Consider the following 142,296-nt stretch of genomic DNA (forward strand, 5'->3'; position numbering starts at 1 on the left):
AATAATATTTGGATTGGAGGCATGGTGAGGTGGTGTCATTTTCCCCATCTACATGTGTTATATCTTCTTTCTCTTTTAAAATTTTCGCTTTGCATGTTGAACTTTTTAAAATATTGTTTTTGTTTTTTAGCAAATTGAGTGCTTCTACTCAGTGTTTGTTGTTCCCTGGTTTGAAAAGTACAAAATTCTGAACAAAAACTGCACCGATGACTAGGTATCCTGGAGCACACACCTGCAATCACTATACATGAAAGTATCCTGCAATAAGCAGTAATTCTCAATATAGGAAATAAATATTTACCAAACTATTATTTTAATGCTCTTAATGTTTATGATTCCACTCTTTTTTGCCAAATTTTTCAGTTCATAATAATATAATCTGAAGGTACTTTGGGCTAGGGCAGATTGAGAATTCTAATGAGGTGATGTGGATAATTCCTGACCTTATAGCCTCTACCTATATGATAGCAGAACTTCAACCCCAGCCTCATTTCAAGTAGAAGTCTTCAGACTTTAGAGTAAGGAGAGGATTAAAAGGAGAAGGAGGGAAGAAGTTCTAGGTTACTTACCTGATCAGACAAGAGATGTTTGTAAGTATGGCCTATGATGCCATCTCTGAGGTATTCAATGAGGAATATCCCTTTCCTTGCCCAAAGTGTTGAATAATGGGAAATAATGCAAGTAATTTTAAAAGATGAGGGCCTTTGTTACTGAGAAGGACTAGGTTGGGAGATGTGTTCTTTTTGCAGGAAAGTGAACTTTCTTTCAAATTCTAGATTTACACCCCTAGCACCAGCAAAATTGGACCAGAGCAGGTCACTTTACAGAGGACTTCACTTGGAGTTACGAGGGAAAATATGTGCCCATGTGGGAAGGAGGAGAATGGGGCTACCATTACTATTTTATTCTTCCCAGAAAGACCAATCAGAATGATTCCTCCAGGAAAGAAATGACTGATGATGGAGAAAAGCTAACAATACTATATTAAAAGGACTCTCTCTTGGAGATCCCTGGGTGGCTCAGCAGTTTGGCGCCTGCCTTCAGCCCAGAGAGTGATCCTAAAGTCCCGGGATCGAGTCCCACTTCAGGCTCCCTGCATGGAGCCTGCTTCTCCCTCTGCCTGTGTCTCTGCCTCTCTTTCTCTCTGTCTCTCATGAATAAATAAATAAAATCTTAAAAAAAAAGATTCATTCTCCATGAGTGCCATATTAGGACTGGGGAATGAACACCACCACCCCACCCCCCAGCCAACAGCTTGATTCAAGATTTTAAACAATGTCAACAATTTCATCTTCTTCATTCCATTTCCTCCACGTGGTCTCAGGAGGGCTGCCAGCAGCTCACTAGGTCACATCTATCCTCATTCACATCCAATAAGGGAGAAAAAGATCTTGTCCCCAGTAACTGAGGAAAAAGCCACTTGGCTTAATACCACTGGGGAACTCTAGGGATGTTATAGAATACACACACACACACACACACACAATCACAACTCTCTCTCTCTCACAAACACACACACACATAACTACCTGAAAGAAGAGGAAATTGGGGGGTATTTATGCAACAATCTCAGTCAGTTACTAGTTGTAGGAAAGCTTGTATGAGGCAGTAATTCTCTGGAACCACTGGCCTGAGGTGGCTTGAGGAAGAGGGAACAGTCAGAGATTAAGGGGGCATAGGTGCATTTGGAGTTGGTGTGCACAGAAAGAGAATACGTGAGAGGATAAAGGCAGAGTGCCACCCGGGTATTCTTTCTACATGTGGGCTGTGTACAGGGATGCAAAATAGACACATCAGTCTCTACCAGATGGAGATAGCTGGGAGCTTTGAGAGAACAATATTTTTGTCTTTTAAACTTCTTACCAAAGTTCTGAAATGCTCAGGAACCTGTTTTAAGTGGGACCCAGGTAGGACTCCCCTCTACCAACTATCCAGTAAAATGTTAACCTACAGTTTCCTCATCTTTAACTGAAAATAATATCTATTTTTAGAGTAGTTATAATTATTAATGATCATAGCATATGTAAATTACTTAACAAAGCAAATATTCAAAAAAATTAATTAGTAACAACACTGTTGGTAGCAATCATGATTTAATACTAATCAGTCATTAAACTCCTTGCTGGCATTTTGGTTGCTTTGCCTAAAGGCAAGGGTTATTAACCTGAGGTAGAACAAAGGAAAGGTAGAACATTTTTGCCCATTGATCTTTCGGTTTTCTCAGCCCAGTGATTTTTTTTTTGAAATTTTTTATTTTGAAAGAATAAAAAGAAGAACATTATGATAGTACAGAGAGTTCTCTTGTACCCTTCATTTAGTTTTCTTGCATGGTCACATCTTTTGTAACCATAGAAAAATATCATAAGCAGGAAATTGACACTGGTATAGTTTGCATGTGTGCAATTTTGTTGTATACGTAGATTTATGTGACTATCCCCGCAATCAAGATATAAAACTATTCCATCACCACAAGGATGCTCTGAACTACCCCTTTAGAGTCATACCTCTCTTTTCCCATCTGAAACTCCTTGCAACCACTAATTTATTCTTCATCTCTTTAGTTGTGTCAATTTGAGAAGTGGAATCAAGTATGTGACCTTTTGAGATTTCTGGTAATGCCCTTGAGATCCATCCAATGTGTTTCATGTTATCAGTACCTTATTTTCTTTTAATTGTTAAGTAATATTCCACAGTATACTATTTACCTACTTAGGATGTGTTTGTTTTCAACTTTTACAAATAAAGTTCTGTGAACAATCATGTATAAGTTTTTGTGTGGATGTAGTAAGCTTTCAATTCTCTGCGTTAAACGCCGAGGAGTACAAGTGCTGCACCATATGTTAAAGTATATTTTAGGATTTTTTTCTTTTTGAAAAAGAAACCACCAAGCTATTTTCCAAAGGATGTGTCATTATGTAATGTCCCTCTGTAACTCTAGTAATTTACTTTGTTCTCTGGTCTACTTTATCTGATATTAATATAGTTTCTCTTCTTTTAGTGTTTACATAATATAATTTTTTCATCATTTCACTTTCAACTTACCCATATCACTATATTTGAAGTAAGTTTCTTGTAGACAGCATATAGTTGGTTCATGTTTTATTTAATCCACTCTACCAATTTCTGTCTTTTAATTGACTTATTTAGACCATTTACAGATAGTTTACACATACCATTTAATATAATTACTGATATTTAGGACTTAAGTCTGCTATTTCATTTTTCTTCTCTCTGTATTTTGTTTCTGTTTTATTATTTCTTCCTGTGTTACTTGAACATTTTTAAAAAGATTTATTTATTTATTCATTCAGAGAGAGCGAGAGAGAGGCAGAGACACAGGCAGAGGGAGAAGCAGGCTCCATGCAGGAAGCCCGATGTGGGACTCGATCCCAGGTCTCCAGGATCACACCCCGGGCTGCAGGCGGCGCCAAACCGCTGCGCCACCAGGGCTGCCCTACTTGAACATTTTTTAAAGAATTCCATTTTTATGTATCTATGCTGTTTGTGAGCGTATATCTTTTTGCATAGCCTTCTAGGTGGTTGCTCTAGATATGACATAAATATATAACTTGTCAGCCTACTGGTGTTGATATTTTACCAGTTTGAGTGAAAGGTAGGAAGTTTACCTCCCTTTACAGCCCATTATTATTCCTCATTTACAAATGCCCTAAATATTTCTTTTACATACATTGGGAACCACATTTAAAAATGATATAATTTTTGCTTTAACCATCAGGCATAATTTAGAAAACTCAAGAAATCCTATTGTATTTACCCATATTTACACATTTTATGTTCTTTTCTGATACTTTAAGATTCCTTCTTTTAAATTTCCTTTATATTCAGAGAACTTCTTTTAGCTATTATTTTAATATAGGTCTTCTGGTGCAGATTCCCTAGTTTCCTTCCGTGAGAATGGCTTATTTCCCCTTTATTCCTGAGGGATATTTTTGGTGGATATATGATTCTGGATTGACAGTTTTCTTTTCTTTTAGCCTCTGTTTCTTCTAGTTCCAGTTTTGGTAGTTTGTAGTTTTCCAGAAATGCGTCCATTTCTTCTAGATTGCCTAATTATTGGCGTATAGCTGCTCATAATATGTTTTTTAAATTGTTTGTATTTCCTTGGTGTTGGTAGTGATCTCTCTTTTCTCATTTATGATTTTATTGAGTCTTCTCTCTCTCTGAATAACACTTGAGCACTTCTGCATGGTTTATTATGAGAAATATGTTGAAATTCAAATTGGGTTTTTCCCCCTAAAGCTAAGGTGAATTTTCTCTTTCACTGCTTTCAAGATCTTTTTTCTTTGTCTTTAAATTTCAGAAGTTTAACTCTGATGTGTTTTGCTGTATATTTGAATTTATCCTGTTTAGGATTTACTCACTTTCTTGAATCTACAGGTATAGGTCTTTTGCCAAATTTGAAAAGTAATCAGCGGTGATTTCTTCAAGTAGTTTCTTAGTTCACCTCTATCCTCTCTTTCTGCAATTACAGTGTGTTAGATATTGTAATAGTTTCACCATTTTCTGACATTCTATTCATTTGTATTTGGTCAATTTTCTCACCATTATTCATATTGGATAGTTTTCATTATTCTCACTTCCAGTTCATTTATTTTTCCTCTCTTCCCCCCATTCCACTGGTAAGTCCATCCATTTAATTTTGTATTTCAGTTATTGAACTTTTCAATTCTAATATTTCTACTTGTTTTTTCTTTGCACTTTCTATTTCTTTGCTGAAATTGTCTATCTTTGCTGAGACTTCCCATTTGTTCATTTGTTTGAGGTATGTTGATAATTGGTCATTGCAACACTTTTAGGATGACTGCTTTAAAATCTTTATCAGTGATTTTAAGATGTGTCATCTCTATGTTAGAATCTGTTCATTGTCGTTTCTCATTTAAGTTGACATTTTTCTCATTCTTAGTAGGACTAGTGATTTTCTATTAAAACCCAGCTGTTAAGATGGCGGAAGAGTAGGGTCCCCAAGTCACCTGTCGCCACCAAATTACCTAGATAACCTTCAAATCATCCTGAAAATCTATGAATTCGACTTGAGAATTAAAGAGAGACCAGCTGGAATGCTACAGCGAGAAGAGTTCGTGCTTCTATCAAGGTAGGAAGACGGGGGGAAAAAGAAATAAAGAAACAAAAGGCCTCCAAGGGGGAGGGGCCCCGAGAGGAGCCGGGCTGAGGCCGGGGCGAGTGTCCCCAGGACAGGAGAGCCCCGTCCCGGAGAAGCAGGAGCTGAACCAACCGTCCCAGGCGGAAAGGGGTTTGCAGGAAGTTGGAGCAGGACCCCAGGAGGGCGGGGATGCCCTCGGGCTCCCTGGGACAGTAACAGACACCTGTGCCCCGGGAGAGTGCGCCGAGCTCCCTAAGGGCTGCAGCACGCACGGCGGGACCCGGAGCAGCTCGGAGGGGCTCGGGCAGCGGCTCCGCGGAGGGGGCTGCGGGGGGAGCAGCTCGGGGGGCTCGGGGGCGGCTCCGCGGAGGGGGCTGTGGGGTGGGAGCACGAATCCAACAGCGCAGGCCCCGGAGAACAGGGCACCGGGACACAGCCCAGGATCCGGCCTTCCCCGGGACAGGCAGAGGCCAGGAGAGCCCAGGACCGCAAGGACGCTCCTGCCCCGAGCTGAGCAGATCAGCAGCCCTGCCCCGGAGCCTGCAGGCCCTGCAGACGGAGAACTCTGGAGTTACTGCGGGAGCTGACTCCAGGGCTCCAGAGCTGGCCGCCGCCACTGGGGCTGTTCCTCCTGGGGCCTCACGGGGTAAACAACCCCCACTGAGCCTCACAGTGGCCTCACCAGATAAGCAGCTTAAACATTATTCACCGAGCCCTGCACCAGGCAGGGGCTGAGCAGCTCCCCCAAGTGCTAACACCTGAAAATCAGCACAACAGGCCCCTCCCCCAGAAGACCAGCTAGACAGGGGAAAAACAAATTATTGACCAAGCAGCACTGGAAAGTTCCAGGGGAAGTCAAGGGACTTACAGTACACAGAATCAGAGGATACTCCCCTTGTTTTTGTTTTTGTTTTTGTTTCCCCCCTTTTTTCTTTTTTCTTTTCTTTTTTTCTTTCTTTTTTCTTTCTCTTTTCTTCTTTCTATTCTATCTTTTTCCCCTTTTCCCAATACAACTTGTTTTTGGCCACTCTGCACTGAGCAAAATGACTACAAGGAAAACCTCACCGCAAAAGAAAGAATCAGAAACAGTCCTCTCTCCCACAGAGTGACAAAATTTGGATTACAGTACAATGTCAGAAAGCCAATTCAGGAGCACTATTATAAAGCTACTGGTCGCTCTAGAAAAAAGCATAAAGGACTCAAGAGACTTCATGACTGCAGAATTTAGATCCAATCAGGCAGAAATTAAATATCAATGGAATGAGATGCAATCCAAACTGGAAGTCCTAACGACGAGGGTTAACGAGGTGGAAGAACGAGTGAGTGACATAGAAGACAAGTTGATGGCAAAGAGGGAAACTGAGGAAAAAAGAGACAAACAATTAAAAGATCATGAGGATATATTAAGGGAAATAAGTGACAGCCTGAGGAAGAAAAACCTACGTTTAATTGGGGTTCCCAAGGGTGCCGAAAGGGACAGAGGTCCAGAATATGCACTTGAACAAATCATAGCTGAAAACTTTCCTAATCTGGGAAGGGAAACAGGCATTCAGATCCAGGAAACAGATCCCCCCTAAAATCAATAAAAACCATTCAACACCTCGACATTTAATAGTTAGTTAAGCTTGCAAATTCCAAAGATAAAGAGAAGATCCTTAAAGCAGCAAGAGACAAGAAATCCCTGACTTTTCTGGGGAGGAGTATTAGGGTAACAGCAGACCTCTCCACAGACCCCGGCAGGCCAGAAAGGGCTGGCAGGATATATTCAGGGTCCTAAATGAGAAAAACATGTAACCAAGAATACTTTATTCAGCAAGGCTCTCATTCAGAATGGAAGGAGAGATAAAGAGCTTCCAAGACAGGCAGGAACTGAAAGAATATGTGACCTCCAAAGCAGCTCTGCAAGAAATTTTAAGGGGGACTCTCAAAATTCCCCTTTGAGAAGAAGTCCAATGGAACAATCCACAAAAACAGGGACTGAATAGATATCATGATGACACTAAACTCATATCTTTCAATAGTAACTCTGAACGTGAATGGGCTTAATGACCCCATCAAAAGCTGCAGGGTTTCAGACTGGATAAAAAAGCAGGACCCCAAAAGCTAACCTTACACATAAAGGAGCTAGAGAAAAAACAGCAAATAGATCCTACACCCAAGAGAAGAAGGGAGCTACTAAAGATTCGAGCAGAACTCAACGAAATCGAGACCAGAAGAACTGTGGAACAGATCAACAGAACCAGGAGTTGGTTCTTTGAAAGAATTAATAAGATAGATAAACCATTAGCCAGCCTTATTAAAAAGAAGAGAGAGAAGACTCAAATTAATAAAATCATGAATGAGAAAGGAGAGATCACTACCAACACCAAGGAAATACAAACGATTTTAAAAACATATTATGAACAGCTATACGCCAATAAATTAGGCAATCTAGAAGAAATGGACGCATTCCTGGAAAGCCACAAACTACCAAAACTGGAACAGGAAGAAATAGAAAACCTGAACAGGCCAATAACCAGGGAGGAAATTGAAGCAGTCATCAAAAACCTCCCAAGACACAAGAGTCCAGGGCCAGATGGCTTCCCAGGAGAATTTTATCAAACGTTTAAAGAAGAAATCATACCTATTCTCCTAAAGCTGTTTGGAAAGATAGAAAGAGATGGAGTACTTCCAAATTCGTTCTATGAAGCCAGCATCACCTTAATTCCAAAGCCAGACAAAGACCCCGCCAAAAAGGAGAATTACAGACCAATATCCCTGATGAACATGGATGCAAAAATTCTCAACAAGATACTGGCCAATAGGATCCAACAGTACATTAAGAAAATTATTCACCATGACCAAGTAGGATTTATCCCTGGGACACAAGGCTGGTTCAACACCCGTAAAACAATCAATGTGATTCATCATATCAGCAAGAGAAAAACCAAGAACCATATGATCCTCTCATTGGATGCAGAGAAAGCATTTGACAAAATACAGCATCCATTCCTGATCAAAACTCTTCAGAGTGTAGGGATAGAGGGAACATTCCTCGACATCTTAAAAGCCATCTATGAAAAGCCCACAGCAAATATCATTCTCAATGGGGAAGCACTGGGAGCCTTTCCCCTAAGATCAGGAACAAGACAGGGATGTCCACTCTCACCACTGCTATTCAACATAGTACTGGAAGTCCTAGCCTCAGCAATCAGACAACAAAAAGACATTAAAGGCATTCAAATTGGCAAAGAAGAAGTCAAACTCTCCCTCTTCGCCGATGACATGATACTCTACATAGAAAACCCAAAAGTCTCCACCCCAAGATTGCTAGAACTCATACAGCAATTCGGTAGCGTGGCAGGATACAAAATCAATGCCCAGAAGTCAGTGGCATTTCTATACACTAACAATGAGACTGAAGAAAGAGAAATTAAGGAGTCAATCCCATTTACAATTGCACCCAAAAGCATAAGATACCTAGGAATAAACCTCACCAAAGATGTAAAGGATCTATACCCTCAAAACTATAGAACACTTCTGAAAGAAATTGAGGAAGACACAAAGAGATGGAAAAATATTCCATGCTCATGGATTGGCAGAATTAATATTGTGAAAATGTCAATGTTACCCAGGGCAATATACACGTTTAATGCAATCCCTATCAAAATACCATGGACTTTCTTCAGAGAGTTAGAACAAATTATTTTAAGATTTGTGTGGAATCAGAAAAGACCCCGAATAGCCAGGGGAATTTTAAAAAAGAAAACCATATCTGGGGGCATCACAATGCCAGATTTCAGGTTGTACTACAAAGCTGTGGTCATCAAGACAGTGTGGTACTGGCACAAAAACAGACACATAGATCAGTGGAACAGAGTAGAGAATCCAGAAGTGGACCCTGAACTTTATGGGCAACTAATATTCGATAAAGGAGGAAAGACTACCCATTGGAAGAAAGACAGTCTCTTCAATAAATGGTGCTGGGAAAATTGGACATCCACATGCAGAAGAATGAAACTAGACCACTCTCTTTCACCATACACAAAGATAAACTCAAAATGGATGAAAGATCTAAATGTGAGACAAGATTCCATCAAAATCCTAGAGAAGAACACAGGCAACACCCTTTTTGAACTCGGCCATAGTAACTTCTTGCAAGACACATCCACGAAGGCAAAAGAAACAAAAGCAAAAATGAACTATTGGGACTTCATCAAGATAAGAAGCTTTTGCACAGCAAAGGATACAGTCAACAAAACTCAAAGACAACCTACAGAATGGGAGAAGATATTTGCAAATGACATATCAGATAAAGGGCTAGTTTCCAAGATCTATAAAGAACTTATTAAACTCAACACCAAAGAAACAAACAATCCAATCATGAAATGGGCAAAAGACATGAACAGAAATCTCACAGAAGAAGACATAGACATGGCCAACATACACATGAGAAAATGCTCTGCATCACTTGCCATCAGGGAAATACAAATCAAAACCACAATGAGATACCACCTCACACCAGTGAGAATGGGAAAAATTAACAAGGCAGGAAACAACAAATGTTGGAGAGGATGTGGAGAAAAGGGAACCCTCTTACACTGTTGGTGGGAATGTGAACTGGTGCAGCCACTGTGGAAAACTGTGTGGAGGTTCCTCAAACAGTTAAAAATATACCTGCCCTACGACCCAGCAATTGCACTGTTGGGGATTTACCCCAAAGATACAAATGCAATGAAACGCTGGGACACCTGCACCCCGATGTTTCTAGCAGCAATGGCCACGATAGCCAAACTGTGGAAGGAGCCTCGGTGTCCAACGAAAGATGAATGGATAAAGAAGATGTGGTTTATGTATACAATGGAATATTACTCAGCTATTAGAAATGACAAATACCCACCATTTGCTTCAACGTGGATGGAACTGGAGGGTATTATGCTGAGTGAAGTAAGTCAGTCGGAGAAGGACAAACATTATATGTTCTCATTCATTTGGGGAATATAAATAATAGTGAAAGGGAAAATAAGGGAAGGGAGAAGAAATGTGTGGGAAATATCAGAAAGGGAGACAGAACATAAAGACTGCTAACTCTGGGAAACGAACTAGGGGTGGTAGAAGGGGAGGAGGGCGGGGGGTGGGAGTGAATGGGTGACGGGCACTGGGTGTTATTCTGTATGTTAGTAAATTGAACACCAATAAAAAAAAAAAAAAAAAAAAAAAAAGCAGGACCCATCTATTTGCTGTCTACAAGAGACTCATTTTATTTATTTATTTATTTATTTTTTAATAAAATAATTTTTATTGGTGTTCAATTTACCAACATACAGAATAACACCCAGTGCTCATCCCATCAAGTGTCACCCTCAGTGCCTGTCACCCACTCACTCCCACCCCGCACCCTCCTCCCCTTCCACCACCCCTAGTTCGTTTCCCAGAGTTAGGAGTCTTTATGTTCTGCAAGAGACTCATTTTAGACAGAAAGACACCTACAGCCTGAAAATAAAAGGTTGGAGAACCATTTACCATTCAAATGGTCCTCAAAAGAAAGCAGGGGTAGCCATCCTTATATCAGATAAACTAAAATTTACGCCGAAGACTGTAGTGAGTGATGAAGAGGGACACTATATCATACTTAAAGGATCTATCCAAGAAGAGGACTTAACAGTCATCAATATATATGCCCCAAATGTGGGAGCTGCCAAATATATCAATTAATAACCAAAGTTAAGACATATTTAGATAATAATATATTTATACTTGGTGACTTCAAGCTAGTGCTTTCTACACTCGATATGTCTTCTGAGCACAAGATCTCCAAAGAAACGAGAGCTTTAAAAAATACCCTAGACCAAATGGATTTCACAGATATCTACAAAACTTTACATCCAAACTCAACTGAATACACATTCTTCTAAAGTGCACATGGAACTTTCTCCAGAATAGACCACATACTGGGTCACAAATCAGGTCTAAACTGATACCAAAAGATTGGAATCGTCCCCTGCGTATTCTCAGACCATAATGCCTTGAAATTAGAACTAAATCACAAAAAGAAGTTTGGAAAGACTTCAAACGTGGAGGTTAAGGACCATCTTGCTAAAAGATGAAAGGGTCAACCAGGAAATTAAGGAAGAATTAAAAAGATTCATGGAAACTAATGAGAATGAAGATACAACCGTTCAAAATCTTTGGGATACAGCAAAGGCAGTCCTGAGGGGAAAATACATCGCGTTACAAGCATCCATCCAAAAACTAGAAAGAACTCAAATACAAAAGCTAACCTTACACCTAAAGGAGCTAGATAAAAAACAGCAAATAGATCCCACACCCAGCAGAAGAAGAGAGTTAATAAAGATTCGAGCGGAACTCCACAAAATCGAGACCAGAAGAACTGTGGAACAGATCAACAGAACCAGGAGTTGGTTCTTTGAAAGAATTAATAAGATAGATAAACCATTAGCCAGCCTTTTTAAAAGGAAGAGAGAGAAGACTCAAATTAATAAAATCATGAATGAGAAAGGAGAGATCACTACCAACACCAAGGAAATACAAACGATTTTAAAAACATATTATGAACAGCTATATGCCAATAAATTAAGCAATCTAGAAGAAATGGATGCATTCCTGGAAAGCCACAAACTACCAAAACTGGAACAGGAAGAAATAGAAAACCTGAACAGGCCAATAACCAGGGAGGAAATTGAAGCAGTCATCAAAAACCTCCCAAGACACAAGAGTCCAGGGTCAGATGGCTTCCCAGGGGAATTCTATCAAACATTTAAAGAAGAAATCATACCTATTCTACTAAAGCTGCTTGGAAAGATAGAAAGAGATGGAGTACTTCCAAATTTGTTCGATGAGGCCAGCATCACCTTAATTCCAAAACCAGACAAAGACCCCAACAAAAAGGAGAATTACAGACCAATATCCCTGATGAACATGGATGCAAAAATTCTCAACAAGATACCAGCCAATAGGATCCAATAGTACATTAGGAAAAGTATTCACCATGACCAAGTAGGATTTATCCCTGGGACACAAGGCTGGTTCAACACTCGTAAAACAATCAATGTGATTCATCATATCAGCAAGAGAAAAACCAAGAACCATATGATCCTCTCATTTGATGCAGAGAAAGCATTTGACAAAATACAGCATCCATTCCTGATCAAAACTCTTCAGAGTGTAGGGATACAGGGAAATTTCCTCAACATCTTAAAAGCCATCTACGAAAAGCCCACAGCAAATATCATTCTCAATGGGGAAGCACTGGGAGCCTTTCCCCTAAGATCAGGAACAAGACAGGGATGTCCACTCTCACCACTGCTATTCAACATAGTACTGGAAGTCCTAGCCTCAGCAATCAGACAACAAAAAGACATTAAAGGCATTCAAATTGGCAAAGAAGAAGTCAAACTCTCCCTCTTCGCCGATGACATGATACTCTACATAGAAAACCCAAAAGCCTCCACCCCAAGATTGCTAGAACTCATACAGCAATTTGGTAGCATGGCAGGATACAAAATCAATGCCCAGAAATCAATGGCATTTCTATACGCTAACAATGAGACTGAAGAAAGAGAAATTAAGGAGTCAATCCCATTTACAATTGCACCCAAAAGCCTAAGATACCTAGGAATAAACCTCACCAAAGAGCTAAAAGATCTATACCCTAAAAACTATAGAACACTTCTGAAAGAAATTGAGGAAGACACAAAGAGATGGAAAAATAGTCCATGCTCATGGATTGGCAGAATTAATATTGTGAAAATGTCAATGTTACCCAGGGCAATTTACACGTTTAATGCAATCCCTATCAAAATACCATGGACTTTCTTCAGAGAGTTAGAACAAATTATTTTAAGATTTGTGTGGAAGCAGAAAAGACCCCGAAGAGCCAGGGTAATTTTAAAAAAGAAAACCAGGGATCCCTGAGTGGCGCAGCGGTTTAGCGCCTGCCTTTGGCTCAGGGCGGGATCCTGGAGACCCGGGATCGAATCCCACGTCGGGCTCCCGGTGCATGGAGCCTGCTTCTCCCTCTGCCTATGTCTCTGCCTCTCTCTCTCTCTCTCTCTCTGTGTGACTATCATAAATAAATAAATTAATTAAAAAAAAAAAAAAGAAAACCATATCTGGGGGCATCACAATGCCAGATTTCAGGTTGTGCTACAAAGCTGTGGTCATCAAGACAGTGTGGTACTGGCACAAAAACAGACACATAGATCAATGGAACAGAATAGAGAACCCAGAAGTAGACCCTCAACTTTATGGTCAACTAATATTCGACAAAGGAGGAAAGACTATGCACTGGAAGAAAGACCATCTCTTCAGTAAATGGTGCTGGGGAAATTGGACATCCACATGCAGGAGAATGAAACTAGACCACTCTCTTGCACCATACACTAAGATAAACTCAAAATGGATGAAAGATCTAAATGTGAGACAAGATTCCATCAAAATCCTGGAGGAGAACACAGGCAACAGCCTTTTTGAACTTGGCCACAGTAACTTCTTGCAAGATACATCCACGAAGGCAAAAGAAACAAAAGCAAAAATGAGCTATTGGGACTTCGTCAAGATAAGAAGCTTTTGCACAGCAAAGGATACAGTCAGCAAAACTAAAAGACAACCTACAGAATGGGAGAAGATATTTGCAAATGACGTATCAGATAAAGGGCTAGTTTCCAAGATCTATAAAGAACTTCTTAAACTCAACACCAAAGAAACAAACAATCCAATCATGAAATGGGCAAAAGACATGAAGAGAAATCTCACAGAGGAAGACATAGACATGGCCAACATGCACATGAGAAAATGCTCTGCATCACTTGAAATCAAAACCACAATGAGATACCACCTCACACCAGTGAGAATGGGGAAGATTAACAAGGCAGGAAACCACAAATGTTGGAGAGGATGCGGAGAAAGGGGAACCCTCTTACACTGTTGGTGGGAATGTGAACTGGTGCAGCCACTCTGGAAAACTGTGTGGAGGTTCCTCAAAGAGTTAAAAATAGACCTGCCTTACGACCCAGCAATTGCACTGTTGGAGATTTACCCCAAAGATACAGATGCAATGAAACACCGGGGACCTGCACCCCGATGTTTCTAGCAGCAATGTCCACAATAGCCAAACTGTGGAAGGAGCCTCGGTGTCCATCGAAAGATGAATGGATAGAGAAGACGTGGTTTATGTATACAATGGAATATTACTCAGCCATTAGAAACGACAAATACGCACCATTTGCTTCAACGTGGATGGAACTGGAGGGTATTATGCTGAGTGAAGTAAGTCAGTCGGAGAAAGACAGTGTATGTTCTCATTCATTTGGGGAATATAAATAATAGTGAAAGGGAATATAAGGGAAGGGAGAAGAAATGTGTGGGAAATATCAGAAAGGGAGACAGAACATGAAGACTCCTAACTCTGGGAAACGAACTAGGGGTGGTGGAAGCGGAGGAGGGCGGGGGGTGGGGATGAATGGATGACGGGCACTGAGGGGGGCACTTGATGGGAAGAGCACTGGGTGTTATTCTGTATGTTGGTAAATTGAACACCAATAAAAAGTTAATTTATTTAAAAAAAAAAAGAAGAATATAAGAAATAGTGCAGAGGGCCATAAGGGAAGGAGGAGAAACTGAGTGGGGAACAATCAGAGAGGAAGACAAACCATGAGAGACTCTTAACTCTGGGAAACAAACTGAAGGCTGCTGAAGCAGTGGAGGGTGGGGGGATGGGAAAACTGAGTGATGGACATTAATGAGGGCAAGTGATGTGATGAGCACTGGGTGTTACACACAACTGATGAGTTATTGCAAACTGCATCTGAAACTAATGATATACTTTATCTTCACAAATTGAACATAAATAAAAAGAAAGGATTATGTTGCATGAAAGGAGCCAGAAATAAAATATATTATTTTATGCTGTATGATTCCATTTGTAAAAGTTCAAACAAGCCAAACTCAGCCAAGATGGTAGGATCTGGAAAGAGGCTCCTCACCTGTGACATGGAGGTGAGAGTTGCCATTTCATAGGTTGTTGTGATAACCAAATAAGAAAGTGAGGACACTCAGCCATTAGAAAGCACGAATACCTACCATTTGCTTCAACGTGGGTGGAACTGGAGGGTATTATGCTGAGTGAAGTAAGTCAATTAGAGAAGGACAAACATTATATGGTTTCACTCATACAGGGAATATAAGAAATAGTGAAAAGGATTATAAGGAAAAGGAGGGGGAATGAGTGGGAAAAATTAGAGAGGGTGACAAAACATGAGAGACTCCTTACTCTGGGAAACAATAAAGGGTAGTAGAAGGGGTGGTAGGCAAGGGGGATAGGGTAACTTGGTGATGGGCACTGAGGAGGGCACTTGACGGAATGAGCACTGGGTGTTACACTATATGTTGGCAAATCGAACTTCAATTAAAAAAAAGAAAAGAAAGTAAGGACAGCATGCCCATGAAAGACACCCACTCAACCCTCAATGACATTAGATTTGCAGAACTGGATGTTTCTGGCTTCTCTCTTGCATGAGAAATTCACCACTTTTACCACTGTACCTCCACTTTCCCTTCTCTCTTAAGCCACTCAGGTGAATTTGAGGTTCTTATTTGTGTGTTTACTCTTCCCCTTTGGAAATCATCTCTCAAGTTTCCATTATAAGTGTGCTGGTGGGTCTGATCCCTGAGGAGGTTCTCAGCCTTCATCTGCTCCCCATTTCTGGTCCAGTGTATACCTATTTTGCTCAACTATGAGTCACATGAGGGAAGACACTGTCTCATTCCTCCAGCAGTGAGCACATGGGAGGCTCGGGAACTCTCTGTGAAATAAAGAGTTCGTACAGCTAGTCCAGACTGCTGTCCTTGGAAAGGCCCACTTGTAAAGTTGGCCTTGGTTGGAGCTTGGGAACTTGGATTGCCAACAGTTCCCTACACTGATACAATCCTGTCCCTAAGTGATGAGAGGACCTCATTGTGTCTATACTGTTTATACAGTGTGATTTATGCTGAATACCTGCTTTCCTTCTGGGAGCCTAAAGTTTGGACATCTCCTAGGCAGAGGGTTGCCTAGTGCAGCTCCAGGGAAAACCTGCGGCATTGAATCTCTAAAGAGAATCTCTTCTCTGGGAAACATATTTCAACGTGTTATCACAACTCACTTTTGGGGAACTAAGTGCACCAGGAAAGCACTCTGGAAACCTACACCTAGTTCCTGAAACTTCTCCACATTAGCCTTTTTCTTTTGTTGATTTTGTCTTGTACCTTTTCACTGTAATTAAGGCACAGCTGCGAGTACAACTAACTGCGCTGAAATCCTGAGGGTCCCTCTACTGAGTTTCTGGACTGGTGAACTTGGGGACTTCAGCCACACTCACAAAAATGTGTAAGTCACAGAGAGTATGGGGAAGAAACAGAGCCCCTGGAAGCTCAGGCCAGAGCTCAGGATGTACCTGAAACTAAGCGCCTCAGAGACATGCACTGAAGTAGAAGAACTATGAGTTTCCTCCAAAGAGTTGATATCCTTCTGTTCAAATTGCATCAGCCCCCTGAGTGAGTGTGTGAGTGTATACATGAATGTATGTGAGTGCGTATGTGAGTGTGCATGTGTGCATGAGTGAGAGCAGGTGTGTGGAGACCTTGCCAAGAGGAATGAGGCCTTGCAGAAGTCTAATAGAAAGTGCACAGTTGGCATCTAAGTTTTCATCAAAGATCTTTGCACTAATGCATTCAAGCCTCCAGACAAGAATTATTCCAGAGTTGGTAATAGTTCATCCAGGGCACAGTGTACATCAAAAAGTCACAAATGAAACTCTGTGGAAAGAGAAAGAAAACAGTTCTCAGGGAAATATTTTTGAAGATGAACAAAAGGCTCCTGCCCCCCAACAAGCCTTTATCTGGGAAATCTGGACCAGTCACTGTGTCTGGATAACGACCACATGGGTGGGGAGGGGAATCTGCTCATAGTCACATGATGGGGGTGGGGTGGGGCCAACCTGAACAGGGATGTCACCTTGGGCGCCCCCTACTCAGTCACTTAGGATGTGGAACAGGTGCACCTGGAGCCTATAGCCCAGCGGGACACTGGGATGAAGTCCGGGCAGGACAGCCTGGGACAGAGGCATTGCCCACTGCCTCAAGTCCTTTTGCTTCTGGTAGACTTTGTGTCTGCCAGCTTCTGGGTGGCAGCACCAGGAGGGACTGGGAAAAGCCAGAAAACATAGGCAGAGGTTGGAAGACAAAAAGGAAACTAGACAATCCCCAAGGACCTTGAGAGCATGAGCTGAGATCAGAGTGAAGCCCAAGGGAAAGTAAACTACTTCCCACTGAGGGCTGGGGTAAAACTGCCAGGGAAGGAGACTGGAGGACTGTGGCCAGAGCTATGACTGCTCAGGGTAGAGAGACTGCCTAATTAGAGAGCCTTCCCCCCCCACCCCCCACTTCTGGGTACCTCTAATGGCATCAGGCAGCTCTAAAGCCCATATCCACACAGCTAGAAAAATTGTCAATGTCCAGTTTTGGTCTACTTTTTAAAAGTTTACTTTTCCCCATTTGATCACAAGTCCCGACTCAAGTGACTGCCACCACACACCTTTTTCAGCTTGTTTTTGCTTTGAATGGGGCATGAATTTTTTGTTGTGCTATTCCTCTTGCATTTGGTCCGGCTAATCTTCACAGTTACCATATACTCCACTCCAGTCGTCAGCTACCAAGAAACAGTGGCACTGTTAGCATTGACTCCAAGTATCCAGTTGCTGACTCTCACCCGGAAAATCTAGAAGATGAAGACTAAGGAACCACAATACCTGTTCTCAGAGCTCATCCACTAAAAGCATGGCTCCCACTTTGCCTCCCAGCTGGAGAATGGACAGTGACAGTTGAGGCCACTAGTCAGTCCCCAGCATGTGCAGAGCCCTTCCCCTTGGTCTGGACTAGCTTCATTTCTGCAAGCCACAGATGGCTTCTCACCCATCTCCCTTCCATACTCAGGATGAAGGATTGGCAAATCATGGAACTTGGCTGCCCGGCAGCCCCAGGATACCCTATATCTGTACACATAATCCTCAGAATGTATAAGGGTGCATCCTGTCCCTCAACTTCATCCATGTCCTCCCTCCCTACTCTCCTTCCCAACCAACCTGATGGAAAGCAGTTTACCAACACAGCTAAAAAAACACAGGCTTAGAAACTGAATTGCTTTGGGGCATTCATTTCCCTTCTACTAACACTGAGCCCTAGAGCAAATCCCCGGCAATCTCCTTTTCTTCAACTACAGAGTTGTGGGCGCTTGACGGGATGAGCACTGGGTGTTATTCTATATGTTGGCAAATTGAACACCAATAAAAAATAAATTTATAAACAAAACAAAACAAAACAAAAACAAAAACAAAAAAAACCTACAGAGTCCAGATAACAATTGTACCTGCTCAAGGAGTTGTTCATGGGCTAAAGAGAAGCAGGCATCTCACTAAAGCAAATTTAAAATAACTTATTATGAATTATTAAATGTTTTAGCAAAATGTGGGGAACATCACTCTGAAGCAGATATGGAGTCAGGAAAGCAACAGAGCAGAAGACAGAAGAATTGTGCTCGAGTTCTGGCTTTTTCCCCTGCCAACTCTATCTTCTTGGCTAAGCCCTGCCACCCCCCTGACTCAGTTTCCTCATCTAGAGAATGGGGAGACTAGTGCCAATTTCCTCCTGGGGTGTATGCAAACAGTGAATGCATAAACCATGGAGAACCTACACCAAAGCAATTCCAGGCTGTTGGGATCTGTCTTCTTGTGCTCATGTTCAAGTGCCAGGTTCTGAGGACTCTAAGGGCAGGAAAGCTCTTTGTAGCCGGGGGAATCCACACCTTCAAGTGAAACTCCAGCAAATGCTTTGATGATTCTGTTGGAAACAGCTGGGTCCCTCAAGTCGACATGAAGGAGGGGAGGGGAGAAGCTCCTGGAAGTCCCATACTTCCTTGTCCCAATGTCAGATACAACCAAAGGCAAAGGCTTGATACTCTCCCTAGTAGCAAAGCAGTAGAGGGAGAGAGTGCCCACATTGCCCCCTGGAGGAAAATGCCCCTGGAAAAGCTCAGGGTGGTTGCAGGGAAGGAAGCCTGAGGGCTGTATCACCATCCTGGTCCCAGCATCCGCCACCTGAAGAACCTCAGGATGCAGGGCTCCAAGCTCTTCATCAAAGGAGAGTTACATCCAGGCATTGGCATCTTACAGGGCTTTCACACTGACCTTCAGCACACTCCATAGGTATGAAAAGTCGAAAACACTGGCATTCCAGTGTGCAAAGTGTTTGCTTATTCATTATTAGACTGGATTGCTAGATAGTAAGAGGAATCATCATAGTAACACAAGTATTTTCCCTAGTGCTGCTTCACTGTTATTCTGCCCACTTGGTGGTAAGGAAACAGGCCTGGATGGCGCTTGACATAGATCTCACAATTAAAGAGACCTGGAACCTGGGTGCAGCAGCCTGTCAGGCCCACCTCCTACACCCCTCTGTGAGTTGTTGATGGATACAACCACTTGGCAAAAGGACCCAGCCACCCAGAGTCACACACATTCTGTGCTTCTATCCATTTGAATGACAACAAAAGCTCATTCATAAACTATTCTTTTAGAGTTAACTGTGAATGATTATAGACTGATTCTACAAGACATGTCTCCTGGGATTCTCAGATTCACCTTTGTGAGCACTAACCTGGGAGAACAGAGCAACTTGGCAAGAACTTTGGTTGACAGCCGCCACCTCGTGGCCAAGTCACCTCAGTGTCCCTGGGCCTGATGGGCCCCCATCTTGGGACAAGAGTATGTGATGGAGCCGGGGACAGGCTGATGTCCACACACTGTGATGTCAGGCCTGCTTTGTGTCACACTAACATTGCCTGCCCCTCTCTACTCCCCACCCGTGCTGGTTTCTCCTGTTCCCACTGCCTCCCTCTCTCCATCAGAGATCTTTTCTCCTGTCATTTGTGGTTTGTTGTTTTTTCCAAATCAGGTTAATTGAACTAAAATGTGCTATTGCCTCTGACCTAACTTAGATATAGTTTACTAGGTAAACTTGGGGGGAAGCTGGACCCACAACAGTAGTTTTCAAACAACTTTTCTTTCCTCCGTTGTCCTCAACTGATTCATTTCAGAGAAACTTTGTATGTAAAACACATAAAAGAGATAATCTGGTTGAAGTCTGTTTCTCACTCCCTTCTCCCCTTTGCCCAAATAAACCCCTGTGCAATTCCAGATTTCTGTATAATACAGCTAGAAAGTCCAGACTTTACATCCCTGGACATTGAAAAATTATGTCAAGTGGGAATCCATAGAGAACATTTGTATTTTGCCAAAGCAAACCATTTAAGGAAACAAAATCATTCTCATTTGTTGTCACTCCGGTAGGACTAATTTCAGAACAAAAGGCAATTCTTCCCAAGAAATAACAGTTGAGAAACTCAGAGGCTATGTTTCCTTCAGACCAAGAGTAACACAGTTAGGGTTTCATTCCTGTCATTGGGCTAGCATTTCAAAAGCATAGCTAAGGCAAGTCTGGAGTCCAAACCATCCAAACCATGCTCATCCCAAGTGAAGCCTCCCCCCAGTTGTGAAACCATCACTTGGTTCTCTCTGGGAACCATACCATATTCCTGCATGTCCAAGTGGGTACTGCACACATCCAGAGAAACTGAGGCACAAACCTGCATCTGACTTTGAAGTAGCTTGTCGACTTGAAATAAGTAGGTGTCATTGCTAGCATTGTTGTATTTTTCAATGAAGAATTGGAGTGTTGAATTCATGTTTGTCTCACTCGTGGACTTCTCTTGAAAGCCTTCCCACCTTTGAAAATGACCTAGCCTGGCTGCCAGGACCAGGACAGCCAACAGCAACAGAGGGTTCCTACGGCATCCAACTCCCATCTTGCAGCCTCGAAAACCTCCTCCACTGCACCTGCCAGGACAGGATTGGGACCAGACTGCAGCTCATTCACCCTCTGCAGTGGCCCTTGCCCAATGGGTTTGCCCAGGTTAGGCAGAGATTGAGACCCCAGACTCATCCTTTCAAGGATCTGCCCACAATTTGACTGAAGAACCAACCCAGGAAATCTCAACTCAGGTTGAGCTCAACTCTTTCAGGTCCAAACATTTTCCAATTTTATGATACCCACTTGATTCTTAGATTATCCAGGCAAGCATGATTTCTAAACACCTGCCAAGATGGCAACCTCTTCCTGCCTTCATATCTATCAAGGAGAAAGTCCCCAGAACAGAGCTTTATAGTGCTGTGCATAAGTATATTGGACAAAGAAGTGCCATTTGCCATTTGTGGGAATTGGGGAAAGCTTATGGAAAAGGTATTACTTGAACTGGGATATGAGAATCAGGGACATGGACAGGGCTGATACATTCTACTTACCTATTGTGGGTTCTACCTGTCTAACCCAGCCATCAACTATTCCCTGTTCCTCCTTTAAAGATAGGTTCTCTATGCACCTGCCACCTTTTGCACCACAGATTTCTGCCTGCTGGATCCCACTGTACCTGCAGGCCCTGGCAGTAGCTCTTGCTATTTTGGTGTGACCCCAGCAGACCTTTGTGAGGTAATATAAGCCTCTCTGTGAAGGGGGAGTGTGAATAAACTCTGATCCTTACTCAGAAATTAATCCTGAAGACCTCTGAAGGTTAGGTGCTGCTTATCTTGGGCAGGAAAAATTCTCCCCAACCCTCTTTGGGTCTCTGGCTCAGCCTAAGAATTAAACTAACAGGAGAAAAGTATACAGGTTTTATTGATGTTTTATATATGGATGGGATCCTTCACAAGAGAATGAAGATGTGTCTAGCACAAGAAGCTTATTAACCTTGTAGACAAAGAAACAATAAATGTGTGAAGAATTGACAAGACAACTGGGTTTTGACTATGGGTAATGGTGAAGAAGTAGTAAGGTTTGATTATACAGCCTTATCCCCCATCTCTGGGGATAAAATGTCGTCCCCCATCCTCCTGGTACATGGAAAGTACCTTTAGCATGGGAAATTTGTCTTGTGTTTTCAGGGAAGAAGGGCTCAGGTTGGGAGGGTCGGTGATCAGAGTGCCCTTCCTGCTTCACAGTTTTCTCAGACTCCTCTGGCTTAAGATCTTCAATGTGCTAAGGTGACATATTTAGGGGTAGCCTGTCTTGAATTCATCACCTGCACCCAGAAGCCTATAATAGCTCCCCATTTTAAAAACTTTTGTTAAAGTGGGATCCTAAATGGGGTCCCACAGCAGAAAAAAAGTTAGTGGGACAATTAATGAAATGTGAATCAAGTCTATAAATCAGTTCATAGCACTGCACCAATGTTAATTTCTTAATTTTTTCTATTGCTCTGTAATTACATGAGATGCTAACATTTGGGAAAGTGGGGTGAATATTTGATGCTATTTTTGTAGCCTTTTTTTGTAAGTCTTTATTTCAAAATAAAGGTTAATTTAAAAAAATTATTTAAATTCAATTTAGTTAACATTAGTGTGTTACAAGTTTCAGGGATAGAATTTAGTGATTCATCAGTTGCATACAGTACTCAATGCTCATTACATCATGTGCCCTTCTTAGTGCATCACCCAATTACCCCATCCCCCCACCTACCTCCCCTCCAGGAGCCCTCAATTTGTTTCCTAGAGTTAAGAGTCTCTTATGGTTTTCTTCCTCTCTGTTTTCATCTTATTTTATTTTTCCTTCCCTTCTTCTATGTTCATCTGTTTTGTCTCTTAAATTCCACAAAATAAAAGTTAAAATGTTCAAAAATAAATAGGAAGCAGCACACATGCAGCACCACCTTGCAATCCAACTCTCCCAGGTTCAGATCTCTTGCTTGGTGACTCAGAGAGAGACAGTTCATCTCTGAGCCTCAGTTTCTTCATCTATAATATGAGAATGGGAAAAACTACTAATCTTAGTTTGTGATGGAAACTAAATCCATGTGTGAAACAACCTGTTCCCAGGTCAGGCATCGGTCAGTGCTCAGAAACATCCTCTGGGTGATTCTTTCAAGACTCTGAACCCACATGCTGAAGCCTGTGTTCTGTCAGACCCCAGGCCTCCCTCCAGTGTGAAAATCCTATTAGGACCTGTCCCTCAGAACTTGCCTGTAGAATTTGTCCAGCTGATGGAAGTGGCTACTTTAGAACACCCTGAACTAGAGCTGCAGGAGCATCATTGTCAAATAGATACATAAGGATTTGGAGTAAGGTGTTCGGATTGCCCTGGAAACCTGGGAGATACCCATTGGACTGGGAACCTAAGGAAGGAAAAGTAACATTCAGTGGACCATGTTAGAAAAATCTATGAACATAGGCCTAAATACATTTTTAAAATTGATCTACCTAAAGAAATATGCACCTTGGCTATGTCCATAAAGTAAGGGAAAAATGAGTCCCCAGTAATTTCCATGGAATAAGGAAAAAGTGCAGAACATTAAACTTCTTCTCTTTGTCCTTCTTTTCTGTCATTTTGTCTCCAATCTCTCTCTCCTTCCTCTAAGAATACCAGTCATTGAATTTGGAACCTACCCTAGATCCAATGTGATCTCATCTCAGGACCCTTTATTAGGTTTGCAAAGACTCTGTATCCAAATAAGTTCACATTCATGGGTACTAGGGGCTAGAACTTGTGCATATATTTTGGGGAAACACAATTCAACCCACTAAATTGTCTACAGAATAGGAAGAAAATTGGGACCATAGATATGTCCATGTGCACCAGTTTCCAATGGTTTTGTAATAAATTAACATGAACTTAGTGGCTTAAAACAACAGAAATGTATTGTCTAGCAGTTCTGGAGGCCAGGAATCTGAAGTCATTTTCACAAGACCCAAATCAAGGTGTTGGCAGGGCTGTACTCCCTCCAGAGGCTCCGGGGAGAAATCCACTGGCTGCCAGCATTCCTTGGCTTGTGGCCACACCACTCTAATCTCTGCTTTTGTGGGCATATGCCCTTCTTCTCTTCTGTCTGCCTCCCTCCTGTAAGGATATATGGATGGCATTTGAAACCCATCTGAAGGGATCCCTGGGTGGCGCAGCGGTTTGGCGCCTGCCTTTGGCCCAGGGCGCGATCCTGGAGACCCGGGATCGAATCCCACGTTGGGCTCCCGGTGCATGGAGCCTGCTTCTCCCTCTGCCTGTGTCTCTGCCTCTCTCTCTCTCTCTCTCTCTCTCTCTCTGTGTGACTATCATAAATAAATAAAAATTAAAAAAAATAAATAAATACTTCATGTACTATTTTAAATGCTTACATAGGATTATTGATAGTAATAAAGTAAGATTGCAGTAATGTAACAAGGTTTTATTTGACATTCTTCTGTAAAAAGTGGTGTATTACCTATTTTGACATTCCATGTTGAAGCAATTGATTGATTGATTTTTATTTATTTGTCACAAGAGAAAAAGAGCACCAGCAGGGAGAGAGGCAGAGGGAGAGGGAGAAAGAGACTCCCCACTGTGCAGGGAGCCCGATATGGGGCTCAGTCCCAAGACCCTGGGATCATTACCTGAGTCAAAGGCAGATGCGTGAATGACTGAGCCGCCCAGGTGCCCTGCAAAGTTGATTAATTTTGCAATTAATCTGGCCAATTCCAGCCAGATTAAATTTATCTGAATGTGATGCTCATGATGACAGGATATATGCATTTTTAACTCTTTTTTAAAATCTTATTTATTTATTCATGAGAGACACAGAGAGAGGCAGAGACATAGGCAGAGGGAAAAAGCAGGCTCCATGCAGGAAGCCCCATGTGGGACTTGATCCTGGGACTCCAGGATCACGCCCTGAGCCAAAGGCCGACTCTCAACCACTGAGCCACCCAGGCATCCCTGCATTTTTAACTCTTAATGGAAACTGAACTCTTTTCAAAATAAAGTGCCATTTATTAGTATGTTTTCCGTCTTCCATCATGAATTATCAGATAAGCTTTTCTTGGAGATGTTTTATTTGGGCTCAGATCCTGAACACTGAGAGCTATTTTTTTAAACTATTGAGAGTTTGGATAAAACTATTGAGGATATCATGCTGTAAAGATTATGTATGTGTAAAAATCCTTTGCTTAAAGACGCTTCAGTCTGTTGGTGAGGACATAGAGAAATTAAAAACATAGAATTATCATATGATCCAGTGATACTGCTTTTAAATATATAACTGAAAGAATTAAAAACAGGGACTCCTGTATATCAATATTTATAGCAACATTATTCACAATAGCAAAAAGATGGGAACAACCCAAGTATCTATCAACAATTTATCAATGGATAAACAAGATATGGCATATACATACAATGGAATATTATTCACACTTAAAAGATAATGAAATTTTGACACATGTTATGACATGGATGAACTTGTGCAAAGCAAAATAACCAGACCCCAAAGGCACAGTTAGGATACTTCCATTTAGATGACGTCCCTGAAGTGGTCAAATTCATAGAGACAGGAAGTAGATGGTGGTTGCTCATGCCTGGGGGAGGTGGAAAGGGGAGTTAGTGTTAATGGGTACAGAGTTTCAGTTTGGAATGCTGAGAAAGTTCTGGAGATGGATGGCGGTGATGGCTGTAGAATACTGTGAATGTACCTAATGCCCCAAAGTACACACATGGTTCAACTGGTGAAATTTATATATATCTCCTCACTGTAAAGAAGAAAGATTTAGTCTAAAAGCATTGTAAAAATGATTTACAAAGATCTTTATGGAGCAGTGCCTGTAATTTAAAAACACTTTTTAAAAGGCAAATGATTTTTTTCCAGCTCCTTCACTTTTAGTGCTTAGACAGAGCATCTGTCACCAGTTTTTCGTGATGCCTGTAGTGAGTTGGAAGTCATGCAGCTATTGCTGGCAAAATTGGGACTTTGTGCCAACACCTTGCCATTCTTGGTGAGCACAGGAAGTCTCCTGAGCCTGTGTGAGATGAGCTTAGGCCAGTTGAAACCAACCCTCTGCAGCTCCAATTCCAGTCAAAGCCATCAAGGGCATCAAACCAAAAACTTTTTTTTAGAATTTTATTTATTTATTTATTTATTTATTTATTTATTTATTTATTTATTGAGAGAGAGAGAGAGAGAGAGAATGGCTGGGACACAGGCAGAGGGAGAAGCAGGCTCCATGCAGGGAACCTGACATGGGACTCGATCCCCAGATCTCCAGGATCACACCCCAGGCTGTAGGCGGTGCTAAACCACTGCGCCACCGGGGCTGCCCAAACCAAAAACTTTCAACAAACTACATCTTAGAGCTCTTTACGGATCCTTGAGTAGACACTGTGTCCCTCTGTCGGCTAAGCTCTGCCACCAACTAGCGTGTTCTGAGAGAATATGTCAGTTGTCCCCACCCCAGAGTCTAGCGGAGATGAGGTCTGGTGTGACAGGAGGATGGAAGGACATTTGGAAGTGAGCGGAGGTTAACTTTACGGAGGAGCGAACTGTGGCCTAGGCATAGAATTTTCTTAACGTTTAAATGCTTAAAAAATAACTCACAAATTAATATCTACAGAAAGATGAGATAGCTGGAGGCTCTGGTCCTCCTTTTCCTTTAGCAGCTGGGCCTCTGGAGGCCTGTGAAGACTTTGAAGCTGTGTGCAGAATTACATATGTGTGTATGGTTGCCTTTTTCTTTTTTCCGGAAAGGAGATCCATAGCTTTCAATTAGATCCTGACAGGGTGGTGCATAAATTTGGAGAAGTGCTCATGACAGACACAGTATGCGGCTGCCACTTAGCATTTTGCAGATAGCAGCTGGTTTAGAATCCTAGAAACTGTGATCTGTTATCATAACCTGAATCCAAAGGAGCACTGCTACTATATGGAGTACTCCTCAGGGAAGGCCAAGACAACCCCTTCTGCCACTGGCGCTCCAGAGAACCTCAAAAGCCTCTCATAGAATAGGTGCATTTAATGCATTTCTCTGGCATTAGGGAAATGAAATGAAGCTCCGTGATAGGTGTTTCTTCTTGTTCAGTGCATCTGAATTGAATTCAGCTAAGAGAAGCAGGAAATAGTGGCCTGAAATGTTGTAGTAGTCTCTAATTTGGTTTCTTTAGGGCATATGACAATGCCCATATCCCACATCACCACGTCCACTACAGCACTGAAAGTCAAGTCTGTCAATCAGACTGACCACCTGTCAGCAAAAGAATGAGGAGGCTACAGAGGATAGGAAAGCCTGGGAAGCGGCGTGGCACCTGCTGTGAAATTTCCAGGGAACTGATGACACCAGAGACAACTGGCAGTCCGGCAGCCTGGGGGACCCTGTGCAAGAGACAAATGAGTGGCCATGCCTTGATTTATTCACTCACTCATTCATTCATTTAGCAAGGACTTAAGTGCCAGGATGCAGAGCTAGCTGCTAGGAAGTCACCATTCTATGCTCACAAACTCCACAGCCTAGTCAGGGGAGAAAGATTGTAATCCAATAATCACGAAATAAGTATAACATCACACTTGTCATTTGTGTAACTACTCAGTGGTACCTGGAACTGTGAGCTTATGGAATGGGGCTCTGTCATGGTCAGGGCACTGGGGTTGGCTTTCCTGGGGAGGAGACAACTGAATGGAGGCTGAAGGGATATGTGGGAACTAAGTGGGGGAAGAGGGAAGGTCAGGCCAGGATGTGCAAATGGCCTGTGCTAGGGGACTGTGCAGCCACTGCCAGACTGGAACCCTGGCCTTGGTGCCCAGAAGTGTAGAAGTGAGAGATGGTGGTAATGCAGCCAGGCAGAGAAAGGCTGGATTTCTGGAACCACACTTTATTTTTGGATTCATGCAAACTGAAGACATGGCACTATTTCAGATGTTATTTGATCACACTTTCTCCAGTTTCCTTTGTAGTTTTACCTGAGCTGGGAGGCCTTATGGTTTGGGCAGAGCTTGCACTCTGGAGTTTCAAATCGTGGCTCTGGCCCTTCAAATCCTTACCCTCTCTGTGCCTCAGTTTCTTCATTTGTAAAAAGGGTAAAAATACTACCTCTTTATAATTTTGTGAGAAGAACTGAGTAATGCCAGCAATGTGCTTGGCATGGTGGCTCACCCACTTTAAGTATGAAATACATTTTGTTCTTATTTTCATTATTATTAACCTGAGAAATGGGACCAGTTTGGAGGAGGTTGCAGGGAGGGGGCCTATGTTTGCAGGAGGAAGGGATAGTCCTGGGTTGGGGGAGGAGCAGGAGTAGTGGTGGATTGCAGAAAGGCCCAAATCCTTAGATGAATTCCTAGAGATAAACCTCATCCTGTGGGAACTGAGGGGCATCAGGAAACCCTGCTGAGGAAGGGGAGCAACTGTGAGATCCAGTTCAGGGTGAACACCAGGGCTGCAGGTGGAGGGATGAGGAGCCAACAAGAATGGGAGGAGGGCAGAGCTGTTCTAAAATGATCAGAGTTCAGCCTTTTTTTTTTTTTTTTTGCAGCTGGAACAAAGATATCAGAGACTAGAAAGATCTAGAAAGTAGGACAGGGACATTTGGTGGAATTGCTCTGTTGCTGTTGGGCATTGACTGTGCACAGTGCTAACCCACCTCCCTGGGGTCGCTGAGCCCTGTCCACACCCAAAGAGAGCAAGTGTGTGCAGGTGTCTTGGGGAGGGCCCAAGAGAATCTGTCCTGTGTCGAGGAGGAGCCTAGGCAAGCCAGGCCATCATCCAAGGCCACACAACTTCCTGGCTTACTGATCCCATGCGCCCTTCCACCATGTCACACTGCTTTCACAAGGGTGAGTCCTTTTCATGCCATAATTCTACCCCTGAACAAAGAGGTTAAATGATGGTCATTAAAATTATATTCAATTGCTCTGGTTCGGGTTACTCCTTTTTCTTCAGTCTCTGACCAAATGGAGAAGCGGCAGCAGCTTATGAGGTGTAAAGCTGCTGAATGGATCCCCGAGTGTCCTGCACGCCCCTAAAGGCTGGGCCTATCGTGGGATTGTGGGATCGTGGGCTGTGATGCTGCACCCTGGTCACCTGGGAACCCTGGAGGCCTTTCTGGTCCACAAAGTGTTTTAGCTCTTTCAAGTAGCTGCTCAAGGACTCTCAGAAATGAGACATTAAGAGATATTGCTTTATTTTTTAAAAAAGATTTTAGTTATTTGAGAGAGAGAGAACATATGTGAGAAAGCACAGCGAGGGGGAGGGGCAGAGGGACAAGCAGACTCCGGGCTGAGTGGGGAGCCCCATGTGATGGATGTGACCCGAGGCTCTACCCCAGGACCCTGGGATCATGACCTGAGCTGAAGTCAGATGTTTAACTGACTAAGCCACATGCATGCCCGGAGACAGATTGCTTTAGATGACATTTGCATGCAAGAAGTTGCTTCATTTCTGGAATTTGTTTACAGTATGCAAACTGAACCAGAAAAATTGCATTGAAAGACGTAGCTGAGACCTGAATGCCAGGGTCTGTTGTGTATTTGTGAAGAAATGAGAGTAAATGGAAGGCTTGAAGGTACATCACAGAGCACCAGCTTTGTGAGTGGTGGGGCTTCAAGGTCTGGGGGCCAGGGATGGGAAAGTAGATGTCTCCCACCAAGAAAAAACTGTACAGGCACAGGTGTGCACAGAGCTTTGTCAGCCTGTGGCAACTAGAGTTCCCGGTTGCAAAGGGCACAGTAGCAGGAGTCTGGAAACTAGAAACGCCCTATGGACAGATGGAAGGGAGTGGAGCAGGTGGGGGCTGCTACAGAGAGACAGGGAGCTGCCAGGCCTTCTAGGGGAGGTCCGCATCCTCAGGGCTGCACTCTTGTCAGACCCAGGGCCTGGAGAACTATGAGCAGTCCCGAATGATTGAGCCCCCCTCCCCCCCATGCTAGAAGAGCAGCGGCCCTCGGAGTGCCCTCTGACAAAGTGTCAGGATAAGTGTCTTGTCCTGTCAGTCACAAAGTGCAGTGTACCAGGCACACTGGAGCCTACACGAGGAGAAGCTCCGGAAACATGGATGTGTGTGTGGGGCGGAGGAGGGAAGGAGAAGAGGGAGAGACAGGGAGAGGGATGGAGAGAAGGAGGAAGGGAGACAGAGAAAGGGAGGGAGGAAAGGAGGGAGGGAAAGAAGGAGGGGAGAGAGGGAGAGAGAGGGAGGGAGGGAGGAAGGGAGAGGGGAGGGAGGGAGGGAGGGAAGAAGGGAGGGAGAGAGAGGGAAGGAGAGTAGGGGAGAAAGAGGGGGAGAGGGAGAGAGAGGGAAAGAGAGAGGTGGAGGGAGGGAGAGGATGAGAGAGAGAGAGAGAGAGAGAGAAAAGAGAGACTGTGTTCTCATTAAGGTATGGGAGGTTTTGGTTTTGTCAGGGTTTAAACTTTTTTTTTTTTTTAAGATTTTACTTATTTATTCATGAGAGACAGAGAGAGAGAGAGAGAGAGAGAGAGAGAGAGAGAGAGAGACAAGCAGGATCCATGCAGGGAGCCTGACATGGGACTTGATCCCCAGTCTCCAGGATCAGGCCCTGGGCTGAAGGTGGTGCTAAACTGCTGAGCCCCCCCCTGGGGCTGCCCAGGGTTTAAACTAATCACTTTGACTTACTGCTGGAATTGCTTAATGAAGAACCAGCAAAAGAGGTAAGGCATTAAATGGCAGATAGAAACAGCTTCTTAATCACCAGAGAGCTAAGATTTATAATTTGATTTTAGAACCTGTGGGCTGGACTCTTTCGTTTTGAACATTACAGTAGCAAGTGAATGAATCATTATTTAATGTTGTCTTTCTTTATAAGAAGTTGAACTTGCACCAGACATTCATTTGAAGATAAAAATATACAATACATAAAAATATAAAATCCAATTTAAATAAAAACTATCAGAATTTTTACATTGTAGTGTAGATTCATTAAAAAGGAAATCTCTCTCAAGTAACTAAATTTGAATGCAGTAAAATAGACTCATATGAGAAAACTGACACCTATTTCAAGAAATAGTTTTCAGACTTTGGAGAAGAATTAATTGAGGCTGTGATTTAATAGGTTGGTGTGACCCCAGCAGACCTTTGTGAGGTAATATAAGCCTCTCTGTGAAGGGGGAGTGTGAATAAACTCTGATCCTTACTCAGAAATTAATCCTGAAGACCTCTGAAGGTTAGGTGCTGCTTATCTTGGGCAGGAAAAATTCTCCCCAACCCTCTTTGGGTCTCTGGCTCAGCCTAAGAATTAAACTAACAGGAGAAAAGTATACAGGTTTTATTGATGTTTTATATATGGATGGGATCCTTCACAAGAGAATGAAGATGTGTCTAGCACAAGAAGCTTATTAACCTTGTAGACAAAGAAACAATAAATGTGTGAAGAATTGACAAGACAACTGGGTTTTGACTATGGGTAATGGTGAAGAAGTAGTAAGGTTTGATTATACAGCCTTATCCCCCATCTCTGGGGATAAAATGTCGTCCCCCATCCTCCTGGTACATGGAAAGTACCTTTAGCATGGGAAATTTGTCTTGTGTTTTCAGGGAAGAAGGGCTCAGGTTGGGAGGGTCGGTGATCAGAGTGCCCTTCCTGCTTCACAGTTTTCTCAGACTCCTCTGGCTTAAGATCTTCAATGTGCTAAGGTGACATATTTAGGGGTAGCCTGTCTTGAATTCATCACCTGCACCCAGAAGCCTATAATAGCTCCCCATTTTAAAAACTTTTGTTAAAGTGGGATCCTAAATGGGGTCCCACAGCAGAAAAAAAGTTAGTGGGACAATTAATGAAATGTGAATCAAGTCTATAAATCAGTTCATAGCACTGCACCAATGTTAATTTCTTAATTTTTTCTATTGCTCTGTAATTACATGAGATGCTAACATTTGGGAAAGTGGGGTGAATATTTGATGCTATTTTTGTAGCCTTTTTTTGTAAGTCTTTATTTCAAAATAAAGGTTAATTTAAAAAAATTATTTAAATTCAATTTAGTTAACATTAGTGTGTTACAAGTTTCAGGGATAGAATTTAGTGATTCATCAGTTGCATACAGTACTCAATGCTCATTACATCATGTGCCCTTCTTAGTGCATCACCCAATTACCCCATCCCCCCACCTACCTCCCCTCCAGGAGCCCTCAATTTGTTTCCTAGAGTTAAGAGTCTCTTATGGTTTTCTTCCTCTCTGTTTTCATCTTATTTTATTTTTCCTTCCCTTCTTCTATGTTCATCTGTTTTGTCTCTTAAATTCCACAAAATAAAAGTTAAAATGTTCAAAAATAAATAGGAAGCAGCACACATGCAGCACCACCTTGCAATCCAACTCTCCCAGGTTCAGATCTCTTGCTTGGTGACTCAGAGAGAGACAGTTCATCTCTGAGCCTCAGTTTCTTCATCTATAATATGAGAATGGGAAAAACTACTAATCTTAGTTTGTGATGGAAACTAAATCCATGTGTGAAACAACCTGTTCCCAGGTCAGGCATCGGTCAGTGCTCAGAAACATCCTCTGGGTGATTCTTTCAAGACTCTGAACCCACATGCTGAAGCCTGTGTTCTGTCAGACCCCAGGCCTCCCTCCAGTGTGAAAATCCTATTAGGACCTGTCCCTCAGAACTTGCCTGTAGAATTTGTCCAGCTGATGGAAGTGGCTACTTTAGAACACCCTGAACTAGAGCTGCAGGAGCATCATTGTCAAATAGATACATAAGGATTTGGAGTAAGGTGTTCGGATTGCCCTGGAAACCTGGGAGATACCCATTGGACTGGGAACCTAAGGAAGGAAAAGTAACATTCAGTGGACCATGTTAGAAAAATCTATGAACATAGGCCTAAATACATTTTTAAAATTGATCTACCTAAAGAAATATGCACCTTGGCTATGTCCATAAAGTAAGGGAAAAATGAGTCCCCAGTAATTTCCATGGAATAAGGAAAAAGTGCAGAACATTAAACTTCTTCTCTTTGTCCTTCTTTTCTGTCATTTTGTCTCCAATCTCTCTCTCCTTCCTCTAAGAATACCAGTCATTGAATTTGGAACCTACCCTAGATCCAATGTGATCTCATCTCAGGACCCTTTATTAGGTTTGCAAAGACTCTGTATCCAAATAAGTTCACATTCATGGGTACTAGGGGCTAGAACTTGTGCATATATTTTGGGGAAACACAATTCAACCCACTAAATTGTCTACAGAATAGGAAGAAAATTGGGACCATAGATATGTCCATGTGCACCAGTTTCCAATGGTTTTGTAATAAATTAACATGAACTTAGTGGCTTAAAACAACAGAAATGTATTGTCTAGCAGTTCTGGAGGCCAGGAATCTGAAGTCATTTTCACAAGACCCAAATCAAGGTGTTGGCAGGGCTGTACTCCCTCCAGAGGCTCCGGGGAGAAATCCACTGGCTGCCAGCATTCCTTGGCTTGTGGCCACACCACTCTAATCTCTGCTTTTGTGGGCATATGCCCTTCTTCTCTTCTGTCTGCCTCCCTCCTGTAAGGATATATGGATGGCATTTGAAACCCATCTGAAGGGATCCCTGGGTGGCGCAGCGGTTTGGCGCCTGCCTTTGGCCCAGGGCGCGATCCTGGAGACCCGGGATCGAATCCCACGTCGGGCTCCCGGTGCATGGAGCCTGCTTCTCCCTCTGCCTGTGTCTCTGCCTCTCTCTCTCTCTCTCTCTCTCTCTCTCTGTGTGACTATCATAAATAAAATTAAAAAAAAAAAATGAAACCCATCTGAAAAATCCAGAATGATATGCACATCTCAAGATCTTGAACTTAATCACATCTATAAATTCCTTCTTTACCACAAGACAATGCTCAAAAGTTCTGGGGTGGAAGGGTGGCATTATTTAGCCTACCACCCTGTGAATTAAAGGAAAAGAGGAAGTATTGATTATGTTCATAGAAGGAGGGGGGACAGGGGCCCTGGTCATGTCCCTGGAGAAGGAAAGAAGGAAAATAAACCCATCCATGGAAATGGGGGGAAAGAGGAGGCCTCGTCAATTCCATGCTTAAGGGGAAAACACGTGTCCCAGTTATGTCTGTGTAATAAGTGAGAAATAAGAGACCTGATAATATCCATGGGGTAAGATGAAGATAGGGATCAGCAATATATTCATGAATCAGAAGAAAAATACAGGAGGATGGCTGATTTCCATAGATTGAGGGGGAAATGGTGGTTTTGGTTATGTCCATGGAATGAAGAGAAAATAGGATTCCGGTAATGTTTGTGGTACAAGGGGCTTGGTTAAAATCATGGAATAAAGACAAAATGAATGGCCTGGTTATAGTCAGAATAAATTACTAGAAAAGGCAATAATACAATGCCCATAAAATGTGGAGGGTGAGAATAGGCAACCCTGATCGTGTCCATGGAATATGGTGAAAATAAGGAGCCTGACAATATCCATGAACTAAGAGAAAAACGTTGAACCTGATAAAATCCAAAGAAAGGGAAAATATTAAACCTGATTATTCCCACAGAATGAGGAGAAAATACAGTGCTGGGTGTGTCCTGGTAATTTAGGCAAAGTAGAGGACCCAGTTATGACAGCAGAATAAAGTGATAAGCAGAGTGCCTTGGTCATATCTACGGAATGAAAGGAAAATAAGCAGCCCCATCATGTCCATAGAAAAAGAAATAGAGACTACAAATATTTCCAGGTAGTAAGGGGAATATAGGGACCCTGGTCATGACCATGGAATGTGTGAAAAACCCCTAGTTGTGTACACAAAAGAAGAGAAAACAGGGGACCTGATATGTCCATGCACAAAGAAGAAAATAAGAAGCCTAATAGTAACCATGAAATAAGGAAAAGCATGAGGTCTGATTGCTTCCCATGGAATAAAGGGAAAATAGAAGCCCTGGAGGTTCAGGAATAAAAACAAAATTGGAAACATGGCCATGTCTGTGGAATAAGGGGAAAACATGTGGCCTGGTTAAATCTATGGAAGTCTATAAGGAAGGTATGGGAAGGATGATTATATCCATTTAATAGGGCATACAGGGAGCCTGATCATGCCCAGGGAATTAGTGGAAAGCAGAGTCTCTGGATATTGCCATGGAGAAAGGGAAAGTAGGTAAAAAGGAAAAACTTAGCTTCCCACCTGCATAGGGAAAAACCCCAGCTCTTCCTACGTTCTTTCTCTCTTGTGAGTCTCCTGTCTTGCAAAACATACTTTCTGACACTTCTGGCTACCAAATATGTGGGTTTTTCCCCACAAGCAATTCTCTCCAACACCAGTACCTAAGGGATAGCATCAGACCCCACAGATGAAAGGCTTAATACTACAAGATTGCCCCACCATCACCACCTTCAGATGTCAAGTGTAAGTCCAGGTGGTCAGCTATTCTCATGACCAACTGGTTATAAATCCACGGTTCTCATGACCCCCTTTCTGGGTTCAATTAATTTGCTAGAGTGGCTCATAGAACTCAGGGAAACACTATTACCAGGTTATTTTATTATAAAACAATATGACAAAGAATACAGATGAACATCCAGATGGAAGGGATGTGAAGGGCAAGGTATATAGGAATGGGTGCAAGGTTTCCATTCTCTGTTCCAGAGGGCAACTCTCCAAGCACCTTCACATGATGACCAACCTGGAAGCTCTGCAAACCCTGTACTTTTAAGATTTTATAGAGAATTCATCATACAGGCATGATCTATCATTGACTCCATGTTTAGCCTTTCTTCCTTCTCAAGAGAATAGGGGGCAGGACTGAAAATTCCAACTCTCTAACCATGAGTTGTTCTCTCTGGTGACCAGCCTCCATCCAGGAGCCTAGCCAAAGTCACCTCATTAGAACAAAAGGCACTCCTGTCACACAGAATACAAGGATTTCAGGAGCTCTGTGCCAGGAACCAGGGGTAAAGACCAAATATTAGAACAAAAGGGGGATCCCTGGGTGGCGCAGCGGTTTAGCGCCTGCCTTTGGCCCAGGGCGTGATCCTGGAGTCCTGGGATCGAGCCCCATGTCGGGCTCCTGGTATGGAGCCTGCTTCTCCCTCCTGTGTCTCTGCCTCTCTCTCTCTCTCTCTCTGTCTATCATAAATAAATAAATCTTTAAAAAAGAAAAAAAAAAAGAACAAAAGATGCTCTTTGTACTCTTCTCACCACTTAGGAAATTACAAGGACCTCAGGGGTTCTGTGCCAGGAACCAGAGGCAGAGACCAATACATATATTTTCTATTATCTCATAATAGAAAACTTGGTTATGTCCATAAAATAACAGGGAAGTAGAGAACATGGCTCTATATATGGCACAGTAATGTCCACAGAACAAGAGGAAAATAGAGAACCTACTTATTTTCATAGAATAATAGGAAATTATGTTGCCTGGTTATAGTCATAGGATAAGAAGAAACTAGGGACCCTGATTATCCATGGAATAAAGGTACATTTGTTGGGCTGGTTATGTTCACAGGAAAAGTGAAAAATAGGAGCCCCATTTTGGTCAAAAAAAGAATGGAAAATGGGGACCCCAGTTATAGCCTGAAATTATAGGAAATATGGGTCTGTGTATGTCCATAGAATAAGGAGGGGTAAGTGGGGGGGAATGCAAAGGGGTATAAGGAAACTTTGGGTGACAGATGTGTTCAATGTATGAAGTATAGTGATGATCTCACAGGTGATAACACATCAAAACTCATCAAGTTTTGCACTTTATGTACAGTTTATTGTATGTCAATTACACCTCAATAAAGCCTTCTAGGTAGGTAGGTAGATGGATGGATAGATGGATGGATGCGTGGATGGATGGGTGGATGGATGGATGGAAGGATGGAAGGATGGATGGATAGATGAGTGGGTGAGTGGACAGGTGGAGAGATGAACAGATAGATGGATGGATAAGTAGGCGAGCAGGTGGGTGAACAAGTGGATGGATAGATGGATGGATGGATGGATGGATGGATGGATGGATAGATGGATGAAGTGTATACAAGAATAAGCACAGAGCTTCCTATGGAACAGACATGGCTGCCACTGTGGCCCTTTCCATGACTGACACTCGGGACACTGAGAAAGAAAAGGCTGCCCTTCTCCAGAGCCACACAGGGGCAAGTATAAGAATAGTGAGGCCTGCTTTTCAGCGTCTCCCACCTGCCTGGGCCCAAGCCACCTTCTCATTTGCTGCTACCCCATCCAGAGGAAGACAGCTGCATTAGTACTTGGTGTTTAAGAAAGAATAGCATCTTTTCCAAAAGCCAGAAAATCTGGCCTTCTGACTTGTAGGCTGAACCTGGTAGCAGGGCCACTGCTGGAGCAGTCATGGTGGCAAGGGCATGAAATTTGTCTTAGGTCAACCTGTAGCTGTGTGGTATGTGGGTGATGTGGTGGGAGTCTAGGAGGGCTGTCTGTGTGCAGCACAACTTCCTGGCTTGGCCTGTTGCCAATTAGACTTGGAAATTCTTTGTTAGGCTGCTCCCAGGGAAAAAATTAGCAGGAAACAGATGGCGAATTTGTCTTATCACTTCAGGCAGTATGGCTCTGCTTGTGTGAGCTGAGGAGTCTGGAGACTGGGAGTTTCCTGGCGGTAGCTTTTAATCTACCCCTTTATCTTACCTTGTCATTACTGCCCCTCCACTCCAGGTGCACTTCCCAGGCTCTTCCTTGACCCCAGTTCTCTTGGGCCTGCACAGACCACTCATCAGTCTGGTCAAAACCATTGCTCATCATGATATGCTTCTGCCTGGAAACCCAAAGCAGGTGCAATTGTTCCCCAAAGTAGGAAGCAAACTGGAAGTCATCTAGCAGGTGAGAATCTATGCCCCAAGATGCTGGGCATGTTCCAGGGCAGGTAGCCAGGTAGACCATCCCTGCCCAGGCAGACTGAGTCTAGATATACATCCTGGTCAGTTCTGGTCTCACTGTGGGTCCTTTGGGCTGCTGTGACAGGTAGGAGAGCTGCAGAGCAGAGTCAGAAGTGGGGCTGCCCTTCCACTGTTTCTTGGCAGCTGCTCTATCTTCTGAGTCTCAGTTTCCTCAACTCTAAAATCCATATAATAGTAAATACATCAGATTGTTATAAAAGGTACAGATGTGCCTGGCATACAGGGCTCAATCATGCTGGCTATTTCAATTAGAATGGGAAACCTCCTCTAGAAGGCTTGGAGGTGAAGCAGGTAAGACAGGCTATTTCCTGTGAACTTCCTCCACTTGCCCTCTCTCCATCCACATTGCCACTGACATAGGGCATAGAGAAGGGTCATGATGTGATAAGTCTCAGAGAACAAATATGCCTTTGCAAACTGCAAGGTCATTCTTATTTGGGTTCTTCTCCCTATTTATTTATTTACTTACTTAGTTACTTATTTATCTGTTTATCTATTTATGTATTTGAGCACTGTTTGATAGACTCTTCTTTGCTCTGCTCTCAACTGGCTGCTGACCTGGATATTATCTTGGCAAGGGGAAAATCTATTTGAGACCCACCCTGCCACCAGAAGCCCTTCACATCCAGCCCAGCAAGGAGCAATCTGTAGTCTGGATACCTGCTTGAGTACTCTCCCAGGTGAGGCTTCAGGAAAGCACTGTCTACCTAGGCTGTCAGTGGCAGCCCCAACTGCAGCCCCGAGCCCCTGAGCCCTCATCCGTGGGGCTGCAGAAAAAGGACACAGCTGACATTGGCTAGAGAACCCCGCTGGTTCTGGGGAGAAGGCCAGCAGTAGGCTCAGAATGTCAACAATGACAAGGTGGTACTACAGATGGCTCAAAGCTGATATTGCCCCAAAAGGCTCAGTGTATATTTTCCCCTTCCAGACAAAGAAACCTGAGAAATCATGAGCCTCAGAAAGACAGAGATGTCACAAGACACAGAACATTCTCACTGTCTTTGTAGGACCTCCACCGGGGGACCGAGGGTGGCCGGGTTTGTTGGCAGGCCAACGTCCTCGTGCAGCCCTGGGTCTCTTTTCTCCAGTGCAGCATTGGTTTACCGGCTTCCTAAACAGGCTACTCCATTTAAGCAACCATCACATCTCATTTCAAAAGCAAATAAAAAGCATGCAAACTCTGCAGACTGTTGTGCTCCTGCTTCTGCTCTATTGTTGAACTTCTGTTTTTCTGTGAGCAAGCAGCCACCCTCCTGAAGCAACAAACAGCAAGAGCTGAAGCAGGCAAAACTTTGTTGTACCCTCCAAGTGTCCAAGTTCAAGTCCTTTGTCCATCTTTCCATTTGGTTGTTTGCTCCCATTGATTTGTAGAATTTCTTTATCCTTAGTAATAATTATTTTGGGGTATATTTGCTGCAAATATCTTTTTCTGAGAGGTTGTGGTTTTGTCCTTCCATTTGAGTTATATGCTATGTTAATGAAAAGAAATGATTCCTTTTAATGGAGTAAATGTATTGATTTTTTTCTCTTATGGTTTGCAGTTTTGAGATCTCATTTAGGAAACTAAGGTCATGAAGCTACTTTCCTGTATTTTCATTTAAAACTTCTAAAAGTTTTCACCTGAAACTCATGTGACATTGTGTGTCAACTACAATAAAAAAAAACTTCTAAGAGTTTTGAAGTTAAGCATTTCACACTTGCATCCATAACCATTAATATTTTTATGCATGTTATATTTGCTAATATCTCATTCAGAATCTTGTATTCATGTTCCTGAGTGAGACTGATCCAAGATCTTCCTTTCTCATACAGGCCTTTTCTAGTTTGAGTCTCATACAACAAGCTGGGAAATGTGTCAGTAAATAGAGGCACACGCATAAGAGGAAGGTTTATTTACAGGGGGTACTTACAAGGCTGCAGGTGCAAGTGAATCCCAGGGCACAGAGCTGTCATTTGCTGGAAGGTGAGGGGAGCCGTCGGAATGTCAGGAAGTCTGAAGGACCGAGGGACAAATGTCATGACCTCACTCACCTTCTGCCCTCCACCTCAAGCTGAGCAACCACCCCCACCCTATTGGTCCATTTTCCTAAGAAATTGCTTTGTAAAATTTAGACCAAAGCAAAGAGCAGCATAAAGGAGAGTAGTGAGTGGGATGGAGAGGAGGTAGGTCAACCAAGACCACAGGTTTGGTTCTCTTGAGTCTCTGATCACATTTTTGTCACCTCATTAACACATAACCTTGTGTTGTATGTGTTTCTATTTAAAGACATTTTATTTGACGTATATTCTTAACTCATTAACATTGAAGTCATAGACAACAGAACTGTAACTTGTGCCTGAACAAAGCTTAACTAACACCTATCTTCTCCCTAAGGCATAGCATCACCTTCTTGTGCTAAGGAACACCAGACAGCACTGCAGCACATTGTTTGGAGGCCACTTTAAAGAATGAAATCACCCAAAAAGTGCAAAAACGTGAAAAACATGACACTGAATAGACTACAAAAAGGACACATTTACAGTGTGAAAGCTAGAAGAAAAAAAAAGCAATGTTGCTTTGTCCAGCCTGAGCTGAAAACATGTATAACAAACACATCACTCAAATTTTTTATTGCTTTGTACATGACCGTAAATGACTGCAGAAATGCATAGTATTGATTTGGGAGTTACGAATACATTTTAGCAAATAGGCAAATTGGCAAATATAGAATCCATGAATACTGAGCATTTACTATATTTTTCAAATGCAGTCACTACAACAGTGCAGAGTGGGCTTATAAAGACTCAGTTCTTTCAGACTGAGTATGAGATGTTATCATCACACCCTAAGTAAGCCTGTGACAGTGTGGCCACTGATAGGAAACCCCTTCTTTATTTTAGAACAGACATAACTATTTTGATAACAGGCAAATAGGATGAAACCCGAATGCACTACAATTGGAAAGGGTTCTATAAAATTTGATGCAATGAACTATTATCCATTAACAATGAATTGCAAAGACTGGTAGCAATCTAGAAAATGCTTATGTATCCTCAACAAACAAAATACAAACAAATATATACTCATCTGCATCTTTGTAGGTTTAATAAAGAATTTACAGAAACATATACATAAAAAGTGAGTAGAAATGGGTGAATTTTTTCCTAAAAATTCTTTTAATTAAAGAAATTTAAATCAATTAAATTAAAATAGTAATGTGAAAGGAAATCAAAATAGTCCAGGAAATAAACCCATTTTTCTCAGTAAGCCATTGTGCCTGCAGCTCAGAACCATAACTCTGGCAAGAACTATATTAAATATTGAGAAGAAAAGTCTTAGAATATATCATTGTCATATAAATAAAAGTTGGGTCATCTTGGTTTTTATGTCCATTTGCCATTTTTAAAAGCATCCCATTCATTTCAAACTGTGTTGTGGAATTTCGTATCAGTTAATGAAAAGAATGACATTAATGACATAATACGACTTTTCCAGAAATATTTATTCAATTTAATTTTACATCTTCTATGTTTCCCCTAACAGATATTTTGTACATTTAACTTTGCTTTTTCTAATGCTTTGGTCTAAATTTTGCAGAACAATTTCTTTTTTTTTAAAAGCTTTTCTTTTTTTTAGGATTTATTTATTCATAAGAGACACAGAGAGAGAGAGAGAAGCAGAGACACAGGCAGAGGGAGAAGCAGGCTCCATGCAGGGAGCCTGGAGTGGGACTCGATCCCGGGTCTCCAGGATCACACCGTGGGCTGCAGGCGGCGCTAAACCACTGCGCCACTAGGGCTGCCAGCAGAACAATTTCTTAAGAAAATGGTAAATAATATTAACAAAGCTGCTTTCAGGAATATTTGTAGCAATTTTGACACAGTATAAAAGGTCTTGAACATAGACACACATACACAAACCACTGTTGGTTTGAAAGTTCAAAAAAATTATAATAAAAACCACTTATTTAAATTATCCCTCTGAAATTCCCCATTCAACTGCTTTTGGGCTTTGCAAGTCCATGAGGAGAACAAAGAATTGCCATAAATAGGGTAATTAAATGTTATCTTCAAAGCTGCACAGTGCAGAAGCCCAACCTCACCAATAGGAATAGAGAAAGTTTACTTTCATTAATTCATTATTTTTATGCTTTTGGATGAAGAGCCTTCTGGAATGAATTTTCTTCCCTGCCTTCTAAAGGAGACCACACTGGAGCAGCCCTAGCCTTGTCCTTCCCGATACCTCTGAGCCACTCTTAGGTTACAGACGGAAGTGAGGCTGAGGTATCGCTCGTGGAGGCAGTCAAGGATAGGGCAGAGCTCCCGGGACTCCAAGTGGATGTGAGGGGCTGCTCCCCAGCCTGGGGACTCCAGCATCAGTTTTGTCAGTGCAACCAGGCTCCCTTGAACATAACTCTGGTGGGTTTAACACACCTACAAATAACTTTGGGATCCTCCCCTTGAATACAGGTAAGCCTGAGCAATTTGTTTCAGGGAAACAGAAGTGATGCCTCAGAACCTGTGATATTAAGTCGTAAAGGTGACTCAGCAGCTGCCTGGCTTCTCTCCCCCTGTCACCTTTGGAACCCTGGCCACCAGGTAAACATTCAGAGAGAGAAAGCAGAAGCCTTGGCTGTTCTGGCCTTTTGAGTCTTCCCATCCCAGGCAGCAGGTGTGAGCAGAAAGCCCTGAAATGACCCCAGCTCCTGCTACCACCCGACTGAGAGACCCTCAAGTAAAGGTCAGAGCCCACCACCATCTGAGCCCAGACAGCCCTAGAACCACAAGTTGATAACAATAATACACAACTGCTGTAGTTTCTACCACTACATTTGAGGTGGCAAACAGAACCCTCAGAATACAGTTATCCACAGAGGACGATACCGATTTATGGGTTTATAATGAACACCATGACTGTGCCTGGGTACCAGAACTCGCCTATTGGTCCTCAGTGCATATGTTCCCTGCCTTAATGTGTGTTCTCGCAAAAACAGACCTTGAGACAAGGATTCTAGTGAAAGCAATTTCCTGAGAGGTGAAACCAGAAGGCAATACCAGTAGGAGTGTGGGGAAAGGCAAAGGAAGAAAGTCAATAAAAGGTACAGAACAGACAACTGTTCTGTTGTAAACAGCTGGAGCTCATTGCCACTGGGGATTCCTAGGAGAAAGTGTAAAACATTGCTCGGAGTTGTCCTACCGGAAGGGTATTTATTTTCCAACTTCCCAACATTCATTGATTGAGGGCTGCTCCTGGGAGGCCAAGAGGCATTAATTCCTTTATTAATGTAGTTAATTGATCCTCCTCACTTCTCTAGCATTCAAGCAGAGCAGGCTGGAAGGCCAAAGAGAACCTTCAGGAGAATTGCAGGTGCTGCAGTTGGGACTTACAGGCACGGGAACCCCCAATGCTACTCATGACTGGAAGTTTCCTACAGATTTTTTTTTTTTAATTTTTATTTATTTATGATAGTCACAGAGAGAGAGAGAGAGAGAGAGAGAGAGAGAGGCAGAGACATAGGCAGAGGGAGAAGCAGGCTCCATGCACCGGGAGCCTGATGTGGGATTCGATCCCGGGTCTCCAGGATCGCGCCCTGGGCCAAAGGCAGGCGCCAAACCGCTGCGCCACCCAGGGATCCCCTCCTACAGATTTTGGAATCAGAGGGAGGGGAGGTGGGTGACACTAAGTGAACTTAACAACTAACTGGTAGCTGCTGCTTAGCCACAGGGCAGGCAGTGGGAGTCGGAGCCAGCTGCACTCTGCTGCACTCAGTGCACTGGGTACCTGCCCTGGCCACTCAATATACCAGCCCAGACAGTCCTGGAAATACAATGCATTCGTGCCTGCTGCACCTTCCCTTGGTGCTGACCTCCACACAGGACGCTTCCCATGCTGCACCCCGCCCCCATGAACACATGCAAAGGGCCACACCTTGTTTTTCACACAGATCATTTTCTGATCCTGCCTCTCTTATGGCTGGCTATTCTCAGATGGCTTCAGCCTTGCCTTTGCAGAGCACCTCTCAGGGTGAAAAGTTGGACACTCGACATTCTAGCTTAACTTCCTGTGTGTTCATTCAGTCTGAAGGCCCGTGAGTCATCATCCCTGATCATAAAGGCTTGTAGGTTCTACTTGCTTCTGCCTGGTAAAGGGTGCAGACTCCCCCTTTCTCACTCCATCTTCTCAGAAGCTTGTCTGAAGCCTTTTCTTCCAAGTGTCCAGAGCTGCTGAAAGGCAAGATATGTCTAGGCCAGCATTGTCCACTTGGTGCAATAAACTTTGTGCACTAAATAGAAATGCTCTGTGTCTGTGCAGTCCAATGTGGTAGCCACTAGTTACTCATGGCAACTGAGCAGTTCACATGTGGATAGTGTGACTCAGGAACAAGATTTTACATTCAATTTCATATTATTTGATTCATATTTAAGTGGCCACCATCCTGGTCATCATGGGCATATGTCATGGGTCCTTTGAAACTACTTGAGGACAGCTTTTACTTGAGGGCCTCACTCCCTCCCTGGCCCACAGCAGAGCAGGTCTCCTCTTCCCTCCTGTTTAGGGGGTTACTCCTAATCTGTCTCTCAAACATCCTCATTCTTTGAGGTTTGTTGCTCTGCCCTGCCACCTCCCTTATCTAGCCTCTGGGAGAAGAAAACACGTGCTCTACACAACAATTATGGTTTGATGTCTTTTCCCACTTGGATGTGGACTGGGAAAGGGAGTGCCTGTCAAAAAAAAAAAAAAAAAAAGAGAGAGAGAGAGAGAGAGAGAATGAAGGAAATACCTGGAAACATAAAAAATGTCAAGATGTACCCTCCCATGCCTAACTGCATTGTTCTGGCTTAGAGGAGGCAGTCCATTGTACCTCCTTTTGAGATGACCACAGATTTCAGAAGCTAGGATTGTATGCTTTACCATAGTGGCAGAGAGTTCTTTTTAAAATGTACACTTTCTAAACTCCAACTTCGGAAGATCCTGATGTTAAAAGCTAGGCATCAGTATCTCTTAAACCTCCTTTACTTGGGCCAGCTTTGGGAGCTGCTTTAATCAACATAATGATGCTGCACTTAGGGAGCTTTTGAGTTGGCTCCATTCCATAAGATCCCCATAGACTGCTCTGCTTTCCGAATGTTTATGTCCAATTTTGCGGTTTTTCTCTTTAATCCCACATTTACTGCTGCCTCTGATTTCCTGCCTCCTTATTCTCCAATACTGCTCCAGGGAAGCACAAGTTAGGTTTTCAAAGTTAGAATATTGCATGTAGTAATAGTAAATAAACTCTGCCTGAAGATCTGATATTTTTTTCTCCATGTCTAGAGTGCCTTCAATGTATGAAATCTGCAACATACGCTTTAGTTACCTTTCTAGGAGTTTGGCCTTCCTTGCCTTGCTCTCTAAAGGCAGACTGCATTTTCTTAGCTATATTTCATGTGTCAGTGCCCACAGTGTACTTATTAATAGTTTGATATTGTCACAAGTTCTCATTTGGCAGTGATTTTCACATTCGCTTCACTACCTCTGCTTTAGCATTGCCAAATGTAAATGGCCTAGGCTTTGCATAAAACAAACAAACAAAACACAAAAACCACTCCCTCCAGGACAGGCCTGGAAATTGTTGGCATAGGATAGCATCTATCTATGAATCCTTCTGCTAGGAAATTAGAAGTCTTCCTGGCAGGGGGTTACTCCTTTTAAAAAGAAAATCTTCACAAATACAATTTGTATTTGTGAATCGTGTCCCAGGAGACTCATCCCCTCCGGCCAGCACCATGTACAGGATAAGAGAGCTCAAAGCTTCCCGTCCAAGGAAAATACTTCACTCCATTACAAGAGTGGATTATGCATACATAGCATAAGTGCAACTTATTTATAACCAAGGAAGAGAGGACCACATTAACTTGTAATATAGAGAGACTGAAAAATAACTGAATCTATATTGGGGGAAATGATGGATTCTTAAACGCCTTCCTCTGGAGGTAAAAATGGCTCCTGTGCCTGCTGTCGCTGGTGGCGGGCGGGTGGATGGGCACCACACGGTTAGTGAAATTGCTCTCGCGGCTGCCTTAGATTCCCTTTTGCAGAACTTGAGGTTCTGCAACGTAGGTTGCGCGTTTCAATCTGTTTCCTCGTCCATCCCATTGCCAGGAGTTAAGTCGTGGTGAGGAGAGTTCTGAACCAACGTGGTGCTGCGTGCTTGAGGTTATCTTTGCTCGAAAGCCACGGGCCATCTTCCACTTCCCTGCGTACCCCAAGGACTGAAGCTCACCTCGGACCGCAGACCCCTACGGGGAGCCACACCCCCCGCCCAGAAATCCCGGGCGCCGGCGGTCCGCAGGCTGCGATCCTCACCCCGCCCGTCTCTGCAGCCTTCTGGGGATTGTAGTTGAACGCCTCGCGCCTCCCCGCCGCTCGGGCGGGACCCGGGACTACAAGTCCCGGAAGGCCTTGCGCGCCACGCCTGCGCTGCCCGCCGTCGCTAGAGGAGGGCGAAGGCGCGGAAGGCGAGTGCGAGTCGGGGGAAGAGGTCGGTGGCGGCGGCGGCGGCGGGAGACATGGACAACGCGGGGAAGGAGCGTGAGGCGGTGCAGCTGATGGCGGAGGCCGAGAAGCGAGTCAAGGCTTCCCACTCCTTCCTCCGCGGGCTGTTCGGGTGAGCGCCAGACCTCGAGTGCCCCGGGGGTCTCGGGCGCAGGCCCCGCCGCCGCCGGTCCCTCCGCGCGGGAGCCACCTGGTCCCCGGGAACGCCGAGGGGCCCCGGCTTCGCCTGCAGCCTGCGGGGGCCTCCCAGGCCGTAGAGCCCACGGACTCCGCACCCCCGCGCCCCGACATCGCTGCGGAGCCCCCGCAGTGTCCCCGGGCCCTTCAGCTCCCGCGTCCTCCCCTCCCGGACGCGCCCTGGGGCCCTCCGAGGCCCCCGACGCCCTCTTCGCCCCCGCGCGACCCTGCCTGGTGCCGGGCCCCAGCGCCCCGCCCCTCCCGGAGGGCGACGGCGTCGCGGGGTTCGCGGTGGGGAAGCTGGGAGACCGGTGCTGGCGAGGGCCCAGCCCGGGAGCAGCGGAGAGGCGGCGCCGGGGACCCGGGGACCCGGGCCCGCGAGCCTGGCGGGGCGGTGGGCCCGGCGGAGGGGCGGAGGAGCGCAGGAGCGCAGGAGCCCGCCGCCCGCGCCCCCGCCCGCGCCCCCGCGCCGGAGACCCCGAGCCCGGTTGCCCTGCGCCCGGTACACCTCTAATAAATAAATGTTCGTTGGAGAGCGAATACGTTTCTCAGCCCAGTATTTATACTGCACCAGAGATGGATGGGTTTTCCGGGGCTTCCTGTTTGATCAAGGATAACGCAGCTCCCAAGTCGGCGTCTCTTGGGAATCCCGTTGATTTTCTGTGATGCTTTCAGGTTCTCCTAGGGAAGGCCTTGAATTCGGACTTCCCGAGAAGCAGAGCCTGCACCGACTGTTCGGGCGGCTGAATATGGTGAATGATTCAGCTGTTTAGGATTAGAGAGGCTATTTCCGGATGGTTTTGTTGTCGTTTTTCTTTTTAAAAGTGAAAAATCTGCCGACGCCAAGAGCATATTTTTATTTTTGAGAAGGACCAGTACTTAACCTTTGCGTTATTACAGTTTTATTTCTCTGCTAAATCCAGTTTGAAATCTGCTTGCTTTGCCACCTTCATTCTTTTGATTATAACACTTTACCGTTGTGGATACATCTCCAGGGAGTGCTTAGATGTAGGTTTCACGCACTGCTCAAGTAGTACAGAGTGCACAGATGCATAAAGGTAAGGGTTTCTGTGCTCAGGAACCTCTCACAGGGTATTTTATCCTAGCCAGTTTCTAAATTTCTCCTATGATGTGTAGTTCGGAACATAGCAGTTAATCGTAAGTTTGTTGCCCTTTAAAAGTTACCCCAATAAAGGCTCTGACATAAGGAGCACTGCCTCACACTTGATGCTGACACCAAAGGATAGCTCCTCTCTGTGATTCACAAAACGTTTAAACTGTATTCAAGTAAAATGTAATGTCCTAGCACCTCTTACCTAGAGGTGATCTTAATGTCACAGCAAATTTCAAGTCAGGATGTGCTTCCTTGAAGAGAATCTGTAATTGGCAGAGGAAAACATTAGAGCACTTGATAGTTGTCTCGGGAATCCTCCTTTCTGTGAAGAGGTGTTGCGTTATTGTATTTGTGAAACTAGGCCAAGTCTTCAGCCAGTAATCCTAAAAGGATTTTGAAAAGGCTTTGCTTATAAATAAATACCTGTTTTCTCCTTGACTGTTGATCACTTATATCATTGACAGGAAGTATAGGAAGCCTTCATCTCAACCCTTCACATTTAGTTGGCACAAAAGTCCTTGTATCCTAGGTCAAGCCTGGACATGGCAGGCCAGCTAATTCTTTTAGCTTTTGGATGGGGGGCAAGTTAGCTTTTGTGTGAGACTTTCGTCTGCCACATAGTATATATCATAGTGAGGGTTCAGTGAGTTTATGCTTGTAAAACATTTAGAGCCACTGGAAGTAGTGATTATGAAATACTAATTAGCATATTCATCAGAATTGTCAGCCGTTGTTTACCAAGGAAACAGCCAGACATATTTAAGTAACTCTGCCAGGATTTCAGAGCCAAAGATCTTTAGGACTAGATCTTTGGTCTTTTAATGAAAGACTTGAAAGAGCTTTGTACCATGTAAGTTTTATTTATCCTATGGGGAGCCGTGTTATTTTCAGTGATAGTTGTCTCCGGAAAGCTTGGGGAAGAAGAGTTCTCAGGGTTCTGTGAAGTTTTAATAGTATGTAATTACTTGAAGCCAAAAACCAGGTTTCTCTGTCAGTTAGGGTGAGAAGACTGATTCTGTATCAATTTTAGATGTTTAGATTCTTCCATTATATTTGGCATCATTTGTACCTGTCCTCATCCTTCTAGGCTGGAGCACGTTAGTCCATCCTGCCATCCTTCCTTTGATGTAGAATTTTCCCGTCAACTTGATATCCTTTCTTGAAATCACAGTGTAGTCCATCTCCATGTCAGACTCCTGAATTAACGGAACACGTGTACTGGCTTGAGTATTATCAGTATGGTCTGAGCCCCCATGTATCTAAGAGCTGACTAGTTAGTGCTTTAAAGGGGTCAGGTGATACTGTTTTGAGGTCATGGCAGCCATTAGAACGTGCTCAGCATATTGCAGCGTATTTTGCATGGACTCATTCTCATTATCCTAACTGCAGATTAAAATGTATTAGGAGCTTATCTTTTTCACTCTGTTTATCCACCACCCACACTGGTTTTGTGGCAATACTGTATTCTCACTAAACTATTGCTCTTCCTTTTTTGTTGCTTTTAGTAAGATTAGTTGAAAATATACATCGTAGATTTCTGAGGAGAGGTCAATCATGTATTCTTTGTACAAGGCACAAGTCTCATGCTTGTCTGCAAGATGTTATGAGCCACTGACGGATACAGCCATCACAAAATAACTGTTATGGGAGTTCTGCTTTTCTGCTAGACAGTTAAACAGTGGTATGTTTTTGTAGCTGTGGTATTGAATTAAAATTTACTCTGAGGGCTTAGCATAGTATAGCAAAACTACCACTGAAAGAGTAGTGTTTTCATTTCATTTGTTCCCAGGGTTGAGCTATAGCATTTTGCAGTTAATTTCAAATTCAAATGTGGAATCTTAAGGAACTGCCAGTAAGATCTTAAGCTGGCCTGACAATGACAGTAAAGTGTTTTGAATCTCTAAGATCTCTCTTACTTTCTTCTTCTCGCTACTAGGAGGCCAGATTGGGGATAGCCTTCACAGTGCATATCAAAGAGAATGTTGCTGTTTAAGAATGACAGTTGAAAGATGTTCTGTATGGCTAATGCTGTCTTCTCCTGCTTTTCGATGTTGCCCAGTCATAAAGCTTGTAAAGAGCCATAAATTTGCCAGTGTCAGATTCAATGAAAGACCCTATTGGGTTATTTTGACGCAATTAATAGGCTATAATTTCTTAGCTATTTTTGAAAACCGGCAATATTTCTTAAACATGGTAGGCTATTAATTAGCAGTATTCTTCACTCAGTTTTATTTCTACAAAGATTGTTTTTAAGTTTTGCCAAAATGTGGTGAGGACATATGATAGCATTTATAAAGCTTTGGGGCACCTGAGTGGCTCAGTTGATTAAGCATCCCACTTTTGGCTTTGAATCGGGTCATGATCTTAGGGTGGTGGGATTGAGCCCTGCATCAGGGCTTCTTGCTGGGTGTGGAACCTGCTTGAGGTTCTCTTTGTCCCTCTCCCACTCCCTACCCTCACTTCTCCCTCTCTCAAATTTTTTTCTAGTTTTAGTGCCAAATTACAGTTTGTGTATCAAATGATAAAATTTTTCTTATTGGCCTTACTCTGATTGCATTTTTGCAGTGTTCACCATGTATTCTCTCATTCTTGTGAGCCCTGTGAGCCCTGTTTAGAAAAGGTAGGGAGGACCCATGGTGGCATGTGGCTCTAGAATATAAGCTCCTGGGGAGTCTGTCTTACTTCATTGCTGTTGCCCCACGCCTCACTTGGCATGTGCCATGAAGTAGGCACTTGGTGAATATTGGCAGAAAGAATGTGTAAATTCTCCTACCATGCTGATTTTTTTCTTTTGTTTAGTTTTCAAGAGCAAAGGCAACAAAATGAAGGAGAGTTCATGTCACTCTCTTCTACGTTTTACTTAAATAACGTGTTTATTTAAACATAACAGCTACTCCATATGTGAGAAAAAAAGGACAATAGAACAAGACGATAGAACAATTCCAGTTGAAGAGTAAAGTATTCCCTGAGTCTCCCCTCTCCTAAATTCCACTCTCCAGAAGTAATGGTTTTTAACTTTTTAATTCCTCTGAGGGTAACCACTGTAATTCTAAATAAATTTGGAATACTTCTACTTCCTGACTTACTAATTTTAGACAATATCTATTGATTCTGTTAAAAATGATGAATAGTGAGCAGCCCGGGTGGCTCAGTGGTTTAGCGCCACCTTTGGTCCAGGGCGTGATCCCGGAGATCCGGGATCAAGTCCCACATCGGGCTCTCTGCATGGAGCCTACTTCTCCCTCTGCCTGTGTCTCTGTCTCTCTCTCTGTGTGTCTCTGAATAGATAAATTAAAAATCTTAAAAAAAAAAAAATAGTTACATGGCCTTGTATTTTCTCTCTCACCATCTGATTTTACTTAGTTTAAATTGTCAATCTCTAAATACTAACTTTTATATATGAATAACATATATTTGCCTTTTTTATTTTTATTTTATTTTTTTTAAATTTTTTTAAAAGATTTTATTTATTCATGAGAGACACAGAGAGAGAGAGAGGCAGAGACACAGGCAGAGGGAGAAGCAGGCTCCAGGCAGGGAGCCCCACGTGGGACTCGATCCTGGGTCTCCAGGATCACACCCTGGGCTGCAGGCGGCGCTAAACCGCTGTGCCACCGGGGCTGCCCTATATTTGCCTTTTTTAAAGATTTTATTTATTAATTTATTCATGAGAGGCAGAGACATAGGCAGAGGGAGAAGCAGGCTCCTTGCAGAGAGCCTGATGCGGGACTCAATCCCAGGACCCTGAGATCATGACCTGCGCCAAAGGCAGAGATGCTCAACTGCTGAGTACCCAGGCACCCTTGAATAACATATTTAAACTGTAATTCTGCTTTTAATTTTTTCAAATAGTTCCCTATTTCTGTGAGTTACAGAGTGGCCATGAATAGATTGTCCAAATTGGGATATTTTTGAGATGCCAGAATGATGGGTATAAGCCATGGGTGTCTGTCCATTCAGCCAGAGTATTAACCAAGTTCTAGGAGACTTTACAGTCTGTTCTTACTCTTTGTGTTCATTTGATTAGATGGTAAGATCAGTAAAACTTTTGTATCTTCAAAGCATTTTTAGTGACCACACAGTTTACAATAAGAAAACGTTGGATTAAAAAAAAAATGAAAAAAAAAAAGTAAAAAAAATAAAAATAAAAACTCAGCCTAGAGATTTCCAGGCTCATCTAAGGGTATTACATATCTTTAAAAAAAAAAGAAAGAAAAAAGTTGGAAGTAGAATTTCAGAATGCTAACCATTTTTGTCTTTAAATAGAGCTTATGTGGCTTCTGGGTAGCTCAGTGATTGAGCATCTGCCTTCAGCTCAGGTCGTGGCCCCAGGGTCCTTGGGTCGAATCCTGCATTGGGCTCCCTGTGGGAAGCCTGCTTCTCCTTCTGCCTATGTCTCTGCCTCTCTCTGTGTGTCTCTCATGAATATATAAATAGAATCTTTAAAATAAATAGAGCTTATTATAAGTAATGGTTATTTAAAATCAAAATAACAAAAAAAAAGCTGAAACAATAAAAAAATAAAGTCAAAATAACTACTTTCTTGGCTTAAAATACATATTTTTTCGTGGTAAGGAAATATCAACTGTTTTATTTATTTATTTTTTTTCAACTCCTGTTTTAAAGGGTATTTTCATTAGGGATTGAATGAAGAGTTATATTTTGAAGGCCTCTTTAATATCTGTGGAGACAAACATGATTTTTCTTCTTAGTTACTAATATGTTAATAAATAGATTTTCTCATATTAAACTGTCCTGGCGTTCCTTGAATAACCTGTCTGGATCATGAAGTATTATTTTTTAATGTGCTATGTAATCTGTTTTTATTTTCTTTTGAATTATTTTCTTTATGGTTCTTTTGCATATAGTTGGATCAGGTTGAAGTATCAGTGTTACAGGTGCCTCATAAAAGGAATGTAGAGATTTTCCTTTTACCCAGTGCTTTGGTCTTTGAAAGTTTCAGTGGAACCCTCTAACTGTGACTTTTTGAACGTTCATTCAGCAGTTATTTCCCTCTGTCACTTACTTTTGTGTCTGTGCATTTATTCTTCTCTCTTGATTCTTTTGATCCTTTTCCTCCAAACTAATATTTTTACTTACGGGTTTTATTAATTTCCTGTTTTCTGCTTTATTAATTTCTGCTTTTACCTCTATTGCTTTCTTCCATTTTTCCCTCTAGCTTTTTTGGGAGGATTTCCATTATTGTATTTATATGGATCCAAATACTCACGGATGAATTTTCCTTTAAAACCGTATAGTATCCCTCAGATCCTGATACATAGTGGGTTTTTTTTTATCGCAAGTCGTTTTCCCTTTGACCTAAGAGTTGTTTGTGGGTTGTGTTCAAGGCGGAAGTGCTTTGATTTCTAGTTTTTTAATTATAATCAGAGAACCTACTGAGGTTTTCTTTGCCACCTAATATATGTTTGGTGTTCATGAATGGTACATGCACACTTGCAAAGACCTACACTCTTACCAGAATATATGACTTGCTAGAGATCCCTGAGATCTAGGTATTGATTATGTTGTCAAGGCCTTTCATATCTGTGTTAATTTTTTGTCCACTTGACTTGCTTCGGACTAAAAGGGATATAGTCATATCTCCTTTGATAAGTGTGTTTCTGTCTGGCATTTCTTGTCATTTCTGCTTTATAAATGTGGCTACTGTGTTGGTAAATAGATGTTCACAACTAATATAATTTCATTATGGATTGTGTCTCTAGCATTAACAAATTAATTTCTTTCTTTCATTTGGTATTTTTCAGCCCAAATTCTGTCTTACCTGATACTGGAGTAGCAGTCCTTGCTTTATTATTTGCATTTGCCTGCTTGAGAACTATTTATGTAAGAGGATTATACATTCTGCCTGCTGCCATGTGACCTGTGCTGCCTGGCTCTGGGCAAAGTGCACTTCCCTCCCCATTGAGTCGTCCTGTCCCTGTGACTGACTTTGAGGGAGTAAGTGAAAGGGGGATGCATACTCTCTGAGCAGAGCTGCAGAGGCCATCCCTGTTTCAGCCGTGGTTAAAAAAAACAAAAACAAAAACACCCCAGATAGGGCTACATTCCAGAATAGAGAGATGACACATGAAGAAAGAACCTGCACAAGTGGCCTACAGTAACAGGTAAAGTGTGTGAGACAGGAGCTTTGGAGATTTGGGGATTATTTGTTGCAACAAATCAAACAAAAGTTGGTTGATATATGTGATATCCTTTGACCATCTCTTTAATCCTAAGCCTTTCAAAACAGCTTTATTTTAGTTGTATCTCTCCTGGTGAGCACATGGTTGGCTTTTGTTAGCAAATCTAAAAATCCATTTCCATTGTTTGTATGACTGAGATATGATTGGTTTTTAATTCTGTTGTCCTGCTTTCTTATATTTATTATGTCTTTATATTATGTATGATATTTTTTTTCTTCATGTGATCTCTTTGCTTTTTATTTAGGAAATGTATTTTTATTCTACTGGCAACTTCTATACTGTGAACCTTTTTTAATGCCCTTAAATCTACTAGGCATCTAGTGTTTGATGTGGAAAACACCATTAGCCTTGTGCCAGTCCCTGAGCCTGTTCTAAATTTTCCTTTCTGTCCAGCGTATGTGTGTGGGAGGGTAGGGCTCAGCTATTTGTACTTTGTTGGAACAGATGTCTCCATTTTATTTTTCTACTCTGTCTATACTGCTTTTTTTGTTTGTTTTGTCTTAGATCTGTGATAAAACATTCAGTGCCACCACTACCAGCCTTTTTACTGATATTCGTCAGTCATCTCCATCCATAGTTGGAAGCCAGTGTGATACATCTTAAGTTCTTGCTTCTGTCAGTGGTACTTAATGGTTGGCTGGGCTGGTTGTGTGATCTTTGGCTCTTAGGCTTACACATTTTTTTCCCCAGTTGCTTCAAAAATATTGTTCTCTGTTGACTTGTTTTGTATGTTGCTGTTGAAGTCTGATTGAAGCTAACCTGCTTTTCTTAATTTTGTAGGTGACTTAGCCTGGCAGCCTGGAGCTTTTCTTGACTTATAAAATCTAATAGTCTTGCTAGATGTGGTTCACTGGGTCAGTTTTCCCAGTCATGGCAGGCTCTTTCAGTATTTAGATTTACATTTTCTTTTGTTTCCATAAAATTTTCTGAAATTATAGTTTCAAATATTATTTCAATGTTTTGTTTTGTTTTATTCCCCTTTTCAGGGACTCCAGTTACTTCTCCTATCACTTATTCTTGGCTCCTTTTCCCTCTCTTATTTCCATTTCCTTGGCTGTTTTCATTTTTCTCCTTAGTGTCAGTAGAGTCAGTTCTCCCCATAGGTATGTTATAGCTAAGATTTCATTTTTGAGATGATTTGGTCTTTTTCTTTCCTTCTAAATTTTGAAACAGGAGTTCAAGGTCTTATTTTTTTGTGTTCACATAGGGAAGGAAGGACTTTATCTTGTTCTCTACTCTCCTAGGTCCTCCAGACTAACAAGGAAAAAATAGTTTATTGAACATGAGCAGCGCTGATATCTCTCAAAGGGGTGATTAGAACTTGGGCTCATAGCATCTTGACAAAGCACAGTGTATTTGTAGGGAAGGTTTTAGGCTTCCAAGGGCAGCAAACTGGGAAACAAAGGAGTAAGGTTTGTTTGTGCAGGTCCATCTCTGTATAAACTTTCCATCTGCTTCAAGACCATAAAATTTCCCCAGGAGAGGGGATTTATGGCAGTTCTTGTTCTTTAGAGGTTTCTGCATTCTGTCAGATAGGGGAAACTCTAAGAAGCCATCTTTCTGTATATGCTATTCTCATTTTCCTCTGGCTCAAATAATCTTTATGCCAAAGTGGTGTATTTTGTGGGGGGGATATTCATGCTCTTGTATTCTGAGTTTTGAATTTTTGACCTATGATGTAGTTTCATATCTGTAAATGTTTAATAAAATTTAAATTATATGGGATTGATTTCCTCTGCCTTATGGTAGTTTGGGGGAACATTTTTGTCAGCTGCAAAGTTTTTCTTCTTACGTAGCAGCTTTGTATGGATGCTGCTTGCCTTCTGTTCAGAGTGTCTAGGAGTTTCTTGGGCTCGTAATACCATGTGTTTCTGTGATGGGAGATGAGGGGTTTGGGTGCTTTTATGGATTTCTTAGTTTGCCCTATTCTGTTGATACCATTAAGAATTTTTTTGGTGAAAAGTGTCAGGAAGAGGTAGGTAGGGGCTTGGTGTGACTCCCCAGTGTTGTGATACTTCTTTGTGTCATAGTACTCTTAGTTTATTTCTGCCATTGGTTTTCTTTCCTTTCGGTACAAAGCCTCCATGGAGCTGCCTCTGCCTCTGCTAGAAGCAGGGTCTTCAGGAGACTACTACCTCTAGCCAAGTTCCCCTTCTCGTTCCCAGTTCCAGGGCTCCCGGTTCTCTAGGTCTTCTACCTGTCCTCTGTATTCCCCCACTGCAGCCCTTCTTGCTAGGGTGTTGCTGTCACAAACTGCTGTTGTGGGACCCTGCTGCCCCCTCACCCTTCTGCTCATGCATTTCCTCCTGACCCCCAGCTGTGCTGGTTTGGGGGTTTTATTTCTCCAATTATCTTGTTGAATTCTGGATTCATGGATTACAGCTGATTGTATTTGCTGCTTGCTGATCTGAGTTTGGAGGACAGGTTGGTATTTAGGCAGCCACCATTATCCTGTGGATTCAGTTTTCACCAGGTTTTCCTACAGATTGAGAGTCAGTTTGAAGATTGAATTTTATATAGATTTTATAAAGATTGAAATTAAATATAAAAGCTTGTTGTGGCAAGTAATGTTGTATATGTCATTTCTGAGTTGATCCGATAATTGCTGTTCTTAGCTTTCTTGTATATTTAAGTATCTTGATTTGTTTGATTAATAGGTTCAACTACACATTTTCCCATCCATATCAAGTCAAGGCATTGGGAGTATTACCAGAATAAAGGCCAAGTAGCTTTCTTTGCTGTACATGTTCTCATAAACTTTATTTCAGGAAGTTATGCTTAAACACAGATACTTTTGTCAGCCATTCCTTAAATGTCTCAGATTGTTTCCTGTGTCTGAGAATCTATGATAGTTTCTTTCTTAAATAAGTAGAAATAAGGTGAAAAGTTCTCAAAATGGAATCCAGAGTCCATGGCAGAATGCCAAGACTGTGCTGGTGGTAAAGCTATGATCCTCCTGCTTGGCTTCTGTAGGCTGCTCTAGTGGAATTTCTCAGAGGCCCAAGAGGGGCTGCCTACTTTGAGCTGGCAGCACTAAGCTAATAAATGACAGCATTCCTCTGTAGGTAGTCTGACCTTGTCCAAAGCCTGTGTCCTTTCCACCCTAATACTGGTTCCTGGAAAAACAAAGGACCTCAGTCTAGCGGTATTACAGGCATTTGGAATAAGAGTTCAAGGTAGCTTGATGAAGTGTTACCTCCTTGGGGCCCGTGCTGTAGATACTTCTGCTTTTTGCATTGCATGAAAGAAGTTGGACTATTTAGAAATATGTTAAACCCAGCAGTAAATTCATCTTGAAATAGTTGTATTTATTTATGAAAATTTAAGTTTTTAGAATCTGGAAATTATAGAAATGAAGTACAGATGAAAATAAATTGCTTATGGAAGGTAAAAAATAGAATAAATAGTTCTATGTGGCTGTGATGTTGTGATATAATAAAAATATATATATTTGTTCTTTATCCTTGGTTCCTCACACAGAACTTGTAAAGCCCTTGTGCCATCTTCAGTGGTGAGGATGAGAGAAGCATCTTCTGTATCATAATAGGCCCCTTTCAACAATACTAAAGTTTATGCTAATGAGGTGACTGTTGGTCCCTGGGTGGCTTCGGATGAGGACTGGTTGTCAGAGGAGCCAACCGTGTGATTAGAGGGTTGGAACTTTGAGCCCCACCCCCAAACCTCCCAGGAGAGAAGAGGATTTGGGGTTTGAGTTAATCACCAGTGGTCAGTGAATCGGTTGTGCCTGTGTAGTGAAGAATCTCCCCAGAATCTTAAATGTTGGGTTCAGAGAACTTCTGGGTGGTGAACATGTGGAAGTGTTAGACGGCGATACCCCTGGGGAGGGCATAGGATACTCCTTGAACTCTCCTATATTCCTATATTCCTATATTCCTTACCCTGTGCCTCTCTTCCATTAGCTGTTTCTGAGTTGTATCATTTGTGATCATAAGTAAAGTGTTTCCCTAAGTTCTGTGAGTTCTAGCACTAATCAAATTTGAGGAAGGGGTTGTGGGAACTCTTGATTTTTAGCCAAGTTAGAGATGTGAGTACCTTGAGGACCAACTACTTGAGACTGTTGTCTGAAGTGGAGGTAGTTGTGTGGGACTGAACCCTTAACCTGTGGGATCTGCACTGGCTCTGGGTAGTGTCACCATTCAATTGAATTGTAGGACACCTAGCTGGTGGCTACAGAGAACTAGAGAATTGCTTGATATGAAAAACTCACACATTTGGTGTCAGAAGTGCTGTGAGTAGAGAAACAGTGTTTCTATTAATGGTGGAGATGTTTTAAAGAATTTGAGTTTTTCTTTCCTTTTTCTGGATACTTTTTGTGTTTGCTTTTTATTTTGAATGACAAATGGGAAAACTCAAAAAACTGTAATGTGGGTAGTTTCTTCCATCCAGTGGTCAAGCATTGTTAGTGAGACTCATGTGCCAGGTCCTATGCTGGTCTCTATCACCAGAGGCAGCCTAAGGGCTAATGTTACTCATAAATAGTGTAAATAAGGAGCTGTCCTGGTTGGTGGGCTTTTCCACCAGGGATCCCAGGCACTCCAAAAAGTGATCCTTTTTTGTAGACCCCTGACATAGTTTGACATCCCTTCAGGATATTCGGATGGTAGAGTTGAATTGCGTCTGTAGTTCTGCTTTCATGTTATCACAGCACTGTCAGTGACACCGGTATTTCTTTATGATATATATATATTTTAAAGATTTTATTTGTTTCAGAGAGAGCACAAGCAGGGAGGAAAGGCAGAAGGAGAGAGAGAAGCAGAGTCCCCACTGAGCAGGGGGCTTGACGTGGGGCTTGATCCCAGGATCCTGGGTTCATGACTTGAGCCGAAGGCAGGTGCTTACCCAAATGAGCCACCCAGGTGCCCTCTTTATGGTATTTTATATTTCTACTCTGAGAAATTCTCTTATGAGATTTCTGCTGTGCTACTCTTGTGATTTTAAAAAGCAGCTTTATTTCTACCTCAGCAGTTTCCTCCTTTTCTTTTGGGTACATCTCATGATATGTGTGCTGTTAGTCCCTGTGATTCTAACATCCCCCTCTTCCCACCCACAGTCTTAGAAGAGCATGTACTGATGGTTGCCAGTGTTTTATAGCACCTTGAAATAGCTCTTATTCTGGATAAAGAAAAACCAAGACTAGATTCTTTGAGGATTAATTGGTTTTTAAAAGATCAATGATTTGTCTATGTGTAGATGTTATTGGAGCTCTTTGAAATAATGGGCTGTAATTTCCCATGCTGGTTGCTCTTGCCCCACCAGCATCTGAGTAGGAACAGACAGGGTGGGATTGTGAAGAGAGCAGGGACTTGCAGGCTGGGCACAGCTCTACGGTTCACTTGGCTTCTGGTGGGACATGTGGCTCTGACCACATTTCTTCAGTGGAACATGTGAGATGGGGTGGGCTTCCAGCCCTGAAATTAAATATTTTTCTTCAGCTTCTGATCTCCTCGTAGTGTTTTCTGACACTTACTGATCTCAGTGAATATTTCATGAATAAGCATGGTCAAAAAGAGAGGCAGTCAGCCTTGACCTTGGAGTTGAGGAGTGGTAGGGTTAGCTGGGGCTGCATGGGTGAGGTGGTGATGATGGTGGTGGAGGTGATGATGGTGGTGATAGTGGTTCTTACACAGGCTGGTCACTGTTTACTTTCGTGGTGGAGAAAGCATTTTCTTCAAGTTCATGGTAGCACAGTCTCCCCAGGTAGTTAAATTGGATCAGTTCAGCTTTGCTTTTTTTTTTTTTTTTTTTTAATTTTTAAATTTTTAAATTTTTAAATTTTATTTTTATTTTTTTGTAATTTTTTTAATTTTTAATTTTAATTTTTATTTTTATTTTTATTTTTTTACAGTTCAGCTTTTCTTAATGTCAGTCAGGTGCCCTGTATTTATATTGTATCACTTTATAAGGTAGATTTCCTCACAGAAAGGTGTTTCTCATTTTAAGGAACCTGTAACTTATTTATGGGAGCTCTGAGTAACAATCATTTGAATTATTTGAACGTGAATTCTGAATATTTGTCCTTAAAACTTATAAAAATTAACTTTCACATGAATGGAACACAGTAGGCTTTGGGATGATTTCAGAAGTATATTTTTTCATGAATTGTTAAGGTTATGTTGTGTTTATAAGTGAGTTTCTCTAGTGCTTTTAAAATAATTACTACTCATGATTCTGTTTTAGGAGAGGTGAAGGGTCCTAAGTCTTTACAAAAATATATTCGTTATTATAATACCACTGAACTTGATGTCAGGTGTCAGCTCCACTACTGACCTTGGCTGGATGACCTTGGGTGAGCCATTGACCTCCAGATACAATTTTCTTTTTCTTCTTTTCTTTTTTTTTTTTTTTAATTTTATTTATTTGAGAGAAAGAGCATGTGTAAGCACAAGAAGGGGGTGCAGAGTAGAGGTAGTGGGAAAGAGAAGAAGGCTGTCTGCTGAGCAAGGAGCCCTATGCTGGGCTCAATCCCAGGACCCCAGGATCATGACCTGAGCCAAAGGCAGATGCCCAGATAGAATTTTCTCTTCCGTCAAATGGAGTTAGCATCTTTCATGGTGGCTGTAATAATGATGAAAATCACATAATATATGTGGAAATATTCAGCATAAAACCTAGTGTAATGTAAGCATTCTATTATTCCTAGCTGAATTTGTCTCCAAAAATAATAGGGTAAAGTACATTTTAATTAAGCTAGTTTTATTTGGAAACCTTTAATAAGAATGATTGAACTATAATTACAGTGCAAGATTCCTGGTATACTTTAGGAAAATAAGACAAGAAAGTGGTAAGCCTTTGGTAGCTGCAAGGAGTTATGGTTAACATCAAAAACTTAGGTTAGGAATTTTCCACTGGGATAATTAGCTATTTTTTTTTTAAATATATAAAGGTGTCATTAAAAGAAAACTGCTTATTCTGACACTACATTTTTGGTTTGGCTTGTTGCCATCCTGTCATTCACTGTATGACATAGCCCCCAAAGTTTTTTTATGTGTGGGGAAGGAAGTACTATGGTTTTAGATATAATTCACATACCATATAACTCTTCCATTTAAGTATCCAATTCGGTAGTTTTTAGCATAGTGACAAAAAGCTGTGCATCCATGCTATCAATGAGTTTTAGAACATTCTCATCACCACAGAAACTCTGCTCTCCTTCCCCCTCCCATTTTTCTCCAACACTAGGCAACCACTAATCTTTTTCTGTCTATATAGATTTGCCTACTCTGAGCTTTTCATATAAGTGAAATCATACAATATGCTCATGGCTTATTTCACTTAATGTAATGTTTTCAAGGCTTTTCCATATTAGAGCATGTATCAGTACTTCATTTCTTTTTATTGTCCAATATTCCATTGTATGCATATGCTACATTTTTATTTATTTTTTCATCAGTTGATGGACATTTAGGTTCTTGCTTTTTGGCAGTTATGAATAGTGCTGCAGTGAATATATACAAGGTTTTGTGTGGACATAACCTTTTCATTTCTCTTGGGTGTGTACCAAGAAGCAGAATTGCTGGATTATATAGTAACTATGTTTAACCTTTTGAGCAACTGCCAAACTAAACCATTTTACATTTGTACCACCAATATAGGAGGGTTCCAGTTTTTATCCATCCTCCCTTACATTTGTTATTATCTGTCTTTTGATTCCAGCCATCCTTGTGGGTGTGAATGAGATCCCTCGTGGGATCTCATTTGTGGTTTTGATTTGCATTTCCCTGACGGCTAATGATGTTGAATATCTTTTCATGTACTTATTAGCTGTTTATATATCTTCTTTGAAGAAATGTCTGATCTGATCCTTCGCCTATTTTTTAATTGAGTTACTAGTCTTTTAATACTGAGTTGTAAGAGTTCATTATATATTCCAGATATAAGTCCCTTATCAGACAGGTCCCTTATTTGTACATATATTCCCAAAAGTTTTTATGCCTTCAGTACATGAATCTAATTATAATAATCGTCCTGATTGAGTACCTACTCTGGGTCAAGCCCTGCAGTGGCAACTGTGTATGAATTATTTCCTTTGATCTTTATAATGACTCCACAAGTATAGATCATATTATCCACTATTTACACATGCAAAAACGGAGGCCCAGTGAAGTTAAAGAACTAGCCTGGGGTAAGACAGTAGTTCCTGCCTAAGGTGCAGGTCATACTTGAGCCTCAGTGTATTGCACTGGGACGTGTATTGACACAGAGCTGTCTACGCCCCTCTGCCAGAGCCTCTTTGAGTTTCTGGCATATGTGTATGTGCTCACTCTCCCAAGAGTCAGCATGACCTCCCCTTTCTCTTGGTCCTTATGTCCTTAAATCACTCTGAATTCCTTGTGTGCACTGCACAGAGTGCCTTGTTTTCGTTCTGTGGTATGTTTATAGTGGCCATAGACAAGGCAGAGAAACATTTATAGAGGGGCCTTCATTTAGTTTATAAAGAACAAGGTTGAATTAGAAAACTCTGATGCAAGTTACAGAGGATTATTTTTGCCTTTGTGTAAGAAGAAATGTCTTTCAGCTAAAGCTATCCCTCAGTGGAATCAGCTGTCTAGTGGAGAACTTTCCAGAACACTATGTATTCAAGTAGCAGTAGAGAGTTTCTTCCTCTCTGGATGTTGTAAAATGCATTTCTACATGGGGTGAGGGGCTGGACATTGTGGTCCCTTACACAGTAGAGAAGAGCTTTTCTCCTGCCAGAGGTAATAAGATAGCAAACAACATGGCACTTCTTTTATGATCTGGCTTCAGTTTTTGTTTTTAAAGTCTGAATAAACATAGTGCTAAACTCTTCAGAATTAATAGGGTAAAAATGTCTTTAACATTCAAAATTTAATCTCATTTGAATAATGCACTTCTTATTTCTCCAATTGACCTTAAAACTTCAGTTCCCATGCATGAAAAGGACTCTGGTTATGGGTGTAGGTTCTGAGATAAGCCAGATCTGTATTTGAGTCTCAGTTCTGAGCATTCTTGCTGTGTGACCTTGGGCTAGTTACTTTACTTTTGTATGCCAGTTTCCTCATTTGGAAAATAGGGATAATAAGAGTGTACCCTTTGAGCGAGCAGCTGTTAAGATTGTGTAGTTGCATAGCACATAGTAGGTGCTCATTAAATACTTACTATTTGGGGATGGAGAGCTAGAGATGTGTATGGTTGCTATAGTAAAACTTCACCTTGTTTTTAAATTTTTCTCAGAGGAAACACAAAAATAGAAGAGGCTTGTGAAATGTATACCAGAGCTGCAAATATGTTCAAGATGGCTAAAAATTGGAGTGGTATGTATAAAGTTTTTATTTGTTTGCTTTTCAGGCAAATAACGTTAAGAAATCATCTCGAAGGAGGAAATGACTATTTGTATATCCTCCTGTTGGCTGAGACAGGTGTGCCTGTTGGAATAACTGGTGTGGCCACCATGGTCTGAGAGAAAAGAACCTTGATCTAAGTAAACAGACTATTTTTTTTTATATCTAAACATTGGTTGAGAATTTTTTTTTACTGTGAGAACAGCTCTGTGTAAGGTTCTATTGAGAAATGTGACAGTGAGAGTGTTATTTTTATAAACCCCAACAAAATTATTGTCACTTTTTAAAATAATGCCTTTTGTCCAGTGAAATTACACATAGTGAAATCAGTTCTAAAACAGTGGAATTGTTTTATTGGTCTGAGAAAGGATAACTTTCCAACACTGATTTTGAGAAACAAATTCATCCCCTGCCATGAAAAAGGAGCTTGTTGACAGGGTGTCTCTGTAGTGAAAATGGAGACTGCCTTCAGCTCCAGTGGGTCTCTATCCCTGGCCTGCACCTACTGCATGATCGAAAGCAGGGCCTTTGTTCTCTACAAATCCATTTCTCCATCTGCTTTTCTCTCCGCCAGCTTTATTGAGATATAATGGACATATAATCTTGTGTAAGTTTGGGATATATACTCTGTTGATTTACCCATTAAGGCTGACACTTTAAAAGCATTTTAGTAAGAAATTTCTGTAGAAATATATGAACCTGAAAGGTCCTTTCTGATTAAAATTCATTTATAGGTTTAGTTTTAGGTTAAAAGGGTATGTTTTCAAAATGTACTTATACCTGATTTAAAACACATTGAAAACAGTTGAGGAGAAAAGAGCATTGTTTCAGTATTTGCATCTTTTGTATGGTATGAGGGTATGGTCTAAGGATAGATTTGCATGTACTAATGAGAATGGCCAACATATGCTGAACAAGAGCCAGGCTGTTGGAAGCAGTTTACTTGGGAGGTCCAAGCTATTACTGTACTCTTCTGAGGCAGAGCCCATCAGAGCTGCCATTTGGTTAGCTGCTGCTACAGGTACTCACATGCCTGCGCACTCCCCTCCCTGGCAGCAGCCTTGGCCCCTCCTCCAGCATCACCAACCCCACTATTCAATAGTGTAAAGGCTGAAGCCTGGTAGGTGGGGGTGCTCCAGTCCTAGCTCCAGCTGGGGGCCAGCTTCGTCTCTGATTGCTCAGTGCCTCTGCCACACTGATGGCTGAGTATTTTCAGCACTGCCTTGGTAGGTACTCTTTTTGTCTGGCACAGAGTCAGAGTTGAGCCTGCGTAGGCTGGATCAGGAGTTTGTACTGCTTCTTTTCCCTCAGGTGGCAGTCCAGAAGCCTGAGTAGGAATTGTGTGGTGACCTCTGGGAGAGGGATCAGAACAAGGGATCATAGCCAAAGCTTTGTGGAATTGACTGCTTTATTTCTTAATACCAGCGGTGGGTATTTTTGGCCCACGATTTTCTGTACTTTTCTCAGTGTTTTTGAGATGACTAAAAACATTTTTTTTTTAAGTATCGAAAGGTCTTACGATATTCTTTTTTTTTTTTTTTTTAAAGATTTTATTTATTTATTCATGATAGTCACAGAGAGAGAGAGAGAGAGGCAGACACAGGCAGAGGGAGAAGCAGGCTCCATGCACCGGGAGCCCGACGTGGGATTCGATCCCGGGTCTCCAGGATCGCGCCCTGGGCCAAAGGCAGGCGCCAAACCGCTGTGCCACCCAGGGCATGTTTTTCCTAGTGGAAGGATTTCTTTCCTGTCCATTCCTGTTAGTGCTTCCCTATTCCAGACCTTACTGAGCTGTGTCTCCACAGGCCTTGTGCTTCCCAGTCTGTGGTGGTTCTCTCTGAGCCAAGAACCTCATGACAGTGGGGGTTCATCCTTGTTCAGGTTCTTTGTGCTGACATTTACAGCCTTCCAGAATTGGCCCGATGGTGTCTTCAGCCTTCATCTCCCCTGCCCACTGTGTTCATCCCTCCTGCAGGCAGCATGGGCTTGTCACTAGCCTGTTTTCCCAGCTTCTTCTTGCCTACGGGCATTTGTTCTTTGTGTGACTCCTGTGCTAGAGATTCCTTCCCTCATTCTTTTCTGCCACTCCAGAATCTACAGTCCCTGATCGAAACTTTTTCTGGAAAAAATTAAGTGCATAAAACTTTCACAGTATGTATACCTTGTCCCAACAGAAACCTGGACAGCACCTTGTAACCAAATCCATCCATCATCCTGTGGGGAATGTGCAATTCTTCACACCAAGTGGAAGATAAAAACAGGTTATACCTCATATGAAGTTCAGTCAGATTTTGTTAAAACTTAAGAAACTGAGTTTTGGAGTTGTGAGCCTAATTTTCACTCTTTGAGATACTTACTTTGTCTAAGAAGCTTCCATTAGCACTTTCTTCAACAGTGACAGCCAAATCCAGCGGACACTGAGATAATAAGATGATAGTAAGATGATCAAATAAGCATCCTTACTTTGGTGTTTTTTCTTTAAGCACTTGTGGCCTGAAGCCCCAATCAGTGTTTAGTATCTGCTGGAGGACAGAGTTGAACATGACTGGCTTTAGTACTTAATGGAGGCCTGTTGCCCAGGTGCCACTTGGGAGATCTCCTAGGGCTAAGAGAAGCTTTTGTCATCATTCAACTTGCTTCTGGTTTTCTTACACACACATCTGAGATGCACTTGATCACATTTACGTGTGCTTCTGACTGGAATGCTTTTCATTGACAAGGAACTTTTCTAGGAGTAGGCCCAACACTTAGAGCACAGGCCACTCTGGGAACACTTGCTCTTCTGTGACTAATTGTAGTGACTTGTCTTCTTCAGCTGCAGGAAATGCATTTTGTCAGGCAGCCAAGCTCCATATGCAGCTTCAGAGCAAGCATGACTCTGCCACCAGCTTCGTGGATGCTGGCAATGCTTACAAGAAGGCAGACCCTCAAGGTAAGATGTCCTCCATCTCTGTGCAACTAAGACTGTAGGGTTGGTGTCGGGGGCCTTTTTCACGGGGTGCACTTCTGGACCTTGGAATCTTGGTAAAAAGAAGTTTTTGTGCTTTGGGGTAGTAGAGATTTTAGTAACTATAGGGATTTTTCCATAATCATTTTGAACTTTTATGAGGAAAAATTATGTTCAATTTGTCATGGCTATTTACTTGATAGCACTGTTTTCTTAAATGCCATTTATAGTGCATTTTGGAGAATGTTTTGGAAATTAGCTTTAATTTTATCTATATCTTCTTATTACCTTAATTTTATGAATGTATTATAACTCATTAAAGAAAACTAATGCTTCCTCACTTTTAAATACCTGGTGCATTTTAAGATCCAGTTAATGGCAGATTATAACATCTGATAGTTAAAAACAACTTACACAGTATTCATCTAAAAAGTGTTTTTGAAGTGCTGATTTTGAAGAAAGAATGAACTTGGGTATTTAAAGTGGCAAAATTTTGCAAATGTTATTTCTTTTTAGTTAAGATTATACACTTAGCATTTAAAAGCACTAACTTCTCTGCAGCACATGCACTGGTAGCTGTGGAGTCTCTGTTTTTTTTTCTTTTAGCAGTGCATTTTAACACAGAAATCCCAACTTTTATTATGAATGTATCGTTGAGAATGAAGATGCCTTGAGGGCTTTTATATAAAGATTGATCACATTGTTTCTGAATGTGAAAAACTGGACATGGCCTAAATGAACAGCAAGGATAGAATGATACAATTATAATGCAATCAGTATTCTAGAATATGGTACAAGCATTAAAGTCCTTGGATTCAGAGCATCTTCAGTGACCTGGTAAATGTCCACAATGGTAACCAAAGAGCCTCATGAGAATTGAGGTCTCAAATTTACAAAAAAAAAAAAAAATGTGTGCATATGGAACTGCATCCAGAAAACACTAGAAGGAAAAGTGCATCAAAATACTAGCAGTGGGTTTGAGTGGCATCATGGATAATGTATATATTTCTGTATGTTTAAGGATGTAACAGTCCACGTTTCTTAATATAGTTTGGGAGGAAGTTGCTTTTAATTTTTTAATATGTGTACCTTTCTAATTCTTCAATCAGACCTTTTCTCTTTGCTATTGCCTTTAAAGCAAAAGCAATAAATTTGGAGCTGTCACTCACATGTCAGCATTATAAACACCACCCTTTTGTGACAGGAAATTTGTTGGCTCAGTGTTTTAGAAAATTCATAGAATTTATTAGCAAAAATAAAAAAATAAAATAAAAAAATAAAAAAAAGAATTTATTAGTAATATCACGTACTACATTTGTTTTCTTCCTTTTGGCATATATTAGTACACTAAAAGTTAGCATCTTTTAACATTGTATGAAATGTTAACTTCCCTTAGGAGTTGTTCAGATATTTTAAAGTGCTTTTGATTTTGGTTCCATGAAGAGTCAAGTCTATTGAAATGATCTTCCTTGTGAAGGACTGTCTTCCAGAATTCATGTATATATACGTGATATCAGTAAAAAATGCATTTGCATTTATGTTTTAGCAACTAGAGCTGATCCGTGTTGATGACAGCCTGCATGGTTTTATATGCAGTCTTGGCCCTGGATGGAGTTTTCACTGTCAGGTTGAGAGTATTGAGCCAGTCCTACTCCAGCTCTAGTTCCCTAAATTTCACTACACCTCCTAGGGACTGAGCATATTGAGGGATCTGGCCTTGTGTGTGATTTCTACTTGCTTTTTACTAACTCACCTGCCTGCATTTTACCCCAAATGCAACCTCTTTAACATTCTAATAGCAGCTAGGCTCCCCGGAACCCTCTTTGACTGAATGGATTTTTTCATTGTTTTTCTTAAATGCCTTCGCTTCAGAGGCTATCAACTGCTTAAACGCAGCCATCGACATTTACACAGACATGGTAAGACACTGCCTTGCTTGAGCAGCTGTGGGGTGGTGTCCTGGAGATGGTTTACAGTAGTACTTTTGTTGTTGTTTTTTTGCTTCCCAAAGGGATTGGCATTCAAAAGCAAAAGCAGAACGTGACTCTGTTTTGTTTTTTCCCCATAGGGAAGGTTTACAATCGCAGCCAAGCACCACATCACCATCGCAGAGATCTATGAGACTGAACTGGTAGACATCGAGAAGGTAAGCCAGGGTGTGATTCCTCCACAGCTGGGTGCAAGGCAGATAAATGACATGATTTGGGGAGCCCTACCCCTTCCAGCAGAGTTGAGTGGTGCAGAGTCATCAGATGTTTTCACATGGAGACTGGGGGCCTAACAGGCTGAGGACTGGTGTGAATGCCTTCTATCTGAGAGCTGGGTAAGAGTTCCCCAGCCTCCTTATTATCTCTGTTCTGGGTGATTTGTGTTAGGATGGCAATATTAGCAGAAGTCTTCCTCTTGGTTGCTAAGGCCTCTGCAGCCCCATAAAGGAAACTTCAGGGCTATGGGCTCATGCACACCTTCATATTCAGGCCCTGACCTGGAGGAGGAAGGTTGCTAAACACTGGCTTGGACACACTTGCTTCATGTAGGTCTGGTTTTCTGAGCTGTAGTAGTAAAAGAAAAGAGGCAGAAAAAATTGCTCACTGAGCACCTGTTTCCCAGGCTGTCTTTACTGGCATGCTCTGAGTTTCACTGCTTTTCAGCTTTACAACACAGAGGCCCTTTTATGGATGTGGAAGTTAGGGCTTCGAAGGACTATGCGGTCTGGGACGACTCAGGTTGGAACCAGCAGAGCTTAGGCAATGCTGGCCCAAGTGCGGAGCTTCCTCCTGTTTCAAGCTGTCTTCTCATGGGATCACTAGCAGGGCTCAGGGCACATCAGCAAGAGGAAGACGTTTGTCAGACTCCAGAGGTTGCTTTGGCCCAGACTGGAGACAGAGGTTTGTGTTACGTCCTGAGTACTGCAGAAGACAGGAGGTGTGAGTGAGAAGGAGAAACAGTAGTGCAGGCCATCAGTCATTCCTGCCAGGCTAATGAACACCAGCCATGCTTTTAGGATTATAGCTGTGTCCTATCTACATGATCAGGACACTCCCTGAGCCCCCTGTAGCCTCAGACAGACATCGCTCTTCCTCTCTTTCATCTCATGTCTTTTCTCGGCTTCTGGCACAAGTGCCTGATGATGCCTCCTCTTCTCCCCCACCCTCTAGTGTGGGGCACCCTGGGGTGGATTCCTTGTCTTTTCTCAGTCCACATTGCTCCCCTGTTACTGTCTCTGTACTCATTATCACAGCTTTACAGATTATCTGTATGCCAGTGGCTCGCAAATGTGTCTGCAGCCCAGACCTCTCTCCAAACATCAGATTCCTATACCCTCCTGCCTGCCAACCATTGCCTCCAACCCGGTGTGTCTGAGTCAGAATTCTGATACCCTGTTGTTATGTTCCGCTCCAAACACAGGCATCCTGGCTTCCTCTCTTTCTCTACATCCAGCCTGTGGGTAATATCTGGGGTGCTGTCCTCCAAACTTCCAAGTCTGGGCACCACTCACTACCCTGTTGTCAGCTTTGCCTAGATCTCTGCAAGGAGCCTCCAGATTGGCCTCCCTCCTTCTTCTCCTGTTGGAGTTCTGAGCCTTGGGCACAGGGTCCTCAGCATTCAATCCTTTTGGATTCACTCTTCCTCTGCTTTTGTGCATTTTCACAGAGAAAGGGGGCTTTATACTGAAAAATAGCTTATTAACCAAAATCCCAGTGGACCATCAAGGGAGTAGGTGTAATATGTCAGCCACTTGGAATTTAGCAAGATGGCTACTATTGCCAACATGAGAACTTTTCTCCTGATATAAAATGATAATTTGATATACATTACCCTGTTTTTTTTTTTGTTTTGTTTTTTTGTCAATAATAGTGTCCCCTCCCTGCCCCAGTGTAACAGAGCAGCCAGAGCAATTCTTATCAAAAGTAGATCAGACTGTCTCCACTGCTTACAACCTGATGTTGCCTCCTCTTCACTCAGAGGAATAGTCAGAGCCTTGCAGGTGGCCTCTGAGGCCCGACTGATTCGCCTCTTGACCTCTGTGCCTCTGTGAACTCTCCTCTTGCTCTTCCCCACCCTCCTCCACCATGCTATACCATGCTGTGGCCAGCATGACCTCTTGTTCATCTGCACACATGCCACATGAGCTCCTATCTCAGTAGCTGTTTCCTCTGTGGGGCTTTTCCACAAATGCCTACATGGCAAAACTCCCCCATGACCTTCAAATTTTTGCTCACTTCTTACCATTTCCATGACACCTATCATGACCACCTAGTTAAAATTGGAATCCCAGACTGTCATGAATACGATACCCAGACACCTCCCCCACTTCAGCTTTTTCTTTTTTTGCAGCACATTTTCACCTTACATCATAGTCTACAAATGCTTGCTCATCATTCCTGTTATTCATGATCTTTCTCTGCACTACAGTGGGTGTGCATATCAGCACAGAGCTGTGCCTCTGGTTTACTGAGGTATCCCAAGAGCCTCTGATAAATAAGCAAATGATGTACCCATCTTTGCCATAGCATGTACCTATCAAAGCACATAGAATTTTGGTTTGAGGAGGTGTCTCTTACTGCTAAAGTTGGATTGGTATCGTTAACCTTTGCCCTCTCTCTTCATGCTGATACCACTTTGTGGCTATGCAGCACAAAATTTACTGACTTGTTACATAACATTCGTGATTGGCCGTTTTTGTTATAATAATGCCATGGTTTTCTAAGGATACTCTGTTCTTGACTAAATCAGGGCCACTGAGTGCCTTGCATGTGCCGTTCCCCATTGGAGAAGCTGTCTGTAGACTCTGGAAAGGATGAGGAGACCCAAACCTGAACCCTTCTTTGTTCTCTGGTGCAGAATTGATGATGGAACAGAAAGGAGATGGGTCTTATGTGGCTGAGATATTTATTTGGTCAGTGTCTTGGGTGGGCACAGTATCTTTATTGAGGTTGAATCATCTTGGGACAGCACTCATGCAGAGCAAAGGCTGCATTGTTGGCTCCTTACCCAGGATAGTCAGGAGAGCACTCTGAGCAGGAGCTTATAGCACTGTGCCACCTCTGCTGCCAGGGCATGTTCTTGGGCAACCACTTCACACATGGGTCTCCACAAAATTCAGGATAGATAAAATGATCTATGGTATAGTCTTGTTTTCCTTCTTTTAGAAAAAAAATATGATTTGTCATGGCAGCTTCTGATGCCTGTTAACTCATGCGTTCCTGCCATAATGTAAGTTGGCCAGCAGGTGACATCTCCCTTCATTGTTGTGATGTGCCCTTTTAAAAGCAATTTAAGAGTATTACTCAGCACACACAGGGTTGTTACCTTGTGGTGTTCCCTGATGTTTGAGTTTCTGTGTTTAGAAACATCATTGCCCTTGCTTCCCTGGTAGGATTCACCAGATTATAGTCAGTGGTGCTTGCAGTTTAAGTTTGAAAAATCAGTTATATTATGAGTTATATATATTATGTTTGAAAAGTCAGTTAAAGACAGATGTTGTAGTGTAAGGTAGCTTACATTTCATTTATTACAAGTGAATTTTTTCCCTTTTAATGCAGCAGCTATATGTTCTCTGAGTCATTTATAGATTTTAGCTAGTGAACAACAAAGTATGTGAAGTTTCAAAGACTCACATTATTTCTTTGATTTTATGAAATAAAATAATGGTCGTCTTTAAATGGAATTAAAAAAAATTTTTAAAGATTTATTTATTTATTTGAAAGAGAGTGCGTGTGTGCATGCGAGCAAGGGGGGAGGGCAAAGGGAGAGGGAGGAGGGGTGGAATCTTCAAGCTGACTCCCTGCTGAGTGCAGAACCTGACTTTGGGACTCAGTCCCATGACCCACGAGATCATGACCTGAGCCAAAATCACAAGCCAGATGCTTAGCCAACTGAGCCTCCTTGGTGCCCCTAAATGGGCTTTCAGATGACCCAGAGGAACTGTGCTCCATTTATGTTTCAACCCCTGGAGAACATGATTTAATACTGTTTGCTACTCTGTAGGTGTGTCTGTGGCAAGTTCATGTTCAATACTGTCTGGGGGTATATGTTCTAAAAGAATTGATCCCATCTGAAAGCTGTTTAAATCTACCTATAAAGTGGACTCTTAAGTTTGAGACTTTGAAATTGCATTTGCAATTGAGACACTTAGGAGGACTGCAGTCCTAGAAGGTCTTGTCTCTCATTTCAGGGTTCATGTATTTTCCAGCATCATGACATTTACCAGATTCCTCAAGGAGGAGTATTACTGCATTTCCTTTAGTCTTCTTAAATAATGGGATAATGAACTGGTTTTGTGTCTGGTTTATTGTTATGTATGCTGTTGTTATTGGTGGCTTTTGATATTTATCATGGTCTTTGAAATGGTAAGAAACAACGAGCAGATTTCTAAGTGTGTAAGGGTCTGCTTGTGCCTGGTAAATTTCATTTCATGTTAAAATTCCAAACTAGGTGTGAACATCCAAAGATATCATGACCTGTGACAACCTCTTTTCTACAAACTTCTGTTAAGCCACTATTACAAATTTTTCTTTCAACTATAGCTTCTGTTCAACTACAGCCTCTGTCAAAACTTAGGATTATCATAAAATTTGATTATTGATTTAATTAGCAATATTAAAAACTAGGTTTTAGTTTTATTTTTTGCTATGATAAATCTAGCCATAGTTTACAGTTATACAATTTCAATGAACCAGTACAATTATTTAAGAACTATTAGTTTAAACCAGATTATCCACATTTACCCATTTATTTTTACCTCCAAAACAACAGTTATATACAGTTCAACCCAACACTGTTCATTGAGTTCTGGTGTTGTGAGAACTAGCAAGATAAGTAGTGATATTCCCTACCCCACCCCTAGGAGGTTATGTTATCTGATACTCTACTAAGATTTGGTCATGTTTCTCATACTCTACCCCATTTGTTATGATAGAAAAGAATGCTAAATACTTTAGAGCATGAGGACAGTTCAGAGAAGATTATTTTTGACTAACTAGGAATTCACTGAAAAACTTTTCTTTTGTGGGCATTTTAGATTAAAATATTGGCAGTAGTTTAATAGGGGGCTATCATCTGAAATGCAGTTTGCCTTCATTCACTTAACATCTATTTACTGAGCACCTACTGAATGATAGACATTATGCTAGGCTCAGGGACATAGTATGAGCAAAATTTTCATGAAACCTACCCTCACAGAGCTTATATTTTAGTGGAAGGATGTGCATGTTGATCATGTGACAGCTCTGACAAAGGCTCCAACAGAATCTGTCCCAGCTGTTTTCTGTGTGTGTGTAGAAAGAGGGCCAAAATGTATCTTTTCTTTCATGACTGTTCGTGTAAAATTTCATGAAGAAATTTCCATATTGACTGTCATTATTCCCCCCCCCCTCCCTTTTTTTTTTTAAGTAGGCTCCACACCCGGCAAGGTGTCCAATGCAGGGCTTGAACTCACAACCCTGAGATCAAGACCTGAGCTATCAGGAGTTGTACACTTAACCAATAGAACCACCCAGGCACCCCTGTCATTATTATTAATCTTATCACAGTAGTCTATTATATTTAACCACTTACCTTGCTTCCAGTTTTGCCCCTGTTATAAATAATACTCAGAAAATTTGGTTGAGGAGCGTATTAGGGTAGGCTGACAATAAAGACCCAATACATAACTTTAAACCCAGAAGTATCGATTTTTCACGCACTGCCCATAGTGCCCTGCAGCCCAGATATGGCTAACGTTAGCTGTGGCCCCTTCCAGCCTGAGGCCTCAGAGGTAAACAAATTTTGTAAACCAAGTCATTGTTGGTCTTGGTCATTACACTAGTAGTACCTGCAGAAAGTGGGGGCTGAGGCTCTATGGCCAGATTTGTTTGTTTCCAGTCAGCTCTAAAGAACCACAGCCAAAGTGTTCTTTGTCTTTAGCATAGTTCCTTGGCCTGTTTTATTTATTGTTTTCTTATCTTTGTGCCCCTCTCTTAAGGTCTTACATAGGACTTCCTTGAATCTATGGGCTTAGTGGGAAGGGAGCACCTGTAGTCTGATGTTTGCATAATGCTTAGTTTCCTCTTAAGGACTTACTGGGAAAACCTTGAAATTTAAGGCAGACCCACCACCTGTTTATGTACATCCATAAGTTAAGAATAGGTTTTACCTTTTTTAATCACTGTTAGGAAAAACAGCAGTTCATGACACAAAAATCATGTGAAGTTGAAGTTTCATTGTCTATAAATAAATTTTTGGAACATAGACACACCACTTTTGTGGCACTACAGAAGAATTAATAAGTTATTGCAACAGATCACATAGTTCACTAACCCTAAAATATTTATAATCTAGGCTATTACAGAAAAGTGTGTTGAATCCCTAATTTAAAATGTTCAGACTTATCTTTTGTCATTTGAGGGATAGAAGCCATTGAGCTCTCTAGTCTTATGAGGCCCTATCACTTTGCCTATTCCTTTTATAATTGCCTACAAAAAACAAGCTGATTGTTTCCAGAGTTGTTCTCTCACAAAACATTGCTGAAAACAGCAGTACACACTGTCATCTGTCTCTTTGCATAGAGCTTCTTCCCGTGGAGTTTCTGGCTACAGTAGGACTGTGTTCTGCCTTCTGAGCTGTTGTATGCTTGATTTCACTGTATCTTATGCCACAACATGACCAAGGCTTTCCAGCCTGCAACTTGTTTTCTCTTCACTTGACTGTTAATTCAGCACCACACATTTTAAACTGAAGGCAGCACCCTTATTCTAGATGACATTTAAGGTATTTATGAGTAAAGTCTGTGCTGCTGTAGCTACCTGTAGATCTAAAATGCAATAGGGCTTTGTATGCCATCATATTCATGTAACCATCCAGTGTAGAGACACTTATATTCTGGTTTGGCAGCAGTGGGTGCTTGGTGGTTGAAGTACATTCTGCCCTTTGTAGTTTCTTAGGAACCAGGTGGAGAGCAGTTGTGCCATCTTCAGTTTGTGGCTGCTGCTGTTGCTCCAGACTTGGTCATTACCATTGTGGCTCCTGGGAAGGGAAGAGGCCTGGAATGAGATACACAGTCAGATGGATGGGCCAAGTCTGGAGAGGCCCAGAGCATGCCTCTTTATGTTCGGTTGCAAATAGCAGGTCACAGCTGCCTAGAATTACAGTGGGGGCTGGGGGAGGTATAGCTGGGCCTTTGCTCCCAGGGAAGAGAGGAAGAGATTCCGATGGATGGTCAGTATTCTGCCATCAAGCTTCTGGATGTGCATGCTTCTGGTTTTCCCCAAAGGAAGGAGGCCAAGTTGTGAAAGGTGTGCTGTGGAAATAGGTTTATCTGTAAAAATAATACCTCTGCAAATGTAGTTCTTAAATACAGATCTTCAGAGAAGTAGTTTGAATAAAACATGTGTGTGTATTTCAGGCCATCGCACATTATGAACAATCAGCTGATTATTACAAAGGGGAAGAATCCAACAGGCAAGTGCTTTTTTTTTTTAATAAAATTAAATGAGTTTTGTTATGTGCAATAAGAGACAAATCTTTATGAGCATATTGGGCTATACCAAATGAAGATGTAATGGGATACCTTTTCATTTTTCTGTTGGATTGTTATTCACTCTGCTCTGGTTCTTGATTTCAGTTCGGCTAACAAGTGTCTGCTCAAAGTGGCAGCGTATGCTGCCCAGCTGGAGCAGTACCAGAAAGCCATCGAGATCTACGAGCAGGTGAGGCTGCTTGCCAACTTCTAGCAGAAGTCACTCTGAATCTTTTTTTTTTAATTAAACTTTTTATTTAATTTTACTTTTTATCAGGGGAGATACATATCTATACCTATATATCTATATCTTAAGAATACAACAGTGGATTTTAGTATATTTACAAAATTGTGTAACCTTCCCAAGAACCTAATTCCAAGACATCCACCAAAAGACATCCTATTCCCCCCCTCCTCCGAGTCTCTGGAAACCACTGTCTACTTTCTGTCTCAATGGTTTTGTTTATTCTGGGCTTTCTAGGATAGGTGGCCTTTTGTGACTGGCTCCTTTCACGTAGCATAGTTTTCTCAAGGTTCGTTTTTGTTTTAGCATGTAATGATACTTCATTTCTTTTCATAGCTAAGTAATATTCCACAGTTTGTTTACCTGTTGAAACCTCATTTGAGGTTTCTTAACTTTTGAACTATTATGAATAATGCTGCTCTGAACACTTGTGTTCATGGTTTTAGGAGAGGAGGCTTGCCATTGTCTTGGTTATATATCTAGGATAGGGATTACTGGTTTATTTGGCAAGTCTCTTGTTAACTATTTGAGAAACCGCCAGACTCCTACAGCAGCTGCATTTCACATTCCCACCAGTGTTGTGCAGGGGCTCCAGTTGCTCCACATCCTCATCAGTACTTTCTGTTTTCTGATTTGTTTTTGGTTTTGTTTTTTGATAATACTAATGAGCATGGAGTGATACTCATTGTGGTTTTGATTTCTGTTACATCTGATTGCCCTCATGGTTAGTATGTTGAGATCCTTTTCATGTACTCATTAGCCATTTGTATATCTTCATTGGAGAAATGTTGGTTTAATTTCTTTACCCGTTTTTGAGTTGAGTGTTTTTTATTATTGGATTTTAGAAATTCTTGTTTCTAAGAATTTGGAAATTCTTATTTAGATATTCATATTTTATTTATATTTATATGTTAACTCATTTTAAATAATTTATTCATCCCTTATCAAATATATAATTTGTACATATTTTCTCCCATTATGTGGGTTGCTTTTTTATTCTGTTATTGATACCCTTTAACATGAAATCTTAAATGAGTTTTATAGTTGTAGCTCTTAGGTTTAGGTCTTTGATTCATTTTGAGTTAATTTTTGTATACAGTGTTAGGTAAGGATCCAACTTCACTCTTTTGCTTGTTGCTATACAGTTTTCCCAGCGCTTTTTGTTGAATACACTATCCTTGGCCCCCTCAATGGAAATTGATAATCTGTTTGACCCTCTGTTCTGTCCCATTTGTCTTACATGTCTGTCTTTATGCCAGTATCGCACTGTTTTAATTATGTAGCTTTGTTTTGAAATCAGTCACTATGAGTCTTCCAACTTTGATCTTTTTTTTTTTTTCAAGATTGTTTGGCTATTCTGGGACTCTTCATCTTCATCTTCATATGGATTTTAGGATCAATTTGTCAGTCTGTGCTAAGAAGCCAGCTGGAATTTGATGGGAATTCTATTGAATCCATACACTAGTTTGGAAAGTGTTGACATCTTAACATTGTTAAGTCTTCCAAACTGTGAACTGAGGGTGCCTTTGCATTTATTTAGATCTTTCTAATTTTGTTCAGTAATATGTTAAAGTTTTAGTGTGTAAGCCTTGCACTTATTTGGTTAAATATACTCCTAAGTATTTTGTTCTTTTTGATGCTGTGGTAAATGGAGTTTTCTCACTTTCCTCTTCAGTTTGTTAATTGCTAGTTTTATACACGACAACCTTGCTGAAATTAGCTAGAATGGGTTTGGGGGTTTTTGTTTGTTTTTTTGGGTTTTTTTGATGCCTTAAGATTTTGTACAAAATCATGTAATTGTGTTATCTGCAGATAGCTAAACTTCTCCAATTTGGATCTTTTTTATTTCATTTACTTGTTATTTGCCCTGACCAGACCTTCTAGAACAGTGCTAAATAGAAGTAGCAAGAGCACATATCCTTGTCTTGTTCACATCTTAGAAAGCTTTCAGTTTTTCCTCATTAAATAGAATGTTAGCCTTAGGTCTTCTGTGGATACGCTTTATCAGTTTGAGGGAATACCCTTCTCTTCCTTTATTAAGTGTTTTTATCCTAAAAGCATATTGGGTTTTGTCAAGTACTTCTCTCTGCACCTGTTGAGATGATCGTATGGTTTTTGTTCTTTATTAATATGTGGTATTTCATTGATTGATTTTCATATTTGAGCCAACCTTACATTCCTGAGATAAATCCTTCTTGATTATTGTGAAGTTTGGGGATCTTCAAGAGCACCTTCTGGTTTGATAATTCTCTAGAAGCACTCACAGGACTCCGTGAAAGCTGTTAAACCACAGTTATAGTTTATTATACCAAAGAATACAGATTAAAATCAGCAAAAGGAAGGGGTGCTTGGGGCAGGATCCAGTAGAACTTCCTTTTGTCCTTCCAGTGGAGTTGTACAGATAGCACTTATTTCTCCAAACAATGATGTGTGATGAAAATATGCATGGAATATTGCCAACAGGGGAAGAAGTTCACCTGTACTGGGTTTCTAGAATTTTTATGTCTCAGTCACAGACATAGCTGATCTTATTCTCTAGTCCCTCCATAGGTTGAGCTGAAGCACGTTGTCAGAGACACCCAGGTAAACAAAAACACTCTTTCAGGCAGGATATTCCAAGCTTAGAGATGACCACCATGGCCCCTGCCCCGCCCCCGCCACCCCAGGAGCCACAGACAAAGACAAGACCTCACTTTGGAGAAAATTAATCCTGTATTGTATAGTCATGATGTGTAGTCCTTTTTATAAGTCACAGTTTGTTTGCTAGTATTTTGTGGAGGGTTTTCAGTCTGTAGTCATAAGGATATTTATATTTAATTTTCTTTTTAAGGATATTTAATTTTCTTGTAGATCTTTGGTTTTGATAGCAAGGCAATATTGGGTTTATGGAATGAGTTGGGAAGTAATCCCTTCTCATTGGAAGAATTCATGAACAATTGGTGTTCATTCTTTAAACATTAGGTAGAATTCAATGATTTTTTTCTGTTTTCCTGTTTTTGGTTTCATTGATTTCTAATATTATTTCATCCTTCTTTCTTTAGATTTATTTTACACTTCTTTTTTTAGAGAATTGAGACAGAAACTGAGCTTATGGATTTTCCTCTGTTGTATATGCATGTTTAGTGCTATCAGTTCCCCTCTAAACACGGCTTTGACTATGTCTCACTATTTTGTTATTTTATTTATTTCATTGTATTTATTGATTTCTGTGAGTTATTTAGATGTGCTTTGGTTAACTACCAAGTGTTTGGAGATTTTCCTGTTTATCTTTTTGTTGTTGATTTCTGGTTTGATTCCATCATGGCTGGAGAACATACTCTGTGCGATTTCAATTCTTAGCAATTTTTTATAGTTATTTTATGGCCCAGAATATGGCCTGACATGGCATTTGTTCTGTGGGTCTGCCGTTGCTTGGTGACATGTTCTGTAGTGTGAATTAGATCTTGGTTGACTGCATTATTGAGTTCTGTATTACTTACTGATTTTCTATCTATATCCATTGTTGAGACTGGAGTGGATTTGTCTCTCGTTATCATTCTTTGCTTCACATATTTTGCAGCTCAGTTGTTTGCTGCATACATATTTAGGATTGCCATGTCTTTTTGGTGAGTTGGCACTTTTATCATTTTATAACATCCCCCACTATCTCTATTAGTTCTCTCTTTTCTGAAGTCTACTTTATCTGATATTAGTACAGCTTCTTTTGCTTCTTTTTGATTAATATTTATATGACATATCTTTTCCCATCCTTTTTCTTTGAACCTGCCTATATCACTGTAATTGAAGTGAGTTTCTTATGGACAGCATATAGCTCTGTGTCATGATTTTTTTAAATCCATTCTCCCAATCTCTGTCTCTTAATTGGTGTATTTAGAACATTCACATTTAATGTAATTATTGATATATTAAGGCTTAAGTCTGCTGTTTTATTTATTGTTTTCTGTTTGTTTTGTTTTTTTATTTTTCTGTTTTCTTTTTCCTGCCTTATATAGTGGGTTGCTTGATTATCTGTACTGTTTTCAAGTAAGTGTCTTTGACTAGCTGTTTTTAGTTGCTCTGGGTGTAACTAGTACATGATTTATCACAAGCTGATGTGTTATTTTATTGTTTTGAGTGAAATATAGAAGTCTACTTTATGCCCCTTTGTCCTCCTCATTCAGTATATAATTGTTTTCTCTACATACTTTGAGAACCACATCTATGATAAATTTTAATTTCAGTCTTCCAACATAATGTAGAAAACACAAGGAGAAAAAGCCCATTGTGTTTACCCATGTTTTGCTTATTGTATTCTTTCTTTCTCCTGATGATCCAAGATTACTTCTTTCATTATTTCCTTTCCATTTAGAGAACATTCCTTTGCCATTCTTTTAGGGCAGATTTCACTGGTGACAAATTCTGTATGTTCCTTTATCTGGGAGTGTTTTGATATCCTTCATTTCTGAAGCTTATTTTCCTAGGGTATATAGCTCTAGGTTGACGATTATTCTCTATTAGCATTTATGAAAAATGCATCACTTAGGACCTCAATGACTTCTGATGAGAAGTCTACTGTCATTCAAGTTGTTTTCCTCCTGTAGGTAAAGTACCATTTTTTTCCTGGCCACTTTAAAGTTTTTTCCTTAACTTAAGTTTTTCAGAAGTTTATGTGGCTTGACCTGGGTATCTTTGCTTAGGTTTCACTAAACTTCTTGAATCTATAGGTTATCTTTCTTGACAAATTTAGGAAGTCTTCAGCCATTATTTCTTCAAGTACATTTTCAGCCCTTCTCTCTGTCTTCCCCTCCCAGGTCTTAGACAACTTGAATGTTAGACCTTATTTTACAGTTATATAGGTCCTTCATGCTGTCTGTTCATTTGTTGTTGCTGCTGCTGTTGTTGTTTTCAGTCTATTGTCGCCTCTGTTATTCAGACTGAGTAATTTCTAAAGTTCTGTCATCAGTGACGACTGAATCTTTCCTCTCTCCTGCCTGTTGTTCTATTGAACCCATCTACTTTTTATGCTGATTATTGTGGGGTTTTTTATTATTGTGTTTTTTAGTTTTGAAGTTTCCATTTGTGGGGCAGCTGGGTGGCTCAGTTGGTTAAGCATCTGCCCTCGGCTCAGGCAATGATCTCTGGGTCCTGGGATTGAATCCCAAGTTGGCCTCCCTGCTCAGCAGAGAGTCTGCTTCTGCTTCTGCTTCTGCCTCTTCCTCTCCCCTTGCTTGTTCTCTCTTTCTCTCAAATAAATAACATCTGAAATGTCCATTTGTTTCTTTTTCATATCTTACTGGGTTTTCATGCTGGAAATTTCTTTGTTGATGCTTTGTTTTTTCTTCAGTTTTAAGCATTTTTATAATTGCTTGTTGGAGCATTTTTATGAGGGCTCCTTTAAAATCATTGTTCTGTAATCTTAACATTTCTGTCACTTCGGAGCTGTCATCTGTTGGTAGTTGTTTTTCATTCAGCTTAAGATCTCCTTTCTTGATGTTGTAAGTCTATGATACTGAGTTTAAAGGATAGATTGATAGCTAAACTGATGTAAGATACACAAATATTTTCTAAAGGACAGACAAGGATCAGTTTGCCTACTATAAGAAGGCAAACCTTTGAAATCTAATTCTGCTTTCTGTGCCTAGGTTGGGGCAAACACCATGGATAATCCTTTGTTGAAGTACAGTGCAAAGGACTACTTTTTTAAAGCAGCCCTCTGTCACTTCATAGTAGATGAGCTGAATGCCAAGGTAAGGAGTGTGGCAGCACTTTACTCATGAGAACAGGCCTCAGTCCTCTGTCATTCATGATATACTTTGTTGGGTGATACTGGTTATAAGCAAGACCAAACTGTGTGCATTAATAATAATACTAACAGTAACACTATGCTGTGCATCCTAGCTGTAATCTTGAAACAGCTGCCGAAATGGTAGCTGTATTCCCTTCAGTAGTTTTGCTTTACTGAAATTAGGGGGCAGGGGCACCTGGATGGCACAGTTGGTTAAGCATCGGACTCTTAGTTTCAGCTCAGGGTCCTGAGATTGAGCCCTGTGTCAGGCTCCATACTTAGTGGGGAGTCTGCTGGAGATCCTCTCCCTCTGCCCCTCCTGCTCATGCTCTCGCTCTCAAATAGATAAATCTAAGAAAAGAAAGAAAAAGAAGGAAGGGAGGAAGAAAAGGAGGGAGGGAGGGAGGAAGGAAGGGAGGGAGGGAGGGAGGAAGGAGGAAGGAAGGAGAAAAGAAAAGAAAAAAAAAAGAAAAGAAAAGAAAGGAAAAGGGAAAGGAAAGGGAAAAAGAGAAAAGAAAAGAGGGAACAAAGAGGGAGACAAAGTAGAATAACATCCTTTGTTTCAAACTCCAAAATCAAGTAGGAAGACAGGAGGCAAGGACTTGGGCAGCCTTGCTTTCATCACGTCTGTGGCTGGGAGAGTGGAAGTAAAGTTGCTGAGGGAAAGGCGTCCTTCCCTCCAAGCCTCGAGCAGAGCTCTCACTGGGATTTACGTGGGATCCGGACAGCATTAAGGAAGAGCTTCTCTATGTAGTGGATGGAAACAGACATCTGGTCTATGAGTTTTTACAAATTAGATTTGGTCCACATTATCTTCTCTACAGCAACCTAATTCAGAAAAATTGGTTTGAAAATTTATTCTTAACTGAAGTTGGTAATTCAAATTGAATAGTTTCCTGTCGATTTTGATGTTGAGTTTAATAGCATACTTCTATATTTAAATAGGCTGCAGATAAATCTTACTGTAGTAAGATATTCAGATAAAAAGGGCTTTATGGGGATCCCTGGGTGGCGCAGCGGTTTAGCGCCTGCCTTTGGCCCAGGGCGCGATCCTGGAGACCCGGGATCGAATCCCACGTCGGGCTCCCAGTGCATGGAGCCTGCTTCTCCCTCTGCCTGTATCTCTGCCTCTCTCTCTCTCTGTGACTATCATAAATAAATAAAAATTAAAAAAAAAAGAGATTATAAAAAAAAGGGGGCTTTATGTCCTGATTTAGTGAGTGAAATACTAACAACTAACTTTTCTCTTTCAGCTTGCTCTTGAGAAATATGAGGAAATGTTTCCAGCATTTACTGATTCAAGAGAATGTAAGTTATTGAAAGTAAGTAACATCACAGCTTTGAAGAAGAAAAAATCCTTTGCTGTAAGGTGGGATTGGGCCTAAAGTGAAGCTCTGACTCTCTGAGGAGCACTGGTACTCTCCTGCTTTTGTGTAATAGGTCTTAGATGCCAACAGAGTCAAGGACATAAGCACTGTGTTCTAAACCAAGCAGCTCAGAAATGTTAGCACAAAAACTAGGTCCCTGACTTGGGGTAACTCGTGGCTTATATTTGAGTACTTTCTCTATTCTAGAAGGTGTTTAGCAGTGTTAGTTATTGTGATACTAAGGCTATTTCTGGATTTAAAGTATCTATTTGTAGCTGAAACTTTTTAGCGTAACAAACTAATTTGTCCATACTTATGCTACCAGAAACTTCTAGAAGCTCACGAAGAACAGAACAGTGAAGCTTATACTGAAGCAGTAAGTTATGCATTCGGGATATAGTGCATTCATTAAAATTTAAATTACAGAAACATCTTTTCATTGTATGAGTGCTGAACATTTATTTGAACATTTTTCTAGTATACCTAAGTTTTATTTTCCCAAAAGCCATATTTTATATATCCCACAAACCTTTACAATTATTTAGTTCTATAGCCATGATGAATTTAACTGAAAAACAAGTTTGAGAGAGAATATTACATACTGTACAATTTGCTGTTTGAATGTTTTCTTTTGAAAATAATTTGATCCGTAAATAAGTGTAAAGTAAAATCAGTTAAATGCAACTTAACATATAAAAACAGTTTGCTATATTCTTGGAATAAAAGAAATGTGGAAGAAATGTGGAAGACTTTTTTATATTCGTTAGTTTTGTTTTCCCCTATTTGCCATCTTATGTTTAGAATCAGGCGATTACTCAGTATCCTCCATTATTCATCATGGCTTTGAAGCAGTAGTGGAAAGGAATGTTTCCCCCCTTTGACTTTCGCTACCAAACTATTCACATCCTATTCAAATATCATTCTTTGGTAACGCATTGAAATGAGTTAAAGGGATTCCACTATCACACATTCTGTCTCTGCACCGTAATGTTTCATGTTCCCTTATACAGCCTCTCATTTCCTTTATCACATTAAGTATAAAGGTCCAATTATAAAGGTGGTTAGGAGCTCAGCATGTTAGCATTGGAGTGGTTTAAAAGAACAGGAACTTGTCACTAGCTCCATCAAAATAGTCACAAAACAAACCATTTTATTTTATTTTATTTTATTTATTTTATTTTATTATTTTATTTTATATTTTATTTTATTTTATAAGATTTTATTTATTTATTCATGAGACAGAGAGGCCGGAGACACAGAGAGAGAAGCAGGCTCCATGCAGGGAGCCTGATGTGGGACTCAAGCCCAGGACTCCAGGATTACTCCCTAGGCCGAAGGCAGGCACTCAACCGCTGAGCCATCCAGGTGTCCCAAAACAAACCATTTTAATGAAGAAAGTTTTAAACTGGAATGAATGATTTAAATGAAGACAGTTGGAGGGATTAGCACTAGAAATGTTTAAACAGCTTGGGGTGTTGTTTCTTTGTGTTTTATTTCCATGGACTAATTCTTGTTTTTTTTTTTTTTTCAACTAGGTGAAGGAATTTGATTCAATATCTCGCTTGGATCAGTGGCTCACAACCATGTTGCTTCGTATCAAAAAGTCCATCCAAGGGGATGGAGAAGGAGATGGGGACCTAAAGTGAACATTTGTGTCTTTGTGGCATGCAGCTGACTCCTCTTTAGTTCATGTTAGGGCCACATGATCTTTATGGGATGCCCATTTAATGGCTTAATTCTCTTGCACATGAGCCAAACCATCTGTGTGTTTAAGCTCCCTGTGTTTGTGTCTTTGTGAAAACGGATGGCTGGGAAGCTCCTGTGCACAATGTGGGTGTGATGGGCTATTTCATGCTTGTCAGAGTCCCCAGAAACATTACAGAGTTTTGAGATAATTACTTCAGACTCTTATTCTTGTTATTTTCATATTTGCAGAGCCTGTGTTTAACTTGGTCACATATTTTTGTCATTTTCTGGGACTGGAGTACCCATCCTACTAATTGTTGTAATAGATGCTTTGCATATTTTCCATTTATGGAAAATAAATTTGCACCTGGATGTTTTCTCTAAGTATATGGGTTTAGTTCAGGGTGATTGTTAGGAATGAGTTTTAATGATTTCACTTACCAGAACTGGTTTATTTTGTTGTTATCGTGATTCTTTTGATGGTGCTAGTGACCTGTTTGTTTGCTTTTTATATTGTTGTGTATGCGGACGTGCATGCGAAAGTTCAGAACAGCCGGGGTCTGCCAGCATCACTTGCTTAATGTTGTGAGAACAGGGAGCTTCCTGGCAGGGCTTGCTGATGTGTGTGGGCAGATGTTAGGATGAGTCTGATGGATGTGTACTCCTTCACACACATGAAATCCATATGAAACAGAATTTCTCCTTTTCCTGGAGAGTTTCCACTTTTAGTTGGGGTGGAACCCTTTCTTTATATTCACATAAAAGTGATGTGACTGCATGTCCCTTTTGTTTACTTTCATGTTCATGCACTTACCCACATTGAGACGGTGCCTGCTGTGCCACTGCCGTGTGAGTCCTCCTCCTGGCCGCAGACAGAATGGGTCATTGATTTTACCCATATACTAAAAGGGGTAAATATAGGACAGAGGTTTACCGTGTGTCCAGTTGGAGAAGAAAGGCAACTAGCTTCTGAGGAAGTTTGACTTTGCTCTCGGCTAATGGGTTTGTTTTGGCTTGTATGTTTGAATTCAGTTGTGTCATTTTGATTTACATAACATACTTTGTTAATTTACGAACTTACATGCTGACACTGCTCTAGACATGGTCATGCATTTGTTGCCAGACCTAGCTTGTTGGGTCTAAGTTATGCTGCTGTCATTAAAGACAGATAATGAATTTTTCCATGTTAGGTCAGATGGAAACTGGCATTTGAAGGGTGTGTTTTCATTTTTGGATGTTCCTCCGTTGGGATTGGTAGGCTTTTGTTGGTCAGAAGTAGAGGGTGTGGCCAGCCAGGATAAGGGCTGAGTGTGGAGGATAGTGAGTGTGGGGATAGTGAGCAGATTGGGCTGAGACAACGGAGAAAGTAATAAAGTGGCTGGAAAGGGCCAGCTGAGGCCTGGTAGGGAGATTGTCCCTCTGGTGTGCTGTGGGGTCATGTGCCAATGTAGCCTGCTGGAAAAGGTCAGCAATATCAGAGTGGGCCAAAATACCACTCTGGCCTTGGGTGCTGGGATCTGGTGAGTGTCCTGCCATTCCTTCAGAGGTCTGGGAGTTAGGAGAAAGCTAGCTGTCACGGTACAATTTGGAATGCAGTCCGTTTGGTACTTCCCCACTTCCTGTCAGAATCTCTTAGGAAGAAATGATTAGAGCAGAAAGTGAGTTCCTTTGCCTAATCTGTTCCACAACCCGCCAAGTGCACTTTCATGAAAGTGAAGTATGGAGAGTACCTTCATAGCCTGTGTCCTCAGGTTGTAAGTCTGTCCCATCTGGAGAGTGTTTAAATCCTAGCCTGCCAGCACGCTTGTTTCATCATTAGTGTGCAATGTTTGTTTTCACTTGTTAAAAGGACCTTCTGGTCTGACCACATAAAATGAGAGCCAAATGAGTTCTCTTCAGGCAATTCCTCAGACTTTCATTGTGGTCCCATCAGCCCTGTCTGAGAAAGAGGAGTGGTTTGTAAAAACAGGACTGGTACCATTTTGTTACGTCATTTGGAGAGTTGCCTGCTTGTATTGACATAAACACTGGGATCAGTGGCTGAGTTAAGGATTTTTCTTTTTTTTTAATAGTTTACATGAAAAGAGTAAAAATAATTGTAATGGCTAGAACAGAACTGCCAGAAGAGAAAAATGAGAAGGAAAGGTCCTATCAACATAGGGTAGTACCAGGACTCTTAGGTTTCAGGAGTTACAGAATGTTCTTTATGAATAAAATGTAATGACTATTTATGTTCCGGTTCTTGTACTTTTAGCAGATCTGGGGTTAGTTCATAGTCAAAGTCAGTTAAAATTTCTTACAGGAAAGTTTTGCTTTTTGTGGCAACATTTTTATAGCTTGTGTGAGTTCCTTTTTTATTTAATGATTTGAGAACAGTATTTTTGCACAGTTGTGACCATGTGTGGTGACATCCCTGTAACCAAGGTGTGTGCATTTATTGTTTCTTCTGATAATGTGCATTTAAAATGTCCAAATGCAAATCCTCATGGCTTCCTTTAGAGGACCTGGCAGCACAGCATGCCGCCTGCGTCCCACCTGCCTGCAGTGTGAGCTGTGGCCAAGGGCAGGCTTCCGCCTGCCAAGTGCTGTGTCGGGCTCTGCGGGGTGTCCTCCCTTGTGCTCTCGGTGGAGGATTATGTTATGAAAACTAACCACGTGATGATCACTCTCCCTTAGCAGAAAGAGTATGTTTTATGTCACCCTGTACAGAAAATAAAGTGGAAATTATGAATCCTATTTTGATGGGTCTTTCCTACGCAAATTTACACAAATCAAAAGTATTTTCCTTTCCTTGAAGTTGTTGCAGTTAGTTAAGGCAGTGGACGTTGACATTCTCCAGGCTCTCTGAATATCCATCCAGACGTGCATTTGGCTGCGTCACAACCTCCATCCCTTGGTGGGGATTCTGGGCACTGTAGCACTTCTGCCAGCAAAGTTTATGAGGAAGGCCTGCTTCCAGCCTCTAGGGGCAGTCCCTTCTGGCCACCCTTGGCAAGGACTCACTAGCATCCCTTAGGCCAGTCACCTGCCAAGTGCAGTGAGGTGGGTTCCTAAAAGATTGTTGGGTGGGGGAGGTGAGAACCCTGAAGCCCCTAGATCTGTTTGCAATGTGGGTGTACCTGTCATTTTGCACATGTCTGTACAGGATGACATGAGCCCCTGGGAAGGAAGAGGATGCAGTTTGGGGCCGGGGCTAGTGAAGGCCAGCTCCTCCCCTCCGAGAACAGTGGTCAAGTCCATAACTATATTCACAACAGCTTAAAGATAATTCAAAGCAAATCTTAAAAAATGAGTGGTAGACAAGGTAGGCATTCTGAGAAGTTGATCATTCTAGTTTAATTCACATTCAAATGTCTTTTCCCAGAATTCTTTCCTAATGGAAGCCATCATAGTGGTTTAAAAACCGGGTTTTGCCAGCCACAGTAAAGGTCCCTATATAGACTGGCAGAGGTAAGTGGGTGGTTTCTGGGGCTCAGTTATATGCAGCCACCTTGGTATAAGTGAATACATGGCCGTTTGCATGAGTGTCCCAGGCCCCATACTCCCCACCAAAATAATACTGGTTATTTCAAGTAACATGAACACCTATCAAGTTAAATAGACAAGCACTCATTTGGTCTCAAAAAAATGTCCCTGGTGTGGCAAGGTATAAAATTTTAACAGGTCTAGGGTGCCTCGGTGGCTCAGTTGGTTAAGCGTCTGCCTTCAGCTCAGGTCCCAGGATGGAGTCCTGCATTGGGCTCCCTACTCAGCGGGGAGTCTCCCTCTCCCTCTGCTCCTCACCCCATTTGTGTTCTCTTTAAAATCTTAAAAAAAAAAAAGAAAAATCAACAGGTTAGAATTACACTCAAATTAGTTGGTTTGGATTATCACCTACAGCAAAACCACATTTCTATTAAAGTCAATTAGTATGATTGTCTTTCCCACCCATAACCACCACCACATGGCTTTCTTTTTCAAATTCTGTACAACAAATTTTGGTAAAACCAAAGGTAGCTGAGTGGAGTTTGTGCCAAGAGCATTTCCCACAAGACATTTGGAAGGCACTAAATCACCCCCTCAGTCGCCTTTCATGATGCTCTGGGAGGAACAGCCCCCACACCCCGGGCACCCTGATCATACTCTGGGATCTGCATACTCAGGGTGGAGAGCCTTGCTTTCTCTCAGCAAGGCTGGACTTGGATTATGAGAAATTGCTACACACCCACAACTCCCTCTGTGCTGGGTCTTCGGGGTTTTTGCATTTCTCTGCTCTCAGGGGTAGCCTCACCTTCCTGGGAGGGACAGAAAAATGGGTCTAGTTGGAGACAGGCCCGTGGAGACTGTCCCATCACACTGAAGAGGCCTCTAGGCGGCCAGCGTGGCACTGAGCCTATGCGGCTTACTACCCCAGCAGGCAGAGGCCCGCGTCCCTCACCAGCAGGCTTTCCCATCTACAGTCAAGATGCAGTCCAAGTAGTTATGTAAACAATCCCAAGGCTCTAGATCCTGATTTTAAATTTCACTACCCATGAAACAAAAAATTATACTTGCTCCAATTAAGAATCTTATTTCTACCAAGCCTCAATTCTAACAGAAGAAAACTTTAGACTGGAGAAACTTTTTAGAAAGCAAACATTTATTAACACATTAAATGATTTTTCGTAGAATTTCTAAAGAAACAAATTCAAGACAAATTCTTTGAGTAGGTAACAAAATAATCTATTTAAATTCCTTCTCATTAAGATGACTTTACTCCATGAAACAGTACATCAGCTAGCTGGGCAGGCTCATTCTCTCACGAAGAGTGAAATGGTTGTGTGACAGTTCTGTTGTTCTTCTGTAAACACAACCAGAGTATGCTATCATGGTTGAAAATTCAGTACTGCCATCTTCAAGAGCAAGTGTGAAACATGTCATCAGCACCTAAAACATCTTAGAGTGGCTTTACTATTAATGTAACATGTTACGAGTTAGAAAATAAGTATTGAAGGAAAAGCCTTCCCACATTAGTTTCTGACATAGTGCAGCTGCATCTTCATCCTGGACCTCTGGATAAAGTACGTTCCTCTTAGAAAGTGAATGTCTTTTCACAGCAAGTTTAATAAATTAAAACGTAAGAAAAATAGCAACTAGTGAACAAAAGAATTCTTCACGGTTCTCTCTTTAATGTGTTGAGGGTTACATGTGAGTCAAAGCACTTAGCATGCGGCAACACACCCGAGCCACTGGAAGCAAGAATCAGGCTTAGCAAATACAGCGGAACTACACTGCAAATTCATTTTAAGCAGAATGCCAGCAGGGGCCAGCCACAGGAGCACTGGAGACAGTCCATGGTTCTTCACAATCCGCTCTTAAGGCATCATCAAAGAGGAGTTCCCTTCCGCTTACATGCTCATGTTTCCAAGGAAATAGATATGTGGAAATTACTTGCCCGTTTCAAGCTCCTGATGCGTAGATGAGAAATTCTGGGTTTTTGAAAATCACAAAGTCAGGAAAACCCAGCCAAAAAAGCTAACACTGTGTTCTAAGATTTGTCAGATCACCCCACTGCTACTGGTGAGTAAAAGGACTCCACAGTGTTTTGAGTGTTCAAAACCTCTTGCTTCACTTTTCATATCTCTGCAAAAACTACGACACCATTTGCTGCTAGAATCTTTGGTAGGACAGCTTGTACCTAATCAGACTTTAGGAATGAAACCCAACAGCCACACTTCATTTCAGCAGTGATTCTATGGCCAGCTTCCTAGCTGTGAAGACTAAGCCATTTTCAAGTGTTCGAATCTGTCACTCCTGTTTCAGTGCCTACAGACAGGAGGAGAAGGGGAATAAATGCAACCATCCATTTCTTCAATCCAACTCAAGGTCCCCAGAGCGAATCGGACTTGCTTCAGTTCAAGAGGAAAGAGCTGAAATACATGGTCCCAGTTTTACTTCAGCTTGGCAGAAAAATAGCTTAAAAGTATCAGGGAAATAAACCCACACGGAAGGGTAAGGCAGGCTGTGACCAGGGAGATTGCTAACAGTAACTGGGCCAGGGCTCTGTATTCTACAATTACGTAGTTGCCCAAACTTCATACACGTCAAGACATGCGTTACGGTTTCACATCTGACCTGCACCAGGATTCAGTGAGGTCATGTTAATAACTGCCTTGTTTGTTGATCAAGTGTAGCTGAGATCATGCGGACTGGGATTTTTAAGGGGAAGCTATAAAAACGCTTTGAGAAAGACGTGCAAGTTAGCAGAGATTCAGGAAAATGTGCACAAGGTATTCTTGTCCACTCTGTCCACAGACAGATCTTGGCCCCTGGTGTTAATCCACGTACAGCAATCACCCATGCTGAGATGCAGCGTAGCATCTGCCTGGCAGGTAAGTAAGCGCTCATTCCATGTTGGTCAGCGAGTGAAGCTGTGTGGGCATCGGGTCTGTCTGTGGAGTCAGCTCGCTAAGCTCACTGATGGTAGTGGCCAGCAACGTGTCCTGAGACCCCATGCAACGGTCTGACTTGCAGGCTGTATCTGCAGAATCGTTCTCGTGCACTGTAGGTATGCTGCCTTGGACTGTGCCTAGGTTGTGAAAATGGCCATTTTCTGCAAAAGACAGCAATTTATCCGAAAGTTTGGGTGGCGTATATTCTTCATCTGGCTGCTCAGTCTTGTGCGTGTCATCATTCTTGGGTGAGCCATCTACAATGACAAGGAAAGACTTCCATGGAGTATTCTTATCATGTATCTACGAATCAAACACAAAACATAAGTCACAGCGTATCTCTGAATAAGTACATCTTTTAAAACAATGGTTTCTTTTCAACTTAAATTTAGTTTCTACTGTAGCAAAATACCCTTTCACTAATGGCCAAACCTCTACCACCACTGTCACCATTAAGAAGCACTTATTATAGATTGTGCCTCTAGGACCCAGACGTGGTTCTGTGTTCACACTGTGAGTGTATACCCTTGCATAAAAAACCTGAAAAGGAAAGACCCACTGTCTTCTATAACCACCGTACAGAATGAGAGCCAGCATTTTTTTTTTAATTTTATGTATTTATTCATTAGACACAGAGAGAGGCAGAGACAGAGGCAGAGGGAGAAGCAGGCTCCCTGCAAGGAGCTCAATCCCAGGACCCTGGGATCACGCCCTGCTGAGCCAAAGGCAGACACTCAACCACTGAGCCACCCAGGTGTTCCGATGGCCAGCATTTCTGTCTAGAGTTATGTGTACCTGGGGACCAGCAATTTGTCATTCCAAAGCCACACTACTGCTTCTGCTTACCGAGGTATGCCGCCTGAGAGTGGACTTGTCAGTGAACGTCCGCCCACATGCATTACACATGAATGGCTTCTCCCCCGTGTGGATGCGATGGTGACGCTGGAGAGCATTGAGCTGGGTGAACTGCTTACCACACTGGTCACAGCAATAAGGACGTTCCCCTGAGATGGGAAGAGAAGCAAGCCACTGGGTGATCTTTCCAGCCTGCTTTATGGAATTCTGATACCCTGGAATCACGCTGCTGGGAGAGCACTGGGAAGCAGCTGCAGGAAGGCTACACTGGGAACAACTCAAGAGTCGATTGATGGGTACAAATCTATCCCTACAATACCAGGAGGTTATAGCTACACCCAAAAAGGACCAAAGCCAAAAGCTGGTATCACATCTACAAAAATTCACCTGTTTCCCACAGTAATGTAATATAAAATTCCAAGTCCCATAATAAGTGAATTTGCATGTGCGTATATATGTATAGACAGACCATCAGCCCAAATTCCAATCTGAAAATACTGAAATATCCACATATCCACAACCACATGCAAACATTCATACCGTTTCAGTTTCTGAAACCAGAAACTAGAAACTCAGAAATTAAAAAATGTTATTATGACACACGATTCTAAATTCCAAATAATTTTCTAGTAGAACTAAAACTTTTGGGATATTATCCTTGCCACACTGAACTCCCTTCCCTGGCGACATTCCAGCCATACCTGTGTGGACTTTAATATGCTGATAGAGCGAATTCCGCTGGGCAAAAGTCCTGAAACAAACTTCACATTTAAAGGGTTTGGATCCAGTATGGATTCTATTGTGATGTTTTAAATACTCCTTAGAAGCAAAACTCTTGCCACATGTTTCACACATAAAAGGTCTTTCACCTACATGAAACGATGAAACAGAAAGTTAGAAATGACAGAGGCACCGGAACGCTAGAAGAGTAGGCCCATGCCCTAGAGCACATACGAACTCAGAAGTGCTATACTGGGAAGCATGTTACATCTTTTAGTTAAAACTGTCATAAAACATCTATTCATGTAAGATGCCTGCTACTTGCTGAAAGTTCATGAAAAATCCTTGGGAATCCCAACAAGGATCCCATCAGCCTAGAATTAGATTGTTCAGTCAGCCCACATTTTGGAAACGTACTCATTCCAAACAAGAAATTAATCTTACAACTTGTTTGGGGGAATTGTTGAATTTTTCAAAGCAGTACTCCTGCACGTTATCAAGACAAAAGTCCCCCTTGAGAGGAGAGGGAGTTTACAGGGATACGTATGCATGGCTGGTCTGGGACAGCAACTCCAATCAGAATAGGAAAAAAATACTCCCATTTCACATTGTACAGTTTGAGTCTTTTAATCCCACAAATCAGACTTACCTGATTATGAGGTATGCCCCTGACTTTACAAACATCAAAATAAAAATACCAGTTTTAACAGAAACTGAATACATTCATAGTTTCATCAAATGATGGGTTCTCACTTAATGCTTCAGTGTGACCTGATCTTACCTCCACCCCTCATCTTCCATTAGGCACCATTTCTCATTTTAGAGTCTCAGTAAATCCAATCATTAAATGCCTCAGCTCTGCCACACCTGCATTTGAACTTGAGGCTCTTATGGCAGTATTTGAGACATACAAACTTAAAATGCAAGCAAGTAAGGAAGCACTGGGTTACTATGATAACAGCAGCATACAACAGTTAGATTCTGTATCTCATACAACAAGGTTCTGAACCTCAGGATTGCTGTGCTAAATTTGAATAAAGTCAACTTAAATTTTCTCCCTCCCTTAGTACAATTACATCACAAAATTTTGGAAAATAGAAATGAGATAATCCCACGACCTAATACATCATATAGCAATTTATTTTCATCTAGTCTTTTATGTGCAGGTTTCCAATGTAGTTGGGATTAGCTGTATGCTGTAATTGTGCACTTCCCAGGCCACATCCAAGCACAGGTGTTTTTCATAACATTCAGAGTCCTGGGAGTGGCCCCATCGGGATCCGGGAATGGATGGATTTACCAGTTTACTGAACCACTTCCTCTTTGGTTGGACAATCAGGCTGTTTATAATGCTCTGTTATTAGGGAGAGCAAGAAGTAGATGACAGTATATAGCTTCTCCCATATTTTGAACAATTTCTTTAAGACAGATTCCTGGAAATGGAATTTGAAGCTAGTACAGTGGAAACGGTTTCATACCCCTTGATACTTAAGACTCAAGTGCCCAGTCCTAAGGCCCAGTGTGCGGAGGCTACTGCCACAAGCACGCCCCAACAGAGCCATGGGCATATCTGAGTTATTTGGTTTGGCTCACGTAAGAGAAGGAAAAGCTGTATCATGGCCTTAACCTGCACCACTTTGGTAGATGCCAACTTCTAAATTAAATGGCAATTTCTTCTACAGCTAGAAAAACATTCAATCACAACAGCATTGAGTATTTACCTGTGTGACACCTTTTATGATAAATCAGCATGTGGTTCTGAGTGAATCTTGCACCACATTCATCACAGACAAAAGGTTTTTCCCCTGTATGAATTCTGAAAGTACAACATTCAGATGATAACTTAGGATGTATCTCAAAGCTCACTTTGCAATACAATTTCCACTCTAGCCTGCAAAGACGGTTATTCCAAGAGACCGAATGAGGATGGCTGAATTGGACATACACAGGCCCATGACCTCCATCCCCAAAGTCGTTTCCACCGGAGGCCAGTAGGCTCCCTCGCTTCCCCGGCGGGGGGCGCTGCCCGGCCCATGCCCGCAGACACTTGCCTCTGCTCTCTCACTTCACCACTGAATAGTACTGTGCGGGGTTTGCAAAGCTTCCTCATCAGAGTAATCGACCACAGACACCTCAGGACTACGGCTGACAAAGCACCATGTGATCAAAAACGTTACCGTCCATTCCTAAGATGGATGACATGACCAGTCCAGAAAGAACGGCTCTCAAAATGCTGAAGAAAGCTGGTTTCTGAGGAGCGTGCATCAGCATATGAGTTTCACAGCTAGTATGAAGCAGCCATCAACCACGACTCACTGCATACTTCCTACACCAAGGTTTTAAACTGATTGCAGCGTGAAAAGACAGTGAACACTGCGCTGCCACCCCAAAGACGCCCCAGCCTGACAGCAGGTCTACAATACAGTAGGACTGCTTGTCTAGATTTCAGGCACAACCCGTGAGCACTGGAAGGAAAGCTATTTAAAAACTGGTGTACTCTGCCTACAGTTCCAAAGTTATGAACAGAAAACACTGTCCTGATTCTGGAGCTTAGACTAACCAGTGGCACTTTCCAAGCCCTGAGAACAAACACAAGACCAGAGGAGTGTCCTAAAGCCCTAAACGTCCTCTCACTGAGGCTTTTCATGGATGGTGGGACCCAGCTGATCACAGGCCTGAGTTCTAAAAGAAGAGTCAGGAAGAGAGCAATGAAGGTCATTAGCCCAAGTGCCTCTCCAGCCAAAGCACAGCAGGCAACGGAAGCTCCAGAGGCTCCTCTGGGGTAGGAAGAGCCTGGCCCGCTGGAGCCGAGACAAGGCTGGTGGGGCCTGGGTCTCACGTCCAGGCTTCTGTCCTGGCACTGGGCATGGGTAAAGGGGCTGGCTGTCAGCCTGGGGCCTGTAGGAAGGCTGAGGGAAGACACACCTCTACCCAGGAAGAGACCTCACAGACATCCCAAAGCAGCCCTCCAACTTCTAGAGGGCACAGATTAAAGAGTGGAATGTCTGTGGGCTGTACTGGCCCAACCCTGGCATGACCCAGATCCCCGGCATGCCTGGCTCCTGGTGGGCCAAGAGCACCCTGGCAGAGGCTCTGGTGGGCGGCTGCAGCCCTACCTCATGTGGGTCTTCAGCGCTGAGGGCTGCGAGAACTTGGCATCACACTCAGTGCAGCCATAGGGCTTGTGGCCCGTGTGCGTCCGTTCGTGCAGCCGCAGCGCTGTCTTGGAGCTCAGACCCTTGCCACACTGCTGGCACTGGTGCCGCTCGCCGCCGCCCTCGTGCACCTGCACCACGTGTCGCTTCACATCCTTCTTCCTCTTGAACTTCTTGCCACACAGCTCGCATGGGAAGTGGCGCTCGCTGCTGTGCACATGGCGCTGGTGGCTCTTGAGATTGCAGCGGTTGGCGAAGGTCTGGCCGCACGTGTCACAGCGATGGACCACCTCAGTAGCCACCCCGTGGTGGTGCCGGATGTGCTTCAGGAAGCTTTTCTCATACAGAAAGGCCTTTTCACAGATAGTGCACTTGAAGTTGCTCTTCCTCTTCTCACCCTCATCGTCCTCATCATCGTCCTCCTCGTGGCCCGCTGCTGGCAGCACCTGTGCTGCCACAGGCCCTGCGCCACCCTCCTCCCGTTTTGTGATGGGCTCCATCTCTGCTCCCGCGGTGTCGGAGCTGGGGTCCTGGAAGCCACAGTGGTCTCCCGTGTCATCCTCAGCACTTTTCTGCTGCTCCCGGAGCCTTCTTGTGTACTTCTTTTTAGGTATTTCCACAAACACCTTCCTTCCAGCCAGCCGTCCACTGGCCCTCCTGATTTTCGTGTAGGGAGGCTTAACTGCATCTTTTTTCTTCTCTAGTTTCTCCTTGGACTTCCTTGGGGGCGTGTCTGGCAACATGCCATTGTTGATTGTCTCCGCCAAGGGATCTGACTCCCCGAGGCCATTAGGGAGTGGACTGTCCACTGCTGGACTTGCCCCGAGGTCAGGGGCGACAGAGGATTGGGAGCCACTGCTCCCTTCTGCCTCCTGAGATTCCGAGAAGTTCTGCAACTCCAGAAGTACGGACTCCAACATCTGTTTCTTCAATTGAAAACAAGTTTCTGATAAGTCCAGACATTTTAGTTTCTCAGCCATTTCCAGCATTCGCTGCACACGGTCTTCTTCAACCTGTACCTTTGCAGTGTACACAAACTCGAGAAATGAGGCAAAGTCAACAACTTGCACTTCATTTAGGTAGACATTAGTCCTCGAACCATCCACAGTCTTCTCATTAAGGAACATCTCCTTAAAGAACTTGCTGGTGGCTGCCAGCACGGCCTTATGGGCCATGAACTCTTCACGGACGCCCTGGTACTCCACACTGACAGTCACATCACACAGGTGACCAAGAAGGCGTAGTTGGTGCATTTCCTGCAGAAGGTTGAACGGTGAGGATTTGGATTCCAGCAGAACTGCACCACTTTCCATGTTTCTTTTTTCTAAAAATAACTCTAAAAAGCAGAAAAAAGAATTACTTATGCCTGAGCAAACGCTGAAGTGAAAGAATTAAAAATTAGGATTATTTCAGTTCTCTAGAGGATAAACTGATTAATAATAACCAAAAGCTAGCTTCCCTCATGTAAAGATACAAATCACACCACTTAGCGACCTTCTACAGTGTAGTCCCAATGCCCCTTCATAATATAATATTTGCACACAAAAAAATTACTAAGATTTCTCTCAATGATAAACACAACTGGTCAAAGTTATGCATAATGAAAAATATGACAGCAATAATTTGTTTATCTAGGTCATTTTCTAACTTGCTTATGCACACGTACCTCAAAACCTTAATAGAATTTACAGCAACAATAATATCTAGCTCTTTGGCCAGGAAACCAAATAATTAAAACAAAACATGTGGCTACTACTGAGAACAAACCTGAAAGAATCGTGTCTGCCTCTGAAAATAACCAACTAAACAAATAACTACTTTCCCTGAGGAAAATCACATGGAAAAGTAGTCCACAATCCATGGCCATTTCCAGCACCCCTAAACACCTCATAATTTGAGTTACCATCACTCTATGAGAATAGTTTCATGAGCTGTGCTACCTTGAGCAAGTAACTGCATCTCTCTAACCACAGTGTGCTCCTCTGCAGAAGACTGGCGGTCCCAGGAGGCTGCAGGGACTACAACCATGTCAAATAGCCGCACCTGAGGTTTGTAAGCTACTTGCTATTGGCTTCCGTACACCAGGCCTAGGTGTTGTAATCACCATCAACATCCCCACTTTGGGCAGCCCCCGCGGCTCAGCGGTTTGGCGCCGCCTTCAGCCCGGGGCCTGATCCTGGAGACCTGGGATGGAGCCCCGCGTCGGGCTCCCTGCGTGGAGCCTGCTTCTCCCTCTGCCTGGGTCTCTGCCCCTCTCTCTCTCTCTCTCTCTCTCTGTGCGTGTCTCTCTCACGAATAAATAAACTAAAAATCTTTAAAGAAAAAACATCCCCATTTCATGGAAGAACTAACAAGGTAACAGTAAGTGGTTGGGCTGGGACTTGAGCCTGGGCCTGCTCGTCAAGCCCCTCAGCTCAGCAGTGCCAAAGGCAGAGCCGCTTTAACTACATCTTTCCACGGCTCGGGACACTGCAGAGGTCACTCCCCAACCTCAAGGTGTGCTCTCCCTGGCTTCCCTGGCGCCACACAGCACCGTGGGTCACTCCTTCTGCTTTACTGGAGCAGCTCTCCCTCGGCCTCCCTGACTCCTCAGGATGCACCCCGCCTCGCGCTCTAGATCCACCTTCCCCTTCCCAGGACATTTTGGTCCCTAAGTCTCCACGGCCTGTCCTGCTTCCATTCTCCTCCAGCCAGATCCTGGACGTCAGACGCAGCAGGCCCGGGGCAGGGCTCGTCTTGGCCCTCCCGGAAAGCCGGCCTCTCTGCCCTACCCGCTCCTGCGGTCCCACGGGGATGCTGGGGCGGCACCTGCGGCTACGGCGGGCCCTGCGATCACCGGCCGCTCCGGGCGGGAGGGGCTGCCCTCCGAGGGCCCGGCTGTGGCGAGAACGTGCCGGGGGCCCGAGCAACCACCTGAGGGTGAGAACCGAGGAGGGTGGGGGTGGGGGTGGGGGGGGGAGGGAGGACACCGACCCCAGGCCCGCCTCAGGGGAAGGGCTGCAGGGGCTCCGTCAGCCCGAGGCCCTCACACCACGGCCCCGGCCCGCGGGCAGACGAGCCGACCTGCCGGCGGCCGCAGTCCACACACGGCGGCGGCCTGCGAGCTCCGGCCGGGAGGCGGCGGTCATGGCGACGCCCGTCCTCCGCGGGCCGCCCCCGCCGCGCCGCCTCCAGGGCAGCGCCCTCGGGCCCTCCCTCCGCCGCGGCGGCGCACGCCCCCGCCCCGCCCCGCCCCGCCCCGCCACACGCCCCCCTGCGAGCCGACCCGGCGCCCGCTGGGCCGCAGGCGTCCAGGCTGCCGCGCGGTCCGGCCCGGCTCTCCCGCCCCGGGCCGCCCCCGAGGCCCGACGCTTCGCCGGCGGAGCGCGCGCGGACGGACGGACGGACGGACCGGGAGGCGGAGGCTGGAGCCAAGGGGCCCCGGGGCCCGCGGGCCACGCACTCACCTCCCAGCCGGCGCCGCCGCCGCCGCCGCCGCCGCGCGTCCGCCGGACCAGGCCCCCCGGACCCACGGCCCCGCTGGGCGGGACGCGGCTGGCAGCGCGGGCGCCGCCGATTGGCCGCCGCCGCCCCGCCCCGCCCCCTCGGCCCCGCCCCCTCTGCGCGCGCACGTCCGACTGCGGAGGCCGGTGGGGCCGTCGCCGGGCCCCTCTGACGCGGGGGCAGGAGTCCGCGCCTGCGCACAAGACGACGGCGGCGTCCTCGCGTCGGGTCGTGGCGCCGCGGGGCGGGGCGGGGCGGAGCCGGCAGCCGCGGCCGTCAGGGGCGCCCGCCACCCCGGGCCGGGGAGCCGGGGAGGAGCGGGCCGGGCCGCCGCGGGCATCCCGCGACTGGAGGGCGGTGGGCCGAGCGCTTAGGCGCGCTCCGGCAGGCGGGGGCGGGGCGGGCGCTCAGCGCCATCCTTCCCGCGAGGTCCCGCCCGCGAGGTCCCGCCCCGCGCCGCGCCCTGAGCGCCGAGACCACGCCCGCCTCGGGGTCCCGGGGCAGTGACGGAGCTTCCCAGGGACGCCGCCGCCCTTGGGGGAAGGCTTCGTGCTCGGCGGTGGGACCCGTGCTGGGTCTGCGCACCCCCCTGCGCCTCCTTCGGAGTCCCTCTTGGAGAGACTCGCCCTAAATTCAACTTCCAGCTCCCGGTTCCTCCGGCCCTGCCCCCTCCGGGAGCCCCAAGCGGAGCCTCGCGGCGGGTGTCGAGGACGCGGCGCGCGTCTCCTCTTGCTCCTTGCGGACGAGCCAGGCCTGGGTCGGCTCTGGGACCCGGAAGCTGGAGGCCCGGCCCGAGGGCCCCGGTGCCAGCTGCTCGCAGTGTCAGCGGAAGGCGCCCACCCCCGTTTCCTAGGACCCCGACCGTAGCGGCCGGCTCGTTCCGAGTTGCACCGTGGCTCCCGCCACACAGAGGAGAGGGGCGTTTTCGCCCTGGGCAAACCGGGTAGGGACTTGGGCGGCCGTGTGGCCCGGCGCGCCGGGGGAGGAGCCGCGGCGGTCGGCAGCCCCGTCGGGGCCGCTTCCTGGAGGTCCCCCAAGTACCGGCTCTGTTCGGGCACGCGGGTGACACACGGAATCCGAGATTGCTTCTGCCTTCGTCGATGGCCCGTGATGCACATCGCGTTCCGCTTTAAGGCCTCTTCAGTAATCCAGAGGTTTCCTGCCTTTATGGAGGTTTCTGGGTTGGAAGAAGAGTCTGTTTTCAATGTTCTCTCCTCAGCAGGAGCCAGCTTCCCACACATAAGTACTCAGTATCTGAAGAGTGAACGAGAAGCATCTTTGCTTAGGCACCCTCTTTTTTTTTGCATTTGCATTCCATGATTCCAGAAATTGGTATGAACACAAGGTGATTTGCTTCCTCACTTAAATCTTCAGTGCTTATTGGCCATATGTGCTATTTCCTTTGGAGAAATTTTTATTTATTAGGATCCTCTGGTTTTCTTTTTTTTTTTAAGCTATTGGTGTTTGTATTATTGAGTTGTAAGAGTTCTTTCAACCGAAAGTCCCTCATTGGATAATACGATTTGGAGATATTTCTCTCATTCTGTGGGTTGTCCTTTGACTTTCTGGATGATGTCTTTTGAAGCACAAGAGTTTTTAATTTTGATGGACTCCAATCTATTTTTTTCTTTTGTTGCTTTTGGAAACTGTTGCCTAATCCAAGGTCATGATGATTTATACCTGTTTTCTTCTAAAAGTTTTGTAGTTTTAGCTTACATTTAAGTCTTTGATCCATTTGGAGTTAACTTTTGTATGCATATGAGGTAGGGATTCTACTTAATTCTAAATGCATGTGATTGTCCAGTTGTCCCAGTATTTGTTGGAAAGACTGTTCCTTTCCCCATGAAACTGGCCTCCTTGTCAAAAATCCTTTTACTGTAAGTGCCGCCATTTACTTCTGGACTCTGTTCATTGGATCCATGGGACTGTCCTCAGTACCACACTCTCTCAGTTAGTGTGTATGTTTTCCTTTTTCATAGAGAGGTTTTAAAATTTTGCTGATCTGCCAGTCTTTTCTTTTGGGTCTCTTCTGCTGAATTTAAGCCCAGAAAACACTTCTAAATACAAAGCAGAGGGAATAGGAAGAATGGAGGTGCAGAGATGCTGCCCCGAGCACCTACTGTATCAAGAACAGGCTGCGGGCGTGACTTTGACACTCCTGGCGGCCAAAGAGAAAAAGGCCATAAAGTTTTATCTACCAGGAAGGAGAAAGCAAATTTAGTTTGCTCAGAAGTTTTATATACATGGTGATACATGTCCTAAAGAACATAATTAAGATCAACCGTCCTCCATGTCCTCCATCATCATTTTCATCTTTTCTCTTCTTCAACTTTGGATCAAATGAATTTGCTCCCTCCTCGTCACAGCCAGCAGATTCCCTATGATTGGCTTCCGTCAAAGATCCAGGGTCTGGTGCTGCTCCTGACACCTGTTCAGGGACTCAGGGACATCTGTTTTGTAGTCTCTTGCTCCTGATCAGCTGGTGAGGGAACAACCACCCCCCACACTGGCCGAGGTTTTTGTCTTGTCTGGATTCATGTGTTTTTCTGTAGAAACACAAGATGTAACTGCAGTGGATAAACACTCATCGGCATGAACTGGGCAACTGTAATAAATCAGGTACACTTTGGAATGAGATGTAATGCACAGCTCGCATCCCCTACATGGGGATGAAGACTCGGGAGAAACAGGCCGGTGAAAGCCCGTGAGTTCCAGGTAAAAATAGTACTCCTTAACCATGTGATTTGGGGCAAACAGCTCACCCAGTGTGCTGTCAGGGCACACCTGGACATGTGGTGGCCTTGGGAACATGCCACATCTCTGGTAAAGGCGGCACCTTATTTCACTGTGGTGTGGGACTCACTGAAAGAACATGCTTGAATGGGTTAATGGTGCCAACTTCCTGGTGGCTAGTGTCCAAACATGGCAGTTCCCTGGGGAAAAGCCTAAAACATACAGAGATCAGTAAGAAAGTAGCATGTGCCCTTCACAGATATCCTGGGTGCAGAGCAGTGGATCTGGGATGGGCACAGGGCAGCCTGCTGGAGTGGCTGCACATCTGTCTCTTGACCTGGGTGGTGGTTAAAGGAGGTCTGTTACTAAGCTTAATATGTGTTTTGTGTAGTTTTCAGTATCTGTGTCTTATTTCTCAGTTAAGAGAAAATAAAAGGAAATAAAGAAGACATGCTATTCCTATCTGTCAACAGATAATGTGCTCACTGAGTGTACTGCCCCATTGTTGACTGCAGACATGTGGCTAAATGGCCACTTCTCTGCTTGGTCTTTTGTTTCCCACACTGTAGTTATTAAGTCACTCAAATCACCAACTGGGTCTCTTCAATTACAGTGTAGCCCCACTTTGTTCCTGCAAGTAAAGCAAAGGGAAAGGTATGTGTCACCTTGAATTGCTGCTGACCCTGTCAGGAGCCAAAGACCTTTCCCCAAGTTAGGATTATAGAAAAAAGATTTGAAGAATTCCAGCAATAGAGCCAACTATGTAATAACTTGAAAATCCTCCTGCTACAAACCCTTAGAAATGGTAGCTTAAATGTAGCAACTATCTCTGAATTCATAGCCAAGTTTACAAGAAATTTGGAAAATCTCTGGGGTTCAGAAATAAAGAGGGAGCTGAATAGTAAGCCTGTTGGTGAGTTAGCTGCACTGCCCTTGAAGGGGTTGTGGGTCTGGTCTTGACAGTAGAGATAGGAATCTGGATTTCCACACACATATACATAGTCAAGAACGCAAGGACAGTGAGACCTTGCAGAAAGCTGAGAGTCACAAGGAACCACACCCTCAATGAAACAGTAGTTGAGAAGGGGGGGGAAGAAACCCTGTCAGCACAGAGAATCAAGTAGCTGTTGAGTTTAACCTGAGCTAGGCATGTAAAAAATCTCCCCTAAAGATTCATGACTATGGGCATACCTCCACACACGGAGTTGTGGTTCAGTTTATGCTGTCTTGGAGACCTGGGAACCTGTTAGCTTGGAAATAAATTATCATAAAGCCTGTTCCCTGGCTAGAAACATCCCTGGGGCACCCAAAGAAGGAAATGCCAACCTGCTCTGGAAGGACAGACAAGAGGCCAAACTTCCTGAGCAGTGGAGGCAGCCGTGAAACAGACAGCAGGTCGGACCCATAAGAACTTTAGGAGGACTCACGGATTCTACCGTAAATATATTCACATTATTTAAAGCAAATGGAGGACTTAAATATGTTAGAATAAGATAAAGCGCAAGCAGATATGGAAAAGGACTAAATAAAACTGAGAGTTTAAAATATACTCACTGAAATCAAAAGCTGTACTGGGGTAAGCAGTAGGTTTGCACAGCTGAGGAATTACTGGGCTGGAAACAGAACTGAGGCCATTACCAACAATGCAGTGGAGATGCAGGATCAGAGATAAGAAAGAGAAGAGAGAATAATAAACATACTCCTAATAGGACTTGAAAAAGGAATAACAAGACTGAGAGGCAAGATTCAAAGAGAGATTGGCTGATAGTTTTCCCAGAACTAAATAAATTCTCAGGTTTGGGAAGGATAATAAAAATAAATTCACATCTAGTCACAATATAATGAAACTGCAGAATGACAGAACCAAAGAAATCTTAGAATCATCCAGAGGAAAAAAAAAAAAAAAAAATCATCCAGAGATAGACCGGAGAGAACTGAGTAAAATTCTTTAAGAACATCAAAGGAAGCACGTGATCTGCACACAAGCTTTGCACAGAGGGCCTCTGGGTCAAGCAAGGGGGACAAGGCACCCATAAACTCAGCGGCAGAAATGCTGAAGAGCAAGTGGCAGCCTTCTTTATAGAATAATAAAGGATGAATTGCACAAAAAAAATTCCCCATCCAAGAATTGGGATTTTTTTTCTTCCTCTCAATTTTTCTAGTCTCTGGTCTTATCCCAGGTGAGTCAGTTTTGTTCTAACTTCACTGGCCTAAGGAAGGCTCTGATCGCAGGTAAAGCAGTATTTCTGTGTGTGTCTGTGGGGGTGTTTCTGGGAGAATTTAGCATTTGATTCAGTAGACCGAATAAAGTAGATCCACCCTCACTGATGGGGGCAGCACCATCCAATCCTTTGGGGGCCCAAATGGAAGAAAAAGGCAAAAGGAGGGCCAATTCTCTCTCTTCTTGAGCCAAGATATCCATATTCTCCTGCCCTTGGAGCTCGAAGCTCCTGGTCCTCAGGCCTTCAGACTCCAGCGGGGACACCAGTGGCCTCTAACTTCAGACTGAATGAGTCCCCAGCTCTCTTGCTTCCCACCAGGCAGCCGGTAGGCTGGAGGGCTTCGTGGCCACCTGAGCCACACGCCCCCGAGTCCTGTATCCCCTTTTATTTACCTCAGTATATCCAGCTGCTGTTTCCCTGGAGAGCCTGGACTAATACCAGGGCAAGTCCACCATTCCATATCCTCTACTCACCTTGACCTTGAGCCGTTCCCCTTGCTCTTCCCCTCATTGTAACTCTGTCACTTTCTGATCTGATCTAAAATTCCTGGCACTAACATATACTCTCAGGACAGAAAACCTATTAAATCACAGCCTCAATTAATTCTTCTCCAAAGTCTGAAAACTATTTCTTGAAATAGGTGTCAGTTTTCTCATATGAGTCTATTTTACTGCATTCAAATTTAGTTACTTGAGAGAGATTTCCTTTTTAATGAATCTACACTACAATGTAAAAATTCTGATAGTTTTTATTTAAATTGGATTTTATATTTTTATGTATTGTATATTTTTATCTTCAAATGAATGTCTGGTGCAAGTTCAACTTCTTATAAAGAAAGACAACATTAAATAATGATTCATTCACTTGCTACTGTAATGTTCAAAACGAAAGAGTCCAGCCCACAGGTTCTAAAATCAAATTATAAATCTTAGCTCTCTGGTGATTAAGAAGCTGTTTCTATCTGCCATTTAATGCCTTACCTCTTTTGCTGGTTCTTCATTAAGCAATTCCAGCAGTAAGTCAAAGTGATTAGTTTAAACCCTGGGCAGCCCCAGGGGGGGGCTCAGCAGTTTAGCACCACCTTCAGCCCAGGGCCTGATCCTGGAGACTGGGGATCAAGTCCCATGTCAGGCTCCCTGCATGGATCCTGCTTGTCTCTCTCTCTCTCTCTCTCTCTCTCTCTCTCTCTCTCTCTCTCTCTCTCTGTCTCTCATGAATAAATAAGTAAAATCTTAAAAAAAAAAAAAAGTTTAAACCCTGACAAAACCAAAACCTCCCATACCTTAATGAGAACACAGTCTCTCTTTTCTCTCTCTCTCTCTCTCTCTCATCCTCTCCCTCCCTCCACCTCTCTCTTTCCCTCTCTCTCCCTCTCCCCCTCTTTCTCCCCTACTCTCCTTCCCTCTCTCTCCCTCCCTTCTTCCCTCCCTCCCTCCCTCCCCTCTCCCTTCCTCCCTCCCTCCCTCTCTCTCCCTCTCTCCCCTCCTTCTTTCCCTCCCTCCTTTCCTCCCTCCCTTTCTCTGTCTCCCTTCCTCCTTCTCTCCATCCCTCTCCCTGTCTCTCCCTCTTCTCCTTCCCTCCTCCGCCCCACACACACATCCATGTTTCCGGAGCTTCTCCTCGTGTAGGCTCCAGTGTGCCTGGTACACTGCACTTTGTGACTGACAGGACAAGACACTTATCCTGACACTTTGTCAGAGGGCACTCCGAGGGCCGCTGCTCTTCTAGCATGGGGGGGAGGGGGGCTCAATCATTCGGGACTGCTCATAGTTCTCCAGGCCCTGGGTCTGACAAGAGTGCAGCCCTGAGGATGCGGACCTCCCCTAGAAGGCCTGGCAGCTCCCTGTCTCTCTGTAGCAGCCCCCACCTGCTCCACTCCCTTCCATCTGTCCATAGGGCGTTTCTAGTTTCCAGACTCCTGCTACTGTGCCCTTTGCAACCGGGAACTCTAGTTGCCACAGGCTGACAAAGCTCTGTGCACACCTGTGCCTGTACAGTTTTTTCTTGGTGGGAGACATCTACTTTCCCATCCCTGGCCCCCAGACCTTGAAGCCCCACCACTCACAAAGCTGGTGCTCTGTGATGTACCTTCAAGCCTTCCATTTACTCTCATTTCTTCACAAATACACAACAGACCCTGGCATTCAGGTCTCAGCTACGTCTTTCAATGCAATTTTTCTGGTTCAGTTTGCATACTGTAAACAAATTCCAGAAATGAAGCAACTTCTTGCATGCAAATGTCATCTAAAGCAATCTGTCTCCGGGCATGCATGTGGCTTAGTCAGTTAAACATCTGACTTCAGCTCAGGTCATGATCCCAGGGTCCTGGGGTAGAGCCTCGGGTCACATCCATCACATGGGGCTCCCCACTCAGCCCGGAGTCTGCTTGTCCCTCTGCCCCTCCCCCTCGCTGTGCTTTCTCACATATGTTCTCTCTCTCTCAAATAACTAAAATCTTTTTTAAAAAATAAAGCAATATCTCTTAATGTCTCATTTCTGAGAGTCCTTGAGCAGCTACTTGAAAGAGCTAAAACACTTTGTGGACCAGAAAGGCCTCCAGGGTTCCCAGGTGACCAGGGTGCAGCATCACAGCCCACGATCCCACAATCCCACGATAGGCCCAGCCTTTAGGGGCGTGCAGGACACTCGGGGATCCATTCAGCAGCTTTACACCTCATAAGCTGCTGCCGCTTCTCCATTTGGTCAGAGACTGAAGAAAAAGGAGTAACCCGAACCAGAGCAATTGAATATAATTTTAATGACCATCATTTAACCTCTTTGTTCAGGGGTAGAATTATGGCATGAAAAGGACTCACCCTTGTGAAAGCAGTGTGACATGGTGGAAGGGCGCATGGGATCAGTAAGCCAGGAAGTTGTGTGGCCTTGGATGATGGCCTGGCTTGCCTAGGCTCCTCCTCGACACAGGACAGATTCTCTTGGGCCCTCCCCAAGACACCTGCACACACTTGCTCTCTTTGGGTGTGGACAGGGCTCAGCGACCCCAGGGAGGTGGGTTAGCACTGTGCACAGTCAATGCCCAACAGCAACAGAGCAATTCCACCAAATGTCCCTGTCCTACTTTCTAGATCTTTCTAGTCTCTGATATCTTTGTTCCAGCTGCAAAAAAAAAAAAAAAAAGGCTGAACTCTGATCATTTTAGAACAGCTCTGCCCTCCTCCCATTCTTGTTGGCTCCTCATCCCTCCACCTGCAGCCCTGGTGTTCACCCTGAACTGGATCTCACAGTTGCTCCCCTTCCTCAGCAGGGTTTCCTGATGCCCCTCAGTTCCCACAGGATGAGGTTTATCTCTAGGAATTCATCTAAGGATTTGGGCCTTTCTGCAATCCACCACTACTCCTGCTCCTCCCCCAACCCAGGACTATCCCTTCCTCCTGCAAACATAGGCCCCCTCCCTGCAACCTCCTCCAAACTGGTCCCATTTCTCAGGTTAATAATAATGAAAATAAGAACAAAATGTATTTCATACTTAAAGTGGGTGAGCCACCATGCCAAGCACATTGCTGGCATTACTCAGTTCTTCTCACAAAATTATAAAGAGGTAGTATTTTTACCCTTTTTACAAATGAAGAAACTGAGGCACAGAGAGGGTAAGGATTTGAAGGGCCAGAGCCACGATTTGAAACTCCAGAGTGCAAGCTCTGCCCAAACCATAAGGCCTCCCAGCTCAGGTAAAACTACAAAGGAAACTGGAGAAAGTGTGATCAAATAACATCTGAAATAGTGCCATGTCTTCAGTTTGCATGAATCCAAAAATAAAGTGTGGTTCCAGAAATCCAGCCTTTCTCTGCCTGGCTGCATTACCACCATCTCTCACTTCTACACTTCTGGGCACCAAGGCCAGGGTTCCAGTCTGGCAGTGGCTGCACAGTCCCCTAGCACAGGCCATTTGCACATCCTGGCCTGACCTTCCCTCTTCCCCCACTTAGTTCCCACATATCCCTTCAGCCTCCATTCAGTTGTCTCCTCCCCAGGAAAGCCAACCCCAGTGCCCTGACCATGACAGAGCCCCATTCCATAAGCTCACAGTTCCAGGTACCACTGAGTAGTTACACAAATGACAAGTGTGATGTTATACTTATTTCGTGATTATTGGATTACAATCTTTCTCCCCTGACTAGGCTGTGGAGTTTGTGAGCATAGAATGGTGACTTCCTAGCAGCTAGCTCTGCATCCTGGCACTTAAGTCCTTGCTAAATGAATGAATGAGTGAGTGAATAAATCAAGGCATGGCCACTCATTTGTCTCTTGCACAGGGTCCCCCAGGCTGCCGGACTGCCAGTTGTCTCTGGTGTCATCAGTTCCCTGGAAATTTCACAGCAGGTGCCACGCCGCTTCCCAGGCTTTCCTATCCTCTGTAGCCTCCTCATTCTTTTGCTGACAGGTGGTCAGTCTGATTGACAGACTTGACTTTCAGTGCTGTAGTGGACGTGGTGATGTGGGATATGGGCATTGTCATATGCCCTAAAGAAACCAAATTAGAGACTACTACAACATTTCAGGCCACTATTTCCTGCTTCTCTTAGCTGAATTCAATTCAGATGCACTGAACAAGAAGAAACACCTATCACGGAGCTTCATTTCATTTCCCTAATGCCAGAGAAATGCATTAAATGCACCTATTCTATGAGAGGCTTTTGAGGTTCTCTGGAGCGCCAGTGGCAGAAGGGGTTGTCTTGGCCTTCCCTGAGGAGTACTCCATATAGTAGCAGTGCTCCTTTGGATTCAGGTTATGATAACAGATCACAGTTTCTAGGATTCTAAACCAGCTGCTATCTGCAAAATGCTAAGTGGCAGCCGCATACTGTGTCTGTCATGAGCACTTCTCCAAATTTATGCACCACCCTGTCAGGATCTAATTGAAAGCTATGGATCTCCTTTCCGGAAAAAAGAAAAAGGCAACCATACACACATATGTAATTCTGCACACAGCTTCAAAGTCTTCACAGGCCTCCAGAGGCCCAGCTGCTAAAGGAAAAGGAGGACCAGAGCCTCCAGCTATCTCATCTTTCTGTAGATATTAATTTGTGAGTTATTTTTTAAGCATTTAAACGTTAAGAAAATTCTATGCCTAGGCCACAGTTCGCTCCTCCGTAAAGTTAACCTCCGCTCACTTCCAAATGTCCTTCCATCCTCCTGTCACACCAGACCTCATCTCCGCTAGACTCTGGGGTGGGGACAACTGACATATTCTCTCAGAACACGCTAGTTGGTGGCAGAGCTTAGCCGACAGAGGGACACAGTGTCTACTCAAGGATCCGTAAAGAGCTCTAAGATGTAGTTTGTTGAAAGTTTTTGGTTTGGGCAGCCCCGGTGGCGCAGTGGTTTAGCACCGCCTACAGCCTGGGGTGTGATCCTGGAGATCTGGGGATCGAGTCCCATGTCAGGTTCCCTGCATGGAGCCTGCTTCTCCCTCTGCCTGTGTCCCAGCCATTCTCTCTCTCTCTCTCTCTCTCAATAAATAAATAAATAAATAAATAAATAAATAAATAAATAAAATTCTAAAAAAAAGTTTTTGGTTTGATGCCCTTGATGGCTTTGACTGGAATTGGAGCTGCAGAGGGTTGGTTTCAACTGGCCTAAGCTCATCTCACACAGGCTCAGGAGACTTCCTGTGCTCACCAAGAATGGCAAGGTGTTGGCACAAAGTCCCAATTTTGCCAGCAATAGCTGCATGACTTCCAACTCACTACAGGCATCACGAAAAACTGGTGACAGATGCTCTGTCTAAGCACTAAAAGTGAAGGAGCTGGAAAAAAATCATTTGCCTTTTAAAAAGTGTTTTTAAATTACAGGCACTGCTCCATAAAGATCTTTGTAAATCATTTTTACAATGCTTTTAGACTAAATCTTTCTTCTTTACAGTGAGGAGATATATATAAATTTCACCAGTTGAACCATGTGTGTACTTTGGGGCATTAGGTACATTCACAGTATTCTACAGCCATCACCGCCATCCATCTCCAGAACTTTCTCAGCATTCCAAACTGAAACTCTGTACCCATTAACACTAACTCCCCTTTCCACCTCCCCCAGGCATGAGCAACCACCATCTACTTCCTGTCTCTATGAATTTGACCACTTCAGGGACGTCATCTAAATGGAAGTATCCTAACTGTGCCTTTGGGGTCTGGTTATTTTGCTTTGCACAAGTTCATCCATGTCATAACATGTGTCAAAATTTCATTATCTTTTAAGTGTGAATAATATTCCATTGTATGTATATGCCATATCTTGTTTATCCATTGATAAATTGTTGATAGATACTTGGGTTGTTCCCATCTTTTTGCTATTGTGAATAATGTTGCTATAAATATTGATATACAGGAGTCCCTGTTTTTAATTCTTTCAGTTATATATTTAAAAGCAGTATCACTGGATCATATGATAATTCTATGTTTTTAATTTCTCTATGTCCTCACCAACAGACTGAAGCGTCTTTAAGCAAAGGATTTTTACACATACATAATCTTTACAGCATGATATCCTCAATAGTTTTATCCAAACTCTCAATAGTTTAAAAAAATAGCTCTCAGTGTTCAGGATCTGAGCCCAAATAAAACATCTCCAAGAAAAGCTTATCTGATAATTCATGATGGAAGACGGAAAACATACTAATAAATGGCACTTTATTTTGAAAAGAGTTCAGTTTCCATTAAGAGTTAAAAATGCAGGGATGCCTGGGTGGCTCAGTGGTTGAGAGTCGGCCTTTGGCTCAGGGCGTGATCCTGGAGTCCCAGGATCAAGTCCCACATGGGGCTTCCTGCATGGAGCCTGCTTTTTCCCTCTGCCTATGTCTCTGCCTCTCTCTGTGTCTCTCATGAATAAATAAATAAGATTTTAAAAAAGAGTTAAAAATGCATATATCCTGTCATCATGAGCATCACATTCAGATAAATTTAATCTGGCTGGAATTGGCCAGATTAATTGCAAAATTAATCAACTTTGCAGGGCACCTGGGCGGCTCAGTCATTCACGCATCTGCCTTTGACTCAGGTAATGATCCCAGGGTCTTGGGACTGAGCCCCATATCGGGCTCCCTGCTCAGTGGGGAGTCTCTTTCTCCCTCTCCCTCTGCCTCTCTCCCTGCTGGTGCTCTTTTTCTCTTGTGACAAATAAATAAAAATCAATCAATCAATTGCTTCAACATGGAATGTCAAAATAGGTAATACACCACTTTTTACAGAAGAATGTCAAATAAAACCTTGTTACATTACTGCAATCTTACTTTATTACTATCAATAATCCTATGTAAGCATTTAAAATAGTACATGAAGTATTTATTTATTTTTTTTAATTTTTATTTATTTATGATAGTCACACAGAGAGAGAGAGAGAGAGAGAGAGAGAGGCAGAGACACAGGCAGAGGGAGAAGCAGGCTCCATGCACCGGGAGCCCAACGTGGGATTCGATCCCGGGTCTCCAGGATCGCGCCCTGGGCCAAAGGCAGGCGCCAAACCGCTGCGCCACCCAGGGATCCCCAACATGAAGTATTTAGAATGTGTTAAAAGTCTAAGTAGACATAAAAACAACGTATGTGGACAAGAGCAGCTAGGATTCTGTGTTCCGCCCAAGTTAGTTAGCATTCACTGCCTGGAAGACTTCTTCAGTTGGATGTCATAACAGCTTTAGTGCTTGACCAAATGAAGGACCCAGATATGATTATCAAAACTTTTATATTCAATTTCCTTTAGAAATGCTACACAATCAGGTTCAAAGGTGGAAATTATGTCAAGCTTTTTAAAAGAACTTTTGGAAATCAATAAGGAAAAAAGACCACCAACAATAGAGAATTAGCAAAGAACACAAATAGATAATACACACATAGGAATACAAATAGAGATTTCACCGACAAATGGGATACTATAAAAACAATGATAGGGCAGCCCCCGTGGCTCAGCGGTTTGGCTCCTGCCTTTGGCCCGGGGCGTGATCCTGGGGTTCCGGGATGGAGTCCTACGTCGTCGGGCTCCCTGCACGGAGCCTGCTTCTCCCTCTGCCTGTGTCTCTGCCTCTCTATGTCTCTCTCTCTGATGAATAAATAAATAAAATCTTTAAAAAAATTATAAACCAATGCCTAGATAAAGTAACCCAAAATTAAACATACCATTTGATGCAGCACGGGTATGAATGGAAGTGCAATCTCGAGTCATTTAGGGAAAAAAAAAAAATCTATCTATGTACTATCTATGTACTATCTATCTGTCATCTATCTATCTATCTGTATATCCAAACTGTCTGTACCCTTAACCATCCTGAAGAACTAAAAGGAGTGAATAATCTTCACAGAAGGGCATTCACTGGAATGCACTTATATTACTAAAAATTTAGAAACAACCTATCACGCATAAGGAGAGGACTGAATAATTTACAATGTATCTCTGCACTGGTTTATTATGCAGTCCTTAAATTAACGTTTAAAATTATTTAATGGAGCTAAAAGATGGAGTGGTAATCATTTCACAATGTATACATTTATCAAATCACGTTGTACACTGTAAATTGAATTTTGTTAATTATACTTAAACCTGGAAAACGTGTAATGGCTTGGAGAAATGCTCCCTATATCATAATGAGAAAATATTACACTATTCTCATAAGAAATAATCTAATTTAAAACAATCTATAAAGCTAGACTGGAGGAGACTGGGCCTACTGTGCACTGCACGCCCCGGAGGCACCGCCCTGCCCGTCCCTGTGCAGGCTGCAGCAGCCGGTCTCGGACGCGCGGGGGGCCGCGGGGCGGGGCGGGGCGCCTGTCACGTGGCCGCGCAGGCCTCCAGAGAGTCCAGGGAGGTCGCGGGATCGGGGCCTGGCGCCCTCCGTGGGACCCGAGAAGTTGGGCTCCGGCGCGGGCGCCCTGGGCTCGGGGGCTGCTGCGGCCCGGCCCGGCCCCCGGGGTGCAGCGGGGTGGGGCGACCGTGCGGCCTGCATCCCGGCGGCGTAGGGCTCCCGGGGCGGTCACCTTCCAGGTCACAGGAAGCGGCCTTCCACAGCCTGGGGGGCAGTCCGTCTGAGTGTTAGCACCCGCCTTAAATTGGGCCAGATGATTAGAACTTTAAGGTATTTCTTACAATTAACATTGGTGATTTTTAACTGTGTGATTTTTGTGAGGCCCAACATGTACCAGTAAACGTCTAGCTGGAGACCATCGCTCCAGGTCAGGCTCGGGCTGGCTATTCTGGGGGGGAAGGGAACCACCCCACCCACCCCAGCCTGGTGCTGCTTGCCTGCCGCTTGAATGCCTTGCACACCCGCCTGCGGAAGCACTCCTAAGGAGATGTTAACTGAAAAAGCAAGACAGGCACACTATGAAAAACATAGAGAACATACAACAGCAAATGCCTTGTTCCCACATTAAAACCCTAGACTCAAACCCCTAAGGACAGCCATCCTTACGTTTTTGCCAATCCTTCCAGAAAGCCCCTGCACACAGAGAAGCCTGTATGAAATATTTTTTTAACACGATCGATTTTCTCATCTGTAAAATGAGGCTGGAAATAGTGCAAAACACCTCGAATAGTTTTTGTGATGTTGATTGTACTGCCTGTGATAACTACTGGCAATATTCTACAAAGGTGTTAAACTTTCCTGACTACCCTGAGTCTCCCAAGATGTCATGTTATTCATACCATGTACAGGTCTGCCTCTTGTTTTCAAGGCTGCACAATAATCCATTCTGTGGGAATATTATAATTTGCTCAGTCTCTTAGTGGTGGACATTTGAGATGCTTTCACTACGATCACAAAGACTGCTATGATGAATTATCTTGTAAGAAGATGTGGTGTATGTATCTGGCCAGTTGCATCTGCAAAATACTCATACAGTTGACCCTTGAACAACACAGGGGTTAGGGGCACTGACCCCTCTGTAGTCAAAAATCCACATGCAACTTTTGACTCTCCCAAAACTTATCTATTGATAGCCTACTGTTGATCAGAAGCCTTACTGATAATGTAGTTGATTAACATATTTTTTGTTACATGTATTATATACATATTGTTTCAGAAAAGTTAGATAAAAGAAAAATGTTAAGAAAATTGTGAAAGAATGCATTTATAGTCCTGTAATGTAAGAAAATCCATGTATAAGTGGACCCACATCATTCAAACCCATGTTAAGGGTCAACTGTACATAGAAATGGAACTACAAGGATAAGAGAGGTGGGTTTTACTTATTTTATTTAATTAATTAATTTATTTATTTATTATTTTTTTTATTGGAGTTCAGTTTGCCAACATATAGCATAACACCCAAGACTCATCCCGCCAAGTGCCCCCCTCAGTGCCTGTCACCCACCCAGAGGTGGGTTTTAAATATCACTTGCCATCAAGATCCTGCACCAATCAGCACCTCCAACAACTGAACAGGAATGTTCCTTTCCGTGGACTCTGGCCAACATGGAGTACAAGCAAAATGTTTTGGTTCATTGTCACTATGATGGAATGAAAAGTGGTAATGTTTCGTGTTGGTTGGACTTTACTGAAAGTTGCTGAACAGCCCATCAAACTGTCTGACATGTTAAATAAGGTTGAGGGGCGTCTGGGTGGCTCAGCTGGTTAAGTGTCCAAGTCTTGGTTTCTCCAGGTCATGATCTCATGCGTCTTGAGATTGAGCCCCATGAGGGGGTTTGAGCTCAGTGGGGAGTCTGAAGATTCTCTCCCTCTGCCCCTCCCGACACTCATGTGTGTACATGCATTCTCTCTCAAATAAATCTTAAAAAAGTTTTTTAAATAAAAAAGATTGACTCCCAAAAGACCTGGAGGTGGTGCACATGGGCTTTGTGGTCGATTAGTTCCATGGTGCATCAAAGCCACCATGCACCCAATTGTTTGCTGGGCTCTTCAGTTGTTTGCTAGGCCAGGTCCTTGAACCTGCTACTCTTGCAGTGGTAGCAGGACTATTCTGACTGCCTGAGTCCATTAGGAAGTTTACCCAGAGAGGAACAGGGGTCCAAATCCCTTGAAAATCTGTTACAAGGGGCATTCCAGGTAAATGGCCACAATATCCACTACAGTCCTCTGCAACACGCAATTTATAAATGAGGTTACGGGCACCTGAATGGCACAGTCAGCTAAGTGTCTAACTCTTGGCTTCAGCTCAGGACGTGATCTCAGTTCATGAGAACAAGCCCCGTGTCAGGTTCTGTGTTCAGTGTAGAGTCTGCTTGAGATTCTGTCTCCTCCCTCTGCCCCTCCTGCACGTGCTCAGTCACACTTTCTCTAAAATACATAAATAAATCTTTTTTTTTTAATTTATTTTTTATTGGTGTTCAATTTACTAACATACAGAATAACCCCCAGTGCCCGTCACCCATTCACTCCCACCCCCCGCCCTCCTCCCCTTCTACCACCCCTAGTTCGTTTCCCAGAGTTAGCAGTCTTTACGTTCTGTCTCCCTTTCTGATATTTCCCACACATTTCTTCTCCCTTCCCTTATATTCCCTTTCACTATTATTTATATTCCCCAAATGAGTGAGAACATATAATGTTTGTCCTTCTCCGACTGACTTACTTCACTCAGCATAATACCCTCCAGTTCCATCCACGTTGAAGCAAATGGTGGGTATTTGTCGTTTCTAATGGCTGAGGAATATTCCATTGTATACATAAACCACATCTTCTTTATCCATTCATCTTTCGTTGGACACCGAGGCTCCTTCCACAGTTTGGCTATCGTGGCCATTGCTGCTATAAACATCGGGGTGCAGGTGTCCCGGCGTTTCATTGCATCTGTATCTCTGGGCTAAATCCCCAGCAGTGCAATTGCTGGGTCGTAGGGCAGGTCTATTTTTAACTCTCTGAGGACCCTCCACACAGTTTTCCAGAGTGGCTGCACCAGTTCACATTCCCACCAACAGTGCAAGAGGGTCCCCTCTTCTCCATATCCTCTCCAACATTTGTGGTTTCCTGCCTTGTTAATTTTCCCCATTCTCATTGGTGTGAGGTGGTATCTCATTGTGGTTTTGATTTGTATAAAATACATAAATAAATCTTTAAAAAATAAATATAAAAAAATTAAAATGAGGTTGGAGTGCTTTGATTTTATTAGGCATCTGTATTTCTATGATCTGCATACATGAATCTTTTTACAACTTTTCCATTTTGCTAAGACTTTTACTGATTTATAGAAATTATGATAAAGGAATTGGTAAATGGTAAAGAAATTAAACTATTAAGAAAATATCATTGTCCTGTGACAAATATTTTCCCTGATTTGTTGGCATCCTTTGTGCTCTGAGTGGCACCTCCTTACATTTTGTACCCTAGGCACCTCATCTTACCCAGACCCAGCCCTCTTTCTACAGGACAGGGGAACTTCCTGCAGTTTTCTGTTCACTCTTTACAATGGAGAGATAGTGCCAAAATTAGGCCAGGTTGTGGAGGAGGCGGGGCTGGTTTTTAAGGTCAACAAAGCAGCATCCAATCTCTGATCTCCCTAAGACTCCAGAGCTACATGCTCTGAAAGCAGCTCCTACCAGAGTGCTTTTCCCAACCTGAGAGAATAATTGTATCTTCAAGTGATTATTGGGGGAATTTAGGATTCTCTACCTGTTGCCCTCTCAGGTCCCAGCTGTGGGGTCGGACTCCTAAAGGAAACCCTTCCTGTCTGCCCCCATGCTTTAGAAGTAGGTCTAGATTGTATTGATCGGTGGCCTCAATTCCTCACCCCACACATAGCCACCCTCTTTCCCATGTACTTCTGCTTTCTCCTAAGAGGAGGTGTCTATTTCCAAACCCACTGACCTTTAACTCAGTCGCATGACTTCACTGAGCCAATGGAGTGAGCATAAGTCAGTGTGCCAGTTCCCAGCCTTGGCTTCAAGAGGCCAAGCCTGTTCCTGCTCGCACTCATGCACCTCCGCCATCAGCATGAGATCAGCCGTGGGAAAGCCCATCGGCCCCTGCAGGAAGATGAGGGCATGTGGATCAGAGATTTGCCAGCTAAGGTGACCCAGCTCAGTCCAGATTAGAAGAGCCCCACCGGACCACTTTCAAACTCCAGTGAGATCAGCCAAGCCTCTGCCTTGTGTTACCTGAACCAAGTGAAAACTTCTGCCATGTGCTGCTGAGGTTTGAGGAGTGTTTGTTACCCAGCATTATTGAAGCCATAAGCAGCTCACACAGAACCCTACAGGGACCTGGGCAGTCTTCTTTCTTCTGTACTTACATATTGATCCCCCACTTCAGTCAATAAACTGCTAGCACACAAAGATCTCACTTGGGGATGCATCTATTTCCAAAGACTAGCATAATGCACAGGGCATCATCATCTCAGCCAAGTTCACAAACATTTATTCTAACCTGTGTTAGAATCTTAACAGTCTTTATAAACTTATATTTTATTTTAGTAAAAACACAGGATGTTTTACAATATTGCTCTGCTACGTTGAAAAAGTGCTGAAAACATTGTTTACCCTTTACAGGGTAAAATTGATACTTTGCCTGGTTGTCCTTAATCTCAGAAACCACGGGGACAAGCTGAAGATGACAACCTGGACTCATATACGCAGGCTTCTGGCATTCCCCAGGAACCACAAGACCCTTCTCTAGCTATTCTTGCCCCTACCCTGGGGATTGGGAGAGGTTTCTGCTACTGAAAGAACTGCTTGGCAGGAGACTCTTCAGGGTCCTAGGGTCCTGCAGGCTGGATTTTGGGGACAAAACACTGGTCACTCGTGGCCTCACTTGACCCTACCTGGCACTCAGAGGCACACCTCCCAGGGGAATTCCTGTCCACCACTGGCTTTTAAGACACCAGAGGCTGAGTTCTGTCCGCGCCTGGGCCCTGTGCCTGGCCTGTTCTTCCCTCTGGCAGGGGTGGGGGGAAATCTGTGGTGGTGGTCAGGAAAGGAGGAGGAGGAGGAGACCTGTCCTGACGGCTCCTTGCTCGGGCCTCCCCAGACAGCTGGGGACAGTCCCAGCCTCACCTCCCCTGACCCCCACTGTGCTGGCCTGCTGCTTGCTGTCAGGTGAGCAACGTGCCATCACTGCCAGTGGAGTTGGAGGAATGATGGGGCTGCCAACCTCAGGGCTGAGGCTGGCAGCCCGCAGCCAGGGTCTCTGTGCCAGACTTGGGCTCTGAGTGTACAGTGGGCACAACTGTCTGTGCTCACAACTCCCACTATAAGTACGGCATATCTGCCACGTGAACAAAACACTCGACAAGTCCTTGGTCTCAATGTCACCACAGTGCTGACAAATAACAATACTAAGTATATAAAGTGTAGAAGGTGATGCTCGCCCAGTCACGGAGTTCGGAGCAGGGTGGTCAGAGGCTTATGGCTCCGAATAGGACTCAGGAAGGTGAGCAAAAACTGAAGGGGTTGAGGGCACAGACTGGGGACCCCTAGGAAGGATCTCCAGGCAGGGGAAACTGCTAGAGCAAAGGCCCAGCCCCAGAGGGAGGCTGCAGGAATGACCAGGTGTGGACAGCCAGCCCTACTGCATCTGCTCCAAGTGCCTGGCTGACAGTCCAGGGAACCATGGCTCTCACCGAGCTGTACAGGGCCCATGGAAACAGGGAACAGTCTTTGAAGACTCATGCTGCTCCCCAGGGCTGCAGCTCCCATGTCTCAAAATGGGAGTACTTCCGAGGCTGCCTTGTTTAAGATTATGTCTAAGATCAAGAAATGCCATGAGCTGGTGCGCTCGACGACCAAGCTTGTCCATGTTACTACTCCAGCATGGATGCAAAGGGGGCCAGTTGTCCCTGCCATACATGGAGGATGCCACACTGCTGTGGGGTAGAAGTCCCATCTCTAGGCCGAAGTCCCTGGGTGAGTCTTTCAGCTCTCTGCCTTCTTGCTCATTCCATGTCAGCAGTCCACTGCCAGCCGACAAAGCACACAGAAACATGGCCAGATGAGTGTACTCATTGTGATCTATGGGACAGTGAAATTGGGCTGCCCATAGTGTAACTTCCACAGACATTCATTTTGAAGCCACTCACCTGGTTACCACACATAGACTGGTCTCACAGGTCTGCTAGGGGTGGAGAGGGGCTGGCCCTCCACATGGTCTGCAATGTGGTGGACAGGGCTGCCACAGCCCCGTGCTCTCCTGAAGTTCACACCTTGAATATTAGCAGCCTATCTGCTGAGTAATTTGCAGTTCTATAATTCCCTTTTAACAAGCTATTTTTTCCCTTGCCTTAGTTCTGAAATCCTGAAACATAAAAATGCAGTGGAAGTGTTGCCAAGTTAGTGTGGCTGGGATTGGAGGTGGGGAGTGGTTGGAGTGTTAGGGGGAAGATTCATCAATGGCGTCCAGACCTCACATGCACAGCAGTTCACACACAAGCCTGACATTCCTCATCTTCAGGTTCGAGCAGATGACCCAGGCACACACCTAAGCCTTTCCACTCCCACGTGACCCTGTCAGAAGAATGTTCTCAGAACTGGGTCGCCTCATACACTTTGTGCTAGTGGGTGACAGTAAGCTGACTGATTGCCTGGCTCACTCCCTGTCCCAAATGGGAGGTGACCACTAAATAGTGCCTATAAAGCCCCCCAGGATGGCAGCAGAGCGCAGGCAGGGAGCCCAGGTTTTTCCCACCTCGCCTCCATGGAACCTGGATGGGCAGGAGAAATTCTCTCCTTGGGAGATGGAGGAGGGGTTTCTGCATTTCCTGTCCAGTGCCCAGCAAGGGCTGTAGAACCCATCCGTTTCTGAGGCATCCTCCAGCTGAGGGGCTCCCCATTCCCTCTGGCCCCAGTGGTGGTGACACTCTTTCCTTGTTCTGGGTTTCCCAGCTACCTGGGAATGTCTCTGGACCAGCAATTCTGCTTCCACTGTACCATCCAATACAGAGGGAACCAACCACAGGGAGCTATTCAGATTTAAACTAATTAAAATAAAATAAAAACCCAGTTCTCCTCAGTCACGAGAGTCACATTTCAGGTGCTCAGGAGTCCCAAGTGGCTGGTGGGACATGTCTGCCCATGAGGGCTCTGCTGGAAGCCTGACGGCCTCCTGTTCTCAGTGCTGCTCCCCTCCTTCCCTATTTCCAGAGACCGTGGTACAGTTTAGAGTTTACTGGTCAGCAGCATAAATTGGGCTAAGAGCCCAAAACTAGTCCTAGTTTTTCCATGACTTTATTTATCCTAGCACTGAAAGTCCACCTCCAGGAACCCCCTCCTGGGCAAACTGGGGTGGTCGGTCCATGTGGCTAAGACCCACAGAGCAAATAATGTCTGACGGAGCTCCTTGTGGATGGGACAGGGCCAGCTCACACTGCCATGCACAGTCCCTTCAGTGGGGGCACTTTCCCCTTCATCATGATGATACTCTATGTTCCCTCTTACATGAAGCAGTCCTGCATTCACCTCAATTCCACCTCCTCCCCCAAAGCCTCAGGGGTGAGTAGAAGGCTCTGTGCCTTGTCCCTTCCCTCAGCTGGGTCAGCCGCCATCTTGGAGGAGGCAGACGTGCCCCCTCAGGCCACCTGCGCCCACTTCGATCACCCCTGGGTTTCTCAAGCAGGACCCTTTGGAAGTGAATGTTTCAGTAAGAGGAGTTTGCTTTCTCTGAACTTGTGATTTATTTCCTCTCCTGGGGCACTTGAGTGGGTTTTCTGAGGCTGTCCCCCATGTTGCTGAGGTGTTCTGGCCTTGGAGAATAGACCTCTTGTTCTAGGGGCTCCTGCTCCCCTAGCACCTCTGAAGAACCTGATGATGGCCTCTACATTCCTATCAGCCTTTCCCAGATGCCCTCCAGCCTGTGCTACCTGCTCAGGCCCATGTTTCAGCCTAGAAAACTGACCCCAGGCTTGTTCCTGTGTACAGGTTCATCCCAGTGCAGCAGCCGCTGCCCCTCCTCCTACCCTGTCCCTTCAACCCTGCTGGCTCTCCATCCAGTCCCCAGGGTTCAGATCCCTTTGCTCCATGTCAGAGGGAAGTAAGACCCTTCCCAACATGGCAGCAGTGCCTACCGACCTCAGCCATCCCAGGTGGATATCACAGCACTGGCCTCTAGATCCCTTCACGCTGTGTCCAGTGGTGTCTTAGACCTCAGACTATCTATGTCAAGCTAAGCAGACCCCGTTGAAGCCCCTTCTCTCTGGGCTAGAGGCAAGGAAAGTAGCACCTAACCACACTTCCCTTCTGAGGGGCCTTGGAGCTGGGGGACAGCTTTCTCTCAAGAAGCTTCTTCCCAAGACACTCAAGTCCCTCCTACTCTCTTCTCCCTCCCTATCACATCTTATAAAGAAATCAACACTTGTACCCTGATGGCCCATTTTGGCAAGCACTGGGGTCTGGGGTTTCCTAGCTGTTGCCAGTCTGACCGGATGGGAGGTGGTACCTCCTACCATCACTGAGGTGGTTGCTCTACAAGGTTGGGGCGTGGGTGGTAGAAATTGTTAGATTATACACCGTCCTCCCTCCCTCCCACTCACCCTTCAATCAGCAAGTTTTGTGATTTGCCTGTTCTTTTCTTGTGCTTTTTTTTTTTCCCTTACTGATTTGAGGTTTTTTTATATAGTGAGGAAATGCTGTGGCTGTCCTTTGTTGCACATATTTTCTCCAGTTTATTACTGATGAGTACATTTGGTTGTGTGTAAAAAGGCTCCCAAACAACTGTAGCTTCTAGAAGATGGAAGTGCTTTTCTTGTTTCCTCTGAGAGCCAAAGGAGGTCATCCAAGGCTGGTAAGGAGCTCCATAACATGGACATGGACTCCAGGGCCTGCTTTCCATTCCTCCACCCCTTGCATGTGGCCAAATACACCTCATGGCCCAACAGAACTTCTAGAACATCCATTCTCAAATGGCAGGGTGGAGGAGGGTTGGGTGGGAGAAAAGATAAGACTGTCTCAATCTGTAAAGACTTCCCTGAAGTGTCACATACACCTCACTGGCCCCATCGGGTCTCAGGGCTGACGTGTGTGGTCTAGGGAAGGCTGATCTTTCACTCAGATGAAAGTAACGTGTCCTGAACCCACTTTCCGTTGTTCCTGAAGGAGGGGAAAACAGGAGGCCACTAGAGGTCTGCCCTAGTGCCCTTCAGAATGCCATCTATACTTCTAATTTTCCAAACCTGTTGTCCCACAGGGACACCCACAGCTGCTGTCTTGAAGCTTTTCAGGCTGATGTGATTCAGACTCCAAAGATTTCACGTCAAACTCTCTGACGGCCTGATGGGATTCACACCCTCTATCCAGGGCTGAAGTGAGTAGGCAGCGTCCTACTTCACCCCTTAAGGGTGAGGGCTTTCAGATTTGAAGCCTGGCATCTCTCTCCACATCAGTCTCTGCTCTAACCCTCCCAGCCTACTCCCCTCTCCTCCCTCTGGGACAGAGCTCCAGGGTCTGACAATTTCACATCACAGTTTGGGACCTCAATTCCAATCTCATGAGTATTTCACCGCATCTCAGCTGAACTGCTGGTCTCTGCATGCTATGCATGTATCTAGAAGACAGATTTGAGCACTCTTCACGTATGGCTTTGAAATTGAATTTATTTACCATTTTAATGTCTTGCCTCCGAATCAGACTGAATTCCTGAGGGCACCTGGATCTACTTTGGCTCCCCAGGACACTATGACAGAGCCATTCCTATACAACAGACTCAGTCTGTCCCTCTTGCAAATCTTTTTCCTCACTTGGGATTAGGTTTTGCTATAGCAGGTGAGACATGCCCCAAACCAATAATGTCTTACAGATAAAATTTCTCACATTAAAAAGAAGTCTGAGGGTAGGTGAGCTAGGTCCATTTGGATGGTTCCACATAGTCACCAAGGATCCAGGTTCCTTCCAATTTAACACAATCCTACTTCTTGGGTACAGCTACCTCTACAGCCCAGAATGAGCCAGAGCCAGTGGTCAGGCCGTAACTGCTCTCTAGAAGCAGGACAGAGGAAGGTACAGTTTACCAATGCAAATTCCCACAAGTCCCATCCCTCTGCTTCTCCATCATTGGCTGGAACTTAAAGTCATTGTGTCAAATCCTCCTTTTAGTGGGTACTTTGTCCTGCTCACTGTTGGGCTTCATAAACTAGATATGGGGAGGAGTATGAGGAGGAAGCTGCCATCTGTGCCACCATACACATCAGTATTCTCCTCCTCCTTCTCCAAGGTTCCCATTCCAATATTCTAGCCCACTAACCCATCTCAAACCTAGCACAATCTTGTCATAGAAAATGTACCCGGGGAAGCCACGTAGCCATGAGACCTCATTTATTGGTCAAAGGATGATGGAACCTTCTAGTTCTATTCCTTTTTTTTTACATTGGGAAAACACAATTAGAGTCAATCTTCAAGGTCGATAAAACTAGTTTCTAATGCTGATGCCCTCCCCCACCTTAGTATGTTTTCCTCTTAAAAGCACTTCCTCACCTCCTAAGAGTAGTTAATACAGCTGCTTCATTTATAAGTATTTATTAACTAATTCTTTAGTATTTCACCTGTTCACAATCATTCAACTTAGCTAAGGCTCTGAGGTAGGACCCAGCCATCCATCTGGGGATTCTGATGTATTCTAAAGTGAACTACAGGGAAGGGCACCTGGGTGCTTCAGAAAAACGCCATGCCCAGCCCTGCCCTGAGATCTGGGTACAGCTGGTCTGGATGTGCAGCCGGGGCAAAGGTGATCTTCAGTGTCCCAAGGGAGTCAAATGTGTGGAGGGCTGTGAACCCCGGCTCTACCACACCCAAGCAGTGTAGGTGCCCTGTCCCACACCTCACACTTTGGCAGGTGCTTTCTACTCATTTCCTGCCTTTAACCTTCCTTTGCCTCCTTCCTCCTCAAAACTTGGACAAACACATCAGGGAAGGGAAAAGAAGCAACATTTGTATTGTTTTATTTGTCAGAATTTCCAGAACCAGGGTCTCTACTGAACAAGTAGAAAAATAGAAAAGCTGACTACTTTGAAAAGACATCTAGGACAAACAAGAATACACTCAGAAAGGGGCTCACAGGACTCCAGCAAATGCAGTTAAGCTGGGGCCCGTAACAACAGAAAAGAACGTGTCCCCCACATTTTGAGATCTGTGCTTCCCTACAAAGCTAGGCTGCAGACAACAGAGGCCTTTCCTGCCCACCCTAGCTGGCCCAGTCCTGGAACCGGAAGCAGTCACTTGCTATTTTCCACACCGTGTTGCTGGGCGAGGCCTGGGCAGTCAGGATGAAGTTTTGGTTAAAGTCCCGTTGTTTGTTGCCTTCAAACTTTACTGTTCCACAGATCACAACAAGGACTGTGGTCTGGCTTGGGGTGGCTTCATCATGGACAGGTTGGCAGTCTACCACGTTGATCTGGAACTCACTAGAAGGCAGCATTTCAAAAAACTCACTCAAGGACTCTTGTCCTGAAACAGCGTTTCCATTCCACACAAGGGTGGCCGTGCCCATGTACAGGCGGGACAGCAGGCGCCGCCGCTTATCCATGGTAGTGTAGTACACGTTCACAAACTCCTCAGCAGCTCTGCAGGCCTGATCCACGTAGGTCTTGAAGTCCACTGACGCCATCTCCAGCCCTGCCAAAGGAGGCCCAGGTGTGCCTGTGCCTGAGGGAGCCGGGGCTGTGGAGCAGGAAGGTTGAAGAGAACCCCGTGAATGTCCAAGTTCGTTCTGCCCTGACAATGGAATAATTATTTTCTCCCAGTGGCAAAACAATTACAGACTGTAGAGAGATGACTCTAGGCTCAAATTTTGCGACACCTCATCTTACAATGCCTCGGTTTGCTCATTTAAAAATGGAAATAGCACCACTTGTGACATAGTTGTAATGTGAGAATTAAACAAGACAGTGCTTAGTTAAAAAGCCTGTTATCTACATATTCAAAAAATGTTAGCTATTACTAGGAATTTTAAAAATCTCATTTTATAAAAGATAGTACATTTGCCTATGTATGGTCACTTTTTCCTGGAAGCGTGGACCAGGTGTGACTGCCCCTAGAAAAGTGGAGAAACAATGGATCCTGGATAAAGATAGTGGACCACATGGGATCCCTGGGTGGTGCGGCGGTTTAGCGCCTGCCTTTGGCCCAGGGCACGATCCTGGAGACCGGGATCGAGTCCCACGTTGGGCTCCCGGTGCATGGAGCCTGCTTCTCCCTCTGCCTGTGTCTCTGCCTCTCTCTCTCTGTGTGACTATCATAAATTAAAAAAAAAAAAAAAAAAAAGATAGTGGACCACAATGAAGGGAGCAGTGGCCCAATAAACACCAGTCAGAAGGCATATGCTTGTCAGCTGCTGACAGTCTAAGATGAAAGCCTATCATGAGCTCACCCAACAGATAGTGGGAGAGCAAAGAGAAGGCAGGTTTTCTAAGAAGATAAGAGAACAAATGTCACTAGCATGGTACCAAAATAGTGGTCAAGATCCTCATGACACGGCTAACCTTCAGCTACTGGGAATGAGAAGGGAGGGCACCTAGCTTCCATGAGCACAAATACCTACAAGGCAAGTTCTGTGAGCCAAAATGGAAAGACAAGTTAAAAATGGAAAGGCAAGTTCTGGGACACCTGGGTGGCTCTGTTTGTTATGTGTCCAACTCTTAATTTCAGCACAGGTCATGATCTCAGGGTCATGGGATCCAGCCTTGCATCCAGCTCTGAGCTTGCAGCAGAATTGGTTTGTTACTCTCCTTCTGCTTCTCTCCCCCACCGTCTCAAATAAATAAAAATCTCAAAAATAAATAAATACAAGAATCAAGTAAGTTGTATGGATTGAGGATGGAGGTGGTGGCAACAAAAAAAAGAAACTCAACTGTGGCTGAAATGTCACATTTCCTTAAAAAAAAAAAAAAAAAAAAGCCCCAAAGCATAAAGAAATATTATTATTTGATAGTCTCAAAGTATGGTACAACTGTTACAGTTCCCTGCTCTTCTTTGCATCATTAAAATATTTCACTAGAAGTGGGGTACCTGGGTGGCTCAGCTGGTTAAGCATCTGCCTTCAGGGCTGGTTGTGATCCCAAGGTGCTGGGGTCAGGCCCCATCCCAGCCCCAGCCTGCTCCCTGCTCAGATGGCAGCCTGCTTCTTCCTCTGCCCCTCCTCCTACTTGTGCAGGTGCACGTGCCTGTGCTCTTCCTCAAATAAATAAATCTTTAATAAAATTTTTAAAAATGAAATATTTAAATAAAAGAAAAAATTCACGGGACTATTACTAAGATAATGGATACGTTTAGATATACACTTAATGAATGTTTGTTTCAAAGACCTTAACTTCTTTTTTTAAATATCAGCTCATGAAATAGAGAAAAGATTTCAAAGAGTTGGGAAAGAGGAGGGCTGCACAAGGAGGAGGCCTCTGCCCTGGAGTAAAGAACTGTAAAGAGCAGGCAAGGAGCTCAGTCCTAGAAATGAGGAGAGAGAGGAGCAGACACAGCCCGAGGTCTCTGCACTCCCCCTTTGGACCCAGAGTCAAGCCTCAGCGGACAGGTTGCGAGCTGGGCATCTGCCGCCTACTTTGAATACATCACCTCCTTCGACGGTCACCACAAAAGGACACACAATCTTAAAAATGAGAAGGGAGACAGGGGTTGGATCACGGTCTGACGGCAAGCACGCGCCTGATTTACCTTCCTAAGAATGCTGGTGGCCTCTGAAAACGTCAGGCCTCCGCTGTCCTTCCCTTGTCACCCTGCGCGTCCCTGCAGGTAGGAAGCCGAGTCTCTGAGAGCACCGCTCGGGGCCTGCCGCTGGCTTGAAGCTCCCCTCCAGGGCCCGGCCCCTGACCCCACGGGGCTCCCCGGCGCGCCGGGCCCTCCGCAGCCTCGGGTCGCTCCGCGGGCGCCCTGCCCACCCCTGCTCTACCGGCCGGGGCGACTCCCAAGCCCAGCCCAGCACCGGTCCCGGCGCGGAGGGGAGGCACCGGCTCCTCCCCCGCGCTGCTGCTGCCCACAGCGCCGACGGCTCCCCTCCTCCATCCAATCCGGGATAAGAAACGTCGGAAGTGAGCTAAGAACGCGGCCGCGAGGACGCCGCCTTCCCTCGAGGCCTCCGTCGGCAGGTCCTAGGCGCTGGACCAGAGACCACGCCACAGGCCTCATCCCGGCGCCAGGCGCTTCGCACCCGCCCGCCCGCCCGCCCGCCCGCCGGGTCCTCGGCCCGGACCTGCCGCACTGCCCCGGCTTCCCCCGCGACGGAGCCCGCCGCCAAGCGCCGGGCACGGCGTACTGACCTGGGGCGGCGCCGCCAGCACAGCACAGGGACGCGGCGGGGCCCGGCCGAGCGCCGACGACGCGGACGGGCGGGGATGCACGCGGGAGGCGTCTCCGGAGCCCCCGGGCCGGGCCTGCGGTCGTCGGCCTGCGGGCCGCGGGGGACGCTGGGGGCCTCTGGGGGCCTCCCTGCGCGGCGGGGGCCGGGGTCGGCGCCGGCGTCTCCCGGCCCGCGTGGGCGGCGGCTCGCCCCGCACGGCCCCCGGCTCCACGGAGGTCGCAGGGCGGGCCTGCCCAGGCTGGAGGTCCTCCGCCGCTCGCTTCAGGGAGGGCCGGGAGCGCCGCCCTTCTGCCACCCTTCTTCCCGGACCCACCAGGGTCGTCGAGACCCCTGAGCCCGGCCGGGGACCCGCAGCCGCCTCCGCAGCCGCCCTCCGCAGCCTCCCGCGCGCGGCCCGCCCCGCGCTGCGCAGACGCCGGTGCCCGCGGCTCCGCCCCCTCCCGCCTCCGCTTGACAGGCAGCTGTGTCAGCCAACTGGACGGAGGACCCGGAGGCTGGCCCCGCCCAGGTGTGGCGCAAAGGACCGGTGGCTTCCGGGAGAGGCGCTTTCCCAGAAGGCCACAGAAAATCAGCGGTCGGGTTTTCATTGGCTTAACTAGGCATAGGACCCGGTCCGATTGGTCACGTGGGTTTCTTGATTGGATAAAATATCCCAGGTCCCGCCCCCGGAGCAAGAACCGGGAGAGGTGTGTCCCGCGCAGTGGAGGCCGCCGGACTGGAGAGGATGGGGAGGAGTCTGTGCGGCGACCTCAGGTTCTTGCCCTATGACCTCCATTCACCTGCAGTCGGGGAAATTCTATTAATAGACGACTTGATGCTGTCTCGGAAAGCCAGCACTAGAAGCAGGCAGTGACCCACGGAGGCTTTCACACAGGCACGGCAGGTGGGGCGCCGGGAACACGGATTCCGCCGAGCCCCCGTGGAGCTCTGCCCGAGGAGGGGTCTCCGCTGGGTGCTCCCCCCGCCCCCCGTGGAGCTCTGCCCGAGGAGGGCTCTCGGCTGGGTGCTTCCCCCCCACCACGTGCAGCTCTGCCCGAGGAGGGGTCTCCGCTGGGTGCTCCCCCCGCCCCCCGTGCAGCTCTGCCCGAGGAGGGGTCTCGGCTGGGTGCTCCCCCCCACCACGTGGAGCTCGCCCGAGGAGGGGTCTCGGCTGGGTGCTCCCCCCGCCACGTGCAGCTCTGCCCGAGGAGGGCTCTCGGCTGGGTGCTCCCCCCCACCACGTGGAGCTCGCCCGAGGAGGGGTCTCGGCTGGGTGCTCCTCCTCACCACGTGCAGCTCTGCCCGAGGAGGGGTCTCCGCTGGGTGCTCCCCCCGCCCCCCGTGGAGCTCTGCCCGAGGAGGGCTCTCGGCTGGGTGCTCCCCCCCACCACGTGGAGCTCGCCCGAGGAGGGGTCTCGGCTGGGTGCTCCTCCTCACCACGTGCAGCTCTGCCCGAGGAGGGGTCTCCGCTGGGTCCTCCCCCCGCCCCTCGTGGAGCTCTGCCCGAGGAGGGCTCTCGGCTGGGTGCTCTCCCCCCCACCACGTGGAGCTCTGCCCGAGGAGGGCTCTCGGCTGGGTGCCCCCCCCCACCACGTGCAGCTCTGCCCGAGGAGGGGTCTCGGCTGGGTGTTCCCCCCCACCACGTGGAGCTCTGCCCGAGGAGGGGTCTCGGCTGGGTGCTCCTCCCCACCACGTGCAGCTCTGCCCGAGGAGGGGTCTCGGCTGGGTGCTCCCCCCCCCCCCCCACCACGTGGAGCTCGCCCGAGGAGGGGTCTCGGCTGGGTGCTCCTCTTGATAGGTCAAGTCCCTCCCGCAGCCAAGAGCTGACATTCCAGGAGAACACCCATGTTAATGAAGTGGGAAACTCCACTAGAAGGGACAGAAGAGCCAAGGGTGGGAAGAGTCCAAGTTCAGGAATCACAGACGTGTGCCAGAAAGGGAAACAGAGGCTCCTCCTGGGAATTGAGGGTCCCCGAGGATAGTGGCAGGCTCCAGCTGTGGCCCGTGACCTGGTGTGCACTGTGCTTCTGTGCCAGGAACTAGCTGCATCGCAGCCAACTTGGAACTGGAGCTTTTCTTTAGAACCACAGGCTCAGAGCCACGGACACAGTAAGATATGGGAAACTTACCGTTTACAGCGAAAATTTAATAATAATAAAGGTTTCTTTAGATACCGGATCCTCAACTCCTTCCACTGGTCTGAGAGACTGAATAATTCCTTGCAAAACTGGGAGCCCTCTGGGCATGCTGGGAGTTTACTAACATTGCCACGTCTTTAGTGTGTGGTGCCTTTACCTCATACCCTGTTGACTACCTTTCCAGGTACCTTTACTTACATTCCTGAGAAAACCCTTGCTCTCAGATTTCATGACCAATTTAGACACTGGGTGGGCTCTTTAATATGTAGTATAGGCAAACTACTTTTACTTAAATCATGTAGGTGAAGAATTCGGATTATAAAAAAAATAAGGTGGGGCTGAGTAGAGAGGGTGAAATACCATCTTTGTTTTTGTTGTTTTTAGAGATTTTATTGATTCATTCATGAGAGATACAGAGAGAGGCAAAGACAGAGGCAGAGGGAGAAGACAGAGGCAGAGGGGGAGCCCAATGTGGGACTGGATTCCAGGACCCCAGGATCATGCCCTGGGCCAAAGGCAGGTGCTGAACCACTGAGCCACTCTGGTGCCCTGAAATAGCATCTTTGAAGGAGTATATCACAGACATTTCTTTATAAAGCCTGGGACAGTGAAATTAGGATTTAATGTACAAAAATCCTAATCACAAATAAGTCAATCGGAGAAGGACGAACATTATATGGTCTCATTCATTTGGGAAATATAAATAATAGTGAAAGGGAATAGAAGGGAAGGGAGAAGAAATGGGTGGGAAATATCAGAAAGGGAGATAGAACATGAAGACTCCTAACTCTGGGAAATGAACTAGGGGTGGTGGAAGGGGAGGAGGACGGGGGTTGGGGGTGAATGGGTGACGGGCACTGAGGGGGGCACTTGATGGGATGAGCACTGGGTGTTATTCTGTATGTTGGTAAATTGAACACCAATAAAAAATAAATTTATTATTAAAAAAAAATCCTAATCACAGCATCAATGGAATGAGGGTTGACTTACCATGTTGGAGGTTGTGCTGCTCTAGGTTTCATCACATTTCCCACATAACTCTTTTTGTTTCAGTCTTTTAACTTTGGGGGAGGTATTATTTCTGATTTTATAGAGAAGGAGGCTGAGAGACAGAAATTGAGTGCTTAGAAAGCTGCTTCAAAACTAGAAAAGCTGGTTAGGAGACCATAAGTCCAGCTCCAAGGAGGCAGCCTAGCCAGCAACAGGAGGGTAGGAGGCCAGGAACCTTTCAGGTTAGGGTCTTAAGCCTCTAGAATTGTGCCTGACCCACAGCAAGGCTCAGTCAATACTGTTTGAATGAACAGACAGGTGGGGTTCAAGTCATTGCCCCACAACACTCTAGTTATGATGAGTCCTCTCTAATAGCCCCCCCCCCTACTCTTTGAAGCAAGCCTGTTTTTTTACTACCCCTGCAGTCCTTCAATTTGGGAAGTTAGAGACACCCCTGACTCTAAGAGACATGACAGTGGCACTGTATGCCCTGAGCATAGTTCTGGGGTGGTAGGAGCCCCAATTTAGGCCACAGAGCCTGGATAAAGCGTTTGCCAGGAGATTTGGGGGAGAAATGCTTTTTCTCTCTATCCTTATATGTGGCAGATGGATGGTGCAGCTGTAGCCATCTTGCCACCCTGAAGGGGAGCCCCTGGACAGAGATGCAGACAGGAGACAGGGGAAGAATCCAGGCCTTTGGTGACTGTTGGGAACCAAATCAGACTGAAGTTTGGACTTTCTAGTTTCAAGAGCCAGTGAATTTGCTTTATGTTTTAATACTATTTAAAGTTGGGCATAAACAGAAAGGTATTTATAACTTAATGAGTATGACTTGGTGCACTAGACCAGTGATAGTGGCAAGTGAGTTAACCACACCAAGGCTCAGCTGCCTCATTAGGAGAAGAGGAACAGTAATAATACTCCTTTCCTTGGGTTGATGTGAGGCACAAATGAAAAACAATGCATGTAAGTGCTTAGCATAGGCCAACACAAAGTAAGCATCCAGAAAACCTTATTAGTATGCTTTGATGTTTTGCATTGGCAACAACTTCCTCATTTGCCAAGTGTTGTGCCCAAGATTGCGTATCTGAGAAACCACCAAGGAGCCGACACCGACACCGACACCAATGCAAGTACATGAGGGTTTTATTTACAAGATCGAGTTTGGGTCCAAGTATACTCCATACAGCAGGGACTTGGATCCCAAGGTGGGTTACAGCTGGGTTTTTTATGGGCTGGTCTAGGGGATCTTCAGAAGTGGTGGAGGAATTTTTTCCTTTCCAATATGGGGGAAAGGGTGGGGAGTTTCTTAAGATCTGATATGGGATTCTCTGCCGAGGGCATTCTGAGCTTTATTGTCTTTCCGATAAGGGATTCCCTGCCAAGGACACTCTGCAGTTTTTCCTGTAAAGTTCAGCTCTTATTCCCAGGGGCCTAAGATGGCTGTACTTGTGCTAATGCTAAACTTGAGGTGGAATGGCCTTAATTTTTCTCAGCCTCCACACCAAGAATTCCTCCAACAACTGGCTTTTAAACTTGGGACAAGTGTAATGACAAATTGGTAGGATTTGTCACCAAACCACTTGCACATCTTCTGGAAGATGAAGCAGTAGGGAAGCCAGCATCCCTCTGTGCTGCATGGAGTCTGTTCAGGGAAGAAGGGCACGTCTGGTCATACATGCTGAGCCTCTGGCAGCTCTGAAGACAGGCCTGACTTATGGATGTTTAGGTCCATAAACAGAATTAAGCTTTCCCCTGTTGTCAGCATAGTTGTCTGGTGTGGGACCTGTTGTGCCCAAGATTACGTATCTGAGAAACCACCAAGGAGCCGACACCGATGCAAACACATGAGGGTTTATTTACAAGCTCGAGCTTGCGTCCAAGACACCCAACACAGCGGAGCCGGGACTTGGACCCCCAGGTGGGTTCCAGCATAGTTTTATGGACTGGTCTAGGGGACCTCCAGAAGGGCTGGAGGAATTCCTCAAGTTCTGTTTACATTTTGATATGGGGCTTCCAAGGGCATTGAGCTCTGTTCTCATTCTGATATGGGGCTTTCTAGGGTGTTAAGCTGTAAGCTGTTTTTTCCTGTAACTGAAGCAAGGTAAATTTCTGCTCTTCTTCACAGGGGCCTGAGATGGCTGTACTTGTGCTAACGTTGAACGTAAGGTGGAACGGCCTTAATTTTCTTGGCCTCCACAGGACCTAACAGTGCTTGTTTGCCATGAGAGGCTGCATCATTTGGAGCCAGGCAATCTCCAGAACTGCCAATGCCTTGTCATCAAAAACAAACATGTGTGTTCCCCCCCCCCACCCCCATCTTAGCAGAATCAAATAAGCAGAGTGAGCAGAGTGAGCTGGGGCTACATTTCTGGGCCACTTGAGGCCCCGAGTTTTGGGGAGATTCTGGGAAGGCAAGAAGAACTGAGGCCCATAAGCTTTGGACCTGAGAAGTGTCCTGGAACAGAGAGTGAATGAAGAAGAGGTGGAAAGCTATGCCATCAGAGAAAGGGAAGGAGGGTGAACTAGGTTACACACACACACCTTTCACCCTGACACACACACTCAGAAGCTGTGGAGAGTGGCTGCCTTGATTCTTAGTAGTTTCTCATCCTTCTTGTGACAGCTTGTATTTTCTAAAAATGTCTACAAAAATATTTCAGTCCCACATGCTTGTCCAGAACCTTGCCTTGCCACACTCCTCTCTGCCCATTAGGAGATGGCCTTAGATCCCCTCAATTGATGGAGGAGGGCCTATAAAAAAAAAAAGCCTCTGCCAGGCTTTCTTGGCACCTGTGTGCTGTGAGTATCCCAGCGCATGGAGGGGAACCCTGGCAGTCAGCGGTCCTTTGAGTAGATGGCCTTGGAAATGAACCCTCTAGTCCTGGGTTGGTCCTCCCTGGGCTGGTATGGCATAGAGCAGAAATGAGGCTTCCCAGCCAAGCCCAGGTTGCAGATTTGTGAGCATAATAAATGATTGTTGCTCTGTTAAGTCCCCTAGGGTTCATGGTGGTCTGTTCTATAGCAAGAGAGCCAGGACTCTTTCTCAGCATCATCCCCAAGTCTTGCTGAGGCCCTGCCCCAGGCTCCAGGAGAAAGTCTCAAGTGACAATACCCTCCCCCCCCCTTTAAATTTACATCTGTATGAATCAGGTTTGCCACCTGCTCCCAAAGGAATCCCAAGCGGCCTTCCAAGGGGATTCCACTTCAAAGAACTCACCACTGTCTAGGCTGGCTCCCTCTTGATCTCTCAGAATTAGTCAAGGCTTTACTTTTGAGAAGGAGCCAGTTTGTTATCCATAGCCAGAACCAACTTCCCATGTATTAGCACATGCCCCTTTGTAAGACAAGAACATTCTCTGTGAGCAGGTGAGGGGGAGCCCCAGCAGTATGGGCAGATGGCCCCATGAACACAGGGATGCATGATCCCTGAAGCCAAAGGGCTATGGAGCTGTGTTTCTAGGAAGGGAAGTGTCCCCAGGGGGACCAGATACTGAGTTATGAGCAGAGATTCCTCTTACCGTCAAAGCTCACGTTTACCCACCGCTCCCCCCACCCCCGCTTTTTTGTGTGAGTTTCTGCATTCTGCTGGCAATATCTCAGTCTGTTCACTGACATCATAGTGGGGGGGGGGAGCTTCTTTTTTCTTAAAGATGACATTATGTATGTCTGCTCCAGTCAGTGTTTCACTCACTTTTAACTCTGAGGGGATGGTCTTAGTTCTCTGTTTCTAAGCAGGTCTCATGAATTAATGTATATGAAGTAGCTGGTATGCATATATCTTAGTTTGGATTGATTCTCCAAGAGGTGGAAGTCACTGATTTGGGAGGTGTAGGAGCACCAGTAGGGGAGTGGAGAATTGAGAAAAAGCAGATGTGATTTTGTGATTTATAATAAGAAATATAGATTTGGTCTTCTGTTCCTAGCACAGAGCTCCTAAAACCCTCAAAATTTGTTAATTAAGGACTTTTTGTTATGTTAATAGAGTGATTTTTGGGAAAGTCTGCAGATCGCTGAGGATTAGAGGGTTGGAAACCTTGAAGGGGCAGAGGAGGGAGGGAGAAGGGTCTGAACAGTAAATTTTAATCACCACTGATCAGTAATGTAATCAGTCATGCTAATGTAATGAAACCTCCCTAAAATCCCAAAAGGACAGGGTCCAGAGAGCTTCTGAATTGGTTAAGGCAAGGAGATTTGGCAAGCCTGGAGAGGGTGTGTAAGCTCAGCATACTCTCTCCATACCTCATCCTGTGCCTCTCTTCTGTATGACTATTCCTGAATTATTATATCCTTTCATAAGAAACCAGTCATCCAGTAAGTAAAATGTATTTCCAAGTTCTGTGGGTTATTCTAGAAAATTAATTGAACCAAAGGAGGGGCTCATGGGAACCTCTGATTTGTAGCCAATAGATCAGAAACACAGGTGACAACCTGGACTTGCAAATGACATCTGAAGTATGTGGGGGGAGGGGCAGAGTGGAGGACTGAGGCCACCATCTGTGGGATCTGATGCTGTCTCCTGCTAGACACTGTCAGCATTGAGTTGAATTGTGGAACAACACTCAGCTGGTGTTGGAAAATTACTTGGTGTAGGGGAAAAAACCCACACACTGGTATTGGTGGTCCCAATCAGAATATTAGGGGATTACTCAGCTAGCTCCCACTATGGTCAAAGGAGCCTAACCATGCTGTAGAACTCAACATGGAGCAGCAGTAGAACACAGGCTTCAGAATGACCCTGGAGAGCAAAGGAGGAGGGAGCCCTGGTGATCACACATCAGCTCCTGAGATTGAGGGTTCCTGGGGAGGGTCGTTTCCCTGGCACCTTTTGGCCCGGTGGCAAGAGAGGCCAAGAGGTTTCCCCTCCCACAATTGGAGAAAGCTGTTAGGCATTTGGAAATCAGCTTGTAGTTCACTGTTAAAGAGGATACAGCAGGCCCAAAATGGGATCACTTGTGCTAGACCTCACACCATCAAACCTAGACTCAATACCTAACCTAATGGAAGTTTCAGCCACCTCCGGACTGTAACCTTTAACCAGTCAACATGAAATTACCTGATCACAGTGAGATAGTCCACTCTATAGGCCCTTCCATTCCCCTTAGCAAGGCAACTTTACCTGAAACAATGCATTCTTTGCTAATAATTTCCTTTTCTGCCCCCTTTCTGCCATTAACAAACCTGCCCTTTCTACAACTCAGGGGAGCTCCTTTCTACTTCCTAGATGGGGTGCAGCCAAGTTTATGAATTGCTGAATAAAGCCAAATAGATCTTCAAATTTATCCAATTGAATTTTTATTATTTGACACCACTGAAATGGGAGGTCCCAGGCCCGTGGTAGGTTCATGGTATCCACTGCAACAGACATCGTAAGTGGTAGTGCACAGAGTCCCTGAATGACCCGGCATGATCAGTGTCCTTCATAGACATCACCAGAGGATGTGGCCTGTGAGGTGGCTGGGGGCAGGTTCATTGGCCTCAGACACCCAACCATGTGGGCTCACTGCAGATCTGGGGGTGAGGTACCAAATCTGTCTGCCTTCTAAAGCCTTGGCACTCTGAGCTGACCTCATGAGGAGGAGTAAGATGTCTCCTGCCCTCCATGAGCTGAGGGAATGGTGGATGACTCTGTAAAATGGCTTGCCCTGGAAATGCAAATCAAAACCCTAGTGAGGGGACACCTGGGTGGCTCAGTGGTTGAGTCTCTGCCTTCGGCTCAGGTCTTGATCCTAGGGTCCTGGGATGGAGTCCCACATCAGGTACCCCATGGGGAGCCTGCTTCTCCCTCTGCCTGTGTCTCTGCCTCTCTCTCTCTGTCTCTCATGAATAAGTGAATAAAATAGATTAATAAAATAAAAATAGATTTTATTCACTTATTCATGAGAGACACACAGAGAGAGGCAGAGACAGGGGAAGCAGAATGCAAGGAGCCTGATGTGGGACTCGATCCTGGGACTCCGGAATCATGCCCTGAGCTGAAGGCAGATGCTCAACCACTGAGCCACCCAGGAGTCCCTGAATAAAATTAAAAAAAAAAAAAATTCAGTGAGGTTAACTTTCATTCCTTCTAGGATGGCTATATTTAAAAAAAAAGGGAAAATAACAAGTGTTGGTGAGGATGTGCAGAAATCAGAATCCTCGTACATTGCTGGATAGAATGTAGAATGGTGCAGCAACTGAGGAAAACTGGGTGTTTCTCAAAAAGCTAAACATAGAGTTACCATGTGACCCTACAGTTTCACTTCTGGGTATGCACTCAAAAGAATTAACAACAGGTACTCCAGCAAGTATATAAACATGAATAACCAAAAGATGGAACAGCCCATCCACGGATGAATGGATAAGGAAATTGTGGTTTAACCATACAATGAGATATTATTTGGTGGTAAAATAAGTGAAATGCTGACATATATTACAATGAAAAAATTATGCTGAGTGAAAGAAGCCACAAAAGGTCACATGTTGTATGAGTCCATTTATATGGAATATCCAGACTAGATAAATGCAGAGATGGATTGCATCTGCAATCAGAGATGCTGATTGGTGTGTGCTGGTGGGCAGGGAGGAAGGGGGGAGAACTACTTTGTAGGTGAAGGATTTCCCTGTGGAGTGACCTGTGATGTCTACAGTGCCCTAAGCTCTTCTTGCTTCATTGGGGGTCTTGTCTCCCTGCGTGCCCGTCCGTCCATCCCTACTGACCAGGAGAGCACAGACGCCTTCCTCTCACACTTCACTTTGGTCTCACCATGGCTCAGGCCCCTGAGCTCCTGTGTGGGTCCTGGATTAGGCCCAGCTGTCTTTCTCCAGAGCCATTACAACAATCCAGGTGGAGCAAGCGAAACAGCATGGGAACTTGGAGCCAGATAGACTTGAGTCACCTGAACCTTGGAACACTCTCGGTTTCCTCATCTAAAATCAGGGCACTGGGGAACCCTGGGTGGCACAGTGGTTTAGTGCCTGCCTTTGGCCCAGGGGGCGATCCTGGAGACCCAGGATCGAATCCCATGTCGGGCTCCCGGGGAATGGAGCCTGTGTCTCCCTCTGCCTGTGTCTCTGCCTCTCTCTCTCTCTCTGTGTGACTATCATAAATAAAAAAAAAATAAAAAAAAAATAAAATAAAATCAGGGCACTGATCCCTAGTGCTGACGTGGATAGACGGGCAATGCCTGTTTTTCAGAAGAATGGCTTGTCATGAGATCCCAGCATCTGCTTCCATCTTCCTTCCTTTCCTTACAGGGATATTGGCTTTTCTGATCAGGAATCCAAGCATGCTCTACAAAGGCATTTGCCCTGGACAGGGCTCTCACCATGCAACATGAGCTCCTACTCCTTCTCTCCACCCCTGTCAAGCTCTGACCCCAGGTGTTCTCCCACCATGCCTGTGCTCCTGGCGTTTTCCACATCTGCACAGGGTCCCTCCAGCCTTCGGGGTCAGGTCCAGGTACCCCTCTCCTCCTCTCTTCCCCACTTTCCAGAACTATCTATGGTGCGTCGCCTCTCTGAACGGTTCCTGTGCCCCTTTGACAGCTCTGGTGTTTTGCTGTCTGATCCATCTCAGCCATCTGTGGGAGGGCTCTCTCCACCCGAGGGCTGGGCACAGCAGGCTGTACAGGTTCTGCTTTGCCCAGAGTCAGCAGAGAGATTTGAGTGGTGAATTGATCTTGGCTGATCCTGGTTTTCTGAGAGGCAGCTCTCAACTGGAGATGTAGAGGTGTCTGGGGAAGACACTAGCCTGCTGGAGCTGCATACTGTGATGAAACTGCAGGACTCAGGAAGCAGAGCCAGTGAACAAACAGTGCAGTGAGAGGGCCCCACGCCCACCTTCTGGGTCTCCATTCCTACCAATAAAAGAGATTTCAGTGTCTGTGAAGGAGGAAGAGAAAGAGGAGGAAGAAAAAGAAAAAAGACAACAAAATTGCACTTGGTTTGATGAACTTGGTGCCTTGATGAGTGAGGAGGATTTGAATAAGGAGCCAGAGTCTTTTTTTTTTTTTTAAGATTTTATTTATTCATAGAGACAGAGGGAGAGAGGGGCAGAGACACAGGCAGAGGGAGAAGCAGGCTCCATACAGGAAGCCTGATGTGGGACTCGATCCCAGGTCTTCAGGATCACACCTGGCTGCAGGCGGCACTAAACCACTGCGCCACCAGGGCTGCCCAAGGAGCCAGAGTCTTGGGAGCTCAGAAGTGAGTTATAAGAATTTTCCTTCTTGCCAGCAGCCTGGGGAAGCTGCATGGAGCAGATAGTGGGGTGACTTCCATTTTCCCATTCTTGGACAAAGGTCCTCTGGCCACAAACTCAAGCCTCACCCAGGGCAGGACAGGATGCCCTGGGTTCGGGTAGGAGGGTGCTATACACAGCCTACATCAACAATGACAGAAGGGGGAATGGGGGATAAATATCCCTGCTTTCATGACCTTTGGGAGGGACATGTCCTCCACCATCCTCAGAAGTTCCTCAGGGACTGACCCCAGTTTCTGACAGTGCCAACCTGCCCATGGAAACAGCCTGTACTGGCTTCTCTCTACAGTCCAACAGATGCATTTTGTGATCACTTCCCCAGTACACTGCTTACGCTTGAGTGATGGTCTCAGAGTCTGCTGCTGGGGAATCCAGGCTAAGCCTTGAGTGACAAGACTTTCTCTCAACATTAAAAGTCCTGGGGAATCTCCAGAGGTGTTCTGGTTTCTTGATGAGTCAGTATTTTGGTTATCAGGTCTGTTTCAATGACAAGTAGTAATAAACCCAACCACATCTAAAGCTAATAAACTATAAGCAGAGATTCCCAACCTTGAGGACACATCAGAACCCTCTGGAAGGTTTGTTAGCTCACCAATACTGGAGTTTTAGCCTGAGAGTTTCTGCCACAGTAGGATGGGTGAGGACAAGACACATATTTCCAACCACTCCCCAGGGCACACTGAAACTGCTGGTCCAGGGACACATTTCGTGAACCACTGCTCTCAACTAGAGAACAAAGCACGTGTGGATCAGGACTCTGAGGTGTTCTGGGGTGAGGTTGGTGGGAAATGTTCACAGAGACAGAGGTTTCCTAGTTTCTGCTGATAAAAATGACCCCCCACATCCAATCCTGGAATTCTAATGTCTTTCATGATGTTAAAGTATTAAATCAAGCATATTTTCCACTCCCCTGGCAATTAGTTCAGAGCTGCCTGCGGAGCATAGTTTCCTTACCTTAGAAGCTGTCTGGACTCCTCCAGCCCTTCATTCTGAGCTGCTGTTTGCGCAGTGGCCACAGGAGTGCGGTCTACACTTTAGAGAGAGCTGTTTTTGGAATTCTGAGCTGGCCCCAGGACTGAGAGTCTGTTCTCACCATGAACAAGAGCACTGCATTCCTATATCAAAAATTGAAAATGTTGCAAAGTCCAAGGACATCTCATTTGACTTGACAGGTGCCTGTGCAGGAGGACTTTTTTTTTCTTTGTCTAGGAGGAAGTTTTAGAAGATTTTTGGAAAAATAAATGTCCCTTTCCCTTCTCAAAGCAGCAGAGCTTGCATTATTTGGTGCTTGTTATTTAAAATCTCTGAGCTGCTGTCTCAAAATGCCACTTCATTAATGTTTTTGGTCAAATGTTTGGCATTTTGAACTTCTGCCCAGGGGTGGTTCAAAGGCAATGTAAACAAACAGTATACAATGGGAGAAAATGGCTAAAATGGTGAGTGGGTGGAAGAATCATCTCGGGTCCTCCAGGCAGCCAACCTTTGTAGCCAAGTCCCAGCCACCTACTGGAGGAGTTGCTATGACACTGACTCCCGCAGAGAGGCCCCTTGGCTTTTCCCCAGGGAATCAGATGGTCAGCCCAGGCCAACACCTGCAGTCTGATCTTACTTCATGGGCCCCTGGAGGTTCTCAAGCATCTACCCCCACCCTGAGTGGAAGCAGAGGTTGCCTTTACTTTAAAAACTTAAGTCAAACCTCTAGCACATGATAGTTATCAATGTGTGTAGAAGAGATTATAAAGCAAAACTAGTGCCTCCTGTCCTGCCTTTCTTCCCTTCCCAATCCAAGTCCCTGGGGGCAAATAGTTGCAACTGTTTCTATTTTAAAAAATCATTCTACGATGATCTATTTAAAAAATAGAAACAGTTACAAGTGTTTGCCCCAGGGACTGTGATCTCTGTTTTCTCTATAAATCGAAACAATAAGCTTATAATTCAATTGCTTGATTTATCAAGTTTAGACATTCTCCAATGACCCCATTACAATGATAGCTCAGTTACAAGGTAAATTCTTAGCAAATTTCATCATCTTTAGTTCCATTATGTTTAGTGACCTTTGTAGCTTTAAATAAAGATCACCTCCTCTCTGCTTTTTACTCCACCTGTGATAGAGAATATCAGCTCTCTACTCTCTCAGAGGAAGTTAGCGGCTTTCTCAACCATCTCTCCCAAAGTCCCATCTTTATACATAGTCAGCAAGATGCTGTCACATATGGCCACCCAGCCTAAAGACTGTGCTCATTAATTTCTCTCACAACTGGCTGTGATGTATGACTCTTCCATTTGACGAGTATAGTTTGAAATGTTGTATGGGACTTCCCAAAAGGAAGGAAGCTGGACCATTCTCCCTCCTTTCTCCATTCTATTACCTGAAATACAGATGTGATGAGGGGTGCTTCTGGCTGCCCTTTGGGCCAGACAGATTGGGCTACATCCTAGGGATGGAGGTGGAAGTGCAGGTGGAAGGACTTGGCTCCCTTGTGATTTCACGGAGCTGCCTTAAGATCTCTGGATTGCTAATGTGCAGACTTCCTTTAAGTGACTGAAAAATATAAGTCCATTTTGTTTACATCATTGGGGGCTCATTTGTTAGATGCTATGAAATCCAATCCTAACTAATATAGTTGGGAATATCTCTGCATTTACACTGTCAAGTTTGACATTCTACAAAGGTTATATCCCTTATTTTTTGTCTAGATGGGATTTAAATATTGAAAACAAATAAATACATTACTATGTCCACGTAACTGAGGGCCACTGCAGATCCACAGATGTGAGGATTTGCTCTTCCCTGTCTCTCCTGAGATCTGCACCACTCCAAGGGTGATTTTCTCAGATTCAAGGTCCAATGTGTTCTCTTGTTCTACACTTAAATCATGCTCACTCTACTTTGCTTCCTTTTTGGATCAGGTCTTTTTTGTATAGCATTTTGTTTTACTTGGAATTAATTTTTTAAAGTTTATTTATTTTAAGTAGCCTCTACACCCAGTTTAGGGCTCAAAGTCATAGCCCAAGATCAAGAGCCACATGCTCTTCTGACTAAGCCAGCTGGGCGCTCCGTTTTCTTGGCAGTCCTGTTTTTATCTTTGTTGCTTTTGCCATTGACAAAATAATTATGTGCCTTAATCCCCTCCTACAGTCTGTAAGCCTTTTAAGAATACAGTTCATTGACTGAGATACCCTTTACTACTGGAGCCATTCCTTATGGACTTTTGGATCTTCCCAGTTTACATGGGTTTCCCTCAACTTGGAAAATGTCATTCTATTTTTTGTTTCTGCATGAATTTCTCCTCTTACTTTCTCTACTTTTTCTTTTGTCTCATCATTTGAGCCTTTCTCTCACTCTCTTTTGCCTATGACCTGGTATAATGATAAATTTTACATGTCACCTTGATTGGGCTAAGGGATGCCCAGATAGCTGGTAAAATATTATTTCTGGATATCTCTGTGAGGGTGGTTCTGAAAGAGATTAGCATTTGGGGGATCCCTGGGTGGCGCAGCGGTTTGGCGCCTGC

The 142,296-nt window shown here is 44.2% G+C and overlaps 5 protein-coding genes and 1 long non-coding RNA gene across 18 annotated transcripts in view; 3 read left to right on the forward strand and 3 right to left on the reverse strand.

The window, feature by feature from the left end:
* The window catches only part of CST11 (cystatin 11), a 2,695-nt gene extending 2,481 nt beyond the window's left edge, over positions 1–214 (forward strand). For both annotated transcript variants that reach the window (XM_077874069.1, XM_077874070.1), the window contains one exon: positions 131–214. In XM_077874069.1, coding sequence (XP_077730195.1) covers positions 131–214 — 84 coding nt within the window. The remainder of the gene's footprint in view (positions 1–130) is intronic.
* Positions 215–16,797: 16,583 nt separating this feature from the next.
* CSTL1 (cystatin like 1) lies at positions 16,798–21,664 on the reverse strand. 2 transcript variants are annotated; one of them, XM_077871943.1, is made up of 4 exons: positions 21,514–21,664; positions 20,799–21,042; positions 17,694–17,807; positions 16,798–16,915 (listed from the first exon to the last, which is right to left on the reverse strand). In XM_077871943.1, exons 2-4 carry the CDS (start codon positions 21,015–21,017, stop codon positions 16,832–16,834), a joined length of 417 nt encoding a protein of 138 aa, XP_077728069.1. In that variant the 5' UTR covers positions 21,018–21,042; positions 21,514–21,664; the 3' UTR covers positions 16,798–16,831. The 2 variants fall into 2 exon arrangements, with proteins under 2 accessions (XP_077728069.1, XP_077728068.1); XM_077871942.1 differs by having other exon boundaries at positions 20,799–21,048.
* Positions 21,665–46,268: 24,604 nt separating this feature from the next.
* Positions 46,269–87,408, forward strand: NAPB (NSF attachment protein beta). 6 transcript variants are annotated; one of them, XM_077871945.1, is made up of 11 exons: positions 46,271–46,463; positions 63,059–63,138; positions 65,981–66,097; positions 67,985–68,031; positions 68,181–68,258; positions 75,498–75,553; positions 75,717–75,801; positions 81,477–81,581; positions 82,873–82,941; positions 83,312–83,362; positions 84,522–87,408. In XM_077871945.1, exons 1-11 carry the CDS (start codon positions 46,366–46,368, stop codon positions 84,630–84,632), a joined length of 897 nt encoding a protein of 298 aa, XP_077728071.1. In that variant the 5' UTR covers positions 46,271–46,365; the 3' UTR covers positions 84,633–87,408. The 6 variants fall into 6 exon arrangements, with proteins under 6 accessions (XP_077728072.1, XP_077728075.1, XP_077728071.1 ...); XM_077871947.1 differs by lacking the exon at positions 46,271–46,463 and adding an exon at positions 47,128–47,586; XM_077871948.1 differs by lacking the exon at positions 46,271–46,463 and adding an exon at positions 60,115–60,152.
* A 1,861-nt stretch (positions 87,409–89,269) lies between these two features.
* On the reverse strand, positions 89,270–99,354 carry GZF1 (GDNF inducible zinc finger protein 1). Of its 4 annotated transcripts, none has more exons than XM_077871952.1 (6): positions 99,259–99,354; positions 95,774–97,148; positions 94,379–94,473; positions 92,639–92,806; positions 91,929–92,086; positions 89,270–91,385 (listed from the first exon to the last, which is right to left on the reverse strand). In XM_077871952.1, exons 2-6 carry the CDS (start codon positions 97,123–97,125, stop codon positions 91,035–91,037), a joined length of 2,124 nt encoding a protein of 707 aa, XP_077728078.1. In that variant the 5' UTR covers positions 97,126–97,148; positions 99,259–99,354; the 3' UTR covers positions 89,270–91,034. The 4 variants fall into 4 exon arrangements, with proteins under 4 accessions (XP_077728078.1, XP_077728079.1, XP_077728077.1 ...); XM_077871953.1 differs by lacking the exon at positions 99,259–99,354 and adding an exon at positions 98,786–98,930; XM_077871951.1 differs by lacking the exon at positions 99,259–99,354 and adding an exon at positions 97,753–97,953.
* A 272-nt stretch (positions 99,355–99,626) lies between these two features.
* On the forward strand, positions 99,627–115,528 carry LOC144297819 (uncharacterized). Its single transcript, XR_013364670.1, has 2 exons — positions 99,627–102,010; positions 110,305–115,528. It is a non-coding gene; the product is annotated as an uncharacterized LOC144297819 (long non-coding RNA).
* Positions 115,529–124,051: 8,523 nt separating this feature from the next.
* Positions 124,052–127,533, reverse strand: NXT1 (nuclear transport factor 2 like export factor 1). Of its 3 annotated transcripts, XM_077871956.1 has the most exons (3): positions 127,392–127,533; positions 126,790–126,861; positions 124,052–124,785 (listed from the first exon to the last, which is right to left on the reverse strand). In XM_077871956.1, exon 3 carries the CDS (start codon positions 124,730–124,732, stop codon positions 124,310–124,312), a length of 423 nt encoding a protein of 140 aa, XP_077728082.1. In that variant the 5' UTR covers positions 124,733–124,785; positions 126,790–126,861; positions 127,392–127,533; the 3' UTR covers positions 124,052–124,309. The 3 variants fall into 3 exon arrangements, with proteins under 3 accessions (XP_077728082.1, XP_077728083.1, XP_077728081.1); XM_077871957.1 differs by lacking the exon at positions 126,790–126,861 and having other exon boundaries at positions 127,392–127,525; XM_077871955.1 differs by lacking the exons at positions 126,790–126,861; positions 127,392–127,533 and adding an exon at positions 126,133–126,291.
* Between the last annotated feature and the right edge of the window lie 14,763 nt (positions 127,534–142,296).

The sequence above is a fragment of the Canis aureus genome, chromosome 26 (genome assembly GCF_053574225.1).
Source record: "Canis aureus isolate CA01 chromosome 26, VMU_Caureus_v.1.0, whole genome shotgun sequence".
Classification (NCBI taxonomy): domain Eukaryota; kingdom Metazoa; phylum Chordata; class Mammalia; order Carnivora; family Canidae; genus Canis; species Canis aureus.

Excerpts from the sequence above, each read along its gene's own strand:
- CSTL1 (XM_077871943.1), bottom strand. The coding sequence starts at position 21,017 with ATGGGAGTTGGATGCCGTAGGAACCCTCTGTTGCTGTTGGCTGTCCTG. Across the intron at positions 17,808-20,798 it reads TACTTCAAAGTCAGATGCAG|CTGACGACTGGAGTGGAGTA; the intron begins GTTTGTGCCTCA and ends GTTTCTTGGTAG. Across the intron at positions 16,916-17,693 it reads GCAAAAACAAGCTGAAAAAG|AGTTTCATTTGTGACTTTTT; the intron begins GTGTGTGGTGGC and ends CTCTTTCCACAG.
- NAPB (XM_077871945.1), top strand. The coding sequence starts at position 46,366 with ATGGACAACGCGGGGAAGGAGCGTGAGGCGGTGCAGCTGATGGCGGAG. Across the intron at positions 66,098-67,984 it reads CAAGAAGGCAGACCCTCAAG|AGGCTATCAACTGCTTAAAC; the intron begins GTAAGATGTCCT and ends CCTTCGCTTCAG. Across the intron at positions 81,582-82,872 it reads TAGATGAGCTGAATGCCAAG|CTTGCTCTTGAGAAATATGA; the intron begins GTAAGGAGTGTG and ends TTTCTCTTTCAG.
- GZF1 (XM_077871951.1), bottom strand. The coding sequence starts at position 97,840 with ATGGTTGTAGTCCCTGCAGCCTCCTGGGACCGCCAGTCTTCTGCAGAG. Across the intron at positions 94,474-95,773 it reads GCGCTGAAGACCCACATGAG|AATTCATACAGGGGAAAAAC; the intron begins GTAGGGCTGCAG and ends TTGTACTTTCAG. Across the intron at positions 92,807-94,378 it reads TCATAAAAGGTGTCACACAG|GTGAAAGACCTTTTATGTGT; the intron begins GTAAATACTCAA and ends CGTTTCATGTAG.
- NXT1 (XM_077871955.1), bottom strand. The coding sequence starts at position 126,157 with ATGCTTAACCAGCTGAGCCACCCAG. Across the intron at positions 124,786-126,132 it reads TAACCAGCTGAGCCACCCAG|CCCCGGCTCCCTCAGGCACA; the intron begins GTACCCCACTTC and ends CCTGCTCCACAG.